The following is a 128055-nucleotide window of genomic DNA, read 5'->3' as shown; positions in this document are numbered from 1 at the left end:
TTAGAAAGCTACTCTGTGGGACTATAAAACACAAGACAATAAAATAACACTGGAGAACCCACGGGGTCAAATTTCGCCCCTATAAATTCTGCTACTCAAATAACAAAGATTTTTTTTTTTTTTTTTTTACAAATTTTAACTTCTCAAGTCCAGAGTGCCACTTCTGACCCCTTCATGGGGCCATCTAGTGGATGAATATTGCACTTACATGAGCCAGAGTGGTGGTGACAAGATGGCTGGCAACATGCTGTTTTGTTGAGCTGGAAATCAATCCAAACAAAACCATCATCTCAGCAAACCATCAGATGGTAAAATTGTTTTTTTTTTTGTTAATCTATTTCATATCATGTTGCAGAATGCCTAGGAGTATGTTTTATATATATATTTTGATAAATTAGCAACTCTCAGCTAGTCCAAAAAACAATGGGTCAAAAATGACACTTCGGGTGTATGGGGTAAAAAATGTCAGCCACATTGGTTCTGGTGACTTTGTCACAGAGAATGATGACAGTCTTGTATTTGGCTAAAGACTTGAAATTAGTTCATTTGTGTAATATATTTTACTAAGTTAAAAGGTACAGGGACTGATAAATACCTATATCTTTTTAGGGAGTATGGCCAGTTGCTCTTTAGGACAGGGAAGGCAACAGAGAAAGTACACTGTAAGACAAGTATTGGAACAACTTGAAGCTGATGATAGTGACTTTGGTGCAGAATCGGACAGCGATAGTGATTCTGATGAATCATTTCAACCGCATGAAAGTGAGGGTGGTGAATCTTCTGCCCAAGACAGTGACTCGCCCAATGACTCGTCCAGTGATGAAGATCTGCAAATTACAGAGACTGCAAGCCCACAGTTAGACCCTAATTGTGCCACAAAAACTTACAGGTGGCGAAAGAAAGTCTTTGAGTTACCTCCATCCATCCATCCATTATCTTCCGCTTGTTCCGGGGTCGGGTCGCGGGGGCAGCAGCTTTAACAGGGAAGCCCAGACTTCCCTCTCCCCAGCCACTTCAACCAGCTCCTCCGGCGGGATCCCAAGGCGTTCCCAGGCCAGCCGAGAGACATAGTCTCTCCAGCGTGTCCTGGGTCGTCCCCGGGGCCTCCCGCCGGTGGGACATGCCCGGAACACCTCTCCAGGGAGGCGTCCGGGAGGCATCCGAACCAGATGCCCGAGCCACCTCAGCTGGCTCCTCTCTACGCGGAGGAGTAGCGGCTCGACGCCGAGTCCCTCCCGGATGACCGAGCTTCTCACCCTATCTCTAAGGGAGAGCCCGGACACCCTGCGGAGGAAACTCATTTCGGCCGCTTGTATCCGGGATCTTGTTCTTTCGGTCACGACCCAAAGCTCGTGACCATAGGTGAGGGCAGGAACGTAGATCGACTGGTAAATCGAGAGCTTTGCCTTTCGGCTCAGCTCCTTCTTCACCACTACGGACCGGTGCAGCGTCCGCATTACTGCAGACGCCGCACCGATTCGCCTGTCGATCTCCCGCTCCCTCTTACCGTCACTCGTGAACAAGACCCCAAGATACTTGAACTCCTCCACTTGGGGCAGGATCTCATCCCCGACCCGGAGAGGGCACTCCACCCTTTTCCGACTGAGGACCATGGTCTCGGATTTGGAGGTGCTGATCTTCATCCCAACCGCTTCACACTCAGCTGCGAACCGCTCCAGTGAGAGTTGGAGGTCACGGCTTGATGAAGCCAACAGCACTAAATCATCTGCAAAAAGCAGAGATTCAATGCTGAGGTCACCAAACCGGACCCCCTCAACGCTTCGGCTGCGCCTAGAAATTCTGTCCATAAAAGTTATGAACAAAATCGGTGACAAAGGGCAGCCTTGGCGGAGTCCAACCCTCACTGGGAACGAATTCGACTTACTGCCGGCAATGCGGACCAGACTCTGACACCAGTCGTACAGGGACCGAACAGCCCTTACCAAGGGGCTCGGTACCCCGTACTCCCGGAGCACCCTCCACAGGATTCCCCTAGGCACACGGTCGAACGCCTTCTCCAAATCCACAAAACACATGTAGACTGGTTGGGCGAACTCCCATGCACCCTCGAGGACCCTGCTGAGGGTGTAGAGCTGGTCCACTGTTCCACGGCCGGGACGAAAACCACACTGCTCCTCCTGAATCCGAGATTCGACTTCCCGACGGACCCTCCTCTCCAGCACCCCTGAATAGACTTTACCGGGGAGGCTGAGGAGTGTGATTCCTCTGTAATTGGAACACACCCTCCGGTCCCCCTTTTTAAAAAGGGGGACCACCACCCCGGTCTGCCAATCCAGAGGCACTGTCCCCGATGTCCACGCGATGTTGTAGAGGCGTGTCAGCCATGACAGCCCTACAACATCCAGAGCCTTTAGGAACTCCGGGCGGATCTCATCCACCCCCGGGGCCTTGCCACCGAGGAGCTTACCAACCGCCTCAGTGACTTCAACCCCAGAGATCGAAGAGCCCACCTCAGAGTCCCCAGACTCTGCTTCCTCAAAGGAAGGCGTGTCGGTGGAATTGAGGAGGGCTTCGAAGTATTCTCTCCACCGACTCACGACGTCCCGAGTCGAGGTCAGCAGTACACCATCTTCACTATACACAGTGTTAATAGTGCACTGCTTTCCTCTCCTCAGACGCCGGATGGTGGACCAGAATTTCCTCGAAGCCATCCGGAAGTCGTTTTCCATGGCCTCACCGAACTCCTCCCATGTCCGAGTTTTTGCCTCGGCGACTGCCGAGGCCGCAGTCCGCTTGGCCAGCCGGTACCTGTCAGCTGCCTCCGGAGTCCCACAGGCCAAAAAGGCCCGATAGGCCTCCTTCTTCAGCTTGACGGCATCCCTTACCGCTGGTGTCCACCAGCGGGTTCGGGGATTGCCGCCACGACAGGCACCAACCACCTTACGGCCACAGCTCTGATCGGCCGCCTCAACAATGGAGGTGCGGAACATGGCCCACTCGGACTCAATGTCCCCCACCTCCCCCGGGACAAGGGAGAAGTTCTGCCGGAGGTGGGTGTTGAAACTCTTTCTGACAGGGGATTCTGCCAGACGTTCCCAGCAGACCCTCACAATACGTTTGGGCCTGCCAGGTCTGGCCAGCATCTTCCCCCGCCATCGGAGCCAACACACCACCAGGTGGTGATCGGTTGACAGCTCCGCCCCTCTCTTCACCCGAGTGTCCAAAACATGCGGCCGCAAGTCCGATGACACGATTACGAAGTCGATCATCGAACTGCGGCCTAGGGTGTCCTGGTGCCAAGTGCACATATGGACACCCCTATGTTTGAACATGGTGTTCGTTATAGACAAACCGTGACGAGCACAGAAGTCCAATAACAGAACACCACTCGGGTTCTGATCGGGGGGGCCGTTCCTCCCAATCACGCCCCTCCAGGTCTCACTGTCATTGCCCACGTGAGCGTTGAAGTCCCCCAGTAGAACGAGGGAGTCCCCAGAGGGGGTGCTCTCTAGCACACCCTCCAAGGACTCCAAAAAGGGTGGGTATTCTGAACTGCTGTTCGGTGCATAAGCACAAACAACAGTTAGAACCCGTCCCCCCACCCGAAGGCGGAGGGAGGCTACCCTCTCGTCTACCGGGGTAAACCCCAACGTACAGGCGCCAAGTTACCTGACGCGAGTTTTCAAGGACAACAAGTTGAATCATACCAGGATGCCACAACAGACACACTGCTGGTTTACTTTCGCCGCTTTGTTTCCCTTGATATGTTGGAAAATGTTGTAGAACATACCAATCAGCACAGTGTTCAAAAACACGGGAAATGTGTAAACACTTCAGTAAAGGAGATAGAACAAGTTCTTGGAATGTACCTCAGGATGGGATTAGTTCAGATGTCTGGAGTACGTCAGTACTGGGAAAGTGAAGTCCGTTATGGGCCTGTGGCAGACATAATGAGTCGCAACCGATTCAACCAGCTACTCTCTGTCATCCACTTTGTAGACAATGAAATGGCCAACGAAGAAGTAAAACTGGATCGACTTTGGAAACTGAGATCGTTTTTGGATTCTTTTCGGAGACAATGTCTGACAATTGCTCCTCGACAAAAACAATCCATTGATGAGATGATGGTGCCGTACAAAGGTAAATTTGGTGGCATAAGGCAATATATCAAAGGAAAGCCACATCCCTGGGGATTCAAAGTGTGGGCACGCTGTTGTGTCACTGGCCTCCTGCACGACTTTGACATATATCAAGGAAAAGGCGGTGGCAATGGACAAAAAGGGCCAAAAAAGAGTCAGCTGGGAGTTGGTGGAGACATTGTAGTGAAGTTATGCGAATCGCTCGCAGAGAAAGTAAATTTCCTGATTTTTGCTGACAATTTCTTCACTTCCATGCCCCTTATTGAGAAATTATTAGCAAAGGGAATCTACTACACAGGAACTGTGAGGAAAAACCGTATGTCCAAGTGCAACCTGATACCTGACAAAGACCTGTCCAAGAAAGGCCGTGGCTCCTACGATTATCAACTGGAGTCCAACACCAACACAGTTTGTTTGAAATGGCAAGACACGAAAGCAGTCAGTTTGATGTCAACATATGCTGGACCAGAACCTTTGAGAAAAGCTAGGCGCTGGGACAAGTCCAAAAAAGAGTACACCTACATAGATCAACCGAACATCATCAAAGAGTACAACGCTTCCATGGGAGGTGTTGACATGCTGGATGCGCATCTTGCACGCTGTAAATTTCCCATCAGGACCCGTCGCTGGTATATGATAATTTTCTGGCACTTCATGTCTGTTGCGGTGATCAATGCATGGCTCCTTTACCAGCGTGATTGTGAGGCACAGGGAATCACTGGATCTAAAGTTCTCAAGCTTCGCAAGTTTCAGGGTTTGGTTGCTCAAGGTTTGGTTGAAGTTGGAACAGCAAGAAAGCGGGGTAGGCCATCAACTCCTAGCTCCTCCTCCCCCTCATCCCCGCCACCACCAAGATTTGTTCGAGTTTATCAGAGTGCAGATGTCCGTTTTGACCAAATTGGCCATTGGCCTGTCAAGGAGGAAAATCGCCGTCGTTGTGCTGTGTGCAATGACCTCAAAACTGAAATGCACTGTGAAAAATGTGCAGTACCTCTCTGCATTAACAAAAAAAGAAATTGTTTCAAAGACTATCACAATGTCTAGTGTGAGTTCTGACAGATTTTTGGATAAGAAAGACCAATGGTGTTTTTTTTTATTTCCAGCAGTGATTTTGTCCATGTGTTCTTGTTTCCATTGGCCAAACCGTGTTTGTACATTCAAAATCCAGTTCTAAAATGCAACAAATAAAACAAAAAGGTTATATTGTTCAATGTAGCTGTGTAATTGATTGATTATTTTCTTAAATTCTAAATAGTTTACTGACAGTTTTTGGTATTCTGATTTTTTCGAAATGATACCCCTAAGTCCCAAAGGGTTAAATTTCGCCCTAATCCTAAATTAGGGAATAAAGGGTTAAAATTGAAAAAACATATATTTTGGTGTTCAGTGAACTTATAGCAGTCATTTAATGTATAATTCATAATTTTCCAAATAAGAAAAGGGTCCTTGGGTTCTCCAGGGTTAAACATACTACTAAATAAAAGACAAAGAATAAATTATTGTGCAAAAGTCGCTACATAGCAGCATCATGAACAATTAGTGCTGTTCAGTGTTGAGAACGCGGATGGCCCTGGGAAAAAAACTGAGTCTAGTTGTACGTGATCTCATCGCCCTGTATCTCCTGCCAGAGGGCAACAGTTCAAACAGGTGATGACCAGGATGGGAAGAGTCTCTAATAATGTTCTTAGCTCTTTTGAGGTGTTGCGCAGCAGCAATGTCCTTCATTCATTCATTCAAAATATGGGGTTTCTATGTGCTTGGGAAATACTGTTTGGAACAAACAAGAAAAAGCCCACATTGATAAAAAAGAAAGACAGGTGTTGAAGTAGAAACTTACAAAATGACATCATTTAATGTTGGTATCCATTTGTCAATTTATTTGGTTGCATCATTGCCTTGTTTAAGTCATTCAGGGAGTGCATGCTTGGTGTGTGAAATTCACCTGTCGTGATAAACTAATTTTTAGTAGGACTTGTGATATCTTAGCCAGTTATGTTCTATTGTTAAGTGGTAGGCTCTTTCATCAAATGTCATTTTCCCTGTTTCTGAGGAGCCTTCCTAAAGTTTTTTTTGTTTTGTTTTTGTTAAATCATCCCGTCATTTTATTCATTTCATTCAGTTTAGTAGGCACAAGCTGAAGTGACTGATTTTAAAAGTAAAACTTCATCCCAGTATTACAGTATCCCTCTCTGCTAACACATGCATACTGTAACTAGATTGCCTGCTGTATTTAGATTTGTGAATGGGTGAGTTTCACATCCTTCCATCTTCAGCCACAGGAATGTGATGATTCACACCATATTTTTTGTTATTGACCTCATGGCCAACTGTAACTTTTTGTTGCCTATGCTTAGGAGAAGATACAGTAAAATGTCACATTGTGATGAGTTGAGCAAGCTGGGGCTGAGAGCCATGGAATCGCAAGAGTACCAAAATTTCAAAATAAAAGAATAAATAAATGAGTATAGAGAGAAATAAGTTTGCATATGCGCAACTAATGCCCTCTGCCCCTGACATTTTTCTTTTAAAATGCAGTTTTTTTTCAACTGTCCTTTTTTTAATTAAAGAGATACTAAAATACAACACATAGCATACAAACTGTAGATAGTACAGTATTTTGTGATGTCTACCAAACCATGGTATTTCAAAAGGTGACTTTGCGAACCATGAATATTTAGGGTGTTCACGTGACATGTTGAGGAGTATTAATGTCCTTGTGTGTTGTGCCACTAAACCAATGTGTTGTCCTTGCAGTGACGGAGTTTCACGATTATCTCTATCACCTGTCAGTTTATCAGTGTTGCATTTGACCATGAGATACATAACAGGTCATTTGTTAAAGCTAAAGAACTTCCCACAATATCTGAAATGAAAAAACACTCACCAGATTTACTGCTGTCTACCCTGATAGTGTATGTGGTATTAAGGTCACTAACAATTCTTTGACCCCAGGCAACATGGTTATAATTTCTTTTTCCTGTTCATGCAGAAATCATGATAATCTAAAGGCATGATCAGAAATTAACACCTAGCTGTCCACCATAGTGACCACTCTCCCTAAAAGAGTGTATGTATGTACTGTATGTATTTTTTCTGAATATGAAAATGAATATGAATATGAATATGAAAATGAACAATCATAATTATTGATCTAACAGTTGACGCAGATACAGTATGTGTACTACTTTTGGTATTCACTTGAAGGATTTGTTAGTAAGTTCAGTCATGGGTGGAGAAACTATGCTTGGAAGGCAGTAAATTGGTTACATACAATAAGCAACGGAATCGCATTACATATATGAAACATGTCAGCCGTGTGTATGCAAATATTTTTAGGATACAATGACAGCACAAATTGGCAAGCACAAAACATGCGAATGGTACGGGATATACATACAGGTACCGTACTTTTTGGACTATAGGCGACTACTTTTGACACTAAGGCTAGGTTCTGACCGCAGGTCTATATGCAAAAATCCAATTTTTTCGTGCTTTTCCGACTTGAGTGAGGCATCAACTTGATGGTCTGAACTGGCAGAAGTGGACCATATCAAATCCGATCCAGGTCATTTCATATGTGGTTAAAATCCGATCTGGGCTACATTTTTCCAGAATGTGGCTGCGGTCCGAGCTGTCAAGTCTCCCAAATCGGAATTCATTCAGCAATTACATCAGCAAAGACTGAGAGAGGCAGGCGGCTACGGCAGAAATGGAGCTGTGCATTAGCATTAGCTCCTAGCTCGAATTCGGTTTTAAGGCATTAGGCGGGCTTGAGCACAGTCATGGAAAAAAATGAAAAAAGGATAAGCCTGAGAATGCTCGGTTTTCTTTCTGTGTGCCAAATCAGCAATATTTCAATATTGCTTACATGGCTGAAGGTCGGGGCAAACTGAATGTATGTGTGTACATCATGGACGCACAGTGCGTGCATGCATTCTATAAATCCATACAAATTTTGAAAATAAGACAGGGATTACATATGTTACTTGAGTCCTATTTTTGAAAATCAAAATATGATCACCCTAGAATGACATAGAGCCAGAATGTGTAGTGATTTGTTTTGATGCTTCTGCGTATGCGGGTCAGTTTGCTCAGCGCTTCTCAGACTGCGAATTATAGCAGGCTCAATGGACAAACGCCGTCTGAACGAGCACACCCCAAAAACAGATATGACAAAAAAATTCGGAATTGTGCATTTAGACCTAGCCTAGCCTAGCCTGGCCTAAATGACATCTGTCATAAGTGTTCATTAATGCTCATGACAGTGTCATGTCATAATTATGACAGTCTTATGACGTCACTTTCAAATAAAGCGTTACCTGCTGATATCTTTTGGTGGAAATATCCCTAATACAGTCAGGACAGCTGCGGCTTGTAGTCTGGTGCAGCTTATCTAAGAACAAACGCCGTTTTCGTGTCAAATTTGGTGGTTGGCGGTTTTATAGTCAGGTGCGCCTTAAGGTCTGAAAATTACGGTATGTGACCGAATGTAGTACAAGGGTAAAATACATGTATGTTAGGTTCATAGAGGACCTATTTTATGTATGCTCACAAATAGACAGATGCCTACTCCAGGCTTTTATGAGGCCTCCCGTCACATGACACTTACAGGATAGATGTTATGTAATTATGGATAGATGTGTCCTATTCAAAAACCTTTTGCGCCAAACAATCAAGCATGCCTGCCCTTTATTGCCAATGCCAAACATGGCAAGAGTTAAAAGAATCACCAATTAATGACTGCGTGGTATTCTTCCTCTTTTTGTCCAATCTTTCAAAATCTTTTAGAAATGAAAACAAACGCTGTTCCCTTTAGTCATTCTTTAATGGTCCAGTTGTTTTGATGACGTAAATTAAAAGATGTTCTGTTTTTAGAAAAGAATGGAATTTTTATTGTCATTTTATTGTAACATGCACAACCAAATTGAAGTACCATAACATCCTACTGCTTTTCTAAACTCTCTTGATTAGTTGAAGTAGACAGATTTCATTTTTTCAATATAGAGCGAAATAATCGAATGTTTATTGACACAACACTACACAATTGTGAAACACACTCAAACATCTGGATTTCCCTTTTATTAGCCTCACACAGTTATAAATAAAGACCAATATACTCCCACCCTAGAATTTTTTGCCGGAACTCCCCGACGTGAAGGTCAACACGGAGCCAGAAATTTTATTTATTTATTTATTTATTTTGTGTGTGTGTGTTGGGGGGGGGGGACAAACCTCCTAAAACTACTGAAATGCAAAGAAAACTGTTTTGGCAGTTACTTCTATGGGGTGAAAGTGGTTGGAATTTCTTGCCGGAACTTAATTATATTATATATTATTATATTATTTACTTAATTATTTATTTATTCATTTATTTGGGGGGGGGGGGGGGGGGTCAAAACTACTGAAATGCAAAGAAAACTGTTTTGGCAGTTACTTCTATAACAGATACAAAAACTGATTTTCTTTCAAAATTGTATTGTTTCAATGATTTGCAAAATAAAAGTTAACAAAAACAGCAATAACCCCAATCTTCATCCCCTAATTTTTATTTTCCCTCATTTCCTCACATGCTGAATGCTAAATCTCAATTTTAATTACTTAAGAACATAGGATGTATATTAAAATTGAAGTTAACATAAACATTTACTTTTTTTGTAATAAGATATAACATACATTCAGAAGAATAAGTACAAATGATAATACTGCATGATACAAATATTATGCAGAGTGAAATGGAATATATTTTGAAGATCAAGCAAACATTTAGACTTTTTTAAATCATAAGGAAATGAATACGTAACCTAACATAAATGAACAAATATAAGTCCAAAGTGCACATTGACAGCTAAGATGTTCTGAACCTCCCCATCAGAGCAAATAAAACTAAATATGATCAATAAACCTCCTCAACTCTTTCGTTGCTCTAAAAGATTTGATCCATTTTATGTTGCTGATAACTGCAGCAGCTGGGGAAACGTCCATGCCGTCCGAGGAATAAAATAAATAATAAATAGTGGTGGAAACAGATTACGCTACACAAGCACTTTATTATGCTTGTTGTTAACACTTGTGTATGTAAATCTGATGTTGGTAGATTGTTTTCTTCTTGGAGATGAAATGCTTGTGTGGCAGCTTAGCATTTTTTTTTTGGTTTGTTTGTTTTTTTACATAGCGTTTTGACAGTTGTCGTCATATTTTCGGAATCAAAGCACCGTGTACCGGAACAGCATTCCGGCCTTGAATCTCATACCGGAACTGCGTTCTGGCCCTGAATTTTATACCGGAACTGCGTTCCTGACCGCTCTGGCCCACTTTCACCCCTGGGTGGTACTGTAAAATTATTTTTTTCATCTCATTGTTCTGGTTGCAACACTCCTGTAGCATCTGTCATGATGGAAGGAGTATAAAAAAGTATGTTGAAGATGTGGTATATCTGTACAGTATGTGGTAATGTTCTGACCGTTTTGTGGCATGGCTGTCATATATGTGGTGCAGTGGTGTGAAGGCAATTTCACAGACAGTGTTGGGAAAGTCAATTTTCTACACAAACTAGCTCAAAGCTCAAGTCACAAATAAAATGGACTAGTCCATAACTGACAATACCAAAAAACACCTTGAAAAAGGACATTCCGGGCATTTTCACTATTAATTGTCTTGAAAACTCGGTCTACAAACACATTGATCAGGATAGATATATCAGTTTGTGAAATGGCAATCGAAACCAAACTGATTGAAACGCAAAACAACAATCAACATTGTTGTATTTTAGGTATGCCGTATTGTGTAACAAATGATTTTCATTCAAATTTCTCGAATGTTTCTGTAATAAAATGGTCAGAAACGTCATTGTCTTGCTTTGGATAAAATAAGTATCTCTAATACTGTTAAATGTTTACATTATTATGTTGGTCAGATGCCACTATATCAAATTGAAATCGCATTGTGGCAGACTATAACATAGACAAATAAATCCTTATAATTATCGGATTGTCATGAATTTGATTTACACCTCTATTGCAAACCCGTTAGGGTTACCGGGAATTTAGAATATACTAGTATCTCATCTGGCCTTTTGGGCAGGAGGTGAGCAGATTTTAGGCACAGGATATATTGTCCAGTCATGTTGGGAATCCGAGACATATTGTTTTAACTGAACAAACACTGCCCTCCTCTGACGACTTTTGAAATGACACGATGCATACAGACAGCCTTTCTCGCCGTTTAAAACGAAATCACCTTTACAGATTGATTGCACGTTATTCAATATTTTCTCTGAAAATAGGCAAATGAAAAATAACCTCAAATTAATTGATTTACAATAACTCAATATCAAAAGCCAGTCTGTTACATCTTAAATTGATTATAAAAACTTTTGCTAAATTTAGTTTGTCTCTATGTTGATAATTTATAAACCTATCTACTTGCCATTTTACATTTGCCCAAAGAGGGGGCACACATTATAGTCACCGCATTATCTACTGCCATACCGACAGCAGAAGTCTTTGCTAGTTACCTTCTCTCTCAGTTAGTAACCCTCTCTCTCAGAAGTCTTTCCTATTTAACTAAATTTCTGCTTCATTCTTTCCTTCCCTCTGTCTCTGTCAATCTCTCTTCCGCTTTCTGTCTATTATAGACATTGATGTTTGAGTGAATAATATGTTTCATTTTTGTTGAACACAACTATTATGTAACCAATTATTTTTTAAATATTTTTAGACGGTTACCTTATATCTCTGACACAAATTGATCAGATTTTTTTTTACATTGTAAACAGGCCTAAGACATAGTTCAGCCTATTTTAAGGGCCCCTTTACATAATAAATTTTAACATGATACTTAGGCACACATTCTTCTTTGTATAAGAGTGGTGCTGAATGATGTCAAAATATATAACTGTGACTGCTGCTATGGAAAAAATAAAGGGGTTGTGCTGCATGCAAACCATTTGACGTGGTGCTATAAGAGGTTTAAAAATTGAATACGGCATATGAATGGCGTATGAATCCATTTGGAAGTAGAAAGATCATCTGTATTGCCAAGACAGATGTCCTGTGCTTTAAACCCATCACAATAATGAACACAAGAGGTGACTTAACTCACCTTGTATCCAGTCCAACAATGCTCAAGTAGGTCGAAATCCAGCGTAAGGCTAGTGCACCTTAAAACATGTTTTGTTTTCTCAGTGAGATAACTGTTGTTGTGATTTGGTCTAAACCAGACATGTCCAAAGTCCGGCCCGGGGGCCAAATGCGGCCCGTGGTCAAATTTCATCCGGCCCCCAGCCTCTTTCATGACATCAATAATGTCTGGCCCGCACGCAGACCTAATAAATTGCTCAGCAAGAATGCTACCAGCATATGAAGTAGCTTACATGCTAAATGCTGCTTCTCATTTACCCACTAAAAGGCAGCAGCACTCTAAACAACATTACCCCGCATGACATTTTACTCCCAATTTTCTAAAATCGCGACAACAACAACAACCAAAAAGTTGACTGCGACGGCCGACGCTTCAAGGATAGGTGGAAATTGGACTATTTCTTCACTAAAATATGCAAAAACTGTGTCTGCCGCATTTGCGAAGAGACAGTCACTGTTTTTAATGAGTTCAATGTGAGGCGTATTACCAAACAGACACGCTGACATGTACGACAAGATTACAGAGAAGATACGTAGCGAGAAATTGAAGCAACTTTAAGCTAGTTTAATTTTACAGCGAGAAGAGATGAAAGAGATCGCCACAAAGGTGAGTTGAAACAATTTGTGGAAATTATTAAGTAAAAAAATAATAAAGCAAATGTGACACACAGAATGGCTTGCTAAAATTTGCTTAAATATATTGTTCTACATAAAGGACGTCAGCCAAGGTTGGCCCCCCTCATTTTTACCACACCAAATCTGGCCCCCTTTGCAAAAAGTTTGGACACCCCTGGTCTAAACAAATAAAAGTTGATTTGATTTTATTTGACTTAGAACACATCCATAACTGAACAGTATGGACATGCAGGTGACAATGTTTTTTTTAGGTAACCTATTGTGGTTCCTCAGTTTTATTATTATTATTATTATAGTTATTCTTTGTTCCACAGCCCCTTTGAGCTCAATTTGACTCCCTTATAATGCTTCAAAATGCACCAAAATCGGCAGGCAGGTCATGACAGGTGCAATCTTTGATACCGTGTAAAGACAAATTCCAAATACACTATGTAGCGCCCCCTAGCAGTCATTCTTTGTCCAGCCGACGCTTTGAGCCCTACTTTGACCACCTCAGAAGGCTTCAGTACTCACCAATTTCAACAGCCAGGTGAACACTGGTGAAAACTTTGATAAAATGTAAAAATTTCATTTAATTTTGTTTTTCTATTTATTTATTTATTTATTTAAGGTGAAAGAGGAGGTAACAACGCAAAGGTTAAAACTTAGAACACATCAGTACTATATGAATGGGCTACCATACACCACAGGTGTCAAACCGATTCCAGAAAGGGCCGAGTGGGTGCTGGATTTTGTTCCAACTCATACAACGCAGAGAGTTTAACCAATGAACTTCCTGCCGAAACAAGCAGCACCTGACAAAGTTTAACTGATTACACATGTAAAAGATCTAATTGGTGAAAAGTTGTCCTCTTCATTGGTTGGAAAGCAAACCTGCACCCACTTGGCCCTTTCTGGAATCGGTTTGACACCTGTGCCATACACGGTGCCCAGATTGCCGTTCGTACTACACCCAGTTTTCTTTGGGCAGAGCGTGTTTGTGGGTGGGCACTGACCACCCCTGCCTCCCCTACATACTAAATGCCAAATCTCAATTTTAACAAATTAGGAACACAAGATGTATATTAAAATTGAAGTTAATGTAAATATTTACTTTTTTTTTTTTTTTTTTTTTAATAATTAACATACATACATACATACATACATTAACTAACATACATTCAGAAAAATAAGTACAAATGACTTATATTATGCAGAGTGAAATGGAATATATTTTTAAGATCGCGCAAACATTGACTTTTTTAAATCATAAGGAAATGAATAAGTAGCCTAACATAAATGAACAAATATAGGTCCAAAGTGCACATTGACAGCGAAGATGTTCTGAACCTCCCCATCAGAGCAAATGAAACTAAATATGATAAATAAGCCACCTTAACTCTTTCCTTGCTCTTGAAGCTTTGATCCATTTTCTGTTGCATTGTCCTTTTTTTTTTTTTTTTTTTTTTTTGCTGTTTTTGAACCAATCAGCGCTATCGCTGGTGATCACATGTCAGTATGTCAGCCAATTGAACGGATAAATGAGTCCAGGCATTTTGCTTTGCTGCGTGCATTCGCATATTGACGTGACTCGTCATCGTCAGACTCAGATAACTGCAACAGCTGGTGAAACCTCCATGCCATCCGTGGAATAAAATTAATAAATATTGGTGGAATTATGCTTGTTGTTAACACTTGTTTATGTAAATCTGATGTTGGTAGATTGTTTTCTCCTTGTAATGAAACATGTGTGGCAGCTTTGTTTTTTGTTTTTTACATAGCGTTTTGACATGTCCATCATATTTTCGGAATCAAAGCACCGTATACCGGAAACGCGTTCCGGCACTGAATCTTTTACCGGAACTGCTTACATGTAGTTCCCTGTATTGGTTAAGTAGTACCTCCCCCCGCAGCCCCCGCCCCTCCAATAAACAAAAAACAACCACTGTAAATTTCCTTTATATTACGGTGACAATAAAAATGCTTTTTAAATTTTTTTATTATTGTTACCATTATTGCAACATTGGCAAAGAAGTCGCCAGCTTCCTTAGGTTTTTAATAATTTATTTCAGAACATGTGCAACATGAAACGGCTACTGTCCACTGTAGCCAACGCCAACAACATAAAAAAAGGAAAATTTTCCCAATCTACCGCACCTCTTTTTCCCTCGCAGTCACATGGTGCGTTCAGGAACAACATGCAAAAGACATCTGCCAAATTTGAACCCCATTCGTTACATTATTATTATTATTATTATTATTATTATGATTTGTATTTATGATGTACTGTATTTGTTTTGCGATGTGCAATTACTATTTGTAATTGTATCAGCAGTATTTATTAAGGATTTAGCGTAGGTTTTTGGTCTGTGAAACGAATTAATCGAATTATAAATGTATTCTTATGAGAAAATTCAGCTCGACATACGACCATTCCGATTTACAAACAAGGTCCTGGAACTAATTAAATTCCTATGTAGGGGTACCACTCTAATTTTATTTTATTTGGGGTTATTTATTATTAATAATAAATGTTTCTATATTCAAATGTTTGTATATATTGTCTGCTAACATACTTTTTCTATTGATGCGGCCTTATACATTAACTCATTTATTGTGTATTTATATGTGCAAAAACCCAATTTTAGCGGTGTGAACGGGTGGGGTGGGGTCCCCTAGGATTTCTTGCTCAGAGCCCCAAGAGACCTTAACAATGCTACTGGCAGTGGCGGACTTGGCAAAACAAATCCAGGGGCCCTCTTCATGGGTCAGGGCTTAAAAAGGTGAGAAGGGTGTGGAGGAAATATGTTCCGGTACACTAGGGCTGTCCTAAACGACAAATTTTCTCCTGATTAGTCAGCCGACTAGTTTTACGATTAGTCGACTAATCTAATAATTTTCTTTTTTTTTTTTTTTTACTAATTTAGCAATGACATTTTTGTTGACGCTTATAAATTCACTAAACCATTTTGGAACACTTAAAATCTTTATTAGAGTACAAATAATCATGTAAATAACAATAATTAATCACAAATAAACAATGAGGTTAAATGCTGATAGCATTTACTAGTGCAATAGAATGGAAAGTAAACGGATTCAGAACAGTGACTTTGCCTTTCCGACATTATTCTAAACAATTCTTTAAAAAAAATTCTAGCATTATTATTATAGTATACTACTATATATAATAGTAGTATAATAATTATAATAATTATTCATTGCCAATCATATTTGTCATAAAGAGTGTCATTTGGAAGCTATTCTTAATATAGAATCTGTATTCTGTAGTATATACTCAACATATTATAATAATTCTGAAGTATGTGGGATTAACTCCAGAAATCGTTATTTATATGACGGACATGATGTGCTTTTATTTTGACATGTTCACCGGAGGTACGTTCGCTAAACCGTTAACCGAAAGCTTTACACTCCGTAAAAAAAAAACATTCTTCGTCATTGCTTGTGGTGTCACAGTAGATTTAATTTTTGAGTTAGCAAATGCTGTTAACCAGTTGTTGAGTGTTATTGTATGACTGATTGGAACTGTACTGCATTGTTTCGCCACAGGGTGTGCTGTCATGTATTTTATGCTCAGTGTGAAGAAAAAGAAGAAAGTTAACAGAGGCATTAGCGGCCTGTTCTCAACTTCTCCCTCACTGCACTTTGGCTCTCATGGACAGCACGTTCGCTCATGTGTTCGAAATAAACGATAGTCGACGTGCAAAGTAGCAAGTGAGCTGTAAAAATAGCGAGCTTAGTGGCGTAAAAAACACAGGAGGGCTAAGTGAAGCTAACGAACAGCTAAGCGGAGTTCAGCGATGCTAAACGGAGCTAAGCGAAGCTAAACGGTGCTAAATGAAGCTGAGCGACTGATACTCAGTCCGTCGCCGTGGAACAGTCCATTGTAGTGCGTGTGTGTGGGGGAGAGATAATATAATTGCAGCATTCAAATGGCTTTCTTTTTTGTTTTGTTATTTGTTTGTTTGGTATGCTGACATAATTATACATAACGAATAGTTGGGGGTGCTGCTGGCTCCGGTGGCCCAAGCTCTTGCTCGTTGGGGCAAGGGCAGCTGGTTGGGGGCTTCCTACTGGTTGGGGGCCTAGGGCGATCGCCTACTTCGCCTGAATAATAGATCCGCCTATGGCTACTGGATATGTCTGTATTCTGCTCGCTCCTGTGATAGCTCAGATAGACACCATTCAATTGATGCTGCTGATGGGGCAGACGACGTCCTCTGGTGGCAGCTCTGGAAAGAAATAAAGAGGAAGCTTGATGATAGGATTACGTTTACACTACATTTTAGGTTCTGTATTGCCCCACCTGTCCCCTTTTTAGTGATGCCATTGATAGGTAGGTTCAAGACTAAGATGACCAGATTCCAATTCAGGCCTGGAGTGGCCAATCGGGAGAATCGGGACAGTTCCCGGTGGGTTGACGTTTGGGCCGGCCGTACTATACATTTTTAACGAAGCTGTCAATTAAACTAGTTACTAACGGCATTAATGCAACCCCACTTCACGCGATAAATTGTGGCCTTTCTAGCATTCTGTAGTTTGAAATGCGATAGCCCGCCAGCACTCCCATCTCCAATGCTGACAGCTCTGCCTCTGAGAGAGTGTATCATAATATCATCCTGTTGACTTGATCCTGGTAAAACTTAATTTTGGGTTTTAATGGCCAGAGTGAGGCACGTTGAGGAAGCGTGACGAGTGTGAACCCGTGTGGTTGTTGGCGCGACCCATTATGGTTGTTTTCGAGCATGTTTGGATGAAAGTACAGCGATGAACCTACTAGGGTGTTAGCCGCCCGAGACACCCTATTCATGTAGTTGGCGTGATGTCACGATGACGTCATCTCGCATAGCAACGTGTCGCCATTTTGAGATGGGGGCACGCACAGGTAAACGTCCATAAACAAACGTTGTCTGAAATTCATATATTTCAGCTATGGTTTGCATCTTTTTTTCATAAAAACGTCTTAAACATGACTTATTATTATCACGAGTCACTGCCGACAGACGCGAGGAGGCAACACAACTTTAAAATAGCGTGTATTGGCCTGCAAATCTGCCCATACAAAGTCACAGCTGATAGCTGGATAAACAATCCAAAGGAATTGCCTGCAGTGGAGTTCGGAAACATATACAACTACCTCATAAAGGTACCCAGTAAGTTGACCTTTATCAATTACGTGAAATATGTACTGTGTGGAACTAAGAAAACTGGTAGTACATACGGAGTGATTATTTCTGCCGTAACCGGTAATTCGCCTCCAAGCGTTATTTAGCCATGAACACGTCACGGCAAAATAACCAATTCCCACCAGGCCAATAATGTACCGATTGACCGATCAGAGCAGTTCACGGCAAAAAAAAAAAAAAACGCTTTGCGAGTTGTCGGTTCCGGTAATAAAAACCACTTCCTAGTCTATTGAATCCTAGTAGCTAATTGGGGCAAAAAAAAAATCAATTAAAGTTTACTCACCAGTAATAAAATGTCGGCTGCAAACGTAAATGTGCCTGGTCCACGGAACCCTCTTCTTTTACTGTTCCTTGTTGATTGCTTTCAGCCGATTGCTTGTCCTTTTCTTCTCACGAGGAAGAATGAAGAACTTCAAATGCGGCTCCGAACTCTTCCTTGTGTTACAACACGCAACACGGCAACTTTTAGTCATTCCGACGGAAAAAAAGACCGCAAATAAGACAAAAGTTCAATGCATTTGTACTATAATGCACAAAAGAGCAACTGCTTGTGACTCCTGTTTTGCCACCATTTCAATATAGCGACACTTTGTTGTGGCTGGTGACGCCATTAATGCCCGGATGTCCGACTGCGAGAATAAGTGGCCAGAAGCACTCGGAGGCTACTGCAGGCAGGCCAGCTTCACCCTTGGGGTGAAATCCCCTGGCCGGCAAAATGTAACTTTCTCTTTTTGTAGACCAAAATGTGGCACTCTTGTCATTTATTACTGCAAAGCACAGATACAGTAGTAAACGTTGAATGAAAATATAGAATGAAAGAATTTTAATGAGAGCACCACTAAAACCTCCAGCATGGAGGCTCCAAGCACTTCGTGCTTGTGTCGTGGCCACTGGAAGCTCACTATTTTTGGACACAAAGAGGGAGGATTGGGGTGAAATCCACATTCTCAGCCAAAACCTAACTTTGGCATTTTAACCCAAAACATTGCACTCTGAGGTGGACTGATGAGCATGAACTACCCTAAAATGCACAGATGTTTGAACTGTAGAAGTGCTTTGGGAGACAGCCGTTTTGGTTAGTTCAATCCGGCCCTGGTGTTAATGACGAGTTTGTTGATAGTTTTACGTTTACTCCTCGTACTACACTCGATATTGTCGCTCCCCCCAAATTAAAGTCTGTCAAGCCGAGACGAGCCTCTCCCTGGTATAATGCTGAAACACGCTCTCTTAAACAATCGGCACGTAAATTAGAAAGACTTTGGCGCCGTTCCAAAACAGAGCACACTCTCTCTGCCTGGAAACACAGTGTAGTGACCTATAAACAGGCCTTGCGTACTACTAAAACCAGATATTACTCATCCTTAATAGATGAAAACAAAAATAATCCTAGGTTTCTGTTCAGCACTGTAGCAAGACTGACAAACAGTCACAGCTCAATAGAATCTTATGTCCCAACCACCCTTAACTGTGATGACTTCCTAAAATTTTTTAACAATAAAATCGCAACTATTAGAAATAAAATAAATGAATTACTTCCAACTATTCGGTCTGATAAAGTGCAGACAAAAAATTCAGAATCTCCTATAAACCCCTCTAAAATATTAAATAACTTTACCACTGTAGACCAAATTGATGTAATTTCAATTATAATGTCCTCCAAACCATCAACGTGCCTCCTAGACCCGATCCCAACCAAACTCTTTAAAGAGACCCTGCCTCTAACTATTGATATTATCTTAAATATAATAAATACCTCATTAGTTACTGGCCACGTACCGCAGTCCTTTAAATATGCAGTTATTAAACCGCTTTTGAAAAAACCCACTCTTGATCCTGATATTTTGGCCAATTATAGACCTATCTCTAATTTACCATTTCTCTCCAAAGTCCTTGAAAGAGTGGTAATTAAACAGCTCTGTCAGCACCTACAGGACAATAGTTTATTTGAACATTTCCAGTCTGGCTTTCGAGCTCATCATAGCACGAAACTGCATTAGTTAAAGTAACTAATGACTTGTTACTAGCCGCTGACGTTGGATTAGTCTCGATACTGGTTCTGTTGGACCTGAGTGCAGCCTTTGACACAATCGACCATAATATCTTATTGCAGAGATTAGAATGTGACATAGGCATTAGAGGAGCAGCCCTCTGCTGGCTTAAATCATATTTATCTAATAGGTACCAGTTTGTCAATGTAAACCAGCAATCATCACCGTACTCTAGGGTTAGTTATGGTGTGCCGCAAGGATCGGTCCTCCGGCCCATCGTGTTTACGCTGTATATGCTTCCTCTAGGTAATATCATCAGAAAACATAGCATTAACTTTCATTGTTACGCTGATGACACACAACTGTATTTCTCAATTAAACCTGACCAGATCAGGCAAGTGGGCAAACTCAGCACCTGCGTCCGAGATATAAATACCTGGATGAGCACTAACTATCTTCTACTTAATCCTGAAAAGACAGAAGTCCTTATAATAGGCCCAAAAAGTGTGAAAGACTATTTAACTGCCCAGATAGTCACTCTGGACAATGTAAGTGTAGCCTCCAGCACCACAGTTAAAAACCTAGGAGTTTTATTCGACCCTGACTTATCGTTTAAAGCTCACATTAAACAAACCTGCAGAATGGCCTTCTTTCACCTGCGCAACATAGCCAAAATTAGAAATATTTTATCTAAAAGCGATGCAGAAAAATTAATTCACGTGATCGTTACATCGAGATTGGATTACTGTAACTCCCTACTTGCAGCTTGTCCTAAAAGTTCCCGAAAAGGTCTTCAGCTTGTCCAAAACGCAGCAGCAAGACTTTTAACAGGAACCAATAGAAGAGAGCACATCACCCCTGTGCTCCAGGCCCTTCTCTGGCTTCCAGTCGAGTTTAGAATTAAATTTAAAATCCTCCTTCTTATATTTAAGACCATTGATGGGTTGGGGCCATCTTATTTCTCCGATGCTCTGGTTCCATACCGCCCCAACAGAACACTCCGCTCTCAGAATGCAGGTCTACTGGTAGTTCCCAGGGTTTCCAAAAGTACTGTCTGAGCTAGAGCCTTTAGCCACCAAGCCCCTGTTTTATGGAATCAGCTTCCAGCTAATATTAAAGAAGCCGAGACAGTCTGCACATTTAAGATTATATTAAAAACGTTCCAATTCAGCAAAGCTTATGGTCAGGCTATTTGAAGTTGGAGTAGACTCAAAGTTTAGTCTAAGCTGCACTAGAAGTTATAAAGCTGGGGGAAGTACATCCATTGAGTTCTATCTCCTTTTTTTCTCACTCTACCTACCACTTATCTTACTCTATTTCTATCTTCTAATGTTAATATCTAGTTGTCTAGTCTCTTCATCACTAGTCACCCGGTTTCCCCTTTCCCCCCTCCCCTCTGGGGAGGGGCTATATTTCAGCTGCAGCATGCTGACTGTCCGGACCCCAAGCTGGATGGACGTCCTCATTGCTACCCCCGTCTCATCTGGCTAGATGGACCTCTTCTTGTTCCTTTACTCCACCGCATTTTTTACGGACTGTAACTTCGCCTGCTAATTCCCATTAGCGGTCCTGGGGCTTCCTGTCTTTCCGTCCTGGGAGTGGATCTCTCGTGACTGTGGTACTCCCCAAGGTTTCTCGTTTTCTCCCGAAGACTCTGGAGTTTTTCCTTGCCGACATGGAGGGTCTAAGGATGGGGGATACCCAGGACTTGAATTTATTTATTCATCTTTGTTGCTTCGTTTGCTGTTTCTGAATGTGTATCATACTGCCTCTGCAAAGCCCTTTGAGACAACATTTTTGTGATCTAGGGCTATACAAATAGAATTGAATTGAATAGAATTGAATCCTTCTTTCAATCAACCAGTCTTTCACATTTAATTTTCTTTTTTGTAATTTTATGAATAAATTATGAATAATATGAAAACACTGATAACCAATGATATATTACATTAAAGTATATGTAATACTCCCGTAAAATTTTGAATATCAAGTAAAAGTTGTTTTATTTTGGCAATTTAACATAAAAGATTAAACCAACAAAATTGAATATGTCAGTTTGCATGTAGTGGCTCATCTCAAGCAGTTCCTCGTAACTATTCTGATGCTGAAGATTTTTCAGCTTATTATAACCACAAACTTAAAAAAAAAAAAAAAAAAAAAAAAAAAAAGGATTTGATGAGAAGCTTCAGTTTTGTATACACTAGCCACATGTGTAATTTAAAAAAATGCAAAAGGTTCCTCAGCCTTTAAAAAGCCAGTTTGATATAAAAGATAAAATTAAAGCTAGTACCCCAAAAATAAAATGGTAACTCCACACAGAAACTGTGCTTGAGCCCTTGTTCTTAGAACTGTCAGCGGACATGCAACCACTCTTCCTCTGTGCCTCCCTTTTTACAAGTTATTTGGGGAAAATTCATGTTTGATTCATCTTTACAAGTGTAAAGTAAAACTCTTTTCTTGTTTCTAATTAGGCTTAAATTTGATGAAAGGAAAGCACATAGACCAACTCCTATGCTAATAGATGTATTTAAAAATTAAAATATATAATTTATGCATTTAAAAAAATGCCGCTAATCGAAGTTTACTATTGCTTGACAGCACAATTATTTTTACAATATTTCAATACGGTACGTCATGATAAAAAGAGGGCCGGTCTGTGAAACGAAATTCCCGGGCTGAAAATGAGTCCCACCCTGTTCCAATTCACCTAATATGGGTCAAAGACTACACCTGTGTGAGACAATGCGGTACAACAATACTTGTTCCAAGAGCACTAACGTACATAGGATAACGTAAGGACTCAGGAAGGGGACGGAATCTGTATCTATCCAAATGTGCTCACTATTGTAAAGCTGTCAATTGAAACGAGTGCTTTATTTTTTTAAATAGGTACTTTTAACTACCCTGATCTCCTTGCGACCATACTACTCTGAAATCTAGTCTGACCTCGAAAGTAGGGAGTAGGGCCTGGTTTGGATTGGAGACCGCCTAAGAATTCCAGGTGCTGTAAGCGTTAACATCATTGTATCTTGTTAATGTAAATACTAGGAAAGAGCCAGACTTATATTTTTGGGATGAACTGAGTACAATGTGTTTTCTTTTAATTTCTGGTTTGAGTTTGCATTGAGTTGAGTTTTCACAAATGGAAGGGTTGGTACTGACGAAACGTTGCACGTTTACTAGTGACAAACTTATTTAAATAACAAAAGGAGGAAAAGACCACATGATTAGACATCCACTATTGTGAATATACTGTGAAAGAGTTAATAACCGTTTCCTGCAATTAATGCAAAAATTTATGGCTGCTCAACTTGTTTTGGCATCCTAAATCATGAATGACAGCCCCATCTAAAATTATCAAGACTTTATTAAAATTGATGTTAGCCTTCTGATATCCTGCATTTTACATAGTAGTAGAAGTAATATAGCAAAAGGATAGCCAAGTGCAATTAATAAAACACCTTTATCGATTGGTCCATGGTGGATGCACAAACATTGGTCGTTTTGATTGGTCCATTTTATGATATACGAACGGGTTTACATTAAGGTGAGTTAGCTCCTAGTCATATATGATCTTTATTCAGGACTCTCACAAAAGGTCCATAGCACACACACCAACAAAAGAAAGAACAGAATACAGTACATACGGAGACATAGTAATAAAGTGACAAGAAAGGAAAAAAAGAAAAACAGAACAGAACAGAACAGAACATCAAGAAAGCACTGGCTATCAGTGCACAATAAACAAAACAATGGCGCCACAGGCTCGAACTATATACTGTAGTCATATTTTCGGGATCAAAGAACTGAATGCCAGAACGGCGTTCCGCCTTAAAAGTTTATCCCGGTACGACATTCCGCAGCGTTCCGGCCCACTTTCACCCCTGACCCTTATTCAGTGAGGGCCTGCAACAGTGACAAAGGATAAACCCTCCACTAGGATCCAAATCTGCTCCCTATCCAAATGTTGTCATTCGAAACTTGTTGACTTTTTTAAATAGGTATCTTCCACATTACGGCCAGACTACAATGAGAACGCTCGACAACGGAATGGTTGCGCCCTGCACAGATTTGCTAGATAAACAAGTCCAAAAATATCCTAACCCAAGCCCAACAGGGCAAAAGTGCCAGTCGGGAAGGCAGCTGAGCCAAATGTTGCCTATACTTGATCTGGAAGTTTTAGGCCCTACTACAACAAGACGAGGGGGTCGGAGGTTGCAGGCAGAGAGAGTTTAACACTTAAAGACTACATAGAGCTGTCGCTCCTTGCAACATCTTATGCTTGTTTTAGGCCCTCCCCTTACCCAACCACGCCCCCTTCACGACTTCTAATCGGGCATGATGGAGGTGGCCTGGGCCCGGCCGCACTCCCCATTGCTCCGCTCCTGTTCCAACATGTATGTATGTATGTATGGATGTAGTATGTATGTATGTATGTATGTATGTATGTATAGCGTATGTATAGACTTACGTACGTATGTATGTACAATTAAAAAAGAAATCGTTGTCTCGCCAACCCGGGCGGTATGGTCTCTACTTTCAAGCTCGTGTCCTCTACCAGAGGCCTGGGAGCTTGAGGGTCCTGCGCAGGATCTTAGCTGTCCCTAGGATTGTGCTCTTCTGAATGGAGACGTCGGACGTTGTTCCTGGTATCTGTTGGAGCCATGCACCCAGCTTGGAGGTTACTGCCCCTAGTGTCCCGATCACAACTGGCACCACTCTTGCCTTCACTCCCCACATTTTCTCCAACTCTTAACCCTTGATATTTCTCCAGCTTTTCGTGTTCTTTTTTTCTGATTTTACTATCGGTCGGAATTGCTACATCTATCACTACTGCTGTCTTCTGATGTTTATCCACCACCACTATGTCAGGCTGGTTGGCCATCACCAGTTTGTCTGTCTGGATCTGGAAGTCCCACAGGATCTTGGCTCGGTTGTTCTTGACCACCTTCGGAGGTGTCGCCCACCTTGACTCCGGGGTCTCCAGTCCGTACTCGGCACAGATGTTCCTGTACACTATGCCTGCTACCTGGTTATGTCGTTCCATGTATGCCTTGCCTGCTAGCATCTTACACCCTGCTGTGATGTGCTGGACTGTCTCAGGGGCCTCTTTGCATAGCCTGCACCTGGGGTCCTGTCTGGTGTGATAGACCCCGGCCTCTATTGCTCTTGTGTTAAGGGCCTGTTCTTGTGCTGCCATGATCAGTGCTTCCGTGTTGTCTTTCAGTCCGGCCTTTTCCAGCCACTGGTATGTTTTTCCCATGTCAGCTACCTCCTCAATTTGTCGGTGGTACACACCATGCAGGGGCTTGTCCTTCCATGATAGCTCTTCAGGGTCCTCCTCCTTATGGGGCTTCTGTTGCCTGAGGCATTCACTGAGTAGGTCATCACTGGGTGCCATTTTCGTGATGTACTCTTGGAGGGATGTAGTTTCCTCCTGGATAGTGGCTCTGATGCTCACTAGTCCTCGGCCTCCCTCTTTCCGCTTTGTGTAGAGACTCAGGATGCTGGACTTAGGGTGAAACCCTCCGTGCATTGTAAGGAGCTTCCTTGTCTTGATGTCGGTAGCCTGCATCTCTTCCAGTGGCCAGGATACGATGCCAGCAGGGTATCTAATTACTGGTAGGGCACAGCTGTTAATTGCCTGGATCTTATTCTTGCCATTCAGCTCACTCTTGAGGACCTGCCTCCCCCTCTGTAGGTATTTGGTTGTGGCAGACCTTCTAGTTGCTTCCTCATGGTTTCCATTTGCCTGTAGGATCCCCAGGTATTTGTAGCTGTCCTGCACATCTGTTATGTTGCCTTCAGGTAGTTCAGCACCTTCAGTTGAGATCACCTTCCATTTTCTGGATACCATTCACCCACACTTATCTAGTCCGAATGTCATTGCTGTATATTCTCGTGATGTGGATCAGGGAGTCGATGTCACGCTCGTTCTTGGCATACAGCTTGATGTTATCCATGTAAATGAGGTGACTGATGGTTGTTGCACTTCGGAAGCGGTACCCGAAACCACTCTTGGTGATGATCTGGCTGAGGGGGTTTAGGCCTATGTAGAACAGCAGGGGTGACAGAGCATCTCCTTGGTCGATACCACATTTGATGCTCACATGTGCAACTGGCTTCGAGTTGGCTTCTAGAGTTGTCTTCCACAGCCCCATCGAGTTCTGGAGGAAGGTCTTTAGTGTCCTGTTGATGTTATACAACTTCGAGCATTCCAGTATCTATGTGTGTGGCATTGCGTCATAGGCTTTCTTGTAGTCAATCCAGGCAGTGCACAGGTTGGTGCTCCTAGCTTTGCAGTCCCTGGCGACTGCCCTGTCCACCAGTAGTTGGTGCTTGGCTCCCCTGGTGTTATTGCCAATCCCTTTCTGTGTCCTGTGCATGTATTGCTCCATGTGCCTGCTCATTTTAGCCGCTATGGTGCCTGATAGGAGCTTCCATGTGGTGCTGAGGCAGGTGATCGGCTGGTAGTTGGACGGTACTGTTCTCTTCTGGGGGTCCTTCATGATGAGGACTGTCCGACCTTGGGTTAGCCACTCTGGGTGGGTCCCCGACCTCAGCAGCTGGTTCATTTGTGCTGCTAGGCGTTCATGAAGTGCAGTTAGCTTCTTAAGCAGGTAGGCATGAAACTTGTCGGGCCCTGGAGCTGTCCAGTTCTTCATCTTGGACAGTCTTGTCTGGATGTCTGCTGTTGTGATGAGTACTGGGCATTGTTCTGGGATGTTGTGATGTTCTGACTGCAGGTCTGCCAGCTATTGGGCCTTAGTGTTGTGAGACGCCTCTTTTTCCCAGATAATCTTCCAGAATTGTTCAGTCTCAGCCCTGGGTGGGTCTGCTGTGGTCTTGGTACCCTGCCAGTGAGAGTAGACCTTAGCTGGATTATTGGAGAACATAGTGTTTATTTTCCTGGCCTCTGCTTCTCCTGTGTACCTCTTTAGGCGGCTAGCTAGGGCTGTGAGCCTTTGCTTAGCAGTCTCCAGTGCCCCAGCTGTGGACAGCTTGCTGTATTTCTTGGGCAGTTGTTTCTTAGGTTTCACGCCTTTGCTCAGCTCTGTTAGGAGGCTAACTTCTCTCCGTGTTGTTCCGATTTTTGCCTCTAGCCTTCGTTTCCATGGAGGCTCCTTCCAGCTACTGGTGCTGCTTATCTTGTAGCCAAGTGACTCTAGGATTACTGATACTGCTGCATATATCAGCTGATTGGTCTCAGTGATGTTTACGGTGGGGATGTTCAGCAGTGCTGTGTTTACATCCTCCAGCAAAGATTTTGATGGTACTTTGTTTGTTAGCCTTGGCAGGTAGGAGATAGTTGAGTTCCCCCAGGACTTCATGATCTTCTCTCTAAGGTCTGCTGCTCTTTCATTCTCTTCCGCTGCTCTTGGGGCTTGGTACCCAATCTGGATGTTGGGGGGTGATGATGAAATCACCCCCCACTTGACCTGGCGTCCTGGCTCCCCCTTGCTGTAGCATATTTGTACCTTGGATGACACACATTGTGATCCAAACATGATTTTGAGGAAATATTATCAACAGTATTAAATATACAGTACAATTACAGCATTTTTTTTACATTTATAACAAACTAATTTGAAAACCTTTTGAAAATTGTCAATGAGCAACCTATAACTATTTCAAAGTACACGTTCAACTGAATATGATGCTATTTTATTGAATAGCTCTGACACAAAATGGCTGATGAGTGACAATGCCCGTCTTTATCAGCTCATAGCATGCATCTACCCTCAGAGATGTGATATTTAGAGGCTAAATGATCTCTGACATTAGTTTTTCAGCTAAAGCTTCCATAGGACAAAGCAATTGACTGACACCATTTTTAGGATCTGCCAGTCTCTGATTTCGCAAATTTGCAACACAAGCCGTTTCAAATGCCATGACACAATGAGGGAGAATAGAATAGACATAGAAAGATTAAAACAATTTGCGGGACTGTCACACGTAAAACGGGACATTTGGTCACCCGAGAAGGTACACCAGTCCAAATGATGCTCGTTCTAAAAATCCATTGAAGACATCAAATCTCAGATGAGGAAGAACTTTCTCCTGCTCAACCATGAAAAAAATGAAGTGTTAGTTTTGTTACTTTTTAGTTTTTTTTTTTTTTTTTTAAATCTTTTTTAAATTAATTTTTTTATTTATTTATTTATTTAAGGCTCTGAAATCACTTTTATTCCACACATGACTGGTTGAGGGATTGTCACCATGACAGGCACCAACCACATGATGACTAAATGTCACTCCCTCTCTCCAGAACTTGCATGATAATAAATTTGTACTTTAATGCAAGATGCATCATTTCATACATTGTTTGTTGGTTGTTAGTTTTAAGGAGAATCATAAAGTTGGACTGCTATAGATTCACTAACAAGATACAAATTACAAACACACAATTGTGTTAAGATTTTGTTTTATTTATTTATTTTGGGGGGGGGGGGTATTAGTAGGCTGAAAGTTTATTAATAGTCAGTTGGGTGTTACAGTGCATTTTGAATAAAAAATAGCTTTATAGTAATATAATAATACCGTACATAATAATAATAATATAATTAATGGTGATCTGAAATGTGAATAAAGACAATTAAAATGATGACAACAATACATATTCTTGCAGAGTAACTCAAAATACAGTGTTTCAAAAGAATATGAACAATAAACAAACTACAATAAATTTCTCCCCAAAAATATCAACACCAATGTTAACAAAGGAGTCCCTCTTTGACTTGAGCAACTCTTGTATGCAATGAACTTGCAAGTCCATGTACAGTGTATCACAAAAGTGAGTATACCCCTTGCATTTCTGCAGATATTTAAGTATATCTTTTCATGGGACAACACTGATAAAACAACACTTTGACACAATGAAAAGTAGTCTGTGTGCAGCTTATATAATAGAGGTAATTTAGTTTCCCCTCAAAATATCTCAAAATATAGCCATTAATATCTAAACCCCTGGCAACAAAAGTGAGTACACCCCTTAGAAACTACATACATCACTAAATGTCCAAATTGAGTACTGCTTGTCATTTTCCCTCCAAAATGTCATGTGACTCGTTACAGGAGTGCTGTCAGCATTGCTGCGGAGATTGAAGAGGTGGGGGGTCAGCCTGTTAGTGCTCAGACCATACGCCACACTCTACATCAAATTGGTGTGCATGGCTATCTCCCCAGGAGGATGCCTCTTCAGAAGACAGTACACAAGAAAGCCCGCCCGTCTCATCAGACCATAGGACATGTTCCCAGTAATCCATGTGCTTTGTTGACATGTTTTCAGCAAACTGTTTGCGGGCTTTCTTGTGTACCGTCTGTGCATGTCAATAGATTATTAAGTCTATGGTACATATGTATAGAAATTCACGTATATATAAAAGCATTAGAAAGTACAATGGTAAAGAAAAGTGGAGAATAGAATTTCAAAGTCGTGACCACGAACCCAAACTTTTTGGGAAAAAGAAGTGTTTTTATATTTCAATGCGACGAAACATACTAGGAAATACCACTTAGAACCTGGGAACAAAATATGTTACAAGGTGTTATTTTGTCTGTTACTGCTTAGCTTGAACCATTGGCCCTTTATTTCAATAATTAATTAGTGGAAAAGTTTAAAAGTGCAAATGATTATTAAATTATTACTTTAAACTAGGGCTTTCAAACGATTAAAATTTTCAATCGAGTTAATTACAACTTAAAAATTAATTAATCGTAATTAATCGCAATTCAAACCATCTAAAAAATATGCCATATTTTTCTGTAAATTATTGTTGGAATGGAAAGATAAGACACAAGATGGATATATACATTCAACATACGGTACATAAGTACTCTATTTGTTTATTATAACAATAAATCAAAAAGATGGCATTAACATTATTAACATTCTCTTACAGCGATCCATGGATAGAAAGACTTGTTGTTCTTAAAAGATAATGGTCAGTACAAGTTATAGAAATTTTATATTAAAACCTCTCTTAATGTTTTCGTTTTATTAAAATTTGTAAAATTTTCAATCAGAAAATAAACTAGTAGCTCGCCATTGTTGATGTCAATAATTACACTATGCTCACTCATGGTACTAACCCATAAAATCAGTTGGACCCAAGCACCAGCAGAGGGCGCCAAACACCAAAAACAAGTAACAAGCGGGGCATGTGCGTTAATTGCGTCAAATATTTTAACATGATTAATTTAAAAAAATAATTACCGCCCGTTAACGCGATATTTTTGACAGCCCTACTTTAAACTATAAACTATTATTTCACAGAAATAATTTTAAATACTCTATAATCACAATTTACTCAAATTTACTGATTTACTGAAGACACATGAAAATTAAAACTTACTACAAAATTATTTCACTACGAATGAGTCATCCAGTGTTTAACTAATTAATGCAAATTACAAACCAAGACAAAACTCAGTTCAGGTTTCTGACAAGGAAGTGATTAGAAATGATTCCAATCACTAAGATGACAACCATGACAAGAAACATCAAACCACGACGTATGAACAGCTGCTTTACACTGAGAGCATCACGGATTTGAGTGGATGCAGTTTCACGCCGGCCCTCTGCAGTGCTCTCGCATCTTGGTGAAAGACGAGGACCAGCAACCTGTTCAGTGTTTGATTCTAGAAATTGAATTGAAAAAGTTGAGTTATATTAAATTTTATAGCGATATCGCACAAGATACTGTGGTATTGACGCATCATCATCTGACATCAACACTGCTTTATCCAACAGTTCGATGTGCGGTCATAGGTGGTTGATTATGAATTGGACATTTAAATGTGATACGAAGTCTCTGCTTAAATTTGTAGTTTGTACTGTACACATGGACTTGCCTGGCTGACAGACTACCATCGCCATGCCTTCATTTATGATCTGGACTCCTGCTCTCAGCTGAGCCTGATCAGAAAGAATAACGTGTTAAAAATAGAAAACGTTCGAATAAAATCTCACATTTCTTTTGAACTTAATCACGCACCTCTTCAGTAGCCTTTCTCCAATCAAGTTTGCACAAATACAAGACAAAGAAAATAGCCTGCAGTACTACACAGAGGGTAAGACCAATCCAAAGTCCTGTTCAAGAGACAGCAGAAGCATACTGAATCTTGTTGCTGAACAATTGTGATAGTGATTGCTTCTACATACCTACGACGCCCATCTCTGTTGCAAAAATTAGGGTCACACCGATGGGAAAGCCAATGAGGTAGTGTCCCACCAGATTGGAAAACATACCAACCTTTTGTTTTCCAGCTCCTCGAAAGACACCTCCACTCACACCCTGTGGTGATAATTGCAGCGTTATTAAATTTAAAATTTGAATTTTATAATCCCCTAAAAATGTCCAGACACAAGGACTCACTGCAATAGAATCGGCAAGATGCATGAAGAAAAAAAGGACCATGACATCAGCAGTCCTTTTCAAAATGTCCCTGAAGAAATGATAAGTTATTAAAACACACATATACACAAAGGTATGTCATAGAAAGGTATAACTCACGGGTCGGTGGTGAAAATGTAACCAATTACATCTTTGGAAAGGGTGAGGATAATTCCAACACAACATGCCACGACAGCTGCAATTGGCAAATGACAAACAGTGAATAAAAAAAGAAACATGTAAAAGTTGGCTAACATGTTTTGTGAAAGGTCGTGCATTTTTTAACTCACACTCCTAAAATAGTTCGAAAGTCACTTAATAGCATGTTAATTCTGAATGTTTAACTGTTTTCCAAAGTAAAAAGCGAGAATTTTGGTTGTTGTGAATGGCCCAACACAGTTGCTGCCTTTCCGTCAAATTTGTTGTTTCTTTGTGCCCACTGCCATCAGACTTGACAACAGCAGAGGACTATTCATATTCAATTGACCATGAAACATAAGGACAATGACAGTCACACTCTCACACATCTCTTTTTCTATCTTGCACACAAACATTGCTGGATCTGCAGTGTTATTTTGTCATCGTGCCTATCTTCACTGTCACTTGAGATTCCACTTATAGTTGTTGTTATTGTTGTAAACACTTTTTACATACCTTTTATATTATTTATATTGTAAGAGTAATTTTTCAAATATATTTTTTATATTTTAGGGCGCTATTACATTAGACCAAGAGGACCAGGGTCTGGTTGGAGAGCTACCTCGCAACAACACTTGCAAATGACTTGTTGAAAAGGTTCAGCGTTCACACGGCGCCAAACAAACTTCAGTAGTACCATCACGTAGATGAAAGGTGCACCCATTGATTGGACATATAGAAGAGAAAATACATCCCTCCTGGGAGAGGGGGGAGTGTAATCAGAGGTGGGTAGAGTAGCCCAAAATTTTTCTCAAGTAAGAGTAGCGTTACTGTAAAATAATATTACTCAAGTAAAAGTAAAAGTAGTCATCCAAAAAAGGCACTCAAGTACGAGTAAAAGATTTTTTGGTGAAAAGAATACTCAAGTAATAGGTAACAATGAGTAACTGCTTATATTTTTGTTCGATTTAAAAAAAAAATTTTTTTTTTACAATGGTATTTTTCTCTGAGCACAAAGGTATATATGTGGACTGTTGTAATAATGATAATGTACAATAACCCATTACATAACCACATTACCTACAAAAAAGAAAAAAAAAATCATTGAATTCCGATGATTAAAAAAAAAAGACATAAACGACGCATTCTTTGACTAAAGAGCATGAGTGCCCTCTGGTGGAGAAAATAGTTCCTAGTTTGAATAGTGAAGAGTTCCTTCATAATTCCTATTTTGAAATTAAAAAGATCATATATCCGGGGTCAATCGGTGCCAAATAAGAACTAGGAGAAAGGTTAAAATCTGCACTTTTGAGTCATGTTGAGGACGCTCTATATCAAACACATCATTTTTTTACGGTGCTTTAAAGACACCACATGATTGAACAGGCTGGTGTGAAGATAGATCGGCAAGGTTGCGTCTGATTTGTGTAATGCAGTCATGTGATTATTGTTGCGACGTCTCATTGGTGAAATCGGTAGAGCTACCCTGGTAATACACCAGGCATGTCTCTACTCTTGGCATCGCTGGCATATTAAAAAAAAAAACATATGTAGAATAAAGAGGAAAAATGTAACGACCCCTTGTGTAGCCCAAAGTGGGGTAGTAAGAGTAGCGTTTTTTTTTTTCACGACTAAAGTATAGCATTGTAAAACTACGCTTAGAAGTATATTTTTTTCAAAAAGTTACTCAAATAAATGTAATGGAGTACATTTACCGTGTTAGTATCCACCTCTGCATGTAATGTAGCATAAATTAAGTCACCGCTCAGCCAGCGGCAGAGTTGCTCCCTTCCGAATCTATGCCGAGCGAACTGGAGTATATAAAAATGCATTAGGGAAAATTAAACCGTGAAAGGGAACCACGTCACACAGGCGCGATCGCTCTCACTTTCGTGACTTTTTGGACTGTCACATTGTCGCCACTTCAAGGAGAGCGAGATATGGCCGCTCCGAGAGGCCTTGCCTGTCTCGGTCACTGTCACTCTCACACGGTATGTTCAGGAAGAGCATGCAAAACCCAACCACCACATTAGAACCCAATTTTGTGTATCAAATGAAACTGCTTAGCGCAGCACAACAAAATTTGGCCATGGATAATCATCTATAACCCATCTTGAATTGTAGATTTTGAACAGTGTGCGCGCTGTACTTCAGCTTCCAAGAATGCCCTGCGTGTAGGGTCACAGCCTGGAACATCACAGCTGCAGGCTGTGAAACTGCACATAAAGTAGCAAAAGAGCACCCTGCTTGAGGTGCATTCCAACGAAGCAGGGTGCGCTTAAAGCGGACCGAGACACACAATTTTTGAGCGGACCAGAGTTCGTTTGTTTGGTAAGTAGAGTTTGGATGTGCGTTCACATTTACAAAACAAAACGGACTGTCTGAGAAAAAGAACTGTGGTCCGTTTTAAATGCACCAAACAGTGCTAGTGTGAAAGCGCCCTTATACTTTTGACTGTATGCTTTTTTTTTTTTTTTACGTTGCTGCAATACCTGAATTTCGCCTATGGTGATCAAAGTAAGAATGATCTCATTTTATTTTATCTTAAATTTGAACTTTCCCGCCACCAAGTCTCTTACATGCACAGATGATGGAGACTTTGCAAGACAGAATGGCTTGCTCACGGTTTCCTGCGCCAAGAGCGTTTCCAACTCGAACACTAGCGGCAACAGACAGTCCCATTGGGATCTGCAGAAGTAGAATGCATTGGAATTAGTGTGAGTATCAGAATTGCATTAAATAAGATTTTAACTAAGACGATGGTGGAGTAGGCCTGAATTTGTTACCATGAAAGATACAACCGTCAGCTGATACATCACGGACTGGGCTCCCAGCTCGACTTCACTAATGTAGGAAGCAAGGAATCCTCCTACTTCAAAAGCCCACCACTCCATACAAAACATTAACATGCTTGGGATGGCCAACTTGGCAAAGGGTCCCCACTCTTGGAGACATTCGAGTGACCAGCCTGCAGAGCAAACATCTGCCTGTCAAACCATTGTCCAAACATCTATAAATTAATTTCTCATTAACTTAAAAAGGATATTTTATCATTAATTCTAAAAGAAAAAAAAATACTGGTGATGTAATGTGAATCTCTTTAAAAAATATATATTACGCAGGATTAATCTCTATGATGTCATACTAGTAACACAAGTACATGATTTTGTCACCCAGTCCTAATATTGATACAGATTGCAACAAGTTTAGACGCAAAGACTGGAATTTCACAAGAAACCACTCGCAAAAAGGTGATCATTTACGAAAAAATGCATGCACTGCAACTCGAGAGGAACATAACTCATTCGTGTCCACTGACGGCAACAGATGTCCAACCCATTCACACTGGGAGGGCTGCTAGTGAAAGATTCCTGCCAGCCATTCCAGTTAACATGGATTGAAACCTATTACCATCAACGGAATAAAACAATTCATTCAGCATATTAAGGATTAGTAATGGGACAACTGACCTCCCCACGTGGCTTTATGCAAACCCCTCCAGTAAATATAGGCCAGTAAGAGGGCAGGCAAAACATACTGGGAGATTGTATTGGCTGCAGCAGAACCACTTTAACGAGGACAAACACAGATTACACACAGCCCAAGAAACCCAAGACAAAAAACCTATAGAAAGTATTTGTTTGAGGTCAACTTTTCTTTCTGTTGTTTTGAACCAGAAATCTCTTGATAATAAGAATTGCTTTTAACCAGAAAATTATGAAGGGGAAAAAAAGGACTTTGTAGTCAAATCAAATTGGGGGGAATTAGTTATAATATTACATTTCATTGCAGAAAAAAAACATGACTAGTGTGGCAACAATGAAAATGCTCAAACCAAAATGCATTCAAAATCAGATCAGGCAAGTACAGAGTGTATTGCTTTGTGTAAAATATTATGATGATAAATCTGAGAACACCATTGCATTTTAAAAGAACAGGTGTTAATCTGACTTCAGATAAATTGTAGCCTTACCTTCAGTATACTAGCAAAATTTAGTTAGGATTATATTTGTTTTCCAAAATAAAACTCCTGATAACGTTAGAATCATGGAAAACTTACGCAACACCCAAATCCAGACAATGGAGAAGGACGTAATTGATCATTGCATTCAGGATGTTTCCAATTGCACCAGTTATGACCTGAGGCCAAATAATGCCCTGCAAAAAAAAAAAAAAAATACCACACACACCAACAGATATGACTGAATGTGATATTCATACACATGCTAATAACTTAAATATCAATGATATTGTGCTGCTACTGAGCACCTGGTTCTGAAGGTATCTGCCCAGCAGCTGGTACATGAATGCCGGCTGAAGGGAAAAATCATAATGTTATGCTATAAAGGCTTGATAATTCAATCCTGTGATGAAAACGAAGACAGACAAACTCACCGGCAAAGCAGGCATGAAGATCTTCACATAAAGTTGTGCCAAACTATGCGGCAAAAAAATGGGCATGGGAAATTTTGGTATGAAAATATTTACACATGATTAATCAGGCATTAGATCACATGCATTTTTGTATTCAGCTAATGGAAGAGTAATAGCAGGGAAACTCAAAATTCAATGGACCTAAGATCATACGATTTTAAATTCAGGTAACATTGTGAGGCAGGTAAACACTGATGTGTTGATCTTTCGTTGCTGTGGTATCATGGTGTGCAGTTTTGTCCCCTAGTGCAGTGGTCCCCAACCACCGGGCCTCGGAACGGTACCGGTCTGTGGCCCGCTACCGGTCCGTGGCGCATTTGGTACCGGGCCGCAGAGAAAGAAATAATTTATTAACGACTTAAATCTGGCCTGTGGCTCTTGACTTATCAGTATCCCTGTCTACTCTAACTGTCTAGAGCAGGGGTCCCCAAACTACAGCCCGCAGGCCGGATACAGCCCACCTCCACATTTGGTCCGGCCCCCTGAACAATACCAGAGAGCATTTTTATTTTATTTTATTTATTTTTCTCTCTTTTTCTCAATAGGGTTATTTTTTTCCTGGCCTTTTTCTGTGAAGAACTCAAAGAGGGTTATTTGGTTATTATCTGTTTAAGTAATAGTGTTGTTGTTATTATTATTTATTATTATTATTATTATATTATTATTTTTATTTTATTTACTTTTGTTCCGTGAAGAATCTAGAAGGGGTTATTTGATTGTGGCTTTCTGAAAAATAATAATTTTTTTAGGGCTGTCAAACGATGAAAATTTTTAATCGAGTTAATTACAGCTTAAAAATTAATTAATCGTAATTAATCGCAATTAATCGCAATTCAAACCATCTATAAAATATGCCATATTTTTCTGTAAATTATTGTTGGAATGGAAAGATAAGACACAAGATGGATATATACATTCAACATATGGTACATAAGGACTGTATTTGTTTATTATAACAATAAATCAACAAGATGGCATTAACATTATTAACATTCTGTTAAAGCGATCCATGGATAGAAAGACTTGTAGTTCCTAAAAGAAAAATGCTAGTACAGGCGGCACGGTGGCTGAGTGGTTAGCACGTCTGCCTCACAGTTCTGAGATCAAGGGTTCAATCCCGGGCTTCGGCCTTCCTGTGTGGAGTTTGCATGTTCTCCCCGTGCCTGCGTGGGTTTCCTCCGGGAACTCCGGTTTCCTCCCACATCCCAAAAACATGCATGGTAGGCTGATTGAACACTCTAAATTGTCCATAGGTGTGAGTGTGTGCGTGAATGGTTGTGTGTCTCATTGTGCCCTGCGATTGGCTGGCAACCCATTCAAGGTGTCCCCTGCCTACTGCCCGAAGTTAGCTGGGATAGGCTCCAGCACCTCCGCGACCCTCGTGAGGAATAAGCGGCATGGAATGAATGAATGAATGTTAGTACAAGTTATAGAAATTTTATATTGAAACCCCTCTTAATGTTTTCGTTTTAATAAAATTTGTAAAATTTTCAATCAAAAAATAAACTAGTAGCCCGCCATTGTTGATGTCAATAATTACTTACACAATGCTCATGGGTGCTGAAGCCTATAAAATCAGTCGCACCCAAGCGCCAGCAGAGGGCGGCAAAACTCCATAAAACACAACAAGTGAGCGTTTCACTGTACTGTCATTTAAATCTGTCATAAATCTGTCATCCACGTTAATTGCGTCAAATATTTTAACGTGATTAATTTAAAAAATTAATTAATGTCCGTTAACATGATAATTTTGACAGCCCTAATTTTTTTACATTTAGGCACTCCTGCAATCGTCACACTATTTCTGTTACAAACTGACCCCAGGCCCTCATCTGAGAAGGGAAAAATTATGTGGCCCTCACAGGAAAAAGTTTGGGGACCCCTGATCTAGAGTCTCCCTCCTCCTCCCTCCTCTAGCACACCTGAATCAAATGCATGTTTATTAGCAAGCTCTCCAGAAGCCTAATAATACTCCGGATTATTTGATTCAGGTGTGTTGAAGGAGGGAGACATGGAAAACAGACTGGATAGGTGCCCTCTAGGACTGGAGTTGGTAACCCCTGCTATAGACTAATCTGAGTAAAGATTTTTATAGGTCGCCATCAAGTGGTTGGCCGCAATTACTAGGGTGTTTGCACACCTATAGCAGCCCAGCGCCAGTCAACTGTAAACAGTAACTTTAGCTGCTGTTGACTGTGTGTTGCGGGCGGCAACGTCTTTGGACAGTTTTTTTGCGAGGAAAAGGCCACCTGCTGAGCCAGAAGAGGAGCCTACAACCAAGTCCATTCTGCATAATATGTGGCTAAAAGCTAGCAAACGAAGCAACAAAAGCGAATGCACTGAGAGCAACATACCAAAATATTGTGATTATTATTTCAGAATACAGAATTACGGCAATTGATAACGATAGAACACTGAATTTTATGTTTACTTTGGTTATCGGCATTAACATTTTAGATGTTAGATTTAGATGTTTGACTCCAAATTTTTGGAGTTTCTTAATTTATGAAACATTTTTCAAAAATATGTAATTTTCTTTCTTTTTTTTCTGAAATGGAGGGCTATCACCGTCAAATATCAGTCATAGTTTACTGATGTGGTTATGCAGTATAGCCTAAAATGTAATGTCCACACATGTGTCCACCAGGTTATAGACGAATAAGATGCTGTAGGATAAATAGTAACTTACTTAGCAACCTCTGGGCTCTGTTTGACTGCGATTAGAAGTGGTCCAGTGTTGATAAGGACAGCCCAGCAGGGGAAACAAGCCAAGAGCAGAATCAGAACTCCCCTCTGAAGTATAACACCTACACGCATCAGTTGTCTGCCTCCAAATGTCTACAATAGGGCAGATTCAAATGGGCAATATTTGTGTTCCGGTATCAGCAAAATTAGCTGTTTTGAAGTCAAAAAGGGTGACCAACATGAATTGTGTAGATCCGAGGAGAAAATGTTTATGGAGGTGTGGGGTGGGGCGGGGGGGTGTCGGGAGATGTTTTTTTATGTCGGACGTTTGGTATGCAAGCGGGGAAAGCGGCACAAAGCTTAAAAAAGCACACCAGAGTGGCCAAAACATTGCCTTATTTCAACAAAACAAAAGAGGGTACACTGTTGTGTGTGTTAGTCAATCTGACTAACTAACGACATGTTTTATTGAAGCTGCTAATCCTGTCGTAATATGCAATGAGTCCATTTATCGCACGGTAAATAAAGATGAGGGCGGTAATTTTCACGGCTGCTTTCATTGTCGCGCGCATGTGCGTGCATACATTTGAGCGTGCGTGCTGATGGCATATGAGACAACATTTCCTTTTACATATGTTTATTGGTCATCAACATGCCTTAGAATTAAATTTCAGGCGTACAAAATAAGGAAACACATCTATGTTAAACACTGTAAACGTTAGCATTGCTACATTGAGGCTATGGGGGAAAAAAAGACAACCTACTTTAGCCTGCTTATAAAAGCTTACGGTTAGCGGTTTCGCGAACGTACTTCTGGTGAACATTTCAAAATAAAAGCACGTCTTGTTTGTCATATAAATAATGATTTCTGGAGTTAATCCCACATACTTCAGAATTCAGATTCTACACTAAGAATAGCTTTAAAATGACACCCTTTATGAAAAATCTGACTGGCAATGAATAATTATTTTACTACAATTATATATAGTAGTATACTATAATATTAATGCTAGATATTTTTAATCATATTTTGAATCATGTTGGAAAGACGAAGTCTGTGTTCTGAATCTGTTTACATTCCATTCTTTTGCACTAATTAACATTATCAGCATTTGACATCATTGTTTATTTGTGATTTATTGTTTTTATTTACGTGTTTATTTATACTTTAATACAGAATTTAAGTGTTCCAAAATGTTTTAGTGAATGAATAAGCGTCATCAAAAATTTCATTGCTAAATTAGTAATATAAAGGGGGAAAAATTACATTAGTCCACTAATCGTAAAAATAGTCGGCTGACTAATCGGGAGAAAATTAGTCGTTTGGGACAGCCCGAGTTGTACAGTGTACCGGAACATATTTCCTCCACACCCTTCTCACCTTTTTAACCCCTGACCCACTTTCATGCCAATGCATTTAACAGTAAGAAACACTTTCAACACACAAATAGTTACAGACTTGACGAATGAAAGAAATAACTCAATAGACCAGTATTTTTCAACCGGTGTGCCGCAGCACAGTAGTGTGCCGTGAGAGATCGTCAAGTGTGCCGCGAGAAATTACTGTATCTAATGTCGCATTTATATATATAAATATTGTAATGTCCGTAACTGTGCGGGCCCTTGAAGGGGCCATCAGACTGCAGAGTGATGACGTAGCTGGAAGCGAGCAAGGAGGGAGGGTGAATGGCGTGAGAGCGGAGTTAGCGGTCGCATGTTGGGGATGTTGCTGTTACTTTATTATTTTCCATTGTTGCCACAATAAAGTGGGAAAGTCATCACCGACTCCTCTCCTTTCTATTCCCCCATTCGGGGCTATAACAGTTTTTTTTTTTTTTTACGTCGTCGGGCGGAGTTGCAGTAGGAAGGTAGGAAGGAGTTGGTAGAAAGTTCTCGGTCGTGTGCAGATGAGCACAGTATTGCTCGTGTCGCGTTCAAAAACTACTCGGATTTCTAGCCATCAACGACCTTGCTGTCCGCGACAATGTGGACCCCAGCACGTCTACTGCACATTATTTGGTTAGACTCATCATGTGTCGATATACTCGAAAGTGTCCTTTCTATTTCATCCATATGTGACGACCGTCAATCCTCCCCCTATGTTTTATTCTAACACATTGTCAAGGACAGCAAAATGGCTGACGGATAGTAATCCGAGTAGTTCTTGAACGCGACACGAGCAGCTCTCCTAAACGTCATCTCCAAACTAAGCACCCGTCACTCCAAAACTACTCGATGGACTATTTTGTTCGCCTTCGTGAAAACACAGAGAAACAGGCAACTTTGTTGATTAAAAACTACAAAGGTAAATGAGAAAGCCCTCAAAGCCAGTTACCTTGTTGCTAAACCCAAAAAGTCCCACACTGTGACAGAGACATTAATACCGGTACTACCTGCCTGCAAAGCATAAGCGGAGTTTAAGGGGGGGTGGGGGTGCAGCCTCCCCCTGGTGGCCGAAAAGTGTCATTGCATGTAATTGACTTTCCTATAATATGTAAAAGTTGGAAAGCAAGAAAACAAACAACAAAAATGAATGAAATGAACAAAAAAAATATTTTTCTAATGGGTCAAAATGATTTTTCGAACAGATCATGTGACTAGCACCTTAGACAGTCATTTGCTTTGCATATCATTTTCCAAAAAAAAAAAAAAAAAATGGGGAGGGCAATTTTATTTTTTATAAATGATTTTTTTCTTTGATTGAAAATATTTTTTTTTTATGATTAAAGCAACTTTTTGGGGATTGAATGATTTAGACCAGTATTTCTCAAATAGTGGTGCGGGCCCATTGCAGGGCAATGCTGGGGGTGGCACATGTGACCTTGGGGAACATACATTTTTGTCATACTAAGGTGGAAAAGCGCTATATAAGTATAACACCATTTACCATATTCATTGCGAGTTTGTTGTGTAAATTTTGTGCCACTTGTCAAATTGTGTGGCTCGTTTTATGTTACGCCCTTCGTGAGCCGTCCTTGGGCATAACACTAGCGAACACAACAACAACTATGCCACGACTATTGCCACGAGTTGGCTTTCGGCTAACGTCGCTAGCTTCTACTGTACATTCCACAACAGTTGGCAGCTCTGCTTTGACAAAGTCATCAGTCATCTATCCAAAAATCACACTTACTTTTTGGCCAATCCTTGATCATAAGCAGACCGGTTAAGGAAGCAGGCATCTTCGAAGTGTTTGCAGCAGAGAACACTACTCGATGATGGCGTGAAATTCATTCGCTTTGTGCAAACGAAAGATGTCCATTTACGTGCCGTGCTATGGCTGCTTTGGCCACTCATCCAACTTTTCGTTTGAGTGAGAACAAAACATCACCACACACCGCCATGGCATCTTACCGAGAAGCAATGCAACAAACAATACTCTTTTATGGCGGACTTTCTCGCACTTCCCGGTGTGACGTAATTGCCGAAGATTTCCGAAGATTGCCGAAGAAAAGCATTTTCGTTGTCAGGGGCGTTGCTATGGGTTAAACAAACAATCTGGAAGGGTTGCGTTAAAAAAAAAAAAAAATGAAAATATGCTTATAATTGTTTAGCCATTGATATTATTCAAAAACATGGTTGGCCAACCTTACTTCACATTAGTGCTTTAAGTGTAATTGCACATCTACTCAGTGGGTGGCAGTGCCACTCTCATTTTCAGCGTGTGCGCAGTATTTTTGAACAAAACGAGCACACAGCAAAGAGCTCTTGAGATATTAAAAGCTTAGACAAGGAAATATGACAAAGCATATGTAGCATTTAGCTTTTGGCTTTGACTTTTAGTACAGTGGGAGACAAGGAAAGACCAGACTGTTTACTTTCGCAACGAACAGCAGGAATTATTTTTTTTCAGCGACTGCCAAATATTGGCAACAATTGTCCTGCTTTGTTAGTGTTACATCAGTAAACCAGCGAGCACTGACAGCATCATATAAGGTAGCATACCAAGCTGCTCAGTGCAAAATAATAATAAATAAAATAAAAACTGTCCCTCTGTCCAATGACACTGTCCTTCTTGTTGTATTAATTTTTGTTTTTTCGGTCTAACTGTTCGACATATTGTCCTAATGAGTTAATGTTGCTAATCAATTTTGAATTTATGATTATTTATTGATTTTATTAAATTTTAGTTTTCAGCATCAAACGGTCGAAAAATGTATCTTGGGTGTATTTTTACAGAATGGATGTGGGTTTTTTTTTTATTTTTATTTTTTATTTTTTTTTATTTTTTTTACACTTTATTGTAAGTTGACCTACATTACTTTTTTCTTTAATATTAAAAAGAACACAATGTATGTTATGCAGTGTTGTACTTATAATAATAAGAATTTATATACAAGTGATACTACAGTATATTTACGGTGGTGGCAGAGAGTTGGGGGGGCATGGAATATTTACGTCTTCCGGGGGGGGCGTAACAGAAAATAATTGAGAAGCACTGATTTAGACACAAATGCCCTACCTATAATATGACCCAAACACAAAAAGGATTGCTAACATCAAAGAAAACTTTTTTTAAACGAAAAATTAGGTGCTCAAATGCAAATTTTTGGGTCTCACATATTTTTGGAAAAAAAAAAAAACAAAAAAACTTTTTTTTTTAATGATTAAAATGTTTCTTTTTTTGATTGAAGTTATTTTTCTTTTGAAAATATATTTTTGTTGTATGAAGCAACTTATTTTTTCATTGATTATTAATGACACAAATGTCCTAGCCAAAATGTGGCCCAAACACAAAACAACATTACTTCAATCACAAAAGTTGCTTCAATCAAAAAAAGTGACTTCAATAAAAAAAAAAAAAAAAATTCAAATAAAAATACCTTTAAAATGATTTTTTTGAATTTCAAATATACTTTTGCATTCAAACATTTTTTTGATTGAAGTGACTTTTTTTAAAAATTGAAAATATGTATTTTGATTGTAGCAACTTTTTTTTTTGATTGAAGCAACTTTTTTTTTCTGATCGAATAATAGAGACACAAATCTACCTCCATATGCCTCTGCCCAGGGGATACAATTTTTAACTGAGGTAACTACATTGGCACGACACTGGCGGGCGTACCATATTCAATGAATGATGATCTTGGTGAAAAGTATAGCTGTCCTGCCAGCAGCCTGATTTAGAATTCCCCTCAAGAATGATGGGAAACAAAAAAACGCTCATTTTCAACTTCTTATTATAAATATTCTTGTAAGTTAATTTTATTGCTGACACTGCGTTTCGGGGTCATCAACATGTTGTGACCCCCCTTCCCTAAAAGTCAAACTCCGCCTATGCTGCAAAGCCACTGTCTGCGAGATGCTCGGCCCTGATGTGGTTAAAGACATTGCTCAAGTCCCCCTGTCTGATATTCTGAGCTTTTTTCAAGCCTAACTGCTATAAAAAAAATAAAATAAAAAATAAAAACAGTGACAGACTAAGAGCTGTTGAAGAATAAGGATATCAACTTGTTGTTCATCTAAACAGGCTCAAGTTTCACACTGAGTAAGTACAGTATATGTATTATTTATTTTATAATTAAATACATATACTGTACAGAAAATAATTTTGGAACATTTTTGGTTTGTGGTGTGCCGCAAGATTTTTTCCAATGTAAAAACATGCCGTGAGTCAAAAAGGTTGAAAAACACTGCAATAGACCATATTTTGTTGGTGGAACTCAGACATTGTTAGAGTAAATTCAAATAGTGCTGTGTAAATTATATAAATAAAGCGTAGGGGCAGCTTTAGTTGAAGACAATACCTGGGATATGAGAGTATCACAAGTTAAGGACAATCCAGTTCCAATGGCAATACCAGTCACATTAACCACCTGCAATTGAAGAGACATTGTTAATTTATGTATGTAAGTTTATGCAAATATATGTAATTTTTGCTGTTAAATACAGGAATGCTTCACTTCATCTTTCATATAATTGAGACAGTGTGTTGCTCACTTTGTTATTGTTATTTCTGTAAATTGTATCGACCATTATTCAAGGGGATTCTTACATTGAAACAGTGTAACGAACTATCCCAAGGTTTCATTTTGTGATGTAAAAAGTCTTAGAACTTTGTTGTTCTGAAGAGTTATTGCAAATCATACGAGTGGGTTGAAAGATGAGTTAATATTGATATTGTGTCACACAAATCTAACATTGTTTTTTAAGGATAATTTAATCAGTTTTTTTTCCCTCGGCCTTTGTGTGTTTTTTGTTGTTGTTGTTACCTGGCCAATATTTGTGGATCTGGTGGCCCCATTGCATTTTAGGAATATTAAATGCTTCAAAATGAAAACATCCATTTTACATACTCAACTGAGGAGATATAAGTTTATACATGACACAGGTTTTTCAATACTGGATTGATTTTGCAAGACATTTGTAGGAAAATGTCACGGACCCGACAGAGGAGGACCACAAATGCGTCACGTTTTCAACAATTTATTGACAGGACCAGCAGGGCAGGTGTAATGATGGCAGCAGTACAGACAAGGGCTAGGCAGAAGACAGGTTTCCAAAAGCAAAAGGCAGGTCGAGTTACCAGGGCAGGAGAGAAGGCAGCAGTCGGGCAGGTTCAGATTCGGCAACGAGAGTCAGATTCACAGAGCTAGGCAGGCAGGTAACAGGCAGGCTTCGCAGACGGTCTGACAGAGTGGAAGTGAAAATCTGGGCTTTAAATACACAGGTTGACTGCTGAATGCAGCAGTGCTATTGGCTGGGCTGTGAGTAGGTGAATTGAGGACAGGTGGGGATAATTGAAGGCAATTAGGCAATGCTGCAGCAGGGACTGAGGCCATGACAGAAAAAGTAGTTGAGGTCTGACATTTTTACATTAAAGTAGTGCCTACAATATGTTTTTGGCTGTCGAATTTCCTATACTGTCACATTTGCAGTACACACTCAGCTGAAATTAGAGAAATTATCAAACAAGATTTTTTGTGACAAACTGGAGCAATGCACATTGTGAACACACAACTGCTATGCAAAGTGCATCTGGGTGCCATTCCACTGAGTTAAGTGTAGTCTGTGTGTACTTTACTGTTATTTTCTTCATGCGATCATTTTTCTTTCTTTTTATTTTTAATCACCTAACATCAAATTCAAATTTGACATTCAGATTTCTTTCAAGTCAGGCATGGGTGTATTACTTACAGGTATGATTCACTATTACTAGTTTGCTTTAATAATGTTTGCCTTTTTTTTCTGGGAATTACTCTTCAAGCAAGTAAATCGCGTTGGACAAAATGATGGAGCAATTATACTCACCGCAATTGCCAGTGATACAGCTGAAAATTCTGTTTTGCCCAGGTGGCCACAGAATATCATGCTGACGGTACTGATCATGAAGACCATCACCTGGAATAAGATCTGCAGGGGGAAAAAAGACCAAACATAAATAAACACTCACTAAATTCAGTAAAAGAACAATAACAAGAAACTCTCCATAATAAATTATTATTAATTAATGAAAGTCAATCAAAAGGGGTAGCTTGATGTCCAGCAACATTTTAATCTCTCCCTATAGACGTTCTATTGCTTTCAAATATTTGGACTTTGAAAGTTTTAATCCCGGGAAAAATTACTTTTTTTTTTTTTTTTTTTTAAATCCTCATATACTGTAAATATTTTTTATGTATATAATTATAAACACCATTAGTTTACCACCACTATTTTGTATATGTATATACCTATATGTATATAAATTTTGCACTAAGTTCACTGATTTATGCTCCCCCCCACCTCTGATTATAACTTCTCAATCCTATGGTAAGGGTAACAGCATTAATACTGATAAACTTTAATCAACTTTTTTTAAGTTCATGCATTGGTGAGGTCAGAGCTATACTATGTAGCCGGAGCATTGTCAACTTGTGAAAGTCTTAGGCCATATTGGGATAGACAACAATTGCACCTGATCCTGAGCAAGGGGGACCACACCCAGTGGTTGACAACACATTAGAGAGCAACAATAGTGACAGCATGGCTGACCAATATCAGCGTATACTATGTATATGTATATATATACTGTATATATGGGTATATCTAAATTATACTACGACTGAGTCACACATTCATTTGATTCATCTTATTCATGAAATACTGGAAAAAGAAAAAGTTGGATTCCATGGAAAATCCTCTGATTTCTACATTCCAAATGTTCTTTCAATTCTAAATCTGAACACATTGCACAGCAACATATAAAAGCATCTACAAATACACATACACACAAACATATACAATGCAAAACAGAGGAAAGTTTGTCATTCATTACATGATGTCATCTTACCACTGGTCCTGCAAGCTTGAAAAGTTGAACCAATTCATCGCAGTATCTTCTTGAATTGAAGCTTTTTAGCCACAAGCACCAAGAAGAGGCTTCTTCTTCTTCCTCTGAATTTCGACACATCTCCACAGGATCTTCAACTGTGTCGTCAGCGCCATCCATAGTGATGCACTTAGTTGTTTTCTTGAAACTACTGAAATTACCTATTCCTCTGCTTGTCAGTGGAAAAGTGAGAGGAACTCAAGGTCATCCACAACATGTGGTAATGGGTGCCTGCCCAATCCCTCGCTCCTCCCTACTCTGCCGCCTACTGCGATTGTTAAAAGTTGAGAAGCGCTCAAAATATGATAAAGAAAAAAAAAAAAGCATTCCTGCATCATCAGTGGGAGAACTGGTGTTGAATCCTTTTATGGGGTAGACGCCATGATTGCAGCCACTTTCACTTTACAACTTTGCTGGGCAAGCCAGTGTTAGCATTATTGTAGTTCATTCATGAAACAACATGTCTTGGATGACAACTACTACATGTGCATTTGAACTTTCAGTACTAACAACTCAAATTCTTACAAAACACGGAAATATTGAATGGATTTGGTGTGTCAATGTGCCTCCACGATATATGAGTGAGACAGGAGGAGCTACAGTACGACTTTGAACCTGCATACCCATATGGAAAAGATATATATATAATTCTATTTGGAACTTGTGTGTAAAGCATGTGACACTCAAACCACATATATGTAACAACCGCTTTCCTTAGTTAATTTGTACAATATGAAAGTTGTATTATTTGGGAATATACCCATATGGAAAAGCTACAAGGTCACGTTGAGAAAGATGCTATTGGAATAGAAACGTTAACTGTTGACAGAGGAGGCGTTAACATGACACAAAAACAAATTAGCAATTTTTTCTTTACAAAAATCAGTGAAATGTTCAAAATTTAATTCGGGGTTGAAAATGAAGACGATTATATGAATTTATAATTGGGCCCAGCGAGGAAAAGTTAGCTGCAGATTTAGACCGTGCGAACTTCAAATAGGTAGGACACGCTTGCGTTGCAGCCATATTATTCTTTGTTGTTGCTGCTGAGCTGCCGCCATGCAGAGCGCTGTTGCATATTCGTGTGCAATTTATTTGAGTGTTGTAAAAAGTGGGTATCAAACCGAGGCTTATTGGACCATTTGGGTTTTAAATGTGTTTGTGTGTCATTGCGCCATCTAGCTGCAGGGATTTGCATTATATCACACAGGGGTTTTTATTTCCAATACAAAAACTACAACACACACTGTAGGTGAAATAGAACGCTGTCTGTGTACTGCCATTATGCACGCCTTGTATGGAGAAAAAGTGCGAGCGTGACACGTTTGGACCGAAACGGCTGTTTCGGATTGGGAAAAACAAAATAAGATACTCAGCACCCCCTGCTGTGAGTGATTTCCAGCGCTCCTGGCAACTCTTCACACTTATATTTTCATCTTTTCAATCTTATGCGACATAAGTTCATAAACATATCCACCCATATGCACTATGTGTCCCTCTTATGAGGGTCCCTGGTGTGCAGGAATGTATCGCAGTTAACTCAGGATGCAGAGTATGCAATTTAATGGTCGTTCAATCTCAGGGTACATGTAAACAAATGATCATTCAATCTCACATTCACATGTAATGGTAATTTAGAGTCATCAAATCAACCTGGGGGATAAAGTGCAAATCAAAAACTGAAAACTAATTGCTTTTTTCCCCCATATGTTTTTAACCCTTTCATGCATAATGCATGAATTATGATTTTTTTTTTTGTTTACTCTAAATAATTTTAATGCATTCATATAGGACAGGGGTCTCAAAATTTCAAACCCTTTTTTGCAATGAGCAATAATAAAAACATAAATGATAATATCTGAAATAATTTAAAATCAGATAAACTAAAGAGCACAGTCAAGGGAGTAGGTTTGGTCTCAACATTGGTAGGGACAATATAACAGCATAACCCACTTTTTGCTGGGGACGGGTAATTAATAAGACCAAAAAGATTGGGTGAATAGGGGTCAGGGCTACATTTCTCATGAATATGAACCAGCCTTAATGCTGCTGTCCCGGACATTTTACTAGGATGCGACCTGGTTAATGTGGAAATTGCTTTCAGACGTAAGGGCTTCCCGTTTAAATCCCGGGATTTTCCCGGAGTACAGCGTATGTATGAAAGGGGCTTATGTTGCCTGGTCTGGCAGTGAATGAGTTAAACTAAGGATAACTTTTGAATAGATGTCCACAGTAGTGACCATTATCCCTGAACAGGTTATTGTAATACACACACAAAAACCTTCATATTTATATATTTAATGAAGTGCAGTATTTTCTGCACACCAGTGTTGTTTTCGTCAACGTTGACTATAACGTAAATGTTTCGGCGATGAACAGTTTTTTCATGACGATGACGAGCTAAAAACTTATATTGGGAGACTAAAACTTAACAACACAAATGCAAGTTTTCGTCTGACATGATGAGAACAAGACGAAAATGCGCCATAGTTTTCGTCGCAAGTTAACAACGTGTGACATTTTATGTGTAGGTAGCCTGCCTGGTTGTGTCACTCATGTGACGTGCTGCGACCCCCCCAACTCACCCACTAGTCTAGTGTCCTCTCCAGTCTCCCCATTGCTTGTTTTGAGACACACACGGTATTATTTGTCTTCTTATCTCTGCAAGAGAGAATATGCAATGTTGTTTTAGCCTTTAAAAGTCTGTGCTGAGTGCAAAATGTAACTCGTAGCATTAGCATAGCATTCACTTTCACGTTACATTTGGCTATTGCTACCGGCGAGCGTCCTTCTAGACTTTTTTTTTTTTAAATAACAGTTCATAGCGTCCAGCCGGGTATAACTAATTAGAAATAATGTTGCCTACTGTTTTCCTGCTGAGTGTGTGTCATCACGTGACAGATTTGTAGATTCTACAATATTTGCTCATCTGCCTATATTCATTGGAAACCTTCTCTTACTTATTTTTGGAGTGAAACTTTCAAATTTTACAGACAAAAATATTGAGTTAAAGTCGATTAAAACTAGACGAAGACAAACACATTTGCAAATGACTAAAATATGACTAAGACAAATAAGTATTATTGTCCACAAGACGATAACCAAGACAAAAATTGAAATGGCTGCCAAAAACAACACTGCTGCACACGCATACTACATAAATACATTATGTACATACATTGTTCAGTACATACTGTATATGTATGTGTATGGTGGAAAACACTCAGGTGACTTGAAGTTCTACTCTGAGACCCCCAATTTGGCCAAATTTCAGAATTGTCCTATATGATGTTGAGACATCATTGGAAAGCTTTAAATCTCAATTTTCTGGGTGAAGAAACATTTTGAATACTTTACTTTTTCAAATACTTACCCTTTTAAACTTTTTTCCCCCAATTTTTCTTTGTTTGGATCATTATTTATCATCAAAAATATCGGGGAAAATGTGACAGTGACAATATAACCACAAAATAACCATAACTGTGACCTATTTACAAACACTATTTTTTTCATTCTGACGTAAATTGTTTAAAAGTTTAAAAGATGCGAGTGAATAATTTTTTTAAAGTTTTTTTTTTTTTTAAACTAAATACTAGACACGAATTAATGATTCTTAGCTAAAAATGATAGACATTTCGAATAATAAATATAACTACTTACCTTATTTTTATGGCTGGGTTGAACAAAAGCGGTTACGCGTTGTCTGTAAACGGAGCTCTCCAGGGTAAAATGGACAAATTAAAAATAATTCGGAGGCTTAATGCGCCATGAAACTGCTATTGCAGCAGATAGACATAATGTTCTATTAAACACAACTGTTATTTTTGCTTAAAATACAGCAGTTTATTTTAAAGAGGGATGCAGGAGCAGAAACCTTTTCAGCCTTCTCTGTTTTCCGCCATATACAGTACTAAAATTTTGTGTGTTGCCACTGTACACTGGTAAATTTTGGTTGGTTCTATTTTGAGATAAATAAAGGCTTGTTGTATTTCATTCTATTCTATTCCAACTGACAAGTAAGAACAGGAGACAGTTTTTTCAACTTTGACTTTGTTTTTGTCTTTTGTAAGAGGGATCGAACTACAACTTGATAAAGTATTTTTCAAGAAGAAACTGCCTTGTGCTATACTTAAATGTAGCAAAACAAATGATTAGGCCTGAAGAAGTATGACGTATTTCTGTTTTCTAGATTGTTACAAGCTACTTCCCAGGCTTCACTGCTGATCTGACCTTAAAAACATTACTTCAGTATTAGTAATAATTCTTGCAGACTTATCACTCGAGTCTTTTTTTTCACGCGGCACATCTTAGATAGTAAAACTACTTACTCTCACATGATAGTGTCAAAAGTCATATAATTTTCTGGTATTGCGGTACTGATTGGATATTCCTCAATCATGTCTTTCCACATCAGCATGGTGTGCTTGTGGTTTAGTAGTCTGCCTCACAACACAAAGGTTTTGGGTTTGAATACCTGAACAGGCCTCTTATAAGGAGTTTCGCTGTTGATGGAAAGTTGTCAAGTGGTTTTACACATCTTCCCTCCTCTTTCCTTTCATTCCAGCAGTAAATCCATCATCAATTCACTTTTTCCCCCTAATTCTCTAAGACTCCCTGAGACTCTCATCCATGCATTTGTTACATACAGCCTGGACTACTGCAACAAAGTATTTTTCAGGCTAAGCGGTAAATGGTACAGGCCTGGAAAGGCTCCATTACAATATGTCCGAAAGCAGCATGGGTCGAAGCTTTTGGGGCAACCATGGCTGCATCCACCCTCTGGAACTTGCGCATCCTGAAATCTGAAATAACCCATCATCGGAAAATATCAAACTCACCGGTTTCACTTGGCTTTTAGTGTCCTTTCTTTTGTGTTTTTGTCTGTCCCGTTTTCTGTAAAGTAGTCTTGTGCTTAATGAAAGATGCTACAGCATTCAAAATTATTATTATGATATATGAAAAAAGAGCTCAATAGAACTTTAAGTAATGCAACTGACACTGAAGAAACAAACTTCTTGAAACACATTACATATCCCACTACTGAAATCCTGTGTCTTTATTGAAGCTTGGAGGCAATAAAATTGTTATGCAACACAGCAGAATGTTTAAGCACTATAATTACAATGCACCAAAATAACAGTAATTAAAAGGGACCTCCAACAAAAAGACATGTGATTTTGAACAGGAAATGCAAGACATGAAATATATAGAACAGCCAAAGTTTTTTTTCCCTCTCTCTACACAAGCAGCACAGCATATACTATACAATCACACACACACAGTAGTGATGAGCAGCACAGCATGAAAGTTGAGAGTTTAGTGTTCAAATATGTGCTTATTTGGTTGTCAATGTTATTAGGTTTCCTTTGCATACCCGGTCTTCCTCACACTTTTGTTAAACATTAGTAAATGAGTGAAGACTGGATTAAGCATTAATTGAAAATGGATGTATGGTTTCCATGATTCTGTTATTTTTGTGGCGCAGTCTTGTGATGACAAAAGGTATGGTTTGATTGACTTCTCTCAATTTATACTATTTGGTGGCAGAGGTGCACGATATTTATCGGTCCGATACTTATCGGTCTGATAAAAGGAATTATGACGTTGTCCCAATAAATCCGATAACTACCGTAATTTCCCAAATATAACGTGCACTTTTTTTCCCCCCAAAATCAACTTGTAAAATCATGGTGTGCATTATAAACGGGTACATGGATGGAGACAGAAATATATATATTTTAGGGCTGTCAAATTTATAGCGTTAATGGGCGGTAATTAATGTTTTTAATTAATCACATTAAAATATTTAACGCAATTAACGCATGTGCGGCATGACCCACTCACGCATCGTCGCATTCAATCTATAATGGCGCCGTTTTACCAATATACAAAACTAACAGGCAGCATCAAATTAGTGAAGTGGATTCTAGCAGTCTTTGGAGCAGTGCTTTTAATTGGCCAAAGCCTTTAAATCCCTCCCACATCAATTAGAAAATTTGTAGGAAGCAATGTTGGGAAGAATGGCAGTAGTTGATCTTTTTCTTCACACCCTATGTTATTCCTAACGCAGAGAAGATATATATATTGGTGCCACCACGCACAGTCATGGTTGCACTTCCCATCATGCATATGGGCAGAACTGTTAAATTGCTACAGTATCATTTACTGAAAGCTCAACAAATACACTAGATGGCAATATTTAGTCACAATATACAAAGTCAAATTTATCCTTTAAGAATTACAAGTCTTTCTATCCGTGGATCCCTCTCACAGAAAGAATGTTAATAATGTAAATGCCATCTTGTGGATTTATTGTCATAATAAACAAATACAGTACTTATGTACTGTATGTTGAATGTATATATTTGTCTTATCTTTCCATTCCAACAATAATTTACAGAAAAATATGGCTTATTTTAGACATGGTTTGAATTGTGATTAATTACGATTAATTAATTTTTAAGCTGTGATTAACGATTAAAAATTTAATCGTTTGACAGCCCTAGTACATATCCGTCTTGTGTCTAATCTTTCCATTCCAACAATAATTTACAGAAAAATATGGCATATTTTAGAGATGGTTTGAATTGCGATTAATTACGATTAATTAGGATGAATTAATTTTTAAGCTGTGATTAACTCGATTAAAAATTCTAATCATTTGACAGCCCTAGTTTTTATTGAACAACGGATATGGCTGTGGCTCAGGTTGTGTGTCCTGATGGCAAAAAACAAGATTAGTCAAGAGTTCGACAATCGATTGTCAAAACTACATGCGCAGTTGGCCGATGTACCACTGGTGACTGGCAGAATCATCTTGCACCTATTTGCTGCCCAAGCCGATCCTTATGAGCAGTGTTGATTGTTGATGAGCTGCAGGTGCGCTCCCAGGTGAGCCAAGATTGAAGTGATTCCATACATCAAAACAGGACGTGTTATATCAATAAAAGCCAGCAGAGGGAAGTGTGGGCAAGAACTACCGCAGGGTGGCAGGAACGTTTTGGATGACTTACTACTTGTACCATTTGATTTCAAGATTTAAGATAACAAAGTTAATTAAGTCAACTCAAAGATTTTAGACTTAAAAATATAAAGCGTCTACAGAGAGAAGGGGCTGTTTGTAGCAAGATGGCTAAACCCAACCCTAGATAGGTCTGCTGACAGATACACTTGTCAACAAAATGTTCATCAACGCCTCCTTTGCTGCAAGTGCCTAATCACTGAACTACACCGTGGCCTCATCAAAAGTTGCTCAAGATGTGTTACAAGTTTGACAGTCTGAAAGGTCCGGCATTAATATGAAATGTGCATAAAATTGGCATTTGTGCGAATGGGTGTGAATGTATTTTTCCTATGAGCGAGGTGGCGTATATGCAGGGGTGAAAGTGGTTAGAATTTCTTGCCGGAACTCCCTGTCAAGAAGGTCGCCACAGAGCCAGATTTTTTTTGGGTTTTTTTTTTGAGGGGGGGTTAAACCTCCTTAAACCATTGAAATGCTTTTGGCACCGTTATTCCTATACCACATACAAACAAAAAATCATTTTCATTCAAAATACCGTAATATTTTTTCAATGATTTGCAAAATAAGTCAACAAAAACAGAAGTAACCACAACCTCTAATTTCCCCCCCACATTTCCGAAATGCAAATTCTCAATTTTAACCAGTTAAGAACATTGAATGTACATTAAAATGGAAGCTAATGTAAATGTTTACTTTCCTTTTTTTTTTTTTTTTTTTTTTTTTAAATTTTTAATAAGGATACAACTAACATGCAGTACAGGCCAAAAGACACACCTCATTCAATGCATCACAAATGAAGGTCCCTACCCCACTGATAAAGCAATAAATTCCACTAACCAACCCTGAAAAGGCATACCTGTGAAGTCAAATACAATTCTAGGTGACTCCCTCTTGAAGCTCATCAAGAGAATAGCAAGAGTGCACAAAAAGTAATCGGAGCAAAAGGAAGCTACTTTGAAGATACAAGAATATTATACATGTTTTTAGTCCCTGTCCCTTAGCCATGTCAGAAACATCTGCTTCTCAGTCATAAAAGCCAAGCGTTCAGACACACCCAAATCCGCCACCAGAGGGCATCATTTGACAAAATACAATACTTTAAACAAACCATCACGCATAGGATTTTGACAGTTGCCGTCATATTTTCGGGATCAAAGTACCGTCGGAACGGCGTTCCGGATCGAAAACTCATGCCGGTACGGAGATCCGGCTCGTTCCGGTCCACTTTCACCCCTGTGTATATGTAGATTTTTTTTTTTTTTTCTTGGCAGAGGGAGCAGAATATTTGGGTTTTAAAAATCCCTGCTTCTGTGCACAAAGCCTGGATCTAAACTGCGGGAGCCTGATCTACATTGGTTCTTACTGTATTTGTGTAATTTCTTTTTTTGAACATTGTTTGGACAATATTAAATTACTCAGGCTCCTTATCCTGACAATGCTGATTTAAAATCATTATGTGCGGTTGTATCACCCCTCAACACACAACGACCTCAGAATATCATAGACACGTGCCGTTAAGTTGAAGCCATAGAAACAATGGACACATTCAATTGTATTACTTAATTATATTAAGCTGTGAGTTAGTTACTCAAAAAGAACAAGAAGAAGAACAAGTTACACAAAGTCAATGTACAGTATTTAAGTTAGTATAACATTTTGTAAAACATTTTTATTCCACACTACACAATCTATTAATTATTTAGAACATGCGGATTTGCAGTGTACTTGCATGTTGAGTCATATACAATCGCGGTCTAAACATGATGATTTACTCACTACACAAACCAGCAATTTATTTTACAAGCGGCTAATACGGAAGTCCTATTGGCTCCTCCAGTGTTGACGTGATTACTGTCAGTTACAAAACAACCAAGATTCATTTTAACAGTTTGACAAAGAAGTGACTGGCAAAAATTCCAGCTACTAAGATGACAACGCAGACAAGTAATATCAAGCCACGCCGCAAAAGCAGCTGTGTTACTGTGAGAACATCTCCGACTGCGGTGGGTGCCGTTTCATCCTGGCTTGGAATCTTTTGGTCCTCCACAGTGCTTTCACCGTTTGGTATAGTGGATGGAAATGGGGCCTGGTTGGTGTTTGAGTCTAAAGATTTCAGAATATAACTTTAGTTAGATTGCATTTATACTAATTCAACATTTCTCCTAATGATATATTGCAGTGCCATCACTCATTATACAGTATTGACAGTCCAGAGATAGATATTGCGACATCGAGTGTCCAACATCCAGATACAGTTGCAACTTAATGAATGAATTAGACTTTTTAAAATGTGACCTCATGTCCTCTGCATATACTGTCATTTTGTGTAAATAACACACGTGCCATATTTATTGTGGAAAACTGAGAGGAATATGAAGTAAATAGAACATTAACAATCAATTACCTGGACTCTTTTCATGGCACGCGAGTCTGCTTAAAATTCAAATCATGACCCACACAAATACTTACATTTCTGATATTAAATATACTGTAGTATACAAACCAGATGTGTTATTTTTCCAGTTGATCCTAAGAACGTGTAATTAGAGTAATACTGTAGAATTGCAACAAGACAATGATCAAAACACTGAAGTAAATCAACCTCAGAATAGTTTTAGAAAAACAAAATACACGTACACGGAATGGCTAAGTCAAAGTCCAGACTTGAACCCCATTGAGATGTTGTGGCATTACCTAAAGACAGAGATTCATGCCAGACATCGCAGGAATCTGACTGAACTACAGCAGTTTTGTAGAGAAGAATGGGCCAAGATTAGTCCTGATTGATGTACCAGACTGATGTGCAGCTACTGGAAGTGTCTAGTTGAAGTTATCGCTGCTAAGGGGGGGGGGGGGCACAAAATAATAAATGTGATGGTTCACTTACTTATTTTCCCCCTTCTGTCATTGTTTGCATACTATCCTCATTAAAATATGAAAACCTATAAATGTTTGGTTGTTTTAGTTAAAGCAGACACTGTTTTTACATCTGTGTGATTTTGACAAAGATCAGATCACATTTGCTGGTGATTTTATGAAGAAATGTGAGAAATTCCAAAGGGTTGATATACTTTCTTCATAGCACTGTATTGTGATTCGTGATATTATCATATAGCTGGAATAATGTTGTTCTATGTGATTTCCAGAGCTAGTCTGCACGCATGGACTTGCCTGACTTACAATCTTCCATCTTGATCGTGTCTTGAAAGGTGACTTTGACCCCTGCTCTAATTTGGGCCTGACCAGAGAAATTCAAGTATGACAAAATGGAAATAATTTGAATTACGTGTCACATTTGTTTTCCGGGAGCTTAGGAACACACCTCTTCGGCAGCCTTTTTCCAATCAAGCCTGTACAAATATATAAGGAAGAAACTAGCCTGCATGAACACACAGAGGGTGAGTCCTGTCCAAAGTCCTGTTAAAACAAACAACATAAATATTTGTGAATCTCTTACAATACATTATGATTGCAGAACCCAAAAAATCATGGTAATGGTTGCTTCTTACCTAAAATACCCATTTTTGCTGCAAATGTTAAGGCCACGCCAATGGGAAAGCCAATGAAGTAATGTCCCACCAGGTTACATAAAGCACCAACCTTTTGCTTCCCAACCCCTCGAATAACACCTCCACTCACTCCCTGTCGTCAGTGTTACAGGTTTTTACAAAGCATATTTTCAAGTTCTAACAAAATATCAGTCAAATGTAAAAATGTTTTTTTTTTCTTACCGCGATAGCATCAGATAGATGCATGAAGACGAAAACAATTAAGACATCAGAAGCCCTTTGCAATATGTCTCTGACAGAAAAACAGAATATTGTAGTTTGTTATGCTTTATCTCTGTCACGCATTGTGAGTGCTATTGTTAAAAAAGTGATTATTTCACATTTAAATTTATATTAAATTTAGGTTTGGTAACTCACTGTTCTGAGGTGAAAATGTAGCCAATCACTTTCTTGGCAAGGGTGATGCAAGTTCCTACAATCGAGGCCACGATGACTGGAAAGAGAGGGATGAACAGAAATAGTAACACATCGTGTTTTGTTAATTGAAGTCACCAGTGACAGGATAAAAAGGATGAAAACTTCTGTTCAAAAGCTTATTATTACTGTTATGAAAGTGTACATTGACACCACAGATTAACCAAATACAGTGGGGCAAATACATATTTAGTCAACCACCAATTGTGCTAGTTCTCCTACTTGAAAAGATTAGAGAGACCTGTAATTGTCAACATCGTCAACCATGGGAGACAGAATGTGGAAAAAAAACAGAAAATCACATTGTTTGATTTTTAAAGAATTTGTTTCCAAATTAGAGTGGAAAATAAGTATTTGGTCACCTACAAACAAGCAATATTTGTGGCTGTCAAAGAGGTCTAACTTCTTCTAACGAGGTCTAACGAGGCTCCACTCATTACCTGTATTAATGGCACCTGTTAACTCATTATCGTTATAAAAGACACCTGTCCACAAGCTCAGTCAGTCACACTCCAAACTCCACTATGGCCAAGACCATAGAGCTGTCAAAGGACACCAGAGACAAAATTGTAGACCTGCACCAGGTTGCGAAGACTGAATCTGCAATAGGCAAAACGCTTAGTGTAAAGCAGGGGTCCCAACCTTTTTTGCACCACGGACCGGTGTTATTTGAGTCTTTTTTTTCACGGACCGGTGTTCTGACAAATTTTGCAACCCATCAAAAATTGCAACGATGCGGTTCTGCGCATGCGCGTAACGTTAAACATAGCCGCAAAATGCGCAAATGCAGCGATTCCAAAGTAAACACTACAAACTTTCTTGACAGAAAGGAATATTAACTTACGTTTGATCACGGAAGGACTTGTAGAAAAGTTCTCCTCAGATTCATCCTGCCATGTAAGCTTCACACAACAGCTGCACACCGCGCTCACCATTAACGACTTCGCCTTGTCGTTAAACATTAATTAAGAAGCCCGCTACACAAAGATACGATGTTGGAAATTGTAGCAAGGTTTTCAACGCTCTTGTCGCGATGTCAGGATATTCCAGAATGACTTTAATCCAGAACCTTGGTAGAGTTGTTGTCTCAAATGTACGTTTAATAAGGTCGCCGTCATTTGCGATCTTTCTGTTTATTCACAAACGGGTCACGAATCCATTCCTTCACAGTTCATGTGTCTTCGAGGTTGTAGGCTCGTCAGGTGCCCTTTTCGCCGTAAAAATATTTCCAAAGACGTCTGTTCTCCTGTTATCTTCGCTCGTGTGGGGGCTAATTATTTCTGGGAACAAATGTGCTGCGCCGCGGCCTAGTAATACGCTATTATCAAGGACAAGCGCACATAGATATATTATATACACAAACAAGATGAACTGCTAGCAGTCCAATCAATGGACTTCTATAACAACATTGTAATCTATCCTGTAGTATTATATCTAGAGTAGACAGAGAAATTGGTGTGTTAAGCAGGGGCACAGGGTTATTTCGGCCAGAATGCGGTCGTTATTAAATTATTTTTTTCTTTGCGGCCCGGTCGCAAATGCGCCACGGACCGGTACCGGTCCGCTGCCCGGCAGATAGGGACCCCTTGTGTAAAGAAATCAACTGTGGGAGCAATGATTAGAAAATGGAAGACATACAAGACCACTGATAATCTCCCTCGATCTGGGGCTCCATGCAAGATCTCACACTGTGGCGTCAAAATGATAACAAGAACGGTGAGCAAAAATCCCAGAACCACACGGGGGGACCTAGTGAATGACCTACAAAGAGCTGGGACCACAGTAACAAAGGCTACTATCAGTAACACAATGCGCCACCAGGGACTCAAAGCCTGCACTGCCAGACGTGTCCCCCTTCTGAAGAAAGTACACGTCCAAGCCCGTCTGCGGATCACTAGAGAGCATTTGGATGATCCAGAAGAGGACTGGGAGAATGTGTTATGGTCAGATGAAACCAAAATAGAACTTTTCTATAAAACACAGGTTCTCGTGTTTGGAGGAGAAAGAATACTGAATTGCATCCGAAGAACACCATACCCACTGTGAAGCATGGGGGTGGAAACATCATGTATTGGGGCTGTTTTTCTGCAAAGGGACCAGGACGACTGATCTGTGTAAAGGAAAGAATGAATGGGGCCATGTATCGAGAGATTTTGAGTGAAAATCTCCTTCCATCGGCAAGGGCATTGAAGACGTGGCTGAGTCTTTCAGCATGACAATGATCCCAAACACACAGCCAGGGCAACAAAGGAGTGGCTTCGTAAGAAGCTTTTCAAGGTCCTGGAGTGGCCTAGCCAGTCTCCAGATCTCAACCCCATGGAAAATCTGTGGAGGGAGTTGAAAGTCGATGTTGCCCAACGACAACCCCAAAACATCACTGCTCTAGAGGAGATCTGCATGGATGAATGGGCCAAAATACCAGCAACAGTGTGTGAAAAGCTTGTGAAGAGTTACAGAAAACGTTTGGCCTCCATTATTGCCAACAAAGGGTACATAACAAAGTATTGAGATGAACTTTTGGTATTGACCAAATACATTTTTTCCACCATGATTTGCAAATAAATTCTTTAAAAATCAAACAATGTGATTTTCTGTTTGTTTGTTTTTTTCCTCCATTCTGTCTCTCATGGTTGAGGTTTACCCATGTTGACTATTACAGGCCTCTCTAATATTTTCAAGTGGGAGAACTTGCACAATTAGTGGTTGACTAAATACTTATTTGCCCAACTGTATCTCTATAGAATCCCATTAGTCAACAGGCTAGCTAGATCTGAATGAATGTTGCCTTGGCTGGGTCCTTCCAAACAGTGATTGTATTCCAATTGGTGAACAACTAACTACATGTCTTGAACAGTGTTGACTCGATTTTTTTTTTTTTTTTTTTTTTTTTTTTACGCAATCCTTGTTGTTAAACAAATGCTTTCATATTTACATAAGTCAACCATAAAGGGCTTCTTACATGCACATATGATGGAAATTTTGCTCGACAGCTTGGCTGCCTCAGTGTTTCCCGCACCAAGAGAATTACCAACTCGAACACTAGCAGCAGAAGAAATTCCCATCGGGAACTGCAAAAGTAGAATGTAGGCTACATCAACATTTAGGGCTCAATCTGAATTCCATTAAATAAAACTATATCAGGGAGTTGCCAACATGTTGAAAGTTTTTAAAAGCAATTTCTATGATGTGAGTGATCCCAAACAGGTGATAAATGTACGTAACATAACCAACAGACAACATCACATGCAAAAGAATGGACAAGTGTACTGAACACTTTATTGTGAGGCTGTTACTGTGGTTTTGCATGCATTCAATTTGTTGCTTTACGCTATTGTGCTAATAATACTAAACATGTTGGCAACACCAAGTGAGGTTAATTCTATTTCTTTCCATCATGATTCTTATCTCTTCAAATTGACTGTGCATCTCACACATTTCAGGGTTACCTCACACATCAAACCATACATTTCTCACGCACCCAAAAAAATGTAACTCGACATTGTCATACTGTAAAAATTAAGTTAAAGCAATACTAGGTAAGGCACGGTGGCTGAGTGGTTAGCACGTCTGCCTCACAGTTCTGAGATCAAGGGTTCAATCCCGGGCTTCGGCCTTCCTGTGTGGAGTTTGCATGTTCTCCCCGTGCCTGCGTGGGTTTCCTCCGGGAACTCCGGTTTCCTCCCACATCCCAAAAACATGCACGGTAGGCTGATTGAACACTCTAAATTGTCCGTAGGTGTGAGTGTGTGCGTGAATGGTTGTGTGTCTCCTTGTGCCCTGCGATTGGCTGGCAACCAATTCAGGGTGTCCCCTGCCTACTGCCCGAAGTTAGCTGGGATAGGCTCCAGCACCTCCGCGACCCTCGTGAGGAATAAGCGGCATGGAAAATGAATGAATGAACAATACTAGGTAACTTTCCAACCTTTGTAAAATATTTTCAGAACATTTGTGATAATATGTTGACTGACGACTTGTTGAATTGAGGGGGTCTGTATCGCTTTCACCGACACTAATTAACTTCGAGGTGAGGTGACACACACACACACACACACACACACAAACACTACAAATGTGCTGACTGCTTTACGGCATACGTCACTTCTTCGTTTTCCCATTCATTATAAAAACGGAAGTCGATGCGAACGCTTTCAGGCGAATTCTGTATAGATGGCAGAGCAACAGAAGAGACAAAAAGTTTTGTCTGAGGAGGGAAAAAAGGAAGGCTACCAGGATATACAGAATAAACATTGGCCCGGCTTTCACTTGCTGGCGTGAACCCCCCCCAACCAAACTTGTTAGCACTGATGAGTTTGGGTTAGGTGGAGGGTGTTAGGTTTTGTGTTTGGTTTCTCCTTGTGTGACTTGTCCCTGTGATTACCCATTGCTCTCACCTGTGTGTGTTTTCCCAGTGTATCCTGCAATCTGCATCCACCTGTGTTACCCAGCTGTTCCTCGTCTCATTACCCCTTGTCTGCGTATATAATGACCCAGTTTCTTGTCACTCCTTGTTGCGTCATTGTCTACGTCAATGTCTATGTCTGTCTTTACCAAAGTCAAGACCCGTCCAAGCCCTCGCGTACCTGTCCATCCGTTTAAGTAAGTTTTGTTGATCCATAGTCCTTTTGTTTGTACTTTGTGATTTTTGTTAGTTATTATTAAAACGTTTTTTGAGTTCACTGCCTTGCTGCCTTTTTTTGTTTCCCTGCATTTGGGTCCACACCACCTGCCTGCCCGCTCACTCCCTGACATAATGACGCAACCAATTGTGGACCCAGCGGGAAAGATCCGGCACCGGCGTGCACGCCGACGTTCATCCGCCCGTTCCCCTGATTATGTTCTGCCTCGCCACGTTTTTTTAGATTCCGATTTTTCTGATTTTGAAGAATATCACAGTTCATATGATTTTCTTTCTGACACCGACTCCTACCCAGATTTTGATGCCATGCCCTATTCTTCACCCTCTCAGTTTTTGTCACGCCTCAGTCATACAACGTCCCCTTCCCAGTCTTTTTCCCTGGACCCTTACCTGGGTTCCCGTTTGGCTATCTACACTGGACCTCCGCGTGGTGGCCAGCGGGGGCGCCCAGGTAAGGGCCGTGGTTCCTACTACCCTCCTTCACCATGTAATGTGCCACCCAGTCTGCCACAGAACATCGTCCGGAAGCCTCAGCGTGCTCGTCCACGCCGACGGCATGGACCCGCGCCGGCTCCCCGCAGTCAAGTTCCTCCCGCGCCGGCTCCACACAGTCAAGTTCTTCCCGCGCCGGCTCCCCGCAGTCAAGTTCTTCCCGCGCCGACTCCCCGCAGTCAAGTGCCTCCGGCGCCGACTCCCCGCAGTCAAGTGCCTCCGGCGCCGACTCCCCGCAGTCAAGTGCCTCCCGCGCCGACTCCCCGCAGTCAAGTGCCTCCCGCGCCGGCTCCCCGCAGTCAAGTGCCTCCCGCGCCGGCTCCTCGCAGTCAAGTGCCTCCCGCGCCGGCTCCCCGCAGTCAAGTGCCTCACGCGCCGGCTCCCCGCAGTCAAGTGCCTCCCGCGCCGGCTCCCCGCAGTCGTGTGCCCGCGCCGGCTCCCCGCAGTCTTGTGCCCGCGCCGGCTCCCCGCAGTCAAGTTCCTCCCGCGCCGGCTCCACGCAGTCAAGTTCCTCCCGCGCCGGCTCCACGCAGTCAAGTTCCTCCAGCGCCGGCTCCCCGCAGTCAAGTTCCTCCAGCGCCGGCTCCCCGCAGTCAAGTTCCTCCAGCTCCGGCTCCCCGCAGTCAAGTTCCTCCAGCGCCGGCTCCCCGCAGTCAAGTTCCTCCAGCGCCGGCTCCCCGCAGTCAAGTTCCTCCCGCGCCAACTCCCCGCAGTCAAGTGGCTCCCGCGCCGATTCCCCACAGTCAAGTGGCTCCCGCGCCGACTCCCCGCAGTCAAGTGGCTCCCGCGCCGACTCCCCGCAGTCAAGTGCCACCCGCGCCGACTCCCCGCAGTCAAGTGCCACCCGCGCCGACTCCCCGCGGTCTTGTGCTCCCGCCAGCAGACTCCTGCGACTCCGCTGCTGTTTCGCCAGCAGTCTCCTGCGACTCCGCTGCTGTTCCGCCAGCAGTCTCCTGCGACTCCGCTGCTGTTTCGCCAGCAGTCTCCTGCGACTCCGCTGCTGTCCCGCCAGCAGTCTCCTGCGACTCCGCTGCTGTCCCGCCAGCAGTCTCCTGCGACTCCGCTGCTGTCCCGCCAGCAGTCTCCTGCGACTCCGCTGCTGTCCCGCCAGCAGTCTCCTGCGACTCCGCTGCTGTCCCGCCAGCAGTCTCCTGCGACTCCGCTGCTGTTCCGCCAGCAGTCTCCTGCGACTCCGCTGCTGTTCCGCCAGCAGTCTCCTGCGACTCCGCTGCTGTTCCGCCAGCAGTCTCCTGCGACTCCGCTGCTGTTCCGCCAGCAGTCTCCTGCGACTCCGCTGCTGTTCCGCCAGCAGTCTCCTGCGACTCCGCTGCTGTTCCGCCAGCAGTCTCCTGCGACTCCGCTGCTGTTTCGCCAGCAGTCTCCTGCGACTCCGCTGCTGTTCCGCCAGCAGTCTCCTGCGACTCCGCTGCTGTCCCGCCAGCAGACTCCTGCGACTCCGCTGCTGTCCCGCCAGCAGACTCCTGCGACTCCGCTGCTGTCCCGCAGGCAGATTCCTGCGACTCCGCTGCTGTCCCGCCAGCAGACTCCTGCGACTCCGCTGCTGTCCCGCCAGCAGACTCCTGCGACTCCGCTGCTGTCACGCCAGCAGACGACGACGACTCCGCTGCTGTCACGCCAGCAGACGACGACGACTCCGCTGCTGTCACGCCAGCAGACGACGACGACTCCGCTGCTGTCACGCCAGCAGACGACGACGACTCCGCTGCTGTCACGCCAGCAGACGACGACGACTCCGCTGCTGTCACGCCAGCAGACGACGACGACTCCGCTGCTGTCACGCCAGCAGACGACGACGACGACTCCGCTGCTGTCACGCCAGCAGACGACCCAGACGCTGTCACGCCAGCAGACGACCCAAAAGCTGTTCCGCCAGCAGACGACTCCGACTCTGTTCCTGGTCCGCACGACGACTCAGACTCCGTTCCTGGTCCGCACGACGACTCCGACTCCGTTCCTGGTCCGCACGACGACTCCGACTCCGTTCCTGGTCCGCACGACGACTCCGACTCCGTTCCTGGTCCGCACGACGACTCCGACTCCGTTCCTGGTCCGCACGACGACTCCGACTCTGTTCCTGGTTGGCACGACGACTCCGACTCTGTTCCTGACCCTCGCCCCGACGATGCTGCTCCCCGTTTCCTGCCACAACGTGGCGGTATGGACGACCGAGCACTACCTCGTCTGGGACGCCCGCCTGATCTGCCCGTGCGGTCACCCAATGTCTGGCGCCCCGGGCGCCCTCCCGATCGACCCGTGCGATCGGCCCACGTCTGGCGTCCTGGACGCTCGCCTGACTGGCCGTGACGGGCTGGCTCCCTCCTCCGATCAACCTTCTGACTTTTTGTTTCCTCGGGATGTCTGGGATCCGTCCCTTGAGGGCTCACTCCCTGACAGAGGGTTCGCCAAACTCTACAGCTTTTGTCCACTGGTGTCGCTAAAATAGACCAAAACTGAAAAGCTGCCAGGTGTTGCTTTAAGTCGCAGGATCTTAAACCTTTTCCATTTACATTTGCTGCGCAACCGTCATCTAAAGATGCTGTCTGTGCAAAGTGACTCGCCTCATAGATACCACATATGCAGTGTAAGGCTTTAGGTTGAATATCTACAGGAGGAGTCAGTAAGTGTAAGTAACTGGAGCCCATCTTGTGTCCAGGGATTTCTTTGGCGGGCTTTATCGTAGCGTTGTTAGGTTTTGTGTTGGTTTTCTCCTAGTGTGACTTGTCCGTGTGATAGCCCATTGATTTCACCTGTTGTGCCTGCTCCTAGTGTATCCTCCAATCTGCATCCTCCTGTGCTCACCTGTTCCCCGTTGTGTGGTTACCCCTTGTCTGTGTGTGTATATTAGCTCCTAGTTTTATTTAGCCCTCGTGTACTAGTCCCTCCGATAAAGTAAGTTTTGTTTGAACATTGCCTTTTTGATCCCCAGTCCTTTTGGTTGTTGTTGTTGTGTTTTTGTTAGTTATTATTAAAACATTTTTTGAGTGCACCGCCACCTGCCTTGCTGCTTTTTGTTTCCCTGCATTTGGGTCCACACCCCCTGCCTGCCCGCGTTCCGTACCAAGCGATCGACTGAGTGAGTGATTTTCTATACTAAAATAATCTTGACCCACTGAATTCCTGACAGATTTACAAAACAGCTTGGTTGACAACAAAATTCTTAACATGGCTGTGATTGGAGTTGGAGTTTGAAAAAATGTTTTGAATATTCTTACATTTGAAAGACAATCTTTTTTTTTTTTTTCTAAATATGAACAATCTAAAGGTATTTCAAAGTAAATGCTCCATTAACTAAATTGTTATGTTGGCATAAAATAGGCTAGATGTAAAATGGCTGATGACAGACAAAGCCTTTCCCGATTGCCGCACTAAAGTCTGGGAGAATAATGGCTAACTAGGTTTGCAAGCCGTCCCAAATATGAATGCTTCGCATGTGCACGGCAATAAAGTTAAAAGACAATCACAATTTAGTCATTCCTTGTTTTTCGCGGTTAATGGGGACCACAACGTGGCGGGATAAGTGAAAAACGTGAAAAAAGTATCCCCCCCCCCCCCCCCAATTTTTTTTTTTAAATTCCTTCAGATTCAACATTGGAAAGAGATACATATAAGACATTTAAAAAAAAAAAAAAAATCCCCCAAATTAAACAAGAAAAAAACTATTGTGTATATATATATATATATATATATATATATATATATATATATATATGTATATGTATATATGTATATATATGTATATATGTATGTATATATATATATATATATATATATATATATATATATATATATACAGTATATTGTAAATAAATGTTTTTAAAGCACTTCCAATGTAATATTTATGATAAGTTTTAAACATGTTACTGTCCCACCGAATTATTTTTAAACAAGAATAAAGTAGAAAAATGCTTGGCTTTCTTAAATGCTTCATTGAGTGAGTCCACTCAAATCCACTCAAGCTGCTCACTTACACACAATGAGTTACCACAGCAACTGTTTAACAAGTTAAACGATGATTGACGCATGTGGCGCTTTAAAGCTTCGGCTTACAAGCATTTGTGGGAAGATCAAATATTAAACGTCTGTTAATCATCTTTAACTATAATTAGCAACTCCAGTTCACTGCCTGACCAACAAAGAGCAGCAGGAGTGAGAGTGAGACTACCTGATCGGCTCGGGATGGCTCATCTGAATTTATTTATTTAATTGAAAAAAAAATCCGTAATGGACTGAGGGCTCGAAGTTTGAAATGCGAAGTAGCGGGGGATCATTGTATATTGATGACTCGCTGACATTAGGTAACAGTAGGCTAACGTTAATGACTACAGGCTATTATGTAGCTGCTGACCACAATATCAGAGTAGCTTAAGCTTAAGACAAGATGAGGCTAGTAAGGTCTCCCCAGCTTTGTATCGACTAATGCCCCCCCCCCCCCTTTATTTTTTATTTTTGTATAAAAAGAAGCGGCATGGAAAATGAATGAATGAATGAATACATGATGTTTATATTTCTGTTATAAATAAATAAATACATATTTCAAAAAGGATTGAAATAAAATATATGTACAGTATATCTATGACATATACATATATATATATATATATATATATATATATATATATATATAATGAAAACAATTACTGTATATTTATTATATTTTTGTAGTGATTTATAATAATAAATACATTTAAAATAATTAAAACTGTATTGAAATCTATTTCTGCACCTACTGCTTGACCTAGTGGAAACACTCTACAAACCTCCCACACATACACACAGTCTCAGTTTACACAATTTTAGAACTCAGCTTACCATATAAGCTACTACAGTCAGCTGATATATGATGGACTGGGCTCCCAGTTCTGCTTCACTAATTATACCAGCAATAAATCCTCCCACTTCAAACAGCCACCACTCCAGACAAAGCATGAGCATGCTGGGAATGGCCAACTTGATGAAGGCTCCCCACTCTTGTAAGCATTCGGATGACCAGCCTGTGGACCAAAGAGCAATCAGTCATACCACTTTTTTAAAAACATTAACTCATCACTTTTACAAGACATGAGTTTACTCATGAGATGTATTACTGTAGTCATAGGATACGTAAGACATAGGAACCAATCAATTAGTTCAAGACGAGTACGCAAATAGATTCAGATGAATAAATCCAGAAGATAGTTACAGTGGTACCTCTACATACGAAGTTAATTCGTTCCAGGACCTTGTTTTGTAAGTCGAAATGGTCTTATGTCGAGCAGGATTTTCCCATAGGAATACATTTTAATTCCATTAATTTGTTCCACAGCCCGAAAACCTACACTAAATCCTTGATATTGGTGATATTGGAAATAGAAATTACACAGAGCAAAACAATTATGAATAAAAAAATGGAATAATAATTTAATGGTAGTAATAATGTAATTAAGATACCTATAATAATGTACCGAATCGGGTTGTAATGTGGCAGATGTGTTTTGCGTGGTGTACCTGAATGCACCGCATAACTGACGTACCAGAGTGAGAGAGGACTTTACTTTCACTTTTCATGTTCAACTGCGGTGGACAGTAAAGCATGTTGTGTTGCACAAGTTCTGAAACAAATGATTAAAAACCTGACGAAGCTGACGATTTTTTCGCGATGTTACAATAATAATAATCACCTTAACTTATAAAGACTAGCGGACCGAGGTCGGAGGAGGAACGTCGAGATTGTAGACATTCTACGGCTGTATTGTCGAGTCAGTTCAGTCACTCATTTCCATCTTCATTTCAATTAAAAGCCTCACCTTTTTCCTTTTTTTATGACCTGCGCTAACATTCTTGGCACCCATGTTGATTTCTCTCACAATAAAATCTGCCGTGCGTCCATTTTGCGGGAAAACAAAGAAACTGCGGCACTGTCATAAATCGTCATATTTTGAACTGGTCGTCGGATGTAGAAACAAATGGCGAGTCATATTTTATGTCGGATTTAGAAAAGATCGTGTGTCGAAGTGGTCATATGTCGGGGTACCACTGGACTTAATATACATAGAAAATAATTTATGGTAAACACTCTAGACGAGGGGTCGGGAACCTATGGCTCACGAGCCAGATCTGGCTCTTTTGACGCATCTAGCTCGCAGACAAATCTTTAATCACAAAAAAAAAAGTTTCCTCCTTTGCGCATTGCTTTGCAGCAGAGGGATTGCCTTTCATCACATGAAAAACAGCATCCGCCCTTCCACCTCTAACCCTCGCGCCCGACAATCATGCCGCTTAAGAAATACTCATCATTGATTAGCAACAGCATAACAATGTTATTAAAAAGAATTCAGACTTATTGTAGTTTAAAAATGTTGAAATTACATACAATGCACACATTACTTGTATTTTTAGTTTTAAACATTGTATGGCTCTCACAGAATTACATTTAAAAATATTGGTGTTCATGGCTCTCTCAGGTTCCCAACCTCTGCTCTAGACCAATTATACTAAACTTGTAGTAATTTTTTATGGGCAAATAATGAAGCTGAGCATCATCCCCTCTCATCTGTTTCAGTATTTCAGTATTTAGTTATCGAGTATCACCAGTTTTGTTAAAACATTACACATTGGACTGTCACGACGTACGCACTGTAACTTCAAATGAATCTAGAGAAGAAAATGAGGAACAAAGAAAAATGAATCATTCATTCATAATCAGGTTTAGGGTGAGTGAGAGGGCAACTGACCTCCCCATGTGGCCTTGTGCAACCCCTTCCAGATAATATACACAAATAAGACCACAGCCAACACATACTGTGAGATTGAATTGGCTGCAGCGGAGCCACTTGAGCAAAGACAAACACGGAATGATTAAAACACAGTATAAACTCTTTTTTAACATTTGTTTGAGGTTAATTTTCTCACAGCACTTTCTGACAAGGGGTCTGAAACCTGAAAGTGCTTTATTAGGAGAATAATTTCTTTCAATGTAATGGTAAGACATAGTTCTGGCTATCTTTGTTTTTCAAAATAAAATTCCCAATTTTAAAAAATGATTCAGGAAAACTTACGCAACTCCTAAATGCAGAACATGGAGAAAGACATAATTGATAACTGCATTTAAAACGTTTCCAATTGCACCAGTTATGACCTGAGGCCAAATAATTCCCTGCAAAAACAAACAAAAATGTAAACACATACACACTGGTATTCATAAACTTGTTATTTATACACATTATCGACTTTCATATAAATGATATTGTGTTGCTACAGAGCACCTGGTTCTGAAGATATCTCCCCAGCAGCTGGTACATAAATGCCGCCTGAGCAGAGAAATCATAATAATACACAATAGAATCACACTGTGTATGGTACTTAATCATTAAGTGTCCTACATTTATTAACATCTGCAATGAGCATTTACTGTATATTAATGACAGGTTTTATATCATAATTAAGAAAGTCTTTTGACAGTATTATGACAAGCATTCAAATAAAGTGTTAACAATGTTTGTAACTCATGCACACTAACCCAAAATGAACTCACCGGCAAAGCAGGCATGGCGAACTTCACATAGAGTTGCGACAGACTACGATTCACAAAAAGCCATGTCAAATTACATTTTGAAGACAGATGCACTCAAAAACATACTGTACATCAGTGTTGTTAATGTTACTTCTCCCAAAAGTAATTGAGGTAGCAACTCAGTTATCTCAACGTACAAGTAATTGGTTACTCGGCAAAGTAACTGACGTTACTTTTCATGTTCTACATGTTATTACATGAACCAATCTATAACGTCTTTCACATCAAATATGTTTATATTAATTGATTGAATTGAACTGTCTTTTTTTAATAAAAAAATATAGGTCACCCTTTTTAGATTTTTTTTTAATTCCACCTGTATAAGAGTGCAAACATTACATATAAACATTAACTTTCAAATGCTGTGCGAAAAAAGCCTTTTTCCTGTCGTACTGAACCGTTACTTGTGTCTACCATCACACCCCTAACATATATAAATATATTTTTTCAATATGCAGATGAGGCTCTGAATCTCATACATGCTATCCTTTGCTGTAGTTGTTTTGATTAAAAAAAAAAAAAATCACACAAGGTTTATGTATACGTAATTTAAGAAAAGTGTTAAGACTATTTTTGGTAAAAAAACAAAAACAAACTATTATTATGTTGTAGCATCCAGGGGTTAATTTGTGCAGGATCTTGCCGGAACAAGATCCGGCACCTCTTGATTTTGGCCGCCCTGTGTTCTGGGACATATTTGGGCAGATCCGGCACCTCTAGTGTATTGAAAATAATAATAATCTTAAAAACATTTTTAAAAAATGTATTGCAATAACCCCGAATGGGGGTAAAAAAAGGAGAGGAGTCGTTGATGGCTTTCTCCACTTTATTGCGGCAATAATAAGAAAACAATAAACAAAATAACAGCAGACTGCCGCCACATTCGAAGGTGAAATTTTGCTTCTCGCCCATCTCCCCCTCACTTCCTATAACTCACAGCTCTCCAGTCCCAGCGTCTCTTAAAGGGACTGTGCATAGTGTCTTGTTTTGAGCTTTTTGTTGACAAAGGTATCGAACACACGACATGCTGACAACTTTGTTTCTTTTTTAATACATGGAGCTAGCAGCACGAACATGATTTGTGGCTCTCAGCAGGCTGTGCCTCTCTATCGATCTCTCCCGCATCATGTGACCAAAACACCAGCACTTTAGGGTACCTCGGAAAACATTATGTCAGAATGTTACACTTAGTTACGGACATTACAGTATAAAATAAAATAATGAAATGCATAAATTAATTTACAAAACAAATCCCAAGAATTGCATGTTGTTTATAAAAATTTAACATCATTTGAAAGAGTCGGAGATTTGTTGATGCACTGAAAAGCAAATCAAGGCCCTGACGATTTAAAAAAAAAAAAAAAAAACTTTTGAAATTTGCGACAACTGGGGAGCAAGCAGCCAAGATCAAACGGTATTTCAACATGCTAAAAAGACAGTCGCATTTACTGTTTTTTTATTTATCTATTTTATTTTATTTTTTTTAAAGGTAGATGGTTCAAAACGGGTCAGAAAAGCACAAAGAAAAGAATGAAAACAAGAGAAGTCCCACAGTATGGCAAGTGGGCATTTGCGTGTTGTTTTCAGCACCATTTTCTGCGTATGTTCCGGGACTGTGCCCGTCTCGTCATCGCAGCGCTGTCATATGTACTTTGCGTTCAGGCACCTTATGATTTACAAATCAAGCCCTGGAAGCATCTACAAGGACCACACCCACTTGGTGATGATAATGTATACTGAACAGAAAAAGTCCATTTATTTTTAATTAATTGTACCCACCTGAATGCCACAAACTGTGTGGAAAAAAAAAAAAAAAAAGAAAGTTGCCTGAGCGTTTAAGATGATGCTCGCCACGCTAAATGCTACTGCTAGCGAGAACGCGAATGCTATGCTAACACTTCGAGCCACCTAGCATTGCGTTTGCAACGGCGTCACAACACCCTTCCCCTCCTCCCCTGTCAGGCTCTGCTTTCTCCGTGTCTCAGACATCTCTTGTCATTCAACTAAATTGTAGTAACGCACGCCTTCACATCTTCAGTAACGGCGTTGCAAAGATGGGAAAAGTAATTATTTAGATTACACACTACTGACACACACACAAAAAAAACACTGTTAGTAACAACGTTATACTCTAACGCCGTTATTAACAACACTGCTGTACACATCAGCATGTACAGTACATTGTTTTTTTCTTCTTTTTTTCCAAACAGAAGTTTTGTATTGAAGTAGTACTACTAGTAGTAGAGGTAATAATAATAATTATTAATATTACTATAACAGCAGTATATAAGGAATAACTTCTTAAACAAAAATGTTGTGTCCAAGATGTTATAGGCAGTGTTGTTAATAACGGCGTTACAATATAACGGCGTTACTAACGGCGTTATTTTTTTCAGTAATGAGTAATCTAATTAATTACTTTTCTCATCTTGGCAACGCCGTTACCGTTACTGAGGCGGGAAAGGCGTGCGTTACTACGCGATAGATACTAAGTTGGTTGAATAAAAAAAAGTCTGAGAGAAACGGACTCACGGGGACGAGAGCAGAGCAGGAGTGGGGAAGACGCCGTTGCAACCGCGATGCTAGATGGCTCCAATAATACCTGACTGCAGCCATAGCCGACAAACTACGCCCACATGACACGGTAGATATCATATTATAGATCTAGATGCATATGACAGACACTGCTGCATTGCCAACATGTTTTAAGGACTACATGCGTTTGTAAACAGCCGCCATCTTAAAGCAGTAGACCTCTCAGGAAGGCCCTGATGTAGAGATCCTTCCTAGCGAACCTAAGTCATTTTTTTTTTATCTAAAATGTTCCTAAATCGGCAAAATCTTAACTTAAATCTATCTTTAAATGATGAAACAATTTAAAAACTTACACATGTTTAAAGTAGACAGAAGGGAACTAATGCAATAACGGGAGAAATTTTAACAACTTTAACTATTGATTCACAACTTTAAATGACTTCCACACATAGCAAAGGTTACTAGCTAGTTATCGCAATACCCTTGTGTCTAGTTAAGTGGAGGGTAAAGAATTGGGCTTGGGCCAATTGTCCCCCAAGCCCTTTAAGCTTCACATTGTGTGACCTGTTTTTTTTTTTGGGGGGGAGAAAAAAAAATATATCACTAGTTACTTTGCCAAGTAACTAATTACTCTTACATTCAGGTAACTGAGTTACTAAAGCAATTACTTTTTGGGAGAAGTAATTTGTAACTGTAATTAATTACTTTTTTAAAGTAAAATTAACAACACTGCATGGCACTAAATGCGTTAGTAGACAGCCGCCATCTTAAAGCAGTAGACTTTTTAGGACGGCTCTGTTGTAGAGAACCTTCCTAGCGAATCTAAGTGACTTTTTATCTAAAATACTTCTAAATCAGCAAAATCTTGACTTGAATCTATCTTTAAATGATGAAACAGTTTTAAAACTTTCATATGTCGAAAGTAGAGAGAAGGGAACAAATGCAATAATGGGAGCAATTTTAACAACTTTTAACAGTTGATTCAGGGTAAAGGGTAAATTAGGGTAAAGAATTGGGCTCGGGCCAATTGTACCAAAAACCTTCACAAAAAACTTCACATAGTGTGGCCAATGTTTTTTTTTTTTTTTGTGTTTTTTTTTTTGAGGGGGAAAAAAAAAAGTAATTATCACCAATTACTTTGCCAAGTAACTAATTACTCTTACATTCAAGTAATTGAGTTACTAACGCAATTACTTTTTGGGAGAAGTAATTTGTAACTATAATTAATTACTTTTTTTCAGTAAGATTAACAACACTGGTTATAGGTAATAATAATTTACCTGGCAACCTCAAAGCCCTGTTTGGCCACGATTAAAAGAGGTTCAGTGTTGATGAGAACAGCCCAGCAAGGAAAACAAGCCAGCAGTAATATAAGAACAGCCCTCTGAAGGATCACCCCTACACGCTTCAGGTTTCCGCTCCCATAGGTCTACACAAGCCAGAAGCAAATAAAGAATGTCAGGAAACTCCAAAACAACACAGACATTTACAACAGGGATACATGAAAGTGATAATTTTGCACTGTTTGAAAGTGCACTTCCCTGCCTGAGATATGAGGGTATCACATGTTGACGACAAGCCAGTCCCAATGGAAAGACCAGTCACATTAACCACCTGTAATTAAAGAGACCGTCAATGTAGCACACAGAAAAGGTATTGTGGTAGAATGTCTTTGAACATGTGTCCCAATTATCTAGGCGAGAGGATTATCATATTTTTCAGACTATAAGACGCACTTAAAATGGTTATATTTCCCTCCAAATTCATAGTGCACCTTATAGAAAAGTTTCCGAGGTACTTCCGCATTTCTGCTCGTGACTTCTGTTTTACACTTTCTCCAACTAAAACAACAGTGGAGCTGGAGTGGCATTACTAATCAAAATTGCTCAAAAAAGACCATTTGAAAATGCCACATCCATCTGCCATCATCACAACATGGGAGGACAACATGGAGAAATGGTTGAGTCCCCACAACCAAAATACTTGTCCTTCTCAAAAAATTAGCATATTGTGATAAAGTTAATTATTTTCTGTAATGTACTGATGAACATTACACTTTCATATATTTTAGATTCATTACACACAACCGAAGTAGTTCAAGCCTTTTATTGTTTTACTATTGATGATTTTGGCAAGAAAGTCAAGAAAAACCAAAAATCCCTATCTAAAAAAAATAGCATATCATGAAAAGGTACTCTAAAGAAGCTACTAACCTAAATCATCTGAATCAACGAATTAACTCAAACCCCTGCGAAAGATTCCTGAGGCTTTTAAAAACTCCCAGCCTGGTTCATTACTCAAAACCGCAATCATGGACAAGACTGCCGAGCTGACTGCTGTCAAGAAGGCCATCATTGACGCCCTAGGGCAAGAGGCTAAGACACAGAAAGAAATTTCTGAGCGAATAGGCTGTTCCCAGGGTGCTGTATCAAGGCACCTCAGTGGGAAGTCTGTGGGAAGGAAAAAGTGCGGCAGGAAGTGCGGCACAACCAGAAGAGGTGACTGCACCTTGTGAAAGAATCTGGGGAAGGGCCAAGTCCAGACTTTGGGGGACTTGCAGAAACAGTGGACTGAGTCTGGAATAGAAACATCCAGAGCCACCGTGCACAGGCGCGTGTGAAACAGCGGCCGAAGCGCCTAACTGGGCTACAGGGAAGCAGCACTGGACTGTTGCTCAGTGGTCCAAAGTACTTTTTTCAGATGAAAGCAAATTTTGCATGTCATTCGGATATCAAAGTGCCAGAGTTTGGAGGAAGACTGCGGAGAAAGAAATGCCAAAATGCCTGAAGTCCAGTGTCAAGTACCCACAGTCAGTGATGGTCTGGGGTGCCATATCAGCTGCTGGTGTTGGTCTACTGTTTTTTTACAAAAGGGCAGGGTCAATGCAGCTAGCTATCAAGAGATTTTGGAGAACTACATGCTTCCATCTGCTGAAAAGCTTTATGGAGATGGAGATTTCATTTTTCAGCACGACCTGTCACCTGCTCACAGTGCCAAAACCACTGGTTTACTGACCATGGCATTGTTGTGCTCAAATGGCCTGCCAACTCTCCTGACCTGAACCCCATAGAGAATCTGTGGGATATTGTGAATAGGAAGTTGAGAGTCACCAGACCCAACACTGTGGATGAGCTTAAGACCACTATCGAAGCATCCTGGGCCTCCATAACACCTAATCAGTGCTACATGTTAACACACGCTGCACAAATTGTTAGAATTTTGTCCAAGAACGATCACCGAAGTGACGAGAACAAACACGCAATCTTTTAGGTGGATCCTTTAGGGTTAAACCTGCGAGCCAAATCCCTAATCTGCTGCGGGTTTCAATTTAAGGCGTATGGCGAGGTAGCTCCACAGTGACACTTTGAAGCTGGGCGCTGTTCAAAACATTCCACTTCCAAGCATATATTTAGGCGTTTCCAGGAGTTCACACAACCACGAGCAGCACAGAAAATCCCGGAGTGTTATTTACGTTGCCGTGATCCATTTTTGGAGATTCCGTGGGTTCCTCTGCTTTGATTTGGCAGTTTAAAACTTTGTATACTTCAACCGCAGTTCATGGTGTTTTGTTTAAACCGGAAATCTGTATCAGAAAAGATTGCGCCGCCAAATTTTCGCTCAGGAAGCTTGTCTATAATCCAGTCTAATGTATCAATTTTGGTTGTGCTCAATGACCTCAAACCTATTTTGTTGGATCATAACTGTATTATACTACTCCAGTCAACATTCATCAAAGTCATTAATAAAACAATAAAACAAACAATTAAATAAAACAACAATTAGAATGTTAAAAGATAAGGAACAAATTACAAATGCAGTAAATTGATGCACCAATGCACCTTAAAATCAGGTACGCCTTATTTATGAAAATTATGGTGTGCTTTATATTTCCGATGCGCTTTATAATCTGAAAAATATTGTACTTTATATATGTATATGTATATGTATATATATATATATATATATATATATATATGTGTATGTATGTATGTATGTATGTATGTATGTATGTATATATATATATATATATATATATATATATATATATATATATAGTAGGCTTAAATGCTAAATAGCTTAAATGCTAAAACACTTACAATGCTCTTAACAAATGCCTCAGACACATATTCCCACAAAAAACGGCTAAATATACCGATAAACTAAATTACGAATGCTTTAAAAAAAAAACATAAGCTCAAACAAAAACTTAGTTTATGTTGGTCTTAACATGGAAGAGCTGGATTCAGCCATGTGAAATGAGGTAGACTAGAGGGCAGTGTATCCACCCAAATCAATAAAACTAAATACAAACACTTTCAAAATAAACCATTACAACGCCACTTTAACTCATTCACTCCCAGCCATTTTCCCTGGAGCAAGGCCCTTCACTCCCGGCCGTTTTACTGGATTTTGACTGATTTTGCGAGGCCCACAGAAAATTCTGTTCTTTTGCTATATAAACATGGGACCCACCAAAAGAAAGATTAGACTCAATCTTGGTCTCACACAAAAATACTGTACACACGGTCCCAGGCTTCAACTGGGACCGTGTGCTTTGGTCAGATGAAACCAAGATTGAGCTTTTTGGCAACAAACACTCTAAGTGGGTCTGGCGTGCCACGAAAGATGCGCATGCTGAAAAGCACCTCATATCCACTGTGAAGTATAGGGGTGGGTCAGTGATGCTCTGGGGCTGTTTCGCTTTCAAAGGCCCTGGGAACCTTGTTAGGGTGCATGGCATCATGAATGCTTTGAAATACCAGGACATTTCAAATCAAAATCTGTTGCCCTCTGCCCGAAAGCTGAAGATGGGTCGTCACTGGGTCTTTCAGCAAGACAATGACCCTAAACATACTGCCAAATCTACACAGAAATGGTTCACCAGACACAAGATAAAGCTCCTCTCATGGCCATCTCAGTCCCCAGACCTTGTTTTGTTGGCAAAAGGGGGTTGTACAAAGTATTAACACCAGGGGTGCTAATAATTGTGACACACATTTTAAGATGTCAAATAATTTTTCCTTTATGTGGGATTTTTTTCCCCACTGAATGAATGCACTTGTATTGAAGGCTGGATTTTTCTCTCTTTTTTCTTCCATTAAGGCAGTACTTCTCAAATAGTGGGGCGCGCCCCCCTGGGGGGGGACGCAGAGCGATGCCGGGGGGGCGCATGTGTCCTCGGGGAACATGCTTTTTTTCTTTTTTTTTGGCCGTACTGGAATAACGTGTACTTGCACATCCACTCAGTTGGTGGCAGTGGCGCTCTCATTTACAGAGTGCGTTCAGTATTTTTGAACTAAGGAAGAGCACTCAGGAGTCAGCACACAGAAAACAGATATGAAGAGCAGTGCGCCGCCGCCGTTTTCGAAAGCCGTTTTCCGACCGGACTCACTCACGCAGCGACCCACGGTCTTGTCGGGTTCTCACGTCGCCGCCCGAGAAGTGCCATTTTCGGCTTGGGATCGTCACGTCGACCGCCCTCACCTACGGTTCTACCTCGGCCGCCGAGAATGCGCCTTTTTCGTGCCGTTTCCTTTTAGCTTTGACTTTTAATACAGTGTGTGATGAGGAAAGACCACTGTTTACTGTGTCCAAAAATATTTATAGCGGACAGCCAGAAGCCAAATCAATTAAGACGCCACTTAAAGACATTCGACCCCAATCTCATTGATAAGCCGCTTGATTGTTTTTCAGCGAAAACGTGCCGAATATTGCCAACAGTCGTCCTGCTTTGTCAGTGTTATATCAGTAAACCAGTGAGCATTGATCGCATGCTCATTGCAAAATAACTCCACACCATTGCAAAGGAGGTAATACTGAGTGTGAGCAACAAAAATAAAAACTGTCCTTCTGTCCAAGGACATTCTTTTTTTTTTCTTTTATTCACTTTTGTTTTTTTCGGTCAAATTTTTTGGCATATTGTCCTCATGAGTGAATGTTTCTAATCAATTCGAATTTGTTATTATTTACTGATTTTATTACATTTAATTTTTCTGTATCAAATGGTCAAAAATGTACCTTGAGTGTATTTTTACAGTTTGAACGTTGACTTTTTTTTTTTTTTTAATTCAGGCAAATTGATGCTCGTCAAGTCTTTGTTACAAACAAAACAACGTTAATAAAGTTATACTTTATTATAAGTTGATCTATGTTACTTTTTTTCTTTATTAGAAAAAAAGGACACAGTGTTAGGCAGATGCGTATTTATGATAGTAATTTTATAGACAAATGATACTATTTACAGTGGCGGCAGATAGTTTGGGGGGGCGCGAAACATTTACGTCTTGCTTGGGGGGGGCGTAACAGAAAATAATTGAGAAGCACTGCATTAAGGTCCCATATTATTTGAATAAAACAAAAATTATTAGAAGCTAAAAAACATATCTTTTTCAGGGGTGCCAATAATTATGGAGGGCACTGTAACTTTGACAAACATAGCATTTGTTGATGCGTAAAACACAAGACAGAAATTAAGACATTTCAGATGTATGTATATCTGCAATTCTTGGAAAATTCACTTATTTGTAATGCTCTGAAAGGTAACAATACAGTGGCATAGCTTGGAAAGTATTAATTTACGATGCATGTTTTTTTTAATGAGAGGTTAACCATTTGTGTGTATGCAATGAGCTAGATTTAACCAGTTTTTTTTTATTTTGCTGAAACTATATCGATCCCCCAAAAGCATTTTCTGATTTGCCCTCTTTTTATTTTGGTAGTAGAGGAAGCTAGATTTTTAAAAATGTATTTTTTCATTTTGTTCCATGTAGCGTTTAGATAACAAGTTGGTGAAAGCTATATTCTAGTTTTTGTTGTAGTTATTTTCGCTCTGAAGGAAAACTTTATTGTGAGTTGTTCCCATTCTGTTTGTTCTTTCTTCTTGTGCATATACATTAATAATGGACTGCTTTTGTTTGATTTTCTGTTTTGACTTTCTTGAAGCTCCTTACTCCTTTTATTACTCTACCTACCACTTGTCTTACTTTATTTCTATTTTCCAATGTTAATATCTAGTTGTCTAGTCTCTTCATCACTAGTCACCCGGTGTCCCCTTTCCCCCTCCCCTCTGGGGAGGGGCTATTTTTCAGCTGCAGCCTCCTGACTGTCCGAACCCCTGGCTGGATGGACGTCCTCGTTGCTACCCCCATCTCATCTGGCTAGATGGACCTCTTTTTGTTCCTTTACTCCACTGCACCTTTACGGACTGTAACTTCGCCTGCTAATTCCCATTAGCAGTCCTGGGGCTTCCTGTCTATCCGTCCTGGGAGTGGATCTCTCCTGATTGTGGTACTCCCCAAGGTTTCTCATTTTCTCCCAAAGACTCTGGAGTTTTTGGAGTTTTTCCTTGCCGGCATGGAGGGTCTTAAGGATAGGGGATACCCAGGACTTGAACTGCATCTATTCATCTTTGTTGCTTCATTTCTAATTGTGTATCATATTGCCTCTGTAAAGCCCTTTGAGACTTCTGTTGTGATTGAGGGCTATACAAATAAATTGAATTGAATACAAATAAATTGAATTGAATTGAAGCTAAGCAGTTCATTTCCATACTTTTAGATAGTGGCGCACTAAAAGTTACTTTTACGTGTGTGATTCTACATGGAAGCAATTTTCCCAAAACTGAATAGAAAAAAGTCAAAATGTTGCATTCATGGACATTCATTCATTCATTTTCCATAACCTGTATTAATCACAGTCATTTGAGAAAATGTACTTACGGCAATTGATAATGATACAGCTGCAAGTTCTGTTTTCCCCAGATGGCCACAGAACACCATGCTGACAATGCTGATCATGAAGATCATCATCTGGGAAATAATCTGGAGCAGGAAAAACAAACACAATACCTTCACTTGTTTTATGTATTTTTCTTTTTTTCTTTTAAAAGGCATAATGATATCCTCAAACACACATCAGGAAATATTAGATGAGAGCTTCCCAAAGTGTGGGGATAAACCCTTGGCTGGGGTAAGGAATGTTGGTTTTAGGTGGAAACTGCGAGAGCGAACGCAAATAGGTTAGCAACTAGTATATACAAACTGTGCACATGCGATCTTTCAAATACAAGATAAATAGGCTTCATCTGTTAGGACGCCCATCCATCATCTAACGCTTAATCAGGGGTTGGGTCGCGTAGGCAGCATTTAGCAGGGAAGCCCAGACTTCCCTCTCCCAAGCCACTTCAACCAGCTCCTCCCGTGGGATCCCAAGGCGTTCCCAGGCCAGCCAAGAGACGTAGTCTCTCCAGTGTGTCCTGAGTCATCCCCACCTCACCAAGGAGGCGTCTAGGACAGAGGTCACGGAACCGCGGACCTCGGTCCAGTTCCGGACCCCCAAGCCGTCTGGACCGGATCTCAAGCTGTCGCGACTAATACACGTTGCAACAACAAAAATCATTTTTGTCTGCGGGTTTGCAGAGCGGAGTTGGTCAACAAACAAAAACCTTAGCGGTGACGTGCGTGAGCCAGCCAATGGGAGTGAAGCATTTGAAAGTTATTTTTAGAAGAGCATGTCTCACACTCGCTTTCCAGACTCCGCGGAGTGACAGCCAAATACTGAGCCGAATGAAGTTGGAGGAAGATGCAAAAAAAGGTACGGCAAATGGCGTGCTCAAAACTACGCAAGATTAATGCAGAAAACAGAGTGTTTAAGGAGTAGTGGACCAACACATTTTTGTTCATTTTGCCTGGCGGCTCATCTGTTCAGAGACGGTAGCTCTTGTAAAGAGCAGCAATTTGAAAAGGCTCTATGAAACGAAGCACGCAGCTTTTTCGCAAAGTTTCCCCATGAACTCTGCCATCGATTCTCAAAAAATAGCGGAATTAAGGGCTCAATATGATCGCACCTCAAGGCTCATGGTTCATTCATTCACTGCACAGCAATGCACAAATGAATGCTCCCTCAGAATAGCGTGGATATTGGGTCAAAACAAAATGTCTTTCAGTGACACACCGATTGTCAAAGATTGTATGAGTGCAGTTGGTGAAACTTTGCTTCATGGAAAGCAAAAAGAAGAGGTCTGTCAAAAAAATAAAGCAAGTCCCCCTGTCAGCATCCACAATTAAAAAAAAAAGTATTGAACATGCTCTTATGTTGCTATTAATGATTCAATTAAAGCACTTTTTTAGTTTTATGCACCTTTTATATATTATTTACATTTTTGAATGTTGTAATTATCAGCATGGCCATGTAAAAATACGTTTGTATTTTTGGGAAAAAAAAGAAGCATTAAAAATATTTCCGGACCCGAGATTGTTGTAATTTTTTAATTTCAGACCCAGAGGATTTTTAATTCATGACCCCTTGTCTAGGAGATATCCGAACCAGATGCCCGAGCCACCTCAACTGACTCCTCTCAAGGCGGAGGAGTAGCGGCTCGACACCGAGTCCCTCCAGGATAACTGAGCTTCTCACCCTATCTCTAAGGGAGAGCCCGGACAACCTGCAGAGGAAACTCATTTTGGCCACTTGTATCCGCGATCTTTTTCTTTCGGTCATGACCCACAGCTTGTGACAATAGGTGAGAGTAGAAACGTAGATCGACTGGTAAATCTAGACTGGCTGAGTTCCTTCTTCAGCACTACGGACCGGTGCAGAGTCCGCATCACTGCATATGCTGCACCGGTCCACCTGTTGATCTTCCGCTCTCTCTTACACTCACTCGTGAACAAGACCCCAAGATACTTGAGCTCCTCCACTTGGGGCAGGATTTCATCCCTGACCCGGAGAGGGCACACCACCCTTTTCCAACTGAGGGCCACGGTCTCAGATTTGGAGGTTCTGATCTTCATCCCAACCACTTCACACTCGGGTGCGAACTGCTCCAATGAGAGTTGGAGGTCATGGCTTGATGAAGCCAACAGCACCACATCGTCTGCAAAAAGCAGAGATGCAATGCTAAGGTCACCAAACCGGACACTCTCAGCGCTTCGGCTGCGCCTAGAATTTCTGTCCATAAAAGTTTCGAACAGAATCGGTGACAAAGGGCAACCTTGGCGGAGTCCAACCCTCACCGGGAACGAATCCGACTTACTGCCGGCAATGCGGACCAAACTCTGACACTGGTCGTACAGGGACCGAATAACCCTTATCTGTTTGGACAGGAAATGGTTTTCCTGCGGCGTTTTGTCTTTTAAATTGAATTGTTTTGAATTACATCATGTCTACATGAAACACCTTTTCAGGACTGAATGTAAGGAAAAGAAGACAAATCTTTTCTTGCACATTGCCAGAACTTAAACTACTTGTAGTTCCCAGTCCATCGTAGGGGGACACACAACTATTCAAGAGGCAAAAAAAATAATTCGCTTTATGTTGGTCTTCCTAAGTCCTGTATTTCTCATTTGCAACTTGTTCAAAATGCTGCTGCTTGATTTTTAACCAGTACACCCAGATGTAAACATATTAGCCCTAGGCTATCGCCGCTCCACTGGCTTCCAGTTCATTTTAGAATTGATTTTAAACTTTTACTGTTTGCTTTTAATTCTATTGATGGCCAGGCTCCTTCTTATTTGATGGAGATTTTAACCAAGGGCGTAGGTTTGCATAGGGCTGGTAGGGACATAACACTACCAACTTTTCAGGATGCTCAAATTGTCCCCACCAACTTTAAGCAACCTGATTTGCATTTTATAATGAGTTCAGTTATATAGGTAATTTAAAATGACTTTCCATATGTTATAAGGATACAATTGACCCTACCATTATTAAGTGAATTATTTTCATTATGTTCAGACTTATATTTACCCCTTTTTCACTGCTGAATGTGCTGGTCAATTTTTCCCCCTCAAACTCACGTTTGATTGGCTGATGACTTAACCACACACACACACAATGACCCGACAAAAAATACAACACGTCGCCAACATGCCGCCTCATCCTCTCCCTTCAAAGAAGAGGGTATTAGAAGGTTTTTTTTTTCAGTCAGCAGCCACTATAAGTAATATAAAAGGACATCAATGTTATGGAGGTGGGGAACACACCACTGATGAACAACCTGCATCGGAGTTTGCATAACATTAAACTGTGTGGATTTGCTAACCTGCAAAACTCGAGTTGGAAGCTGCTTAGAGAGAAGTGCCCTCCACTTTTGTATGTATTTTCTGCTGTTAACGTTAATTAAACTGTGAGAAATATAGTGAACCGAGTTTTACCCCCTTCTACCCAATTTCATTTTTGTTTTGTTTATGTGGTCTTAAAGCAACCCTTGGTAACTTTTCAGTTTTGATCGATTTTTGTGACGTTCGTGGACAAAAGCGGTAGTTTTCTGAAAAGTGTACATGCATGTTATGCCGTTATATCGTCCCTACCAATGTTGAGCCCAAACCTACACCCTTGAGTTTATCCCTCCGTAACTCTGACAGGACTCTTCGTTCTACCGGCCAGCTTCTTCTGCAAGTTCCAAGGTTGAGACTTAAACAGTGTGGTGATCGATTTTTTGCGGTTGCTGGCCCCAGGTTGTGGAACAGCCTCCCCCCTGAAATCCGCACCATTACAAATCTTGGCCATTTTAAATCGCGGTTACAGAGCCACTTTTTTAGACTCGCCTTTCCTCCACTCTAGGGTAACCTGGTTTATTTCTTAAGGGTTTTTAATGTTTTCAGATTTTATCTGTTTTATTTGCTGTTTAGACTTTTATCAAGATGCGTTGTTTTCGTTTTTGTTTCATTTGCACCTTCAGACAATTTGGAGTGTTCAAACAAACTACATGTGTGTTTTTGGTCGTGAGAGAAAACCCTTGTACATGGAGAAAATGCAAACTCCATAACAAGAAGGCCACAACCCAGTATTAAACCCTTGATCTCCCGACCAAGCAGTCTTCCACCGTCCTGCCCTCTGTACTGAACAGTATGGTGCAGAAGGAAAAGATTAACAACTGAGTTTTACCGTAGCAAAAGTGTCTTCGGTGACAAAGGTAAAAAAAACAAAAAATGGACATAACTGGTCGCAATGATTAACTGTGTGCTACAAAAGTTGCAGGACTGTGCTCACAGTCCACATAGTTTTCCTCCTCCGCCTGATCCACCATCACGTCAACAAAAGTGAACATCAACAAAAGAGACCCTGTGACGTCACATTGTCTCAATATGTTAAAAAAGATGAGTTATTGCAAGTCAACTCTGGCCAAGAACCCACGCCTGGACAACCTCCCTCCCAACCTGACCCGGCTCTTATGTGTGCTTCTTTTACTCGTTCTTTAGTTCAAAAGCGTCTTCAAAGGGACCTGGTTTTAAGATGCACACATTATTAAGATGGCTGTGAAGAATTGCAAAGAAAACCAAGTGTGCGAACATGGAAGGCAAGGGATGTAAAACTAATATTTTGGATGCATTTTTTGTTTTACTGTGATAAAGGTGATGGTTTGGACTTATTATGGCACACATGTCAAATCAGATGTAATCAGAATGTTGAAATTTTCCATAGTTAAGTGTATGTATGTGTGTATGTGTGTGCTGTTTGACTGGGCCCCTACTAAAAGCTTTAAATAGCTTATTCGGAGTGTCCCTTTCATGCATCTTGTCAGAGGAACTATCAAATTGTTATCAACTATCAAGATGTGTATTGTATAATATGACCAAACTTGGGAGTAACTCTTAGTTAAATATTAAAGTCACATTTGTGTTTTCCCCCTGGTAATATTAAAACAAATAAAATAATGGAATCTTTGTTTCCTTTTTTTCTTTTTATTGCCAATTAAAAATAGAAGGAATGAATGAAACTGATTATTTTTAATATGACACACTGTGCTTTTTCTTAAGAAATATTCCAATTCAAGGAGTTATTTAACAGAACAACACACAAATGCAATGAGCAAAAATTTTATACAGAAGACATCTTTTAACATCTGATTACTGTATATATTGTTAATATATCGTATAATTGTAACTAGACTTTGTTGACACATGAAGACAACACTCCAGCCTACTGATGAAGCATTAAAGACCCTCCACAAGAAAAGCTGCAGGTGATGCCTTCATGTCTTTTGGCTGACTTACCACTGGTCCCGCAAGTTTGAGAAGTTGAACCAGCTCAGTGCGAGAGTTCGGCGAGATACAGTCACGAATACGTGTCCAAAAAAATCCAGAAGAAGACGTTTCGTTTGCCTCTGAATAAACATTCTCAGAGTATTTCTTCATATCAACATCCATGGTGATACAGAGTGCAGGGCGCTCTTTTGTTAATTCAAAGCGTCTTCGGTGCTCTGCAATAGGAATGACCTGTGTCCACGGAAGTCATTGGAAGAGTAAGGAGAAGGGGAAGAGGTCCGTTTTTAAATCAAACTTAACTTGGAGCAGTCGCAATATTCCCTCCCTCCTCCGCCCCCTGCTCCCCCGCTGTCTGAGCCAGTGTTTGAGGCACGTGGATGAAACGTTTATCCAGAGGCATCCATTCTAGGACGGTGACTATTCAGGCCTTCTCCAGCTGATTATTAACAGGTAATTTTCTTACATGACATGAGCATACGAGAAGGAAGGCTTGGAATGAAAAGCTTCCAATACACTATCATACAATACTTCTGCTCATTGTGGAAAATAAAAATACTGTACAATATAAAATTAGAAGTACTTCTGGCTGACTGAATCAGACCAATGTATTTTGTTTGAGACTTTTGGACGATTCAGTCCAGCACACACACTCAGTGCAACCAGTGTGAGTTTGCATATTTTCCCCATACTTACATGGTTCTGGGTTTCTCTGTCATTTCATAAACATGCCAGTAAAGTGCTTGTAAAATGTTACTTTTTGTCTCCAGTGCTATTTGAAGCCCTCTGTCAGGCATTAGGGATGTGACATTATATTAAAATGGTGATATGTCGCGATACTTCGTATCCCAAAAGGTTATCAATATACCGTAATTTTCGGACTATAAGGCCCACCTGACTATAAGCCGTCACCCACCAAATTTGACACGAAAATTGTATTTGTTCGGAGATAAGCGGCACTGCACTATTAGCCGCAGCTCTCCTCACTCTATTATGGAATATTTACACCAAAGGATATTAACCGGTAAAACTTTATTTGACGACGCCATCATAAGACTGTCTAAGACCAAATGAACCACCATGAAGCTTTGAACCAATTGTTTCTAGAAGCTTCATTTGGCCATCATTGCTCCATTGGGGAAGACAGTCAACCTCTGCTGCCACCTGCTGTCAGCACTGTTGTCGTCCAACATGCCTCCTAGCATGCATTGCAGCGGTACAGATGTAAATTACAATCAAAATTCATGTTCTGTGCTAATTATTTCTTCAGTTACTGTTCCAGTTCTTTCATTAATTGCTACCTATGGTAATCAGAAACACTTTATGTATGTATATGATAGCTCATTGGCTGCCTTTGACGGCGCTAGTCATCTAATTTATTTTGACGGGGAGTTCTAACGTTATAACATTCGTTCATTCGCCCCTCTCAGTCAAAATTAATTTGACGTCTGGCGCCGTCAATGGCACTGAAAGATGTGCATTCACAGTCAGTCTTTCTGGTTTTGGGGGCATTTCAAGGTCACTTCCTGTTTATTTTAGGGCATTTACGGGTCACTTCTTGTTGATTTGGAGTCATTGCTTATTCATTTAGGGACATTCCTGGGTTGCTTCCTGTTCAGTAACCCAAAATTAACAGGAAGTGACCCACAAATGCTACAAAGTCAACAGGAAGAGATCCAGAAATACCCCAAAATCATCAGAATGTGACTGAAAATCAACAGGCAATGTCCTGATATCCCCCAAAATGAACTCAATTAAATTCAGAACTTCATTGGGAACTTCAGTCATAGACCTCACTGTCAGTTGATATGAAAGCTCCTACTGATATTGCGCCACAGCTTCCTGTAGGTGGCTGGGCCAGGCAGAGCGTGTAGGCTTTCACTGCGATAAACTTGGAACACACGCTGTGTTCTAACACCGGATTTAGGTGGAAACAGACCAAAAGTTTTAGTGCATGCAACCAGGCAGAAGTGTCTCAAGAGTGATTTGGTCGAGGATTCGAGGTAATTATTATATTAAATAGCACCATACATGCACTTTGAACCGTTTTGAAAAAAGTGATTTGAATGGAAAAAGAATGATAACTGCCCATTTTTTGCTTTTAACCAAAAATCTAGACTGTTTTTCATTCATATCGATAGAAATTCCGGGATTTACACATTTATTTACAAGAATTTTCAACTTAAAAATCTTTGTTTTGTGATGGCCACCATGTTGGATTTTATATCCATACACAATAGCATAACTTTCCATTCAAATAATCAGGTAATTTCCAGCCAACTAGACATTTCTACGTCTATACAACATTTTTTGGGGCTTTTACGTGTTTTATTTTCTGTAACATTTCAATCTAAAAACAACGAGGGTCAGATTGCCAGCAAGACATGCTGAGGGAATAATGATATCAGAATTTGACCTAAATATGTTTGGATTGTATATAGAAAAATGCTGAATTTGCTTTTGTTGAGTAAAATTATGATTATTCTGTATGCTTTCCTCAAGTGTTAAGTTTCCGATGTGAAAATTGAGTGATTTATTAGCTGTTGAAAACTAATGTCAAAATTGCACCAAAAAAAAAAAAAAAAAAGTCACTATTTTGGGGAAAAACTTGAAAATCTTGTGCATCTAGCGTAAAATCTGAGAATTTTAAAGCCATTTTTGTTATACTTACACTGCTGGTCATAAGTATTGGCACCCCTGCAATTCTGTCAGATAATGCTCAGTATCTCCCAGAAAATTACAAATACAATTACAAATGCTTTGGTAGTAATATCTTCTTTTACTTTACTTGCAATGAAAAAACACAAAGGAGAATAGAAAAAAAAAAAAAAAAAATCACTATCATTTTACACAAAACTCCAAAAATGGGCCGGACAAAGGTATTGGCACCCTTTGAAAAATCATTGTGATGCTTCTCTAATTTATGTAATTAACAGCACATGTTACTTACCTGTGGTACATAACAGGTGGTGGCAATAACTAAATCCCACTTGCAGCTAGTTAAAATGGATTAAAGTTGACTCAACCTCTGTCCTGTGTCCTTGTGTGTACCACATTGAGCATGGAGAAAAGAAATGTCTGAGGACTTGTGAAGCAAAATTGTGAGGAAGCGTGGGTAATCTCAAGGCTACAAGTCCATCTCCAAAGACCTGAATGTTCCTGTGTCTACCGTGCGCAGTATCATCAATAAGTGTAAAGCCCATGGCACTGTGGCTAACCTCCCTAGATGTGGAAGGAGAAGAAAAATTGACGAGAAATTTTAACGACATATTGTGCGGATGGTGGGCTAACATCAAAACAAGTTCAAGCTGTCCTGCAGTCCAAGAGTACAACACTGTCAACCCGTACTATCCGTCGGCGTCTGAATGAAAAGGGACTCTATGGTAGGATACCCAGGAATATGCCACTTCTGACCCAGAGACATACAAAGCCAGGTTGAAGTTTACCAAAACTTACCTGAGAAAGCCAAACACGTTTTTGAAGAATGTTCTCTGGTCAAATGAGACAAAAGTAGAGCTTTTTGGGAAAAGGCATTAACATAGCGTTTACAGGTAAAAAAAATGAGGCCTTTAAAGAAAAGAACACGGTCCCCACAGTCAAACATGGGGGAGGTTCCCTGATGTTTTGGGGTTGCTTTGCTTCCTCTGGCACTGGACTGCTTGACCGTGTGAATAGCATTATGAAGTCTGAAGACTACCAAAATATTTTGCAGCATAATGTAGGGCCCACTGTGAGAAAGCCGGGTCTCCCTCAGAGGTCATGGATCTTCCAGCAGGACAATGACCCAAAAACACACTTCAAAAACACGAGACTATGGTTTGAGAGAAAGTACTGGAGACTTCTAAAGTGGCCAGCAATGAGTCTAGACCTGAATCCCATTGAACACCTGTGGAGAGATCTGAAAATGGCAGTTTGGAGAAGGCACCCTTGAAATCTCAGAGACCTGGAGCAGTTGGCCAAAAAAGAATGGTCTAAAATTCCAGCAGAGCATTGTAAGAATCTCATTGATGGATACCGGAAGCGGTTGTTCGCAGTTATTTTGTCTAAAGGTTGTGCTACCAAGTATTAGGCTGAGGGTGCCAATGCTTTTGTCCGGCCCATTTTTGGATTTTTGTGTAAAATGATAATAATTAAATTTTTTTCATTCGTTTTTGTGTTTCTTCATTGCAAGCAAAATAAATGAAGATATTACAACAAAAGCATTTATAATTGCAATCATTCTGTGGGAGAAATTATCTGATAGAATTGCAGGGGTGCCAATACTTTCGGCCAGCAGTGTATATAAAAATCATTAATCGGGATTTTATTAGGGAACGATTGTGAATTTTTTTATGCTGCTGCTAATCGAGACTCATATATGCCTAAGGGAGGTCCCTGTTTTGCTTTTAGGTCACTAGCAGCTATGGTTTTGAAAATATTTGAATTTTAAGTTTTTGATAATAGGCCCCCTATTTAGCGGCCCCACACCCCTGATAGTGAAGTGTATGCTTCAGTTGTGCAGAGCATCAGTGCATAACCATGAAATCACAGAAAACTCAATGGCTGCCATTGATGACTATAGACGTCCGATCTGTTTTAAGTGGGAGGGATAGGAGTGAAGAACATTTATTCATTCGCTGCCACCCTTCCACTTCAAATGGATAGGATGTTTACTAGTGAGAAAATCACTGAAATTCACAGCAGATTGATAATAATTACGTTTTTTTTTCTGGTTAACAGTTGTATTGTAGAATATTGAAGAATGATTTCTTGACTTATGTATCGATAATTGTGGTACCACCATATAGTGAGGTAGTCATTATCGTGTGCCTTGCATTGCAAATCGTATTGTATCATGAGGTACCCAGAACTTCCCAGCATAGTGTTTATGCATCAAGAAGTTGCCATTAAATATTCCTCAATGAAGAAATGTTTGAAAAGTATTTTGAGTCAAAGGGCTGTTAAAGATCACTGAAGCTTACGCATACAGTGACGCGGTCTCATCTTGGTTAATGTAAAACTGTCAGCAGGACATTGCAATCACAAGCCGCAGAAAATTACTGTTACAAGCAAATATGCTGTTGTAAAGAATGGACTACTGTTTACATGGATGAAAATTGTAATGTGTTGATAAAACGCACCAATAGAGTGTACTTCCACTCTTGCAGTTGGAATCTGTTATTCTGCACATGCGTTTATTTACTTTAAGTAGTAACCAAACCATGTCATTGATTTACAATAACTGTAAACCTACCTGTTACCAAATAAAAAAGCTGATAGGAGAGCCAGAATGTTCTTCGTGCTCATAGAATAACTAAAATGACCGAATCAATAAGAACAGAATAAAGTTGGACTTTTACTCATGGTTTTTTTTTTTTTTTAACTTGTTTCTAAATAAATACAATCACCAATTAAAAAGTGCATTTATGTTCACTTGGGTTTTCTCTGATGTTTACATTTGGTTGATCATCTTAAATATCAAAATAAGGAAAAAATACAATGAAATAACTGATACGGGACAAATAACTTTTCATGGCACTGTAATCTATTTAGAAAACGTCTCGGAATTCCCTTTACAAGTTCTTTAACCCATGAAATCCTAATTTAAAACTGTAAAATGATGCCTGTTCATTCCTGTCCAGATTCAAGGTAAATTACCAGGGTATTTTGATATTTTTCTGTAATACAAAGTTTGTATTTTTTATTTGATATCGCTAAAGATGACCAAAAGGCTCAATTGTTTGGATCCAGATCACTGGGGTGCTGGCACAACTTGACCTTGGAATATTTACCCACTGTTCTTTGGAGAAGTTATTCAAATATTATTGAATACTGTTGTACACCTTGGGATGAGAGCCAGCTAGAAACAAAACACTGCAAAAAAACCTTTAAGAATAATGCTGTTGTTTAAATGCTACATCTTTAGTCTGATGTATTTATATACAGTGTATTTATATTGCTGATAAACCATGCAAACATATTGAGTTCAGTGTGTGACATAACCTCAGGCTCAGCATCTGAAAACATAAATAATATCGTATTTAGTTATCAACTTTTCCCTAAATGGCCATTATTAATTGTTATTGACAACATGATGTCATCCTTTGTTCTATGTTAAGACTATTACTCTCCATGATGTATTACTTTAGAAAACTTTGTGATATCATGATTGGTAATAATGTCTGATGTTTGATTTCTGCTGGGCAGATACAACTTAATAGACTACTTTGTCAAGGACTGATGTCAATCCTTTACTCAACAGCGTGACAGTGAACTTCCTTGAGCTTGGAGGTGATGTGACAAGTTAATTTGGTACTTGATTAAGTAAAAAAAGATTATTGTACAAACAGTGAAACAAAGGCTTTTGAGGTAGATGAAGTATAGTTAAAATTACAAGCTTGTTTAGGTAAATAATCAAGGATCAAGTGCATATTTTTTAACGTGATGTGATGGTATGACCAAAATGTTGTTTATTTGGTGAGACAAAAATGTATGACGTAGTCAATGTTACTTTTTAACAATTCATAATGTTTAAAAAGCCTTTTAGGTAGCCATTGTGAAGGCAGTAGATGACATTTGAATTGGTGTGGATGTGATTCAAATAGTACTTTAGATTTTTTACACAATTGCAGAGCGAAGTACTGCATCTTATCTTAAGAAAAGGAAAATGAAGAGGTATTTTATAATAATATAAAGCACACTGCATGAAAAATGCATTTGATGTTTACTTGCGTTCTCCCTGTCTGATATGTACGAATTGTTTAATTGAAGTTACGAATCTATGCAAGAAAATAAGAATGTGAAAAGAAGGTGAATACTTTTACATGGCCTCATAATTCACTGCGAAAACATACAATATTAATGTATAAAAATCTGCAATATATTTTTACCCATAATAATCACGGGCAGGACTGGATTAAAAATTAATAGTATGTCTAATAGTCTTTAGTAATCTAATCTCACAGCAAAGGCTTTTATTTTTGAAATGCAGAGAAGAACAGAACTGTTTGCACTCCTTGTGATTTTGCAAATTCACCCACTTAGAAAATAGGTAGAGGTCTGAAATGTCAATCATAGATGTATTTTCACTTATAGAGACATAAACTAAAAAAATAAAATAAAAAAAAATCCAGAACCCATGTTGTTTTATTTTTCAATAATTTATTTGTAATTTACTGTAGTTCATAAATATTTGTACCCCTGAGAAAGTCAGTGCTCATATTTAGTGCAGAAGCTTTTCTTTGCAATTACAAAGGTCAGACGCTTATTTTGGTTCTTCATTAGGTTTTCACATATGGAAACAGGGATTTTGGCCCATTCCTGCACACAATTCTTCTTTAGATCTCTCTAGATCTGTCAGGTTTCGGGGCTGTCGTTGGGAAACACCAAATTTCAGCTCCATCCAAAGATTTTCTATAGGATTGAGGCCTGCAGACTGTCTAGGCCACTCCAGAACCTTGATATACTTTTTACGCAGCCACTCATTGGTAGCTTGGCTGTGCGCTTCGGATCATTGTCATGTTGGAAGATCCAGCCACGACTGATCTTTAAGTCTCTGACTGAGGGAAGGAGGTTGTGGCTCAAAAGCTGATGATACATTTCACCATTAATCCTCTGCTTTATACAGTGCAGTCGTCCTGCCCCCTTTGCCAAAAAGCAGGCCCAAAGCATGAGGCTTCCACCCTCATACTTCACAGTCGGGATGGTGTTCTTGGGATTTAGCTCATTCTTCTTTTTCCTCCACACAAGATGAGTAAAGTTCGCACCAAAACGTTCTACTTTGGTCTCATCTGATAACGTGACTTTCTCCCATGACCCCTCTCCATCATTCAGATGGTCCCTGGCAAACTTCAGATGGGCCTTCACAAGTACTGGCTTCAACAGGGGAACCTTCTGAGCAATGCATGATTTTAAACCATTGCACCATAGTGTTCTACTGACAGTAACGTTTGAAACTGTCGATCCAGCTCTCTTCAGGTCATTGACCAGCTTCTGTCCTAGCTCCTGTCATGTAAATCGAGGCTGAGGCCTCTCTTTTCTCATCATGAGTGATTTCCCACAAGAAGAGATTTTACATGGAGCCCCAGTCCGAGGTAGATTATCAGTCATGTTTAGCCTTTTCCATTTTCTATCAATTGCTACAACGGTTGATTTATTTTATTGATTAATTCCCTAGCTGCTTTCCAATTGTCCCATAGCCTTTTCAAGCTTTGTGGAGCTCAAGAATTATTTTTCTGGTGTCTTTCGAAAGCTCTCTGGTCTTGCCCATGGTAGCAGTTAGATTATGACTGAGTGTAGGGTGCATGGGTGATAATAATGAGCTCAAACGGGTGGTGGTTTGGTGGTTACTCATAGGGTAAAGGTGGACTTTTTTAAGGTAGACTGACAACTCTTTGAGTGTCATAATTATTGCTGATTCTCATGGGTAGAAATACTTATGAACACCAATAAATTACAAATAAATCATTGGAATCCCCCCCCCCCCCCCCCCCCCCCCCCGAGTATGTCCCTATAAGTGGAAATGCATCTACGATTGAAATTTTAGACCTCTACCTATTTTCTAAGTGGGTGAAATCACAAGGGGTGCAAATACTTCTGCTCCTCACTGTATATTTTTCGATTATAGCCAGAAAACACTGTTTCAACTAATACAAATTCATGTTATGAAAAAAATTGTATATCATGTTGGTGTACGTTTTGTTTTGTGTTTCAGAACCAGCCATTACTGGATTCTAGTGGACTGCACTTGTTCAATTTTAGTAAAACACTTTAAACGGGCTTGTCACTTTAAGACAGAATCTACATTTGTCAGCCAAAATGTGGACTGGCTCTAGCTTTGAATGGGCAAGTATACAAAGGCGTCGAAATAATGAGCAAGAAAGAAAAGAGAGGATTTTTAATGATAAAGTGAGAACCATCGGTGTTGACAAGGTAGGCCTTGACAAGCAGGTTGATGACCACAAGAAGAAAAAGGATGCAGAAGAACTGGAGCAGAGCTCTTTTGAGGCCCAATTTCTACATAATAGCAAGCAAGCGTACCTTCTCCATGTCAAAGAAACAAAGGAGAAACGTGCACAGGAGAAGACCAATTTTCAGGAACAATATCAGCATGTAATCCAGGAGAGGTTGAACCGGGATGACTCTGAAAAACCACTTGAACACATGATGCCCCCTGGAATGGCAGGTGAGGACCCGGGAAGTGAAAGCCGAATACAGAGGCAAAAAGAACAACTAAGGGAGTGGCTTCTCCAGCAACAGACAGAGCAAGCCGAGGAGAAAGAAAGACAGAGGATGGATAAATTGAATTACGACAAATTCAGAGTTCATATTGACAAAGTAGCAATGCAACTGGAAAACATTGAGATGGAGAAAAGGAAACAAAATGCTGTGGAGATGAACGAATTCAATCAGGCCATGGCCATAGAGAAGGAACGTCATGAACGGGAACTGAAGGATGACCCCAGAGAGATAAAGCCGAGTCAGGTAGGGGTACCTGGAATTTTTCACAGCTATGATAGAAGGCCACGTCCCGAGAGCTATCAACAAATGCAAAAATTCTGGAATCTTCAAGTAGAAGAGAAAATGATGACAAAGTTAGAGGGGATCAAAGAAAAGAAACAATATGCTCGTTGGTGCTCCAACGCGGCCCGCGCGGCAATGATTATACAGAGACAGCAGGAACGACAGAAGAAGGAGCTGCGGCAAGAGCTGGACTACGACAACAGCACTACAGCCGAATATGACAGACGCAACAGACCGGACATTAAAAGAGGACGCATTGATGAAAGCTTCTTTGCCAAATTCAATACCTGCAGTCGTTGAAACGCCGCTCACGAATGAAGACAATGGAAATATCATTGTTACTATTATATACAATATAATCAACAAGCATAACAGCCATAGTGAAAAAAAAAAAAGGACAAACCACTATTTTGACTTTTTGTTAAATAAAAACTAAAATCAGATCATCCCTCAATTGAAAATATCTTCATTTTATTTTTAATCAATTCGTTCTTTCACGCTTGTCCTAACATGACAACTTCTGTTTCATTTGTGGTTAAATGAGTGTGTCAGTGGCTATAGTAAATGGGCAAGTGTGTGGGAGGAACTCTGTTGCAAATTCTGCAAAAGTTGATGAGATAAAAGAAATATTCATGCTATGACTTCTAAGTTTTTGTGAGCTACAAAACATTTCTAGAATAACATACAGTACATATAGTCAACATTCACAGACCTCTTAATGTGTTTAGCTTATTAAACATTAAACCACATAATTTTAACTTAAAACCAACCTTTGTGAACATTTGCACGCTATCTCCCTTCAAACCACAACATTTGTTGCTCACATGAATTATTTATATATGACAAATCGTAGCCAATAAAAAACAAGCGAACAACTACAAAATTACAAGTGTGAATGATAAAAAACACAACTATTCCTCCACCTAGCAATGTGAGGAATGTTCACGATCTATGTGTAGCGCCTTTCATTTTACAAGGCATACTTACATCATTGAAGGAGCACCCACATGAACCGGGAAACGCAGAACTGGAAATAAAAGCATGAGCAGTTTCCAAAATAAAAGTGCCGCTCTAAATAGACGGTAAATTAATTGAACGTCTAAACCAGGGGGCATCAAACTACGGCCCGCGGGCCGGATACATTTGGTTTGGCCCTCTGAACAATTTTTTTTTTTTTTTTAAGTGTTAGTTTTAGTGTTATTTCCTGGCTTTTTTCAGTGAAGAACCCAGAGAGGGTTATTTGGTTATTATCTAATTAATAGTTTATTATATTATATTATATTATATTTAGGGCTGTCAAACGATTAAACATTTTAATCGAGTTAATTACAGCTTAAAAATTAATTAATCGTAGTTAATCGCAATTAATCGCAATTCAAACCATCTATATAATATCCCATATTTTTCTGTAAATTATTGTTGGAATGGAAAGATAAAACGCAAGATGGATATATATATATTCAGCATGCGGTACTTAAGGACTGTATTTGTTTATTATAACAATAAATCAACAAGATGGCATTAACATTATTAACATTCTGTTAAAGTGATCCATGGATAGAAAGACTTGTAGTTCTTTATGAAAAATGTTAGTATAAGTTATAGAAATGTTATATTAAAACCCCTCTTAATGTTTTCGTTTTAATAAAATTTGTAAAATTTTCAATCAAAAAACAAACTTGTAGCCCGCCATTGTTGATGGCAATAATTACTTACACTATACAATCAGTCGCAAGCAAGCGCCAGCAGAGAGCAGCAAAACTCCGCAAAACACAATTAACAAGTGGGCCTTTCACTCTGTCATTTAAATCTGTCTGAGCTGGGCCAAGTGCGTTAATTGCGTCAAATTTTTTAACGGGATTAATTTAAAAAAATAATTAACGCCCGTTAACGCGATAATTTTGACAGCCCTATTTATATTATATTATATTATATTATATTATATTATATTATATTATATTATATTATATTTTCGGCTGTCAAACGATTAAAATTTTTAATCGAGTTAATCACAGCTTAAAAAATAATTAATCGTAATTACTTGCAATTCAAACCATCAATAAAATATGCCATATTTTTCTGTATTGTTGGAATGGAAAGATAAGACACAAGACGGATACATACATTCAACATACTGTACATAAGTACTGTATTTGTTTATTATAACAATAAATCAACGAGATGGCATTAACATTGATTAACATTCTGTTAAAGCGATCCACGGATAGAAGGACTTGTAGTTCTTGAAAGATAAATGTTAGTACAAGTTATAGAAAATTTATATTAAAACCCCTCAATGTTTTGGTTTTAATAAAATGTGTAAAATGTTCAAACAAAAAATAAACTAGTAGCTCGCCATTGTTGATGTCAATAATTACACAATGGTGCTGAAACCCATAAAATCAGTAGCACCCAAGCGCCAGCAGAGGGTGACAAAACACCAAAAAACGCAAGTAACACATTGACATGACACTGTGCTGTCATTTTAATCTGTTTGAGCATTTGCGTTAAATGCGTCAAATATTTTAACGTGATTTAATTAAAAAATTACCGATATATTACACGATAATTTTGACAGCCCTATGTATTATAATTTTTATTTTATTTACTTTTTGTTCCGTGAAGAATTCAGAAAGGGTTATTTGATTGTGGCTTTCTGAAAAACAATACATTTTTACATTTAGGCACTGCTGCAATCGTCACACTTTTTCTGTTACAAACTGACCCGGCCCCTCATCAGAGAAGGAAAGAGTTATGGCCCTCACAGGAAAAAGTTTGGGGACCCCTGGTCTAAACTATTAAACAACTTTAAAAATTCTTAACAGAAAGAAAATATATACCTTAATTTTCGGACCATAAGCCACTACTTTTTTCCCTCATATCAAACCTGCGGCTTAAAGTCAGTGCGGCTTATTTATTGATTATTTAGTTTAATAAGTAACTAACCATCATAATTATGAAATGACGCTTCCATGAGCATTAGTGAATACTTATGACAGATGTCATTAAGTGTCGTCCGGCAAATTATGTCACTCCATTTATGTCCAGCTCAGATCATTCATCCATTCAAAAGTGAGATAATTTGTCGGAAGACACAAAATGACATCTTTCATAAGCATTCATTAATGCTCATGGCAGTGTTATTTCATAATTATGATGGTCTTATTACAGTCTTATGGTGCTACTGTCAAATAAAATTTTACCAAATATAACTAGCAATTAATGAAACAACTGGAACAGTAACTCAAGAAATAATTAGCACAGAACATGAATTTTGGTTGTTATTTACATCTGTAGCTCTGCAATGCATGCTAGGAGGCATGGTGACGACAACAGTGTTGATGGCAGGTGGCAGCAGAGGTTGACTGTCTCCCCCAAGGGAGCAGTGATGGCCAAATGAGGCTTCTTGAAGCCATGACGCTTTGCAGCCAATTGGTTCAAAAGCATCTTATGATGCAAATGTCAAATAAAGTGTTACCTGTTAATATCTTTTGGTGTAAATATCCCAAAATACAGGGAGGACAGCTGCGGCTTATAGTCCAGTGCGGTTTATCTATGAACAAATGCCTATTTCATGTCAAATTTGGTGTGTGGCGGCTTAGAGTCACGTGCGCCTTATAGTCCGAAAATTGCGGTACATTATACAACTAGGTCAAATATTCAAGTTACAAAAAAATCTTTGCACATTAAGAATCATTGTCAACCCTACGTGAGTGACACTTAACAGAGACAATCTCTACCCCCACCTCCTCTTCCTTTTGCGGTTGCATGCAGTCAGTAACTGCGGTCTGCAGGGGGCATCATTGCAACACTAGTAGACAAACGTGTGCACCTCGAGTGCATGCGCCCCTAGCAATTTGCCGCCCCAGGCGACCGCCTAACTCGACTGTACCAGGAACCGCCATTGATTATTATGCCTGAGAGCTCAAGAGACCTACCGTAATCCCAAGTACACCCTTCACAAATTTATTTCATATCTACATTCTTGAAAGAAACTGTCTTTAGTAAAAGACAGAACACCCTGGACTTGTCGAGTTCATACAATGAAGGAAATACCAACATTCATTTAAACATAGAAGGTTTGCAGCAAACATCTCAAGGATTCCACCAGTGGACATATTGTACCAACTTCTACCTGTGTGGGAGGTTTTGCCCTTGTTCACAAAGCAAGCAACATAATGACGTGCACAAAGAAGTGGGGGAGGGAAAAAGGTACAAAGTATTCTCAACCTCATCCAAAACTTTTCAGATGTAGATTATGAATGGACAAAGAAGGCATTACTAGATAACACAATTTATTTAAGTTTTGAGACTACATACACATGAAAATGGATGAATATTTCTTTGCATCTCACTCACATGTTGCTTTCGGCTCCAGGAGGCAGTGTTTGCCTGCTGCCAATGACTGTATCAAAACACTGAGGCTCGATATGTGATCGGGGAACTTCTCACACACACTGTGAATAACTGTGCTGAAGGCATGCACGCGCTCCATAAGGCTCTGAGTAGCAGCATCCACCGATTGACTAGATGATGAGGGGCGATATTTTCCATCAGTCACTTCTTGGAGTTTCTTAGCCTTGCTCTGAAATTCCAACAGATGAGCTTGGTCCTAGATGGGAGGTTGAAAAGATGGGTGTGAATGGGATGATTTCACTGGTCAAATTGTAGCTCTATCCAGGGGTGCCCAACCGGTCCCCAAGGGCCGCTGTGGGTCCTGGTTTTTACGCCTACCGATCGACCACAGACTGTTTAACCGTTTCTGCTAAAACACACAACACCTGACTAAAATAAACATTACACTTGTGAAACACCAGATTAGTGCAAAGGTGTCTCCCTGTTTTGTTGGAAAAAATAATCCAGCGCCAACCGCGGCCCCATGTGGAATAGTTTGGGGACCCCTGCTGTATACAGTGCAAAAACACAGGAAATAGAATACCACATTTGCCAGCATTTACTAAGCCAAATAACATATTTTATATTATTAAACTGTTAACAGCACATCACGTAACAATGGAACAATAAAAAAAAAAAAAAATGCAATATACCGTATTTTTCGGACTATAAGTGGCCCAAAAATGCGCAATGAAGAGGGGGAAAAAAAAAACGCACCGGAGTAAAAGTCACATTTTTTGGGGAAATGTGCTTGATAAAATCCAACACATACAGTGTATCACAAAAGTGAGTACACCCCTAGCATTTCTGCATACAATTAAGTATATCTTTTCATGGGACAAAACTGACAAAATGACACTTTGACACAATGAAAAGTAGTCTTTGTGGAGCCTATATAATAGCGTTAATTTATTTTCCCCACAAAATAACTCAAAATATAGCCATTAATATCCAAACCCTTGGCAACAAAAGTGAGTACACCGCATGGGAACTACGTACATCCCTAAATGTCCAAATTGAGTACTGCCTGTCATTTTCCCTCCAAAATGTCATGTGACTCGTTACAGGAGTGCTGTCAGCATTGCTGCAGAGATTGAAGAGGTGCGTGGGGGGGGGTCAGCCTGTTAGTGCTCAGACCATACGCCGTACTCTACATCAAATTGGTTTGCTTGGCTGCCGCCCCAGGAGGAAGCCTCTTCTGAATACGGTACACTAGAAAGCCCACAAACAGTTTGCTGAAGACATGTCAACAAAGCACATGGATTAATGGAACCATGTCCTATGGTCTGATGAGACGAAGATTAATTTGTTTGGTTCCGATGGTCTCAAGCATGTGTGGCGGCGAGCAGGTGAGGAGTACAAAGATAAGTGTTTCATGCCTACAGTGTAGCATGGTGGTGGGAATGACCCCCCCCCACCACCACCACCTCTTCAATCTCTGCTGCAATGCTGACAGCACTCCTGTAATGAGTCACATGACATTTTGGAGGGAAAATGACAAGCAGTACTCAATTTGGACATTTAGGGATGTACGTACAGTAGTACCTGTGCGGTGTACTCACTTTTGTTCCCAGGGGTTTAGATATTAATGGCTATATAGAAGCAGCACACAGACTACTGCTTATTGTGTCAAAGTGTCATTTTGTCAGTGTTGTCCCATGAAAAGATATACTTCAATATTTGCAGAAATATGAGGGGTGTACTCACTTTTGTGATAGATTGTAGAACAGATATGTCATCTTGAAAGGTAATTTAACAAAAAAATACAATAGAGAACAACATGCCGTACAGTATGATAATGTTACATGATGCATGAACAACGAAATGCAAACATGCCCGGTATGTTAACGTAACATACAGTGGGGCGAATAAGTATTTAGTCAACCAACAATTGTGCAAGTTCCCTACTTGAAAAGATTAGAGAGGCCTGTAATTGTCAACATGGACATGGGTAAACCTCAACCATGAGAGATAGAATGTGGGAGAAAAACAGAAAATCACATTGTTTGATTTTTAAAGAAATTATTTCCAAATTAGAGTGGAATTGTGGAATATTTGGTCACCTACAAACAAGCAAGATTTCTGGCTGTCAAAGAGGTCTAACTTCTAACGACGTCTAACGAGGTCTAACGAGGCTCCACTCGTTACCTGTATTAATGGCACCTGTTTTAACTCATTATCAGTATAAAAGACACCTGTCCACAACCTCAGTCAGTCACACTCCAAACTCCACTATGGCCAAGACCAAAGAGCTGTCGAAGGACACCAGAGACAAAATTGTAGACCTGCACCAGGCTGGGAAGAGTGAATCTGCAATAAGTAAAACACTTGGTGTAAAGAAATCAACTGTGGGAGCAATTAATAGAAAATGGAAGACATACAAGACCACTGATAATCTCCCTCGACCTGGGGCTTCATGCAAGATCTCACCCCGTGGCGTCAAAATGATAACAAAAACGGTGAGCAAAAATCCCAGAACCACACCGGGGGAACTCGTGAATGACCTACAGAGAGCTGGGGCCACAGTAACAAAGGCTACTATCAGTAACACAATGCACCGCCAGGGACTCAAATCCTGCACTGCCAGACGTGTCCCCCTGCTGGAGAAAGTACATGTCCAGGCCCGTCTGTTGTTCGCTAGAGAGCGTTTGGATGATCTAGAAGAGGACTGGGACAAACCAAAATAGAACTTTTTGGTAGAAACACAGGTCCTCGTGTTTGGAGGAGAAAGAATACTGAATTGCATCCGAAGAACACCATACCCACTGTGAAGCACGGGGGTGGAAACATCATGCTTTGGGGCTGTTTTTCTGCAAAGGGACCAAGACGATTGATCTGTGTGAAGGAAAGAATGAATGGGGCCATGTATCGAGAGATTTTGAGTGAAAATCTCCTTCCATCAGCAAGGGCATTGAAGATGAGACCTGGTTGGGTCTTTCAGCATGACAATGATCCCAAACACACAGCCAGGGCAACAAAGGAGCGGCTTCGTAAGAAGCATTTCATGGTCCTGGAGTGGCCTAGCCAGTCTCCAGATCTCAACCCCATAGAAAATCTGGGGAGGGAGTTGAAAGTCCATGTTGCCCAACGACAGCCCCAAAACATCACTGCTCTAGAGATCTGCAAGGAGGAATGGGCCAAAATACCACCAACAGTGTGTGAAAAGCTTGTGAAGAGTTACAGAAAACGTTTAGCCTCCGTTATTGCCAACAAAGGGTACATAATAAAGTATTGAGATGAACTTTTGGTATTGACCAAATACTTATTTTCCACCATGATTTGCAAATAAATTCTTTTAAAAGCAAACAATGTGATTTTCTGTTTTTTCTGTTTTTTTTTCCCCACATTCTGTCTCTCATGGTTGAGGTTTACCCATGATGACAATTACAGGCTTCTCTAATATTTTCAAGTGGGAGAACTTGCACCATTAGTGGTTGAGTAAATACTTATTTGCCCCACTGTAGCTATTAAGACTTATTCAGATAGCATGTTCTTTACGCTATAGTTAACAAGTTTACCAAACCATCAATGCCACTCCAAAACACCACAATAACATGTGAAATTATATAACGTGTTAATAATTTCACACATAAATTGCTCCAGAGTATAAATTGCACCCCCAGCCAAACTATGAAAAAAACTGCGACTTATAGTCCGAAAAATACGCTAAGTTGCATGACAAGAATCAATCCTAAAAAAGTCAACGATGATAACAGTAACCTGTGCCATACCCTGCCTTTGATATCCTGGATGTTTGCTAGATCAGTTTCAAGAGCATCACTGGTGCCAGACAGATCCATCAGCTGCTGTTTCTCATGGGCAACAATGTTGCTCAGATTCACTTGGCTCTCCTGCAGTTCTTTTATCTCTTGGTCCCACTCTTTGACCATCTTAAAACACAATATGCCAGTTAATAACAAAATGAGACATGTATAGCTAGAGACATTCGTCCATCCATTTCCAACAGCACTTTTGCTCTTCAAGGTGCAGGAGCCGCTCCCAGCTGACAACAGGTGAAAAGCAGACTACACATTCACCTGGCCACCAGTCAGTCACAGGACAATCATTCGCTCTTACATTCACAGTCACTGAGTGGGAAACGGACCAATGCTGCCTTCATCGAAATTAGTGACTAGCAATAGACATTAAAAAAAAAAAGAAGTGATTACAACCCCCCCAACCTTTTGTGTTTCCTTTAATTTGCGGCGCAAGCCATCATTCATCAGATTGAGCTCGCCCTTCGTAATATGCTTTATATTACTGCGGGCCCGGGCATTGTGGCGTTCAATGATGTTTCCCCTCTTTTCCACAGCCGCAACACTATCTTTGACGAGCTGCTCCTGCTGCTTCATCAGCTGGTTGAGCTGCCGCTGTTAGGCACATAAAAAAACACCGGAGCAAAAAATAAATAATAATAAATAATAGAAACAAAAAATACATTTACAACATTTACAACTTACATTACAGTTGAGTAACTGCCGTGTACAGAAACCTGCAAATTTTATTTACTACTGTGCAATAGTAAACAGTAATATAGAAATATATTTTATGCAGTTGTACGTATGAAACTTTTTGGATTAGTGCATTGTTACCCAACAGAGACAAGTTCAGAAAGGCGTGGCAGTATGGAAGGTTTTGTTCTTCCAAAGAAATCTGTCCTTTTTTTGGTTATTTTTATGTCTATCATCCTCAAACATTTCTCACAGATACATCGTAAACAAATACAGTAGTAGCCAGGGGCGGTGGAAGCCACTCACAGCAGGGGGTGTTGAGGATCCAAAAACAGCTGTTTCGGTCCAAATTTGTCATGCCCGCACCTTTTCTCCATACAAGGCGTGCACAATGGCAGTACACGCACATGCTGGATAGTTTATGTACTGCTACTAAGCTACTACAAATACAGCGTTCTATTTCACCTACAGTGTGTGTTGGAGTTTTTGTATTGGAAATAAAAGCGCAAGTGGACTATAATGCAAATCCCCGCAGGTAGATGGCGCAATGACACACAAACACATTTGAAAACTAAAAGAGCCAATAAGCCTCGATTTAAAGCCCACTTTTTACAACACTCAAATAAATTGCACACGAATATCCAACAGCGCTCTGCACGTTGGCAGCTCAACAGCAACAACAAACAATAATATGGGTACAATGCTATATTAAATGCTATCATAATCATCTTCATTTTCGACCTCAAATTGAATTTTAGAAATATTTCGGTGTTTTTGTAAAGAAAAAATCGCTAATTCGCTTTTGCCCCATGTTAATACCTCCTCCGTCAACAATTAACTTTTCCGTTCCAATTGCGTCTTATCCAATGTGACCTGGTTGCAAGCAAGGTGTAAGGTGGTGACCATGTTATCAAGAAAAAAAAAAAAAAACTTTTTCAACATATATATTCAATCCCCAAAGTTAAATACGCTATTGTTTCAATGTTTTATTGATTTTTTTTTTAACAACAACAAAATCTTCCAACACTTTTTACACCCCAACACCAGGGGGTGCTGTAGCACCCTCAGCACCCCACTTCCCGCGCCACTGGTAGTAGCCTTATCTTAAGAGCTTTTAGCAATATTTGGCTTTGCTGAAATTTGAGAAGTCGAGGGTGTAAAACCCAGCTGTGCTAAAGTTCAATGACTTTGTTAAGGTATTGAACGCTAAATTTGAATCTTGAATTAAGATTAAATGTCCATTGTTTTGCCAATGAGGATATTTTTGATTGAGTCACTATAATTTCTTTAAACTATTATATGGGATACCTTATGATGTATTAGCAGTGCAACTGAACACGCTCCTATCTTTCAGAAGAACAAATGAGAATAATAATAAATGCATGTACCTCTCTACGGTGAATGTCATCCTTCATTATCTGGATGTCTGAATGACCCTCTCCCACAACTGAGAGAGTTTCTTTCATAAGGTGGGTCTTCTTTTCCCACAGCATGATCTGTCGCCTGTCACATAGCACACATGAAAGTTTGCATGTATCGAGAAACATATACCGTATTTTTCGGACTATAAGTCGCACCTGAGTATAAGTCGCACCAGCCATAAAATGCCCAACAAAGAGGAAAAAAAAATATATAAGTCGCACTGGGGTATAAGTCGCATTTGTAAGGGAAATTTACTTGATAAAATCCAACACATAGAACAGATATGTCATCTTGAAAGGCAATATAAAATAAAAATACAATAGAGAGCAACATGCTGAATAAGTGTGCAGTGTGATACTGTTACATGATGCATGCGAACGTGGCCGGTATGTTAACGTAACATAGCTATTAAGAGTTATACAGATAACTATAGCATAAAGAACATGCTAAGAAGTTTACCAAACCACCAGTGTCACTCCAAAACACCAAAATAACATGTGAAATGATATCATAATGTGTTAATAATTTCACATATAAGTCGCTCCAGAGTATAAGTCGCACCCCCAGCCAAACTATGAAAAACCTGCGACTTATAGTCCGAAAAATACAGTACACTTCTTTGTTAAAAAAAAATAAAAAAATAAAAAAAATAAATTAAAAAAAATAAATTAAAAAAGGCCAATTCATATTTAACAACTGACTCGGACTCCAACAAACTGTTGAGAAGTTTCTCCTTTTCACCCTGGGTCTTCTCCAATTTCACCTCCATCTCTATAGACTCCCGCTCAGCCTCCTAAACATTCAGTATAACAAAGCATTAACATTCGACAGCACTGGTATGATACAAACAAGACGTTTGCTGGTTCAAGAAAGAGTATGCCTTAAGTTTGTGAATAAAGTCCGCCTCTATGAAAGCATTCTCCTGTTCCAAAGCATGCTGCAACTGGGCGTTCTTGCTCAGAAGGGTGTTGAGCTTCAGCAAGTCTCTTTGAAGCATCTTCCTGTTCTTCTCCACATCATTCTCCTCACGGTGCATGACTTCAAGCTGGCCTGGTGGTGTCAAATTAAGTGTTTCACCTCAAGAATTATTTTTTAAAAATTTCAAATTGGATATTACCGTATTGGCCAGAGTATAAGATTAGACGACCCCCCCTCTTTTTCAAGATTCAAGTTTGAAAAAATTCGTAAATGAATGGCCTCTGGTTTTTGAAATGTAAATAAACCAATCTATTGGGATAAAACAACAAAATTGCAATAACTGCATCAACCATCAAAGCGAAGTATAACTGTAACTGTAGTCTTGGAACAAATCTGAATAAGGAAAAACATAGCGATAAAATAATGCAAACTGGTTAAACTTGAGAGTAACTGAGATCTGTCATGACGGAACATCGCTTCAATGATATCTGGCGCCATCTAGCGTCGTGAATGGGTATAATGTCTAGACCGCGAATATAAGAGGACCCCCACTTTTTCAGTCTTATTTTAATCCAAAAAAACACTGTCTTATATTTGGGCCAATACGGTATTTAGAAAAAACATTGTCACAAAATATGCAACGTACGCTCCAGATGAATCTTCTTTTGACAGATTACTGTGTACTTTGCCTGAAGTTTGTTGTAGTCCTTGTTGTTTTCCTGAATCTCTAGAGCCAGTCCTACAAGTGTTCCCTGGTTCTTTAACCACAGTTGTTGATCATTCTTGATTTTTTCTGATAATTCCTCAGTTTCTGTCTTTATTGCCTTTATTTTGATTTGCAGAGGACCAAGGTCTTCATGCTGGGAAACAAGCACAACACATTTTAAATGTAAATTCTGGAGCTAGGACACATACCAAAAAGGGTGTCAAACTAATCAACATCAATAGCTCTATTATATTTAAATGAACTACAGTGACATGGAAAAGTTTATAGTCAGGGTTCCCAAACTTTTGCAGGTGTTGAAAAAGTTTATAGTCAGGGTTCCCAAACTTTTGCATGTCACTGTATGTTCCCGTATTTCCATTTGAGTATATACACGCTGAAGGCCTGTCAACTTGCCGCTCATGCTGTTGTTGGGGCGTGTATGCTATCGTTTTTATGTATTCCTGTTATTCATAGACGGATCACAATGATATTTCATAGGTATATTATAGGGACGCATATTATTCAATCTTCAGAGACGGATTATTTTTTCCGCAGAGTTCATTCATTAATTGCAGACTAATTGTTGCCTCTTAGATCAGGAGTTGCATGTTCGGAGTTCGCCAGTACAGCGCATGCGCGCTCTTCATCACAGCCTTCAGCCTGTTCTAGCACTGTGCTAGAACAGGAGTGCTTGTTTAGAAAATACATATACTAAATTTCTGCCAAAATGGAAGAAGGGTAAACATTAATTTAGCAGAAAACATAAATAATGTAAATACTTTTGTGGGATACATAAAACAACGCGGTCTTGAGTAGACATGTGCCAATTACTGGTTTCTAGGTATACCGTTGTATTAAAAAGTCATGGTTTTAAAACCGCAAAAATTTTCCGCCATATTGTCCCAACGATATTAACTATTTTTTATGTCCCAAAAATGCAGGGAGAAATCCCTCGCTTCCAGCTGCAAGGCTCAACCCTCCCTCACTGGTTGTTGCTCAGTGTCAGTGAGTCAGTCAGCTGTGCTACTAGACGAAGTGAAACTCCTGAACTTTTTCCCCCATCGAAGGAAACGAAATCGCTGGTATGGGAATACTTCATTACACAAAAGTTACAGACGGCCGCGGCTTAGAGGAGGATGGCCGACCGACATGTCAGACATGTTTGCGGAGGGTGGCTGCCGAAGAGGCAATACCTTCAATATTATTTTGCATTTATACAAAATTAAAGGTTAGTAAACACTGTCATGAATGTTTCCCATGAGCTACGACAGTTAACTCCAGCGTGTTTAGTGTGTCTGGCGGTGGTAAAACGTGGTGGGTGTTTTTCCCCTCTGGTAACTGTGTTGAGAAAGAGTATGTGTATAATATGAACATGATACGTGTCATACACGTGTGCTTTTTATGGAAAATGATTCAATTATTTTTGTTCTGTTGATAATAATGTTGAACTGTGGCTGTGGGTTTAAGCTCACCTAAAGGAGTGCATTTATTTTAATTTGATTTAGAATATTTCAGTTATTTATTTTTTAAATCTATTTTAACTTAACATTACACTAATGTTCCAATTTGCTAACGTTTTGAACGTTTTGAAAAATAAAAATCTTGTTCAATTGATTTTCTTTAAAACCCAGATATCTCAAAGTAACACGTTTTAGAACTGTAGTTGCAATACCGTGATACCGTGAAACAATGATATTTTGGCTTTAGGTTATCATACCATCAGATTCTCATACCGGCACATGCCTACAGTATTCCTGAGTAAGAAACCAGTTTTTGTTCACCATTAAATAGTCATGTGAACAATCAAAAAATCCTTACCCCAGTGCGAGCTGCAATAAAGTCCTTTTTTTTGTTGTAGTTTGCAATGGCGGTCTCTTTCTGTGTGATAAGTGCATCAATGGAAGAACTTTCAGCCTGATTGGATGCGATCACTTTGTTGTACTTTGTGATTTCGTCATCAAGTTCCTTCTGAGATCGGGCCAAGTTTCCTAGTTTCTCACTGATCACTTTGCTCTCCAATGTAGCTGCCATTACCTCACTCTCTAAAATCCACAGCTGATAGACCTAAAAGGAGAGGAAGAATTGTGATGTCATATTTGTCTACATTTTTCCAGTCAACGTGAGAGTGATGAAATGATGAAATAATATGAATACAGAAAAAAATGCAGTGTAGCGTAAATGCAGAATAGATGAAACTGTTGATAAGTTAAAGGCATCGTTTCTGAATATTTATTTTATTGTAATTTAATGTTAATGTGTGCTATAAATGTAAGTTTAATTACCAATTATAATTTTGTTTGAAATTGATTTTAGTCCTTGAAAAGCATCGTAAGACCCAACTTCATTCTGGGAAGGAAAATAATATACAGTGGGGCAAATAAGTATTTAGTCAACCATTAATTGTGCAAGTTCTCCCACTTGAAAATATTGGAGAGGCCTGTAATTGTCAACATGGGTAAACCTCATCCATGAGAGACATAATGTGGCAAAAAAAAAACAGAAAATCACATTGTTTGATTTTTAAAGAATTTATTTGCAAATCATGGCGGAAAATAAGTATTTGGTCAATACCAAAAGTTAATCTCAATACTTTGCTATGTACCCTTTGTTGGCAATAACGGAGGCCAAACGTTTTCTGTAACTCTTCACAAGCTTTTTTTTACACACTGTTGCTGGTATTTTGGCCCATTCCTCCATGCAGATCTCCTCTAGAGCAGTGATGTTTTGGGGCTGTCGTTGGGCAACACGGACTTTCAACTCCCTCCTAAGATTTTCTATGGGGTTGAGATCTGGAGACTGGCTAGGCCACTCCAGGACCTTGAAATGCTTCTTACAAAGCCACTCCTTTGTTGCCCTTGCTGTGTGTTTGGGATTATTGTCATGCTGAAAGACCCAGCCACGTCTCATCTTCATTGCCCTTGCTGATGGAAGGAGATTTTCACTCAAAATCTCTCGATACATGGCCCCATTCATTCTTTCCTTTACACAGATCAGTCGTCCTGGTCCCTTTGCAGAAAAACAGCCACAAAGCATGATGTTTCCATCCCCATGCTTCACAGTGGGTATGGTTTTCTTCGGATACAATTCAGTTTTCTTTCTCCTCCAAACACGAGAATCTGTGTTTCTACCAAAAAGCTCTATTTTGGTTTCATCTGACCATAACACATTCTCCCACTCCTCTTCTGGATCATCCAAATGCTCTCTAGTGAACCGCAGACGGGCCTGGACGTGTAGTGGCTTCAGCAGGGGGACACGTCTGGCAGTGCAGGATCTGAGACCCTGGCTGCGCATTGTGTTACTGATAGTAGCCTTTGTTACTGTGGTCCCAGCTCTTTGTAGGTCATTCACTAGGTCCCCCCGTGTGGTTCTGGGATTTTTGCTCACCGTTCTTGTTATCATTTTGATGCAACGGGGTGAGATCTTGCATGGAGCCCCAGATCGAGGGAGATTATCAGTGGTCTTGTATGTCTTCCATTTTCTAATAATTGCGCTCACAGTTGATTTCTTTACACCAGGCGTTTTACCTATTGCAGATTCAGTCTTCCCAGCCTGGTGCAGGTCTACAATTTTGTCTCTGGTGTCCTTCGACAGCTCTTTGGTCTTAGCCATAGTGGAGTTTGGAGTGGACTGACTGAGCTTGTGGACAGGTGTCTTTTATACTGATAATGAGTTAAAACAGGTGCCATTAATACAGGTAACGAGTGGAGCCTCGTTAGACCTCGTTAGAAGTTAGACCTCTTTGACAGCCAGAAATCTTGCTTGTTTGGAGGTGACCAAATACTTATTTTCCACTCTAATTTGGAAATAAATTCTTTAAAAATCAAAAAATGTGATTTTCAGTTTTTTTTTTTCCCCACATTCTGTCTCTCATGCTTGAGGTTTACCCATGTTGACGATTACAGGCCTCTCTTTTCGAGTAGGAGAACTTGCACAATTGGTGGTTGAGTAAATACTTATTTTCCCCACCGTAAATTAAAAATAAAATACTGAAATGCAGTATGTACGCATACTTTATGGACAAACCCTAGAGTTTCTCTTGAAGTCCCTTTGGAAGGCAAATTGAATACCACGGTGTAGAATAAGGATGGCGACCCTTAGTGGACAAAAATACTACATGCATCCATCCCACCTGCCTATATTAGGCCTCCATATTTGTGTATTAGCGCATGTGCATGAAGCTTCAAAATACATTGATATCAAAATAAAATAAAACAACAGAGTGAAAATTTAATATTACAATGCACATATTAGGCCATCCCCCATTATTAAACTCGGAATCTTATTGGACCCAATATTTTTTTTCTTTTGATGATTGATTTTAAAGCAAGAAATCAAAGGAAAATAGTGGAATCCGTCCCACTGGGGTCTTAAGTTTGACACCTCTAGTCTCGCTTTACTTTGTCTTTTTTTAAAAAATTTTATTGAATTTATGTCAGAATTAAAAATAAACTGTGATACCTCCACATAAAAGCTTATTGAAAGCTTACCTTCTCTTTTTTGAGAGACGCTTTCTCATTTATCAGTCGCTGATAATACTGAGCAGCCTTGTTGTCGATGAGTTTCTGCAACATTTGGGTCATGACACACTTTTCCAACTCTAGGTGCTTGTCTTTGTTTTTTTCTAGCTTTCGTCTTTGATCAGTCACTTCAATCTGACAAGTATTGTACTCCTAAAAAAAATAAATAAATAAAAAAAACAGGACAAAAGATGTCTTCATTTTTTGGTCAATCAAGTCATACAGTGGCTGCCACATCAGAAGTCTTCCGTCAACCTTCGTGAGTTCTGCAAGCATCTGCTCCGTCTGCCCCAGAGCACGAAGATAGGTGCTGTATTGGGCCTGCACATTTTCATGCAGGGTCTGCTTCTGACTGATCATCTTTTTGGAGATATCACAGTCCATCTGAGCAAAGTTGTGCAGCATGGTCACTGTCTCACTTTCCTCCTGGAGCTGAGAGATAGATTTCTTGAAGCTTTCAATCTGTTTATCCAGCACAATCACTTGGTGTTCTGTCAAGCTGTGGAAAACATGAGTAGCCAAATGAGAACTACACTATATGTGCAGCTTCATTTTTCCCATTGTGCTAGAAGTTCTGTGTGTTTTATTCCTTTATTCAGTTGTCACATTTAGCTAAAATGACAGAAAGTTGTACAACAATAGATTTCCATACTTCTCACCGATTAGCCTCCTGAATTGCTCTAAAGTCTTCATCTCGTCTCCTCAAATCCACTAAACTCCTGTTCCACTGTTGTAACAGCTGTTTTTGTGACATAACCAGAGTCGCCATTTGCATTTCTGCCTAAATGTAAACACACACAAAGTTTGAAAGCATCAACATATTTTCGCAGTGTTAAAGATTAAAGTTTTTCTTGTTCCACCGTAATTTTCTCACTATATGGCAGACCCGACTATCAGCCGCCATCCACCAAATTTGACACGAAAACGACATTTGTTCATAGATATGCCGCACTGGACTATAAGCCACAGCTGTCCTCACTGTATTATAGGATATTTACATCAAAAGACATTAACCGGTAACACTTTGACAGCTGCATCATGTTCCGATCATAAGACAAAATAAATCACCATGAAGCTTTTAACCAATTGGATGCAAAGCTTCATTGCTTCAAGAAACTTCATTTGGCCACCTACTGTGAACACTGTTGTTGTCCAACATGCCTCCGAGCATGCATTGCAGCGCTACAGATGTAAATATCAAACAAAATTGATGTTCTGTGCTAATAATTTCTTCAGTTACTGTACCAGTTGTTTCATTATTTGCTAGTTAAGGTATTTGGTAACACTTTATTTGACAGTGGCGCCATCAGACTGTCATTAGACAATCATAATTATGACATGACAACGTCATGAGCATTAATGAAAGCTTATAACAGATTTCATTTAGTGTTATCCGGCAAATTATCTCACTTTTGAAGCCAGATGACACTTAATGACATCTGTCATAAGCATTTAGTAATGCCCATGATAGTGTCATGTCACAATTATGATGGTCGTATGACGCCGCTGTCAAATTAAGTGTTACCAATTAACCTAAATAAATCAGCAAATAAGCCGCAGTGGACTATAAGCCACAGGATTCGAAATGAACAAAAAAAGTAGCGGCTTATAGTCCAAAAATTACAGTACATATGATATCAGAGAGTAGTACATATGGCTGAAAAAACAACAACTTCATGGTTGAAATAAATGTTTGGTCAACCATTGACTTCAAAATTATATTGACGGTACACGTTCCCCAGACACTGCGTCACGCCTTCAAGTAGGGGGCCGTCTTACAGTCTGCTTTAGTCGGTCGAAGTCGGTCGCAGTTATTCTCAAAACACATGCAGCGATCCAACGCCCGATTTAGGTTAAAAAAATACGAAAGCTGTACTGCATACAAACAGGAAGGATTGTGTCAGGAGTGATTTGTTCGAGGATTCAAGGTAATTATTACATCTACGTACCATGCATGCATTTTGAAGCATTGTCAAAATCAATGGGAGAAATAAACTACTACGGCATTGGTTTTGTAGTTCACAATATTTACATAAAATAAATGCTTAATGTACCTGTACATTTTTTTGTTGTTGCTTTAAACCAAGAATCGAGACTGTTTTCCGTCCATATCTCCAAAGAAATCAGGGATTTAGGCATTTATTCACATAAATTTTCAACGGAAAAAGCTTTGTTTTCATAAGGTGGCCGCTACATTTGCTTACTGACTAGCATCATAGTTCGCAATATTTACGTAAAATAAATGCTAACTGCAGTTTTTTTTTTTTTTTTTTGCTTTTAACCAAGAATAGAGATCGTTTTACGTCCATATATATAAAGAATTCAGGGATTTAAGCATATATTCACAAGAATTTTCAACAGAAAAAGCTCTGTTTTCATAAGGCGGCCGCCACATTTGCTTACTGACTAGCATCGTTGTTCACAATATTTACGTAAAATAAATGCTAACTGCACGTTTTTTTTTTTTTTTTTTGCTTTTAACCAAGAATAGAGACTGTTTTATGTTCATATCTATAAAGAATTCAGGGATTCAAGCATTTATTTACAAGAATTTTCAATGGGAAAAAAAGCTGTTTTCATAGGGCGGCCGCCGTATTTGCTTACTGCCTGGCATCATAGTTCGCAATATCTACGTAAAATAAATGCTAATTGTATGTTTTTTTTGCTTTTAACAAAGAAAAGAGACTGTTTTATGTCCATATCTAAAAAGAATTCAGGGATTTAAGCATTTATTCACATGAATTTTCAACGGAAAAAGCTCTTTGTCTGTGATTCCACTTGGTCAGCTTTGACCGCCACGCCAAAAATGCAGGCCTCCTATTAATCGGCCTCGCATCCCGTGTCTCGTCAATATACCATGAAGTCTATGGGTCAATCTAAAATCGAGACATCACCACATTTGTACCGCATGTGCCCTACTGAAAGTTATAATTTTGGCTACATATAGTACATGTTAATTCACAGCCTACAGTTGGAGGTACGTTATGCATTGTATACCTCAGAAAGAACCTCTTTGGTTTCCTCTGTTGTTGCAACTTGGCCTTTGGTTTGCACCTCATACATGTCTTTCTGTTGTGTTAGTCTCTCCAAGCTCTTTGTAAGGCGCTCCACATACAAATCCTATTGGTACAGTGATTAAAGTAAAAATCATAAGCAGTATCGATTGTGGATGGAGCACATTTTGTGTTGTGTTTAAATCTGTCCACCTGCTTGAGTTTCTGATCTTCAACTTGGGACTTCTTAGCTGCTGTTTTACGTGTGAAATTCTTCATGGCTTTCACGTTAAAGTGAAGATCCTCACCGACCTCTTGTGTGAAGTGAAGATGTGATCTTAATCTGTCTAGTTCTGTTTGTAGGTTGGATACTATGGATAAGAAAACACACTTTTAAATAAAGATTATTTGATCATTTGCGCCATGGTGAATGCAGAGTCAGAATTTCTGCTGTCCAAAGCCAAGGTTCTGGGTTCAAATTTACGGAAGACCTGGTTTTCCATGTGTACTCTTGTTCCATCAATCAATTTCTGTCACATTTGGGGAAATACTGTACATTGAAACAGTTTTATTAGGTTTGTTAAATGCCATTGGGAAGACAAATCACAGCATCTCACCATTGGCCTTGGTCTTGTCGCACTGGCCGGTAGTGTTGGAATGGCAAATCTTTACTGCCTCAAGTTTATCTTGTATCTGGCGATGTTTGCCCTCTGCCAGCACCTTGGTCTGCTGTTGGTCATCTTGTCTTATCTGGAGTCTTTTCAGTCTCTCTTGCTCCCTGTATAACTGCACATATATCTCTTCTGTTTGGCTCGCCTCTGCCTTTTCAAGTCCCACCTGCAAAGGTAGCAGAAAAAATACACACACAATAGTCAGTAAATATCTAATGAGAGATCAGGGCGTTGTTAGCTGTATGTAGATGTGAACTATACAATATTTGCTTCAGGCTCGGCAGATTTACGTTTTTGGTGACTATGTGTCAATTCTAACCTCTTCCCTTAGATCCAGTTTGAGCCTCTCCAGTTCCTTGATTAGCTGATGCTTCAGTGCAGCTTGCTTCTTTGCGACCAGGGGCTATCGACAGATCCGACATGAAATTTAAGTCTTGCTGTGTTCGTATCAAGAAATCTAAATGGAAAACCTATTTAAGTTAAGCAAAGTTTCCAAAGTTTTTTTTACGGATATGCAACACTTCTCTTTTCATTTTAAAGACACAGATACATATTTCATTATTTGTGTTTAAAATATTTTTAGGATGATAGAATTAACATACAATATTTGCACAAATATTAGAGAAGCTACAAACATGTTCAGCGTCAAGAACAATGAGTTCCTCATCATCCTCCATCAGCGGTTCTTCCTCTATGTCTTCTGATGAGTGGATTGATGACCCAAACTGGAAAGTATTGCCCAACTCTGGTAAAAAAAAAAAAACAAACAAACAAACAAACATAATAACAATAATTGTAGACATTGTAGAGTATTATTTAAAAGACTGTAGTGATGATTTGTACAGAACTTAATTGTACTTCGAGTATACCATAGGCGGGATTTTACTTTTGTGGCGGGGGGGCAAAAATATTGATGATCCCAAAACGCAGTGTCAGCAATAAAACTAACTTACCAGATATATGCTGTACCTACAGACATCCCAGCTGCGTGTGGGTGCGTGTGTGTGTGTGCATGCGTGTGTGTGAGCGCGCAAGTTTTTCTGTCTTACCTACTGGTGAAGTAGAGGCTGCATCCTTTTTTGACTGAATATTCCAGCCAGGAATATTTATAAAAATACGTTGAAAATTAGCGTTTTTTGTTGTACAATAAACATCTTTAGTGGGGCAAACTGAAACTCCGCTCACCATTTTAGCGGTGTTGTCCGGCGTCTCATGGTCCACATCTTCAATCCTTGGTCCTCGCTCAGTAGTTGTTGTCGCTTTTGAAAGTTTAAGTTTGAAAAAATTACGTATATCCATCTTGCCTCTTCTGGTGTTTTTTTTTTTTTGGGGGGGGGGGGGCTAAGCAAAGCAAATGACTGTTTCTAAGGTGCTAGTCACATGAGCTGTTCGAAAAATAATTTTGACGCATAATACAAATATATTTTATGTTCGTTGACATATTGACATATGGCAGCATTTTACCGGTAAAGTCTTAATTTTTTCATATACAGTGATACCTTTACATACGAAGTTAATTTGTTCCAGGACATTGTTTGTAAGTCGAAATGGTCGTATGTCGAGCAGGATTTTCCCATAAGAATACGTTATAATTCCATTACTTCGTTCCACAGCCCGAAAACCAACACTAAATTCTTAATAAATACTGATGTTACTATTGCAAATATAAATTACAAAGAGCAAAAGAAAATAAATTATGAATAAAAATTATGAATAAAAATCTGAATAATATTATAATAATAGTAATAATTATAATAATACCTGTAATAATGTAACAAAACGGGTTCTAATGTGGCGAATGTGTTTGCGTGGTGTACCTGAACGCATTGCGTGGCTGACTTGACAGAATGAGCGTTGTTTGTTCACTTGCTGCGTGGGACGCTAGGCGTGTAGTGTTGCTCAAGTTGATGGAATAAATGATTAGAATCCCAAAGAAGGTGGCAATTTTTGCGGCAATGTTACCACAATAATAATTGCTACCTTAACTTATATAGACTGCCGAACAGAGGAGGACCGCCGAGATAGACCGTCTCCGACTGTATTGTTGAGCCATATCAAGGAAGTGCACCCCACGCTCATATTTTTCTATCATATCCATCATATCTATCTTCATAAGCATCACCTTTTTCCTTTTTTTTCACCACCTGCACTAACATTGTTGGAATTTGGAACCCATGTTAATTTCTCTCACAAGAAAATATGCCTAAAATCTTGCGGGAAAACAAAGAAACTGCGGTGCTGTCATAGATCGTCATATTTAGAGTATGTCGTCGGATGTAGAAACAAATGGCGAGTCAAATTTTACGTCAGATGTCGAAAAGATCGTGTGCCGAAGCGATCGTATGTCGAGTTAGCACTGTATTGGATAGTCAATTACATGAAATGACATTTTCGGCCACCTTAATCTCCGCATATGGAGTATACGGTATTCTAAGTAGGTAATGTATGGAAATTGTGGAGATATTATGAAATGTAAAAAACTTTTTTGTTTATATTGTGTATGTTTATGTGGGGGGTGTAGGGGGTCTAAAACCCTTCACTTATATAAACATACCAGTAAGTCTGTTTCCAGCAGGGTCTCCATCAGCACTACAGTTATCAGCCTCAGACTGTGGGACTTCGTCCACAGGTTCTGATCCCGCCTGATTTGAGAGAAAAAAATAGATTTACTCAGTGCTTCTGAGTTATTGAAATTTAATAAAAGACCTTCAGATGTACTGTCTCTTGGCGCTTTCACACATATACCTGTTGATGAGACATTTTTTCTGCGACGTCGTTCGCTTCCTGTTCATTTCCATTCAGTAGCTCGGTTTGCTCCTCATCTGCCTTACCCCACCCGTCCCTGACTGCTTTCTCTTCGGCGCTATCCATCCAGACTGCACAAAAGTGCGCAGTTAGCAATAAAGCACAGCATTAGGTACGTAAACACACAATAATTGACTCTTTTAGACACTGTATGAGAAATGAAAAGGCTATCGACAGGCTCGTCCCAATAATAAGTGACGTTTTGACAGCATAGCTAACAGTAAACAGCATACCTCTTAATTTGGTTAAATCAAAAAGAGTAGCAACGACCTGGCGCACAATTAATGTCGACACTTCATATATTGACACGTGTATTTAGCTTCAATTCAAGACTTACCCTCTTTAGCTAATCAGCCTTTCGCTTGCATTGCTCTGTGGGGCTACACCGGGTTGCCTAGCAACATTAAACTTCCGCTCGACCGACACGCTTTAGCTGCCCCGTTAACTGACATGCATATATGCCGGTGTTCTATAGAGGTAGATTTGCGCCTTCATTATTTAATCCCCCCCAAAAAAAGAAAAACGAAAAAAAAACGTGCTTCAATCAAAATATATATTTTCAATTAAAAAAAAAAAAAAGTCATTTTAAATAAAAAATGTGTTTGAATGCAAAAATAAATTTGAGACTCACAAAAAAGCATTTCAAAACTGTTTTTCATAGAATTTTTTCTTTTTTATTGAAGTAATGCTGTTTTGCATTTGGGGCCACATTAAGGTCCGTGTCTCTTTTGGTAATTGGATATTACGTAAATAGAAAAATCGAAAAATAGAAAAACGGCTGGTTATTTGGTTTTCGTTTTAAAACGGAAAAATCTAAATTGAAATATAGCTTGATTTTCTTGCTTCTTATCTAGAACGAGTAAGGAAAAGTCCCAAAACAGTGTGATTTTTTAAATTTTCAATTCTTTACCCAAAATAGAATTTAGCACGAGACAAAAATCGAAAAATGGTCCGTATATTTGTTTTTAGTTACCAGAAGTTCTCTTACTGACCGGGAGATGGCGACAGCTTGACGCCTACACATATGCCTGCCATCCGTCGGTCTTTGTCAGTCACGTGCCCAAACTAGTGGACGCGCCCCCAGGCGCCATTTTGGGTGTACCGCGGATGTAAAAAACCAGAGCAGGAGTAGCCAGGGAAGCAGTGAGTTTTTAAACCGTTTTAAAACTTTTTGCTTAAAGCATGAGAGGATACCGTACAGGGACAAACTTATCAAGGAGGCAAGGGATCGGTATTTGGCTAAATTGTCGACTATCAATAATATAGATCCGTACGACCTCCCCACAAAAGAATGGAGCTCCGACGCCACATTACTGCCTCCAACTTCATCGCTGGATATAACAAACTACCTCGTTTACGGTATCATTGCTTACACATATGAACAGTTTAAACTATAAATCTCTCGAAGCTCACGGACATTTCTCGAATGGCTGGGTGCAGGATCTCTCAGCATTTCGACCGCAGGACTGCGACAACACAGAACGCTAAAGAAGACTTTTGGATCTGCTCTCGTTGCTCCTCCAAGAAACATGATACAGCTCTCACTTGAACCATAGACCATGCTTGAACATTGTTGAACTTGAATTGTAAATGGTGCTATACTTATATAGCGCTTCCTTGAATATCATCTTAAACATCACATGACTAAAACAGGTGAATGAACTGTCATAATGACATGCAAATTCATGTATAGTGCACAATATATTGTTTCAGTGTTGACATTGCCATGTAAAAATGTGCACTTCTCTCAACGCAGGACTTGTCATGTGAAGTGGGACAAATTTACTTGAATACGTTATTCTACAACTAGTGTTATTTTACTTCGTATGCACACTTTATATTTCCTTGTATTGCTATTTTCTGTTTACCATTGTTGCTGCTGTTTTGAGAATTTTAGTAAAAATTATACATCTAAAAGTAAAACCGTAAAGCTTCTCGTTTTGTTAGCAAACATCGTATTTCCTATTCAGTCTTAATCTCCACAAAATTGAATGTAATTAGTAAAGAACTTTTCATTATCAAAACCAACACTGGTTCTTTATGTACTTGAGAGGCAGAGAGTCAAGAAGACATCAAAATTGTCATTGACATACTTTATTAAACAGGTTTAAGTCATCTAAAAACGTATAAAAACTTTGCTTGCACAAATACTCAACTATTGTTGGGCAATGGTTTGTCAGTGCACAGCACACAGTGACAACCTTATCGAACATTCTGGCTTCTTCACCTTAACATGGAAAAATCATGTTTATGGGCATGGTTCCTGTTAAGAGCTTATACTTCTGACAAACATTTCCGATGACCCTTTAAACATGGATTCTCAAATTTGATAAGAAACAAATGGCTCCCTTGAGTGTAATACCTATTAAGTACTTCATAGTGTGGTGGTGCTTGTTGCTAGAAAACATTTGGGCACATGTTTTCATATTTGATGGTTTCTCAGTGAAATTTTCAAAACAGTCAATAATCACTGCCACTGTTTCCAAAGGCCTCCACAAACTGGTGAGGCATAATTGTGTGCAGAGCGTCTCTACCTGGCCATACAATCGAACGCCTCAATTTTGCACACAATGTCACATCCTGACTGGTGTTGTGTGTCTCATCATTAGCTGATCACCTTCTTCAGCTTCATGTGTCCCCTCTTCAGTCTGTAGCTGACCACTTTCTTCTCCAGCATCAGGTGTCCCCTCCTTATTCTGTTGGTGACTGTTTATTTCACCAGGCTCAGAGGGTCTCTCCTTGGTCTGCAGCTCTTCAATGTTTGCATCCTGCTGGACCCCCATTTCTGGTGCTTGCAGTGACTCTTTCCGTAGCTGCTCACGCCTACTTGCAGAGCGTGCAGTGTATGTCGGTGTAACAGATGTAGGTGACCACTGACCAGTCTGGGTCAGTCTCCATCATTTCATAAACTGGTTCACCTGCAATCACGTTAGGTTTTATTTAGAAAGCTAGGTAAGATTGGATGTTTCCATGGCATTTCACAATCGTAATCACTTAATTAGAAATGCTACCATCCTATCAGATCACAAAATTCACGCATTGATAAATATTTCTGTGCATTTTTGCTGTTTATCTTTATCTTTCAAATCATTCACTCTGTAATGTTTTTATAAACGATGACTAAATAAATTAAAACACGGATTTATCACGAAGTTTAACCCATTTCCACTGCCCCCCTCTTTGCCTGTAGTTTACAACTGAAGCTAGCTAGCTAAGGTTAGCCAATGAGAAAATAGCGACTTTAAAAAGCAAAAAAAAAAAAAAAAAAAAAAACAGCATATTCAGTATCCATACTTAAACGGAAAAAAACTCTGACTTGCCTTTATGAAAATGCCGAGAGCAAACACGCATGAAGGGAGATATGGTGTTGAAAGTGATGCCCTTCCGTCTCACCGCTCTGACCCAGGCCATCCGACGCCGCTTCGTTAGTTCAACCTGCTGTCCATATCCTCTTTTCCAAGTGGGAAAACGAAAAAAAAAATCTTACGTCGTAGTGCCATTTTTGTCTTGTGATTTAGTATGGCAGCCTTTCACACAACACGAGTGTCCCATTTTATCAAAGACAATAATGAAAGCAGACGTTTATCACTGTTCAGTTGTTTACATCCAAAATGGCGATTCGACCCACAATGCACTGCAGCTTTTGCAAGTGTTACGTCACCTGACAAAGACCGACGGATGGCAGACATATGTGTAGGCGTCAAGCTGTCGCCATCTCCCGGTCAGTAGGAGAACTTCCGCTAACTAAAAACAAATATACGGACCATTTTTCGATTTTTGTCTCGTGCTAAATTCTATTTTGGTTAAAGAATTTAAAATTTAAAATTAAACTGTTTTGGGACTTTTCCTTATTCGTTCCATATAAGAAACAAGAACATCAAGCTGTATTTCAATTTTGATTTTTCCGTTTTAAAACGAAAACCAAATAACCAGCCGTTTTTCTGTTTTTCAAACTCGTTTCAAAACGTAATATCCAATTACCAAAAGAGACACGTACCCATTAAGCTAGGACATTTGTGTCTTTATTATGCGATCAAAAAATAAGTTGCTTCCAAAAAATATATATTTTCAAAAGAAAAATCACTTAAATAAAAAAAATTAAATTTTCAATCATAGAAAAATAGTTTTTGAATGCGAAAAAACTATTTGAGACTCAAACATTTTCATTTGAACACTTAAGTTTTCATGGAAAATGTTTTCTTTGATTGAAGCAATCCTTTTTGTGCTTGGGCCGTATTATGGGTAGGACATTTGTGTCAAAATCATTCAATCCCAAAAAAAGTGGCTTCAATCAGAAAAAAAAAATCAATAAAAGAAATAATTCATTTGCAAAAATAAAATAGCCCTCCCCTAAAAATAATATTTAATGATTTTTAAATATTTTTAAATAACTTAAATAATATGCCGCTCGTGACTCTCTTCACTTTGTTAACTCTAGAGCAGGGGTGTCCAAACTTTTTGCAAAGGGGGCCAGGTTTGGTGTGGTAAAAATGTGGGGGGCCGACCTTGGCTGACATCCTTTATGTAGAACAACATATTTAAGCAAATTTTAGCAAGCCATTCTGTGTCTCACATTTGATTTATTATTTTTTTAATTAATAATTTCCACAAAGTCTTACAACTTGCCTTTGTGGCATTCTCTTTCATCTCTTCTCGCTGTAAAATTAACTAGCTTGGAGTTGCTTCAATTTCTCGCTACGTATCTTCCCTGTAAAGGCAAAGGCAAAGGCAAATTTATTTATATAGCACAATTCAACACAAGGCAATTCAAAGTGCTTTACATCACATGAAAACCATAAAAATCACATTTAAATCAACACAGCGTAAAAACCAAGACAAAAGATCGCATTTAATCACAGAATAAAAATAAATAATCTTGTCGTACTTGTCAGCGTGTCTGTTTGGTAATATTGCCTCACATTGAACTCATTAAAAACAGCGAATGTCTCTTCGCAAATGAGGCAGACACAGTTTTTGCGTATTTTAGTGAAGAAATAGTCCAATTTCCACCTGTCCTTGAAGCGTCGGCCATCGCAGTCAACTTTTTTTGTTGTTGATTGTCGCTATTTTAGAAAATTGGGAGTAAAATGTCACGCGGGGTAATGTTGCTTAGAGTGCTGCTGCCTTTTAGTGGGTAAATGAGAAGCAGCATTTAGTGTGTAAGCTACTTCATATGCTGGTAGCAGTACTGCTGACCAATTTATTAGGTCTGTGTGCAGGCCAGACATTATTGATTTCATGACAGAGGCTGGGGGCAGGATGAAATTTGACCACGGGCCGCATTTGGCCCCGGGCCAGACTTTGGACATGTCTGCTCAAGAGTGTCTGTACCGGAAACGCGCACGGCAAAATATAGTTTCCCCCCAGGAACACAACATGCCCCACCCAAGTTCCCTAGGTGAATTCTGCCAAGAGGTAGTGGTCACTACAATGTAATGATTTTTAAATATTATTTTGATTTGATTTTTTTTTTTTTTTTTTTTGATTGAAGTGCAAAAGGTTTTGGACTCACGTGTTTTTTTAAAAACAAACTTTTTTTTGAGTCTCAAATTAATTTTTTTCATTCACTTTTTTTTATATTGAAGCATTTTTTTGGATTGAATAATAAAGACATAAATCTACCTCTATAGTGCTCTGCCAAAATGGTGTACATCGGCAAAACGTCCTACAAGACGTGAATTTGACATGCAAAGTACTACCATGCGCTTTCAGCTTGTTTTGTTTAGATGCATACAGGCAGAACGTACTAAATAATGGTTGAAATACACTACGTGACTAATGTGGTCAACAGATCAAACCTCTGCTTTAAAGCTACCGCAAGAAAACACAATGCTTATTGGTATGAGGGGAAACACATGCAAAAAGTATTTCGAGGCAATGAAAAGGTGAATAAAGACTCAGTAACATAAAAATAGTAAGTACTCGCCGCTTTTAACCAATGTGCGCATGCGTGCGCACTGACCACCAGCCATATTGGCAGGGGCGACCCTATAGTCATTTCTCTTTGCTATTTAAGATTAGTAAGACCCAAGGGCATCACTAGGTTTTAAGAACAGGGGGGCTTAGCCTCCAGGAGTTACACAAGATGTAAGTGAACGTAGCATACAAACACAAAACTTCACAAACAGCTAACAAAGAGAAGACTGATAATATATATATATTGGCCAAATTTCAAAATTGCGTGATATCTGGGGGAAGAAAAATTCTGAACAGGAGAACATTAAAAAAAAAAATAGTTTTAAACCGCGAAACCCTAACTGGAAGTGAGAGCATGAGAGAACATAATTAAAGACGCCATGATTTTAACGAGATATTATAGTGTCCTTACCTTGTTTCGATCCAAAAACTCTATGTAGCATGTATTTCCGAGTGTTGACACAGACACAGATGTGAATGGCCACAGCCAGATTTTGGGGGAATTTCAAGGGTGAATCAGTAATATAGCAATGGTCGCGATGCAGAAATCGCAGACATCAAGGAGTGTTCAAGATGTTCTTTTTCATATTCACCCTTCATTTCACCCTTTTAAAGGTTTTTTTTTCAAAAAAATTTTTTTTGGGCTGGATCGAATATTTATCATCTAACATATCAGGGAAAATGCGACAGTAACAAAAAAAATACAATTAAGCGATAGGAGGTAGATATCTGTGACTGATTTACAGACAGCTTTTGTTTTTTAATGTGACGTAATTTGTTTAAAAGTTTGAAATATGCGAGTGAATAATTTTTAAAGTCGTTTTTTCATTTTTAAACGAAATATTAGACATCAATTAATGAATCTAAGCTAAAAATGACAGACATTTTGAATAACGTAACACTGTAAAATGCAATGGGCAAAACAGGAGTGGAAACAAACGCACACATCCCAATCCAACGACACCATGCCAAAAATAATATATGTTATCGGGCCTATCAATAATGTTATCGGATTTATTGGGATGATGTCATAATTCCTATTATTGGACTGATAATTATCGTGCACCTGTACTTTTAAATAGAGGTCTCTCCCCTTTCACCGTCTTTGCTCCTCTGCTCTGACTGCTAAAGGTCAATAAAGGTGGTGGAGTGATTATTATTAGTGTATTATTATGACTCTCCACTGATGATAATCATGTGAATGAGTTCAGCTCCTGTACTCATCTGTTCAAAGTGAGCTGAACACAGCTGATGCTCCAGAAGGATGTCACCCCAAAGTTAGTGGTAACAAGAGTGCACACTTAACTCTACTAGGACCGTCACAATGCATTTCAGACTAAATAGTGACCAGCAGCTAAGTAGCAGCGTTATTTTAGAGCTGGGATGTAACTTTTGACTGCAAAACAACAAAGGTAAAAGAAGTGCGCAGAGACTGACTGCAGAAAAAATAAAAAGGTAGTACCAACTGCTAGCTAGGTCACAGGGAAAACGTGGACTGGATTTTCACAGATGTGGGTGTTCTCTATATGAACAAGTGGAATGGCTTGAGTAGCAACACACCGAACTGGCTCTTTACCTTCTCTATGAAGTAAGGGAAAACTGACTGATAAACTGACTGATTTATGATCATATTTAAGTTAGTAAAGAAAGGTGAGATGATTATTAAATTTAGGCATATATATAATAACAAATATTCTGGAAACTCCATAGTGAATATGTTAGCATTTTTTGTTATATATAAATACATATAAATATAAATATATATATATATATATATATATATATATATATATATATATATATATATATACAGTTGTGGTCAAAAGTTTACATACACTTGTGAAGAACATAATGTCATGGCTTTCTTGAGATTCCAGTTATTTCTACAACTCTGATTTTTCTCTGACAGAGTGATTGGAACAGATACTTCTTTGTCACAAAAAACATCCATGAAGTTTGGTTCTTTTATGACTTTATTATGGGTGAACAGAAAAAAGTGATCAAATATGGTGGGTCAAAAATATACATACAGCAGCGCTAATATTTGGTAACATGTCCCTTGGCCATTTTCACTTCAATTAGGCGCTTTTGGTAGCCATCCACAAGCTTCTGGCAAGCTTCTGGTTGAATCTTTGACCACTCCTCTTGACAGAATTGGTGCAGTTCAGTTAAATTTGATGGCTTTCTGACATGGACTTGTTTCTTCAGCATTGTCCACAAGTTCTCAACGGGGTTTAAATCAGGACTTTGGGAAGGCCATTCGAAAACCTTAATTCTAGCCTGATTTAGCCATTCCATTACCACTTTTGATGTGTGTTTGGGGTCATTGTCCTGTTGGAACACCCAACTGCGCCCAAGACCCAATCTTCGGGCTGATGACGTTAGGTTATCTTGAAGAATTTGGAGGTAATCCTCCTTCTTCATTATTCCATTTACTCTCTGTAAAGCACCAGTTCCATTGGTAGCAAAACAGCCCCAAAGGATAATACTACCACCACCGTGCTTGACGGTAGGCATGGTGTACTTGGGGTTAAAGGCCTCACCTTTTCTCCTCCAAACATAATGGTGGGCATTGTGGCCAAACAGCTCGATTTTTGTTTTGTCTGACCACAGAACTTTCTTGCAGAAGGTCTTATCTTTGTCCATATGATCAGCAGCAAACTTCAGTCGAGCCTTAAGGTGCTGCTTTTGGAGCAAGGGCTTCCTTCTTGCACGCCAGCCTCTCAGTCCATGGAGATGCAAAACACGCTTGACTGTGGACACTGACACCTGTGTTCCAGCAGCTTCTAATTCTAGGCAGATCTGCTTTTTGGTGATTCTCGGTTGAATCTTCACCCTCCTGACCAATTTTCTCTCAGCAGCAGGTGATAGCTTGCGTTTTCTTCCTGATCGTGGCAGTCACAAAACATTGCCATGCACTTTATACTTACAAACGATTGTTTGCACTGTTGCTCTTGGGACCTGCAGCTGCTTTGAAATGGCCCCAAGTGACTTTCCTGACTTGTTCAAGTCAATGATTCGCTTTTTCAGATCCATGTATGTATATTTTTGACCCAGCAGAAATTCCAATCGAAAAATCAGAGTTGTAGAAATAACTGGAAACCCAAGAGAGCCATGACATTAAGTTCTTCACAAGTGTATGTAAACTTTTGACCACAACTGTATATATACATATATATATTATTTATATAAAACAACACAAAATTATTTAGGGGGGGCTGAATAATGTTTTAGGAGGGCTGAAGCCCCCCTAAAACACCCCAAACGACGCCACTGGTAAGACCTCGTGAGGTTCATATCATTGTCGGCTATATGAAGACAGTGGGCTTATTATGACTGTTTGTATGTGCAACCATTGCGCAATATATATATTTTTTTGCAGTTTATACACATTAAAAGAGCTTACGCTTGCCCCTGCTAGCTAGTGTATCATATCTACCAATGTCAAGTAAGGGCGTAGTTTTGGTCTTAATATTGTTAGGGACGATATAACAGCATAACCTACCTGCATGTACACTTTTTTCAGGG

The 128055-nt window shown here is 39.8% G+C and overlaps 4 protein-coding genes across 10 annotated transcripts; 1 reads left to right on the top strand and 3 right to left on the bottom strand.

Annotated features, from left to right (window-relative positions):
* Positions 1-27632: 27632 nt before the first annotated feature.
* On the bottom strand, positions 27633-47272 carry LOC130920983 (multidrug and toxin extrusion protein 1-like). Its single transcript, XM_057844570.1, has 16 exons — positions 46974-47272; positions 45953-46054; positions 44449-44517; positions 38706-38854; positions 35978-36020; positions 35852-35896; positions 35643-35740; positions 35053-35150; positions 34369-34550; positions 34162-34270; positions 31565-31640; positions 31427-31496; positions 31213-31345; positions 31046-31140; positions 30903-30966; positions 27633-30689 (listed from the first exon to the last, which is right to left on the bottom strand). Exons 1-16 carry the CDS (start codon positions 47130-47132, stop codon positions 30478-30480), a joined length of 1704 nt encoding a protein of 567 aa, XP_057700553.1. The 5' UTR covers positions 47133-47272; the 3' UTR covers positions 27633-30477.
* Positions 47273-54833: 7561 nt separating this feature from the next.
* On the bottom strand, positions 54834-70258 carry LOC130920950 (multidrug and toxin extrusion protein 1-like). Of its 2 annotated transcripts, none has more exons than XM_057844519.1 (9): positions 70200-70258; positions 67975-68156; positions 60976-61084; positions 57960-58035; positions 57765-57834; positions 57543-57675; positions 57356-57450; positions 57205-57271; positions 54834-56136 (listed from the first exon to the last, which is right to left on the bottom strand). In XM_057844519.1, the coding sequence occupies exons 2-9, from the start codon at positions 68095-68097 to the stop codon at positions 55910-55912; spliced, it is 900 nt and encodes a 299-aa protein (XP_057700502.1). In that variant the 5' UTR covers positions 68098-68156; positions 70200-70258; the 3' UTR covers positions 54834-55909. The 2 variants fall into 2 exon arrangements, with proteins under 2 accessions (XP_057700502.1, XP_057700500.1); XM_057844517.1 differs by lacking the exon at positions 70200-70258 and adding an exon at positions 69876-70193.
* Positions 70259-74606: 4348 nt separating this feature from the next.
* LOC130920947 (coiled-coil domain-containing protein 40-like) lies at positions 74607-120190 on the bottom strand. Of its 4 annotated transcripts, none has more exons than XM_057844512.1 (22): positions 120029-120190; positions 118552-118682; positions 118361-118448; positions 116442-116551; positions 116126-116209; positions 115753-115972; positions 115349-115506; positions 115140-115262; positions 112802-112923; positions 112398-112641; positions 112113-112295; positions 109444-109689; positions 107566-107779; positions 106882-107051; positions 106703-106794; positions 105968-106082; positions 104310-104498; positions 103860-104018; positions 100093-100345; positions 80968-81069; positions 74795-74863; positions 74607-74678 (listed from the first exon to the last, which is right to left on the bottom strand). In XM_057844512.1, the coding sequence occupies exons 2-21, from the start codon at positions 118675-118677 to the stop codon at positions 74856-74858; spliced, it is 3006 nt and encodes a 1001-aa protein (XP_057700495.1). In that variant the 5' UTR covers positions 118678-118682; positions 120029-120190; the 3' UTR covers positions 74607-74678; positions 74795-74855. The 4 variants fall into 4 exon arrangements, with proteins under 4 accessions (XP_057700495.1, XP_057700493.1, XP_057700494.1 ...); XM_057844510.1 differs by lacking the exon at positions 120029-120190 and adding an exon at positions 118949-119025; XM_057844511.1 differs by lacking the exon at positions 120029-120190 and adding an exon at positions 118845-118906.
* LOC130920949 (RIB43A-like with coiled-coils protein 2) lies at positions 86648-96105 on the top strand. Of its 3 annotated transcripts, none has more exons than XM_057844515.1 (2): positions 86648-86685; positions 94925-96105. In XM_057844515.1, the coding sequence occupies exon 2, from the start codon at positions 95029-95031 to the stop codon at positions 96031-96033; it is 1005 nt and encodes a 334-aa protein (XP_057700498.1). In that variant the 5' UTR covers positions 86648-86685; positions 94925-95028; the 3' UTR covers positions 96034-96105. The 3 variants fall into 3 exon arrangements, with proteins under 3 accessions (XP_057700498.1, XP_057700497.1, XP_057700499.1); XM_057844514.1 differs by lacking the exon at positions 86648-86685 and adding an exon at positions 92399-92502; XM_057844516.1 differs by lacking the exon at positions 86648-86685 and adding an exon at positions 92590-92663.
* Positions 120191-128055: the final 7865 nt, after the last annotated feature.

Source organism: Corythoichthys intestinalis, chromosome 8, assembly GCF_030265065.1.
Source record: "Corythoichthys intestinalis isolate RoL2023-P3 chromosome 8, ASM3026506v1, whole genome shotgun sequence".
In the NCBI taxonomy this organism is placed as follows: domain Eukaryota; kingdom Metazoa; phylum Chordata; class Actinopteri; order Syngnathiformes; family Syngnathidae; genus Corythoichthys; species Corythoichthys intestinalis.
The sequence above is the reverse complement of the archived record's forward strand: the minus strand, read 5'-3'. Positions and strand labels throughout refer to the sequence as shown.

What these genes read in the sequence shown, in the direction of transcription:
- LOC130920983 (XM_057844570.1), bottom strand. Translation starts at nt 47,132, where the DNA reads ATGGATGGCGCTGACGACACAGTTGAAGATCCTGTGGAGATGTGTCGA. An exon ending in GTGATACTCTCATATCCCAG is followed by an intron (nt 38,855 to 44,448) that starts GTATTGTCTTCA and finishes GCCCTATTGTAG; the next exon opens with ACATTTGGAGGCAGACAACT. An exon ending in CAGAGCCCAGAGGTTGCTAA is followed by an intron (nt 36,021 to 38,705) that starts GTAAGTTACTAT and finishes TTTGCCGCATAG; the next exon opens with TTTGGCACAACTTTATGTGA.
- LOC130920950 (XM_057844519.1), bottom strand. Translation starts at nt 68,097, where the DNA reads ATGCTCATGCTTTGTCTGGAGTGGTGGCTGTTTGAAGTGGGAGGATTT. An exon ending in TGACTGTAGTAGCTTATATG is followed by an intron (nt 61,085 to 67,974) that starts GTAAGCTGAGTT and finishes CTACTTTTGCAG; the next exon opens with TTCCCGATGGGAATTTCTTC. An exon ending in GGAAAAAGGCTGCCGAAGAG is followed by an intron (nt 57,272 to 57,355) that starts GTGTGTTCCTAA and finishes TTCTCTGGTCAG; the next exon opens with GCCCAAATTAGAGCAGGGGT.
- LOC130920949 (XM_057844515.1), top strand. Translation starts at nt 95,029, where the DNA reads ATGTGGACTGGCTCTAGCTTTGAATGGGCAAGTATACAAAGGCGTCGA.
- LOC130920947 (XM_057844512.1), bottom strand. Translation starts at nt 118,677, where the DNA reads ATGGATAGCGCCGAAGAGAAAGCAGTCAGGGACGGGTGGGGTAAGGCA. An exon ending in AAAGAAGATTCATCTGGAGC is followed by an intron (nt 107,052 to 107,565) that starts GTACGTTGCATA and finishes TGACACCACCAG; the next exon opens with GCCAGCTTGAAGTCATGCAC. An exon ending in AATTAAAGGAAACACAAAAG is followed by an intron (nt 104,019 to 104,309) that starts GTTGGGGGGGTT and finishes TTGTGTTTTAAG; the next exon opens with ATGGTCAAAGAGTGGGACCA.